This window comes from Hemibagrus wyckioides, linkage group LG08 (genome assembly GCF_019097595.1).
Source record: "Hemibagrus wyckioides isolate EC202008001 linkage group LG08, SWU_Hwy_1.0, whole genome shotgun sequence".
NCBI classification, from domain to species: domain Eukaryota; kingdom Metazoa; phylum Chordata; class Actinopteri; order Siluriformes; family Bagridae; genus Hemibagrus; species Hemibagrus wyckioides.
The window spans coordinates 25,581,876-25,711,875 of record NC_080717.1 but is presented as its reverse complement, the minus strand read 5'-3'; the positions used below and the strand labels follow the sequence as shown (position 1 = coordinate 25,711,875).

At 39.0% G+C, this 130,000-nt stretch overlaps 3 protein-coding genes across 3 annotated transcripts in view; 1 reads left to right on the top strand and 2 right to left on the bottom strand.

Annotated features, from left to right (window-relative positions):
• Window positions 1-28,980, bottom strand: part of kitlga (kit ligand a) — a 29,234-nt gene extending 254 nt beyond the window's left edge. The window contains exons 1-10 of the mRNA XM_058397545.1: window positions 28,624-28,980; window positions 13,224-13,331; window positions 11,871-11,927; window positions 10,838-10,993; window positions 8,383-8,602; window positions 7,421-7,450; window positions 5,384-5,484; window positions 5,178-5,287; window positions 3,773-3,827; window positions 1-3,652 (exon numbers count right to left, since the gene is read on the bottom strand). The exon at window positions 1-3,652 is cut by the window's left edge and continues 254 nt beyond it. Of these exons, the coding sequence (XP_058253528.1) occupies window positions 3,797-3,827; window positions 5,178-5,287; window positions 5,384-5,484; window positions 7,421-7,450; window positions 8,383-8,602; window positions 10,838-10,993; window positions 11,871-11,927; window positions 13,224-13,331; window positions 28,624-28,638 (828 nt within the window). The 5' untranslated portion in view covers window positions 28,639-28,980 and the 3' untranslated portion in view covers window positions 1-3,652; window positions 3,773-3,796. The remainder of the gene's footprint in view (window positions 3,653-3,772; window positions 3,828-5,177; window positions 5,288-5,383; window positions 5,485-7,420; window positions 7,451-8,382; window positions 8,603-10,837; window positions 10,994-11,870; window positions 11,928-13,223; window positions 13,332-28,623) is intronic.
• A 20,735-nt stretch (window positions 28,981-49,715) lies between these two features.
• Window positions 49,716-51,928, top strand: LOC131357460 (adhesive plaque matrix protein-like). The gene is made up of 2 exons (XM_058396434.1): window positions 49,716-50,025; window positions 50,124-51,928. Exons 1-2 carry the CDS (start codon window positions 49,716-49,718, stop codon window positions 51,926-51,928), a joined length of 2,115 nt encoding a protein of 704 aa, XP_058252417.1.
• Window positions 51,929-52,700: 772 nt separating this feature from the next.
• Window positions 52,701-107,838, bottom strand: si:dkey-106n21.1 (solute carrier family 23 member 2). Its single transcript, XM_058396248.1, has 12 exons — window positions 107,603-107,838; window positions 94,465-94,617; window positions 78,181-78,338; window positions 77,893-78,064; window positions 76,164-76,345; window positions 74,402-74,519; window positions 73,647-73,803; window positions 67,123-67,376; window positions 63,208-63,372; window positions 60,239-60,347; window positions 56,240-56,335; window positions 52,701-55,062 (listed from the first exon to the last, which is right to left on the bottom strand). Exons 1-12 carry the CDS (start codon window positions 107,651-107,653, stop codon window positions 54,872-54,874), a joined length of 1,806 nt encoding a protein of 601 aa, XP_058252231.1. The 5' UTR covers window positions 107,654-107,838; the 3' UTR covers window positions 52,701-54,871.
• Between the last annotated feature and the right edge of the window lie 22,162 nt (window positions 107,839-130,000).

The following is a 130,000-nucleotide window of genomic DNA, read 5'->3' as shown; positions in this document are numbered from 1 at the left end:
GAGTCTTCTTGTTCCTGTGACTCCGCGAAGGACATGCTATTTTTTAATAAACCTCACGTCCAGACACGAAGGTTTGTCCCAGATGAAGTGTTCGCATACTCTACACACACACACATGCGGCAGAAATCAGTCTCAGATACATGACGGCCTTCGGCAAGTCCATGGCGTGTTGCATGCTGTCCGAAGATGTGAGGTCAGAGGCTCTTAGGAGGGTCGATTTAAAAAAAAAAAAAAAGGATGCCGCCATTTAAAGTTTCACAGCTTAGGCCTTTCTCCACACCAACAAAATGTTGAAAATAATATGCAATAAAGTCTCGGTAAGAATGTCTATGATAATTAGTCTTGTGGTACAACTATTCTTCTTTAACTCGTTACATGTGGTTGTGTTGTTTTTTGTTTGTTTATTCATTTCTTTTTAAATTCCTCTCCGTTACAAAGAACAATGAAACACCATTGCTCCTGAATGGGACTCGTTAACATTTTGCACAATATCAAAACTAATCCCATTTAATCACAACAACACAAAACAACACAACAAGAACACTTGACCACATGCGCATACACACTTTTGTAACATCGGCAAATTTCTTTTCTACATCGATAAAAAAAAAGCAGTACTGCAGTATTTCTACACGTATTTCATGTCCGATGGGTAAATAGTTCTCACACAACATCATCTTTTATTCCGTTACTGGTATAGAAGTCAATACATTGATTAGTTCTGGTGAAAGAGGATAGTTTTAAAAACGTGTATTTAAATGAAAAACAAAAAGAGAAACAGTTTCGAGTCGCTGCCGTAATGAATAAAAGGCTGTAAACGTTCCAAAACGAGCAGGTTTCAGTTTCAGGCTTCTTGCGGCGTTCCAGGCCGTCACTCCAGAGGAAACTTAGTGGTGATGCATGATCAGGGAAACAGATTTATACCAGCATTTTGCTTTTTACACACACACACATATATATATATATATATATATATATATATATATATATATATATATATATATATATATATATATATATATATATATATAAGTTATTAAAAAAGTGGTATAAATGCATCGAAGCAGCAACAGCAGCAGCAACAGCAACAGTTCATTCCCACACAGATCGTTACAACCCATGAGAGAACGCATCCCATGAGAGGATCGTTCCGGTTATGAAAGAAGGAAAAAAACCAATAAATTTAACGAATCGCAGAGCATCATCTGAAACGTATTACATTTGTTGATAGCTGTTAGAAAAAGCGATATGTACACGTTGGGTTCTGAGGAGCAGAATAAGAAGGGAAAAAAAAGGGCATGCACATTTCTGATACTAATTTGTGCATGCACACACACACACACACACATACACACACACACACACATATACACAAACATAGCGCTGGAGATGAGTCACATTCAGCCTGAAGCCATTCTGAAGCTTGAGAAGAGCAAACTCACACACTGTTTGGTAACGCTTGACTTTAAGGTTACAAAACTAACATGATTTACAGCCGTTGTTCGCCAGGAGCGATATTTCTACAGCGGCACTCTTCTTACTCTGACATCTGAATCATCTCCGAGATCGCAGGTTTACATTAATGACCTTGGTTTAATAGTTAATTATCATTTCTATGGTAACAATCCAAAGCAAACAGACCAAGGAGGAGTTGTGGCATGATGAAGATTTCTGTAAGGAGACATCTCTGACATAAGATTTACGGAAGGAGTCTCCAGTGTCAGCGCTCAAATTCACGCTAAGTTATTGTGTCTCTTTATTTATTTATTCGAGAGAGGAAAAAAGAGCTGCTGGCTTTAACAAATGTTTTCCCCAATGTAGTTAAATGTAGCTATAAATCGCTATAGCACGGGAAAACCGGCATATAATCCATTTTATTTAATTCATTTTAGATATTAAAACATTTACAATTGTAAGCATTGGCAAAAAAAAAAAATTATAATTTGGGTTATATGTAAATGGTCAACATTCAACATTAATTTTTTCCCCCTACATAGGGGGATCCTTACGAGGAAAATGAACTCTCTGTGCATTTAGACACTGAAGCACGCTGTACCTCCCATCAATTTTATAGTCTTAGAGCTAGAAGTAACACTGGGCAAAGCATTAAAGCGTTAAAGAAATTCAATTCTGTTGATATGTTGCTGAAATTTGTCTTTTGCGTCATCGTATATACCAGACAAAACAAAAAAACGGCAAATTTGTTTGTCTGGTTGCAAACAAAAAGATCAACTGGGATCCAACAGAGTCAACTCTTGAGTATTGTTAAACCAAATGATTTGACTCAGTGAGAACAGTGCAAGTTAAAACACCCTCCATGTTTAGTGTCACACACAGTGTTTTAATTACGCAAATATTACACACCCACACACACCCACACACACTTTTAAAAATTGTTTATCTGGTTTTGAACAAAATGGCCGACCAAGATTTGATTCGAAAGAGTCGACTCTTCGGCACTGGTGAATGATTAAGTTTAATGCTCTGTTATTACAAATATTGCACACACACACACACACATGCACACACATGCACAAACACACACACACACACACTATGGCTGCTTATCCAGGATCAGTGTAATGGGAACTTCCTTTAACAAAAGGCACAGGATTAAATAAAGTTCAATGTGTAAGATGGTAAGAAATCAGACACACATGTTTTTGTGAAACGTTCCGAGCGAAAAGCTGTTCGGTGTTGTGATATAAGCTGCAAAATAAAAACCTATATTAAGCTGAATTTATAAACAGAATCAGGTGTTAATCTGAGAGTTTTTGGTGTTTAGTCGGCAGCTATTTAAACTGTGAGCAGTGTGCAAAAGCTGAATCGAAAGCTGAATCGAATCGTGGGTCGAACTGGCGGAACACAGCTGGGTGCGAAGCTCCGCATGAAGCCTCTGTTATGAATTCTGTGAATGCAGCGAACAGGTTTTAAAAGTAAGAAAGATTTGACAGTAATTAGATGGCCCAAGGGCTAGTGTTATAGTGCGACAGCTGCAGTTTAAGGAGCACAGGATTGGAGCGTAGCACTTCCATGACCTCGTTGCCCGACGAACCATGCAGGAGCAGCAAAAAAACTCTTACTTTTAGAACATATTCTGAGAAACAAAATAAATAAATTAAGTCCACACCACCAGTTAAGCGACATTAAAAAAAAAAAAAATCAGATACACAATTCAGAAGAAACGACTGAAGAATAATATTTTTTTGTTATGGAAATTATTCAAACAAGTAGGACGCCCAAAGCTCAGACACAAAGAGCGAGAGAACTCTACCAATCAGGAAGCAGGAGGGAAGAGGACGAGATGCAGTCGGTTCTTGCCTTCACTTCTTCTTCTTCTTCTTCTTTGCAATTGTTCCGGATTATTCTGCGATGAACTAACGCTTTTCAGGTGGATCTGACAGAGTTTTTCTTTTCCCCTCTTGTGCGATCTCCATGCATGGATCACAGTCAAGTCATCAATGTTTCCTCCACCTCTTCCTCCTCCTCCTCCAACCTCCTACCACAGAAAAGGTGCGACCATTGTTCACAGAAACCTCATCGTAACTCAGTTCTTCATTCTTCGAGGTCAGTGCTCGTCCCTCGTAGCTGAGAGAATAGGAAGTTACATGTGTGGATCTTGAGTTGCTGCCTTTTCATCCAACTGTACAATCTGGGGGAAAAAAAGGAATGGATTCTGTGAGAACCGGAGAATTTCCTCAGGAAACCTGTGTGACAAATGTATAGATTAATATGTAAAAAACAAAATAGATAAAAACAAAAAAACTCTCACCGGTTATGATGAAGATGGGTTGGGTTACACTGTGCAGATGTTGTTTAATCTTTTGCTGCATAAAAAAAGGTTAACATTTTTAGTTTCTTACTTCATGACATCACGTGGTACTCTATAATCTCATGCTCACACTTTTTCAAAGCATATTTCATCGAAATGATGTGAATTAGATTTAGTTTCCCAGCAATGATTCTTAGGACCAATGTGAATGAATGTCCCTGTAAGTGTCCTCTGTGACTGTTCCCTGTGAGTGAGTGTCCCCTGTAAAGTGTGTGTTCCTCTGTGAGCAAGTATCTACTGTGAGCAAGTATCCGCTGTTAACAAGTATCCCCTATGAGCGAGTATCCTATATGAGGTAGTGTCCCCTGTTAGCAAGTATCCCCTATGAGCGAGTATCCCATGTGAATGAGTGTCCCCTGTGAATGAGTGTCCCCTGTGAATGAGTGTCCCCTGTGAGCGAGTGTCCCCTGTGAGCGAGTGTCTCCTGTAAGTGAGTGGCCTCTTTGAGTGGGTATCCCCTGTGAGTGAGTGTCCTCTGCGAGTGAGTGTTCCCTGAAAACCTGTGACCCTGTAAGTGTCCTCTGTGAATATCCCCTGCAAGTGTCCCTGTAAGTATCCCCTGTAAGCGAGTGTACCCTGTGAGCGAGTGTCCTCTGTGACTGTGTCCCCTGTGAATGAGTATCCCATGTGAATGGGTGTCCCCTGTGAGTGTACACTGTGAATGAGTGTCCCCTATGATTGTTCCCTGAGTGAGTTTCCCCTGTGAGCGAGTACCCCTATGAGCGAGTATCCCCTGTGAGCGAGTAACCCCTATGAGCAAGTATCCCCTGTGAGTGAGTAACCCCTATGAGCGAGTATCCCCTGTGAGCGAGTAACCCCTATGAGCAAGTATCCCCTGTGAGTGAGTAACCCCTATGAGCGAGTATCCCCTGTGAGCGAGTAACCCCTATGAGCGAGTATCCCCTGTGAGCAAGTACCCCCTGTGAGTGAGAGAATGTCCCTGTGTTATCTGTGAGTGTTCCCTGCAAGTGTCCTTGAGAGTGAGTGTCCCCTATGAGCGAGAGTCCCCTGTGAGTGTTCCCTGCAAGTGTCCTTGAGAGTGAGTGTTCCCTATGAGCGAAAGTCCCCTGTAAGTGTCCCCTGTAAATGTCCTTGAGAGTGAGTGTTCCCTATGAGCGAAAGTCCCCTGTAAGTGTCCCCTGTAAGTGTCCCCTGCAAACGGATGTCCCTGTAAGTGCTCTCTTTGAGCATTCCTTGCGAGTGTCCTTGAGAGTGAGTGTCGCCTGTGAGCCAGTGTCCCTGTAAGTGTCCCCTGCGACTGTCCTTGCGACTGAATGTCTTTTGCAAGAGCACCTCTGCAAGCGAGTGTGAGCATACAGCTACAATGAAGTTCATTCAAAATTACTTTTCAGATATTTCATCATCTAGCGGTGGAGCGCTGGGCTTGGCTCCGATAAACAGCGGTGGATCTTCTGTACTACTCTGTGGCAAGGGGGCGTTTTTTCTGGATCTAACCTGCATGATAAAAACAGACAGGAAGTCAGTCAGTCAACTGTTATCGATTTATGGGGAAAAAAACACAAATGGGATTCCGGATGAAAAGTTACTCACCTTCCAGACGAGCAGGAACACTGCAGCGATGACGGGAATTAAAAGGAGGGAAAAGAGACTCGTCTTCACCGCCTCCGGAAAGGTCCTCGGATCCAAGGAGCCTGGAGGTATAGAGGATGCGGTTTGGTCAGAAATTATTGATTCATTTTTTAGAACAGCAGCTCTGACTGTAGTGTAGCAAACACTCTAGTCATGATACGTTTTAAGCAAGTAGGTTAAGTTGTCTTTATTTGTTACATATACATTATTGCACAGTGAAATTCTTTCTTTGCATATCCCATCCTTAAGGGTTGGGGGTCAGAGTGCAGGGTCAGCCATGATGCAGCACCCTGGAGCAGAGTGGGTTGGGGGCCTTGCTCAAGGGCCCAACAGTGGCAGCTTGGGGGTGCTGGGGCTTGAACCCCGATCTTCCTGTAAATGACTCATAGCCTTAACCACTTGAGCTACCATCGTCTCTAATTTCATGACAAACATGTCGCGAAAATGGATTAAAGAAAACGACAATATAGTGACATCTACTTTTAATGACACAAAAAATTGAATTTGAAACAACCGTTTTTAGCTGCTAATAACAGGAGGTATTGCTTTGTGCACCTGAATTGTAGCTACAAATGGATAACATGCTCTTTTTATTAAATTTTACTTATATTTCTAAAATAAATATAAGCACACTTTATGGACATGCTGGTAAAGGACACAACACCACGCTGTGGATTGTTTTCATATAACAGCGAAGCATGAAGAGTTTTATTCCTGTTTATTCCTTATTTGTTGGACTCGCAACGTAATGACTCATGTCTGGCTTTAATGATGTCAAATATAAAGAAGAAAACGAGTCAAAAGTTTAATCTGCAAGAGGTTTGGGCATGTCTCAAATTGCGCACTAGTGCGCAGGTTTATACTTTAACTTGATCACAAGCCTGAGGGTGATCATGGAATGGTATTCAAACACACACACACACAAACACACACACACACACACACACACAAACTCTCAACTGGTCTGAATGTCGATAAATCTGTACTTTTCATAAATAGCGACGAAATTTCAAAATATACGTCATACTGAATATTGTGGTATGTGGGTGTGTGTGTGTGTGAGAGAGAGAGAGAGAGAGAGAGAGAGAGAGAGACACTGAGGGTGAGAGGCAGACAGAAAGAAAGACAGAGAGAGAGTGTAAGACTGATGGTGAGAGAGAGACAGAGAGAGATAGACTACTAAATGTGTGTGTGTGTGTGAGAGAGAGAGAGAGAGAGAGAGAGAGGGTGAGGATGAGAGAGAGACTAGGGATGAGAGAGACACAGAGAGATAGGCTACTAAATGTGTGTGTGTGTGTGTGTGTGTGTGTGTGTGTGTGTGTGTGAGAGAGAGAGAGAGAGAGAGAGAGAGACAGAGAGAGACTACTAAATGTGTGTGAGAGAGAGAGAGATTATTAAATGTGTGTGTGTGAGAGAGAGAGAGAGAGAGAGAGAGAGAGAGAGAGAGACTGAGGGTGAGACAGAGAGAAAGAGAGAGAGTAAGACTGAGGATGAGAGAGAGACTAGGGATGAGAGAGACAGAGAGATAGGCTACTAAATGTGTGTGTGTGTGTGTGTGTGAGAGAGAACGAGACAGAGAAAGAGACAGAGAGTGAGAGAGAGAGACAGAGAGAGAGAGACAGAGTGAGAGAGAGAGAGACAGAGAGTGAGAGAGAGAGAGACAGAGAGAGAGAGAGAGAGAGAGAGAGAAAGGGAGAGAAAGAGACTGAAGGTGAGAGAAAGAGAGTTAGAGACAGCGAGACAGAGAGAGTGAGAGACAGAAAGAGAGAGAAAGAGAGACACTGAACACATCTGGAGCACATATAGAGTTGAGTGTGTGTATAATAAATGTGTTGTGGTCACAAGTTTATTATCTAGTTAACCCAGAATGATGTTATAGGCATGTGTTCAACATTCCTGAAGCCCCCGAGTTGCTTATTAGTGGAAATGACCACAGTGACTTGAATAAAAATAAACATTAAAATGAACAAACTCTTGCAGTTGGGTCTGAAACCTCACCTTCATTCACACTCTCGGAAGATTGGCTACCTGTAGAGTGAGAGAAAGAGAGGAGAGAGAGAGAGAGAGAGAGAGAGAGAGAGAAAAGAAAAAGGGTGGAGCGTTAATACACTTAGATGAAAAACACTTCAGTGAAAGAAGAGTCCATCACGGCCCCTCTTTTCTTTCCGTCCCAACAAAAGATCCCATGTGTCTGCTCTGGGAGAGAAAGAGTCTGTGCTTGGGAAGATCTGAAGATTGCTCGATTATCACTGCACCGACGATTGTTCAGCGGCCCTTTTCTTCCTTTCATCTCGTCCGCTAGGGAACATCTCGTGGTTTTGGGCTTCGTGCTAAAATGGAGTTAAAAAAAAAGCCCAAAAAACAAAACCTACACATGGAGCCGTTCGTGTTTTCTGTGGATTTCTTTGTGCACTCACATCACCCCAGGGGGAGCGCTAATTTATGACAATTTAGTAACATAGCTCTTATTGTTACACAAACCCTGCTGGTATCAGTGTCAGTATCTACATTTGGTTTTTAAACCCGAAGTGGGCGTGGCTTAAATAGAAAAGCGGGATTAGTTTCCTCCAGCTATTGGTTTTTTTTTTTTTTTTAAAGGAGTCCTCGCACTATGTTGCTGGAAACATTGGAAAATACCTGACAGTTCCTCTGCCTCAGATACGTCCTTCTTAGCTTAAAGTTAACTTGATTGTTAGTGTTAATTTTTTTTTTGTTGTATTTTCCAGAAATTTGTACAAACTAGCAGCCTAAATGTTATCAGTGACTTTTTTCCACCAATCTCAGGTCATGCACCTAGTCTCATTTGGTGCTTTATTGTTTCACATTTATGGTAAAAAAAAAATAAATAAAAAAAATAAAAATAAAATACAATAGAATACATATATAATAAATAAATGAATAAATAATTATAAATAATAAACTAATTTTAAAAAAATGTATTGGAATTCAGATCATCTTACCGGATTGCGAATGACGCTGTGTAGGCGACTCTGTTGCCACCGTTGTCGTTGTCCTCGCTGTGGTGGTTTTTATCGTAGTGGGGCACGGTGGAGGCTCGCAGTCTTTGTCTCCTTTCAACAAGTTGGCCGTGTTAAAAAAGTCCTCCACAAATTGGAAATAGCGCGCCGTGAGCCATTTCTCTTCTCGGTAGTGGCACTGAAACTCCAGCATGGAATCCTCCTGGAGTGGAAAACAAAACAACAACAAATCAAACATAATCACTCCCAGTTCATGCTAAGGGTAAGAAAAAAATGTAAAAGGAAAGACACACGAATGATTGGTGTTGCTGTTGCTAAGAATAAATGGTGTCTCACATGGCATTTCAAACGCTTTACAACTGGAATCATGCAGATTTGACTCCAGTGCTCAGTCCCTGCGCTACTCAATTCACCACTCGCTGGTCATTTATTCTGGGATGTGCTTTGAAGAGGCAAAAATATTCCTAGAAATTGTGCGAGGTTGGAATGCGGCCCAGTTTTGGGTCTGATTTTAATTTATGAGGACTAAAGCAGGGAGCGTCAGGGCTTGTCAAGCTTCACTCTCTCTGTCTCGCACAATCCCCAAGCCTAAAAGCTCCATACAGGATCTTGTTTTGCGCACCAACTGATCAAGCAGAAAAATCTTTCTCTGATTTCTCGACCCTTCAGCAACAAGTCACATTTTCTCTAAATCTGGAATTGTCCTGAAAGAAACCAGCTCTTAACTGGCTGCTTTGCCACTTACCAACAATGTCAGTCTATAAACAGTTGCTTTAAACTTGGAGGGCAATATGGACGCTAATAAATATCTCTAAAATAGTTTGGAACAAAACCTCCAAAATGCTAATTTTTGGGAGGTCATGTGATGAACAAACGGCAAAGCTGATTATATATATATGTTTTTATGAAGAATCGCATTGTAAAAATGTATATTAAAAAGTTATCATTACAATTTTTTTGTACTTATATTCCTCCTCAAACGTAAAATAAAGATGCCAAGAAACAAGAGGAACTAATCAGGATTAACCAATTAGGATTGACCAATAAAGGTCAACCAATCAGGATCAACCAAAAAGGGTCAACCAATCAGGATCATCCAATTAGGTTTAAACAATTAGGATCAATCAGTTAGGATCGACCAATCAAGGTCAACCAATTAGGATCAACCAATCAGGGTCAACCAATCAGAATCATTCAATCAGGATCAACCAATCGGGATCATCCAATTAAGATCAACCAATTAGGGTCAATCAATAAGGATTAAACAATCAGGGTCAAGCAATCAGGATCAACCAATCAGGGTTAAACAATCAGGATTGACTCTGGTAAATTACATAGCACCATGCACACACACACACACACACACACACTCTGACATCAAAGTTATTGGAGTTTCCACCTGCTACCATGTTTTTTGAGTCGGAGGAAACTGGAGAACCTTTAGGAAACCTTGAGAAACACACAGCTCCAGGTTACACAAGCTCTACGCTACACACTATCTCACCACATCGTCCTTTACTGTTTTAAACATATGTACCATCTTTGACATTTCTATAACAATATTAAAGTATGGTACAAACCCCCCAGCTCAGAAGCCCTGCTCTTTCCGGGTGCATACATGCATTTTATTTCCTACACATAATGACAGATTAATATAACTGTATATAAAAAGATTGTGTGAAGTGATCATTAACATGACAATTCAAACCGCATTTCTGCTTCTATTTCTTTCTGGCATCCAGCCAGACCATATACGTGTCTTACATCTACGAATGTAATTGTTTTGGATTGAAATTGTTCAGCATATTTCTTCAGAAATTCCACCCTGGCTACGCCCTTGCTCTGTTCCTCCATCAGTGGTTTATGTAAACAACATTAGAATAACCATACGTCTTCTGTTCACAGACAGGCTACAAAGGTACAGGCATGAAGGTGTGCTATGCGCTGAATTAGCGCCATTTAATTACAAATGAAGCAGAAAAACCTGTCCTTCTTTAAGTATTAGGACAGCAGCTGAAAAACGTTCACAAGTGGAGAATGTGCTCGTAGCGAGCGTGCAAACGTTCCCTGTTCACCTGCTGAAGGCGGATAAGCATCAGCGCTTTTACAAGACACAAACGACTAGCTTGCATTTCCACATTTCTTTAACACAACCAGGTGAGTGTGACACGCCCACTTGGAATCTGACAACATTAAAAAAAAACAAAAAAAAAACCCCTCTAGGATCTGCTTTAAAACTCTGGCTTCTGATTGGTTCAGAAGGTATTGATGGATGTTCTAGTACAGCAGCTCGGACTATACCGTACTCGTTTCTGTTATGTTATGGTTTCCATAGCAACATAAAACGTACATCTGAAGTGAAATGATAATGAGTTTTTATACAGCAGTGAAAATAATAATAATAATAATAATAATAATAATAATAATAATAACTCACCAAGTGTTGTCCGATGATATATCGCATCTCTTGTAACATCTGGACAAATGTTTCTATGTAATCTTTGTTGGAAGAAATATTCCCAAACTTCTGGGCCAGGTCTTTTAAACTCGCCTCCAAGTGGAATACGTTGAGCTTCACCCAGCACATACCACTCTGAGAAAAAAAAACAAACACATTCCCACACGGCTTTTATTAGGAAGTTCTTGGAAATTGTGCCACTGCTCTTGTGTTCATTTTACGAGAAACAAAGGTACTGTACTCTCTGGAATGATATGTTAGAGCAGGGCGAGATGACCCGATGATCTGTACCCAGATATATACATAAGTTTGACCGCAAACTGCCAGTGATATTGGAGTAGGACACGTGTAAAATGCAAGGTGAATTTATTAAACAAACATACAAAAAAAAATATTGCAATTTTTTTTTTAAAAAAAGGAAAAATAACTAATAAAAATAATATATAATATTATAATATGTATAATTATAAAATAATAATATCTACACAAATAAATAAAAAATAAATAAATAATATCTACACAAATAAATAAACACATAAAGACTAAACAATATTAAAACCATTTATTAAAAAAGTTAAATATAATATATGAATTATATATGTAATAAATGTAAATTTATGTAAATAAATAAATGAATTATAAAATAAATGTGCAAATAAGTAAGAGAATAGATAAACAAAACATAATTAATTAATTAATTAATTAATTAATTAAACAAACAAACAAAAACAATAATTAAATAAATAAAAGAAACACTAGAATGAATGAATGAATGAATGAATGAATAAATAAATAAATAAATAAATAAATAAATAAATAACTAAATAAATAAATAAATAAATGAGAGCGAGAGAGAGAGAGAGAAAGAGAGAGAGAGAGTTTTAAATAATTTGAAAAATATCACAAATTCCTAGAAAAGCATATAGTGAGGTAATATCTTTTGTGCACATTTTATTGTGCATTCGTATTAGCAAAAAAACCCCGAAAAAACAAAAACTTGTACATGACTCACCACTTCTTTAGGCAAATATTGTACGGTGATCTTGTAGTCTTTTGGAATATTCTGTTTCTGTTGGGGAAAAAGAAAGTGTGCCATAAACCTCACACTCCTCCAAACACTCCAGCACGAACAGGCATCTAATAAATCGCCCATGAAATTGTTTACAGATTCCGTAAATGATTCTGACTGATATCTATCACAAACGTTAATGACGTTCATAGTTATATAAACCGTATTGCTTGTATAACTGGAAGAACCACCATTAGAAAGAGTTAGCTTTAAATCCAGATTGTTATATGCTAACAGATGGAAATATTTAGCTATTAGCAACATTATTAGCAAAAATTTCAGCCTTACAGCATCTCCTGTTCTGATCTGATGATCACAGGCTATGAAAAGCAAGAGCTAACATCCTGTACTTCTGCATTGCTTGAAAACTTGAAATAAATGAAAAATATTTTATTCATATTTTTTATTTACAGACATTAGCAAGCTATACCAGCTGTATATCTTTCATTATTTTGAGTCTAAACGCTTTCATTTTTATAAAAGAGTGATCATGAGAAGGATTTATTGGGATTGCAATCTGCAGCAAAAAGCCGTTCTCTATAAATGAGTCGTAACTGCTTTCTAACCGTGATTTCAGATTTAAGCTAATTATTATGAAGCAGATCAGCATTTTCAGCTCATGTTGATTTTTTTCTTTTAGATGATATATTATACACTCTGCTGGTGTCAACGTGAATCATTCGTTAATATTCAGCTACTAGTTTGCTAACAGGTGCACTCAGGAGGACGGTTGAGGAAACAATTTGACACGAAGAGCAAAACAAGTGAGAAACAAGACAGGACAAGATGAGAGATAAAGCGAAAAGCACACTCTAGGTTGTAGAAATACTGGTTTTAAGATAAAATCTCATGCAAAATCTGAAAAATCGTGTTTTGTTTTGGCTACATCTACTGTATTCAAGGACTCGATTAGATTTGTTTGTTTCAATCGTAAAATATTTAGGATGAATGAAATTCCGAAACTCGTGTGTATAGCTACGTTGCTGTGAGCGTAAAGCTGACTGCAAATCTTATTGAAAAATAAATTAATAAAGGTCACAATTTCACTTTTAAAAGACTTTTAAACTTTCCAGTTTATTATTCTCTTAAAAACTCCACTGAAGTTTGGGATTGAATGCTGCTTTTGTTTCTCCATCAGCTTCCTGTCTGTCACAAGCTCCCGGTTTTGATGCAAAACACAAAATACCACCAAAAAAAACAAAAAACAAAAGACGAGCTGTCATGAGCAGACAATAGGAAGGGGCTGGGAAACAGAACACAATCTTCCCCTGCGATCAGAAGCTTTTTAATGCTTACCAACAATGAAATTTTCTTGATGTCATCTGTTATGGGATTTCCGATTTCACTGGAATAGGCAGCAACCGTGATGTAAAGCAACAAATGGACACAGGTACGTATCCAAATCTGGGAAAAAAAGACAAACAGGATGAGATTTTTAGACAAAAATGGTACCTACATGCTGAAATTTCCGTTACATACATAAAAACATTTTTGTGGAAAGCTGGAATTTCACATATCTGCCACTGCAGCTTGTTATTTAATTAAATCTTTAAATCTAATGAAGTCATTAAATCTTAATCTTAAGATCATTTCTGAGTTGATTTTAATCAGTGAACCAGGAACGAAGTCACAACAAATCACATTTAAGCAAACAAACAAATTATACTTAAACAAATCACTCTTAAACAAACAAACAAACAAACAAACAAACAAATCACAGTAAACAATCAAATCACACTTAAATAAATTATACTTAAACAAATCACAGTAAACAATCAAATCACACTTAAATAAATTATACTTAAACAAATCACTCTTAAACAAACAAATCACACTAAACAAATCACTCTTAAACAAACAAATCACACTAAACAAACAAATCACACTAAACAAACAAATCACACTAAACAAATCACTCTTAAACAAACAAATCACACTAAACAAACAAATCACACTAAACAAATCACTCTTAAACAAACAAATCACACTAAACAAACAAATCACACTAAACAAACAAATCACACTAAACAAACAAATCACACTAAACAAACAAATCACACTAAACAAATCACTCTTAAACAAACAAATCACACTAAACAAACAAATCACACTAAACAAACAAATCACACTAAACAAACAAATCACACTAAACAAATCACTCTTAAACAAACAAATCACACTAAACAAACAAATCACACTAAACAAATCACTCTTAAACAAACAAACAAATCACACTTCAACAAACAAATCACACTAAACAAATCACTCTTAAACAAACAAACAAACAAACAAACAAATCACACTTCAACAAACAAATCACACTAAACAAACAAATCACATTTAAACAAATTATACTAAACAAATCACACTTAAACAAACAAACAAACAAACAAATCACACTTCAACAAACAACTCACACTAAACAAACAAATCACACTAAACAAATCACTCTTAAACAAACAAACAAATCACACTTCAACAAACAAATCACACTAAACAAATCACTCTTAAACAAACAAACAAACAAACAAACAAATAAATCACACTTCAACAAACAAATCACACTTCAACAAACAAATCACACTAAACAAACAAATCACATTTAAACAAATTATACTAAACAAATCACACTTAAACAAATCACACTTAAACAAATCACATTAAACAATCAAATCACACTTAAATAAAATATTCTTAAACAAATCACACTTAAACAAACAAACAAACAACCAAATTACATTTAAACAAACAAATCACACTAAACAAATCATATTTAAACAAACAAACAAACAGACAAACAAATCACACGTAAGCAAATACTTAAACAAATCACACAAACAAATTATACTAAAAACACTTTTACAAAATCACACTTAAACGAAATCACACTTACACAAATTTTACCTAAAAAACACTTTTACAAAATCACAATTAAACGAAATCACACTTAAACAAATTATACTTACACAAATCACACTTAAACTAATTATACTTAAACAAATCACACTTAAACAAACAACCAAATCACACTTAAACAAACAACCAAATCACACTTAAACAAACAACCAAATCACACTTAAACAACCAAATCACACTTAAACAAACAAATTACATGAAACAATGAAATCACACTTAAGCAAAATATTCTTAAATAAATCACACTTAAACAAACAACCAAATCACATTTTAACAAACAAATCACACTTAAACAGTTTGCCCCAAAATCAATATCTGATATCCAGACATGCCCGTCTGCGTCCGCTGTAACGCACAATGCGGGCTTTATTGATTTACCGTGAAACGAAACTCCCGCATAACCGACACAATAACACCAGATCCACATGAACGGTTACGAAACATCCATCTATACAAAATCGTGAGCATGTTGTTATTTCAGCCAGCTCGTTCGGCCTGATAATCCGTGAGAGATTGTCATCCGAAAAGAAAAAATGCAGGACGTGACTGATGATCTATCTGTTCGATCTAAAATAAACAAAAGTAAAGCAGACACCGAGGGTGAATAAGGACACGGCAGAGCTGACCTTCTGTACGCGCGTATCTCTTAAACAAACATTGTTTATTTTCATATCAATCTTTTTATTTTCATTTCTTTGTCCTGTCGTTAAAAGCGATTATAAGCAATTAATGTTAATTAATGCAATTAATGTTAATTTAAATATCGCGTTTTGAAACTGATTTCATTTAATCAAGACAAATTTCGCTACACGTTTGTGTAAAGCCTGACGATCCGGCTTCAGAGCGAATGAGTTCATATCATATCATATCATATCATATCATATCATATCATATCATATCATATCATATCATATCATATCATATCCTCATTTATTACACCAATATACCTCCTCTTTGGTCTTCCTCTTTTCCTCCTGCCTGGCAGCTCCATGTCCAACATTCTCCTACCAATATACTCACTCTCCCTCCTCTGGACATGTCCAAACCATCTTAATCTGTCCTCCCTAACTTTGTCCCCCAAACGTCCAACATGAGCTGTCCCTCTGATGTACTCGTTCCTAATCATGTCCAACCGTGTCACTCCCAAAGAGAACCTCAACATCTTCAGCTCTGCTACCTCCAGCTCTGACTCCTGTCTCTTCCTAAGTGACATCGCCTCTAAACCATACAGCATGGCCGGTCTCACCACTGTCTTGTACAATTTGTATGTTATTACAAAACCACTAAACTGAACAGACCTTGGAAGTGCAGCATTAGCTGCGTCCCAAATGGCATATTACACACTACACACTTGCACTATGCACTATATACTCTAGGGTCTAGTTTACAAATGGTCGTATCGTCTCACACGGAACACCAAGGGTTTTTTACTAACAGGAAGTACAAGCCGTTTCCTGGTCAACGACGAATGACGCCAATCAAACGCACGTAACACCGGAGGCTTAATTAGGCTTAATTAAGACGTTTGTAAGACGGAGTGGGTCGGCCATCTTGAAAATGTTTTCTCATCCAGTGTGAGCACCTGTTAGCCCCGCCCCCTTCTGCTATGAAAGCAAAGTTGTGCGAGTGTTGAGTGCATAAAGTGTCCAATGTTTACACTTGTTTTTTTTTCTCGGTTGAATAATGAAGATGATGAATCTTCATCTTCTTCTTCCACATATTCTTCTTCTTTCTCTTTTTCTTCATCTTCTTCTTCTTCCTCATCTCCTTGTTCCTTCTTCTTCTTTTTCTTCTTTTTCTTCTTTCTCATTTTCTTTTTCATTTTCTTTCTCGCTTTCTTCTTCTTCGTCTTCTTCATTCCTTCCTTCTTCTTCTTTCTCTTTTTCTTCATCTTCTTCCTCGTCTTTTTCTTCTTCTTCCTCATTTTCTTCTTCTTTCTTTTCTTCCTAATCTTCTTCTACCTCCTCATTGTCTTCTTCTTCTTCTACTTCTTCATCTTCTTGGAGTTCTCAGAGAGTGAACACAACAGCGTAGTGCATACATATATAAATATACAATTAGGAACACAACCAAATTCAATGTCTATTTCTTTAATGAGGTCGTTAATCCCAGACTAGAACATTAACCTGAAAATTCACAGTGAACAAAGCAAAAGGAAAAGGTCAGTGATGGCCAGTGATCAAAACCTAGTGAGAACATCTCAGTAAACTGCATCAAGCTGCTTTAGCTACCGAATTCTTTTAAAAAAATATGAAATGAACCCAAAATAATGATAGTAAATAATATTTTTTATGGCATGTGCTACAGAGAGCAGTTCCACTTCCTGCCATCATCATCATCAGCTTTGAGTTCACGCTGCTGTAGACCTCACAAGCCCCTGCTACTTTACTGAACTCTTCATCCTCAAGCAGCACTGGGCTTCACTATAAACTATAAATCTGTCAAGAGTTAAGAGGAAAAAAACAGATAGAGAGAGCGAGAGAGAGAGAGAGAGAGAGAGAGAGAGAGAGACAGACAGACAGACAGAGAGATAATGAGTGAGACAGACAGAGAGAGAGAAAAACAGAGAGAGATAGACAAAGAGAGAGAAAATCAGAGAAGGAGAAGAGACAGAGAGAGAGAGAAAAAGAGAAAGCAAGACAGACAGACAGGGAGAATAAAAAGAAAAAAAGAAAGCGTTCACAATAAACAGATTTATTTTTCCTATGTTTTCATTTTTAATACTTTTTTTGTTGCTGTACTCACTGTTCTGAGAGCAGAATGTTATCTGATACTCCCTAAAGGATCACAACTCCAGCTCTGCATCTGCATTTCTCTCTCTCGCTCTCTCTCTCTCTCTCTCGCTCTCTCTCTCTCGCTCTCTCTCTCTCGCTCTCTCTCTCACTCTCTCTCTCCCTCTCTCTCTCCCTCTCTCTCCCTCTCTCTCTCTCACTCTCTCTCTCCCTCTCTCTCTCTCCCTCTCTCAGCACATGACTCAGGTCTTTTCCATAAGCCAAAAGATCTTGAGATAAATAAAGAGCCTGGCTTTTAGTGATCTGATTATCAGTGACGTGAAGACAGACAGGAGCGTGAGGATCAGACGGCTTGGACTCGGACACGAGGGTCTGCGTTACGTTTTCCGTAACTACAGCCATAAATCCGCGAGGAGGCCAAGCACTTTCATCAAAAAGCTGACAGACAGATGGACGAGGTGTGAGGAGGAGAAGAGGCGGAGCAGTGAAACTGAAATAATGGACACTCCTCCAGACTGGAAGCAGCTCCAGGAAACAAGATCGTACCTGATGAGTAATATTTCATCTCGCTGATGATAGAAGAACTTAAATACAGCTGACACGTGGAATCGCGTGTGGTCCGTGAACAGCTTTCCAAACTTCAGGGAATTAAACTGACAGCTGTTTGCTTTCAAACATGTTCCAAATTAAGCGATTCTTTTCCAAACTGAAAACAAACCTGACCTTGAAAGTGAAACAATATGTTCCTAGAACTTTGGCAAGCCTAGAACGTAGGTTAATTTCTTTAATTATATATATATATATACACACACATTTGTAAATAGTTTATGAATATTTTTTTAATATTAATAATATATTATTCATTATTATATTATTAATAGTATTTTTTTATTTTATTTGATATTAAGAAACTGATCAACCCTTCGATCACACTACAAAAATAGGGAACATTTTTTTTTATATTTAAATAAATTCTGATTCTAAATGAAAAATTATAGAGTAATCCTTATCTGTAGAAAATAGGGGCGGGGCAATCTGATCAAAATATCCAATCACGATACTAAAAGATATTTCTGTGACACACATTTGAAAATATTGTGTATAGATTTGCAAATAAAACGCAAGTAAAACAACAGCGCAGGATTTCTGACGCATAAAAGAAAACCCTGATATTTTTAATAGCTACGGAAAAAAAGGAACACCCAAAAAGGAGGGGGGATAAAAACAGACCATCGGGGAAATAATGAAACCTTTAGGCTCTGTAGAACTCCAACATCGTAAACAGTGTAACAGATCTAACAGCGTGTTACAGACCTGATCTCTTTTTTCTTTTGTCATATCTGATCTATGACTTTCTAACAATTTCGATTCTTCCCATCAAAAGAAAGAAAATATCGTCTTATTTTTCACATCATTAAAGCTACAACATCATAACTAATAAGATTCTGCACCCCATCTCTGCTGGCATCATCTAATCTAATCTAATCTAATCTAATCTAATCTAATCTAATCTAGTCTAATCCAGCATAGTATAAACTAATCTAAAATAAACCAATCTAAACTAATTTAGTTTAATCCAATCTAATCTAGTCTAAACTAATCTAAACTAGTCTAGTCTAATCTAATTTAATCTAATCTAATTTAATTTAATCTAGTCTAACCTAGTATAAAATAATCTAGTCTAAACTAATCTAAACTAGTCTAGTCTAATTTAATCTAATCTAGTTTCATCTAGTCTAAACTAATCGAAACTAGTCTAGTCTAATTTAATCCAATCTAGTTTAATCTAGTCTAACCTATTCTAAACTAATCTAAATTTGTCTAGTCTAATCTAGTCTAATCTAATTGAATGTAATCTAGTTCAATCTAATCTTGTGTCTTGTAATCTAGTCTAGTATAAATGAATCGAATCTAGTCTTAACTAATTTAAACTAGTCAAGTCTAATCTAATTTAACCTAGTATAACCTAGTACAAAATCATCTAATCTAGTCTTATCTAATCTAGTCCAAACAAATCTAAACTAGTCTAGTCTAATTCAATCTAATCTAGGCTAACCTAGTATAAACTAATCAAGTCTAACCTAGACTAATCTAATGTAAACTAGTCTAGTCTAATCTAATGTAGGCTAATCTAATTTAGTTTTTGGACATTTAAAGTTGCCCTGTTTGCTGAGATCAGATCTGATTGTACTTCACTCAGCCCTGAAAACTTTCTTCAGGTCCCTCTATCATTCGAACAGAGCCATTATGTAACTTTGGGGTTAGCGCCTCTGTGGAATGTTAGCAAGCAAGAGAACGACTTCTGAAAATATTACTGTAGTTTAAAGTGCCAGAATCAGGCACGTCTAGAACATAGCTTAAACAAGCTAACAAGCTAATGCGGTATGATGCTATTTATTTGCCAATATAATACTGATATCATGATACATGATGTGAAGTCTCTGAGGGAGTGTGGATCACAAAATTGTGATTTATTTGGAATTTTAAGTGGAAATTACTGCCTTTTCAGTGTTCATTTACTACGCACTGTAATGTAATGTAACGGATTGTGACACTGTAAAATATTTCGGGAAAGTTTTCCACAAAATCTAAACAGCTCAGCACAGTTAGCATAACTATCTATCAGTTAGCTTAGCATATCCTGATGAGACTGGAAGGTTTTCCTGTGTTTTTTTTTCTCAGTCACTGAAGCCTCGGGGCAACATGCTGAAACACACAGTACATGAAAGCTAGTATGTAAATTAGCATGTGGCTTGTTCCTGATGGTCAGAAATGAATACATTTGTATTAGCAACATGAAAGCTAGTAAGAAAATTAGCGTGTGGCTAGTTCCTGATGGTGGGAATGAAACCTGGCAGCAACTTTAAAGCTGGTATGTAAATTTGCATGTGGCTAGTTCCTGATGGTCAGAAATAAACACATTAGTGTGAGCAACATGAAAGCTAATATGTAAATTAGCGTGTGGCTAGCTCCTGATGGTGGGAAAGAAACCTAGTAGCAACATTAAAGCTGGTATGTAAACCAGCATGTGGCATGTGGAGGGATATAAACACGTGTTAGCAATGTGAAAGATAAGTAAATAGATATACTTTATTTTATATATATATATATATATATATATATATATATATATATATATATATATATATATATATACATACATTTGCTAATAATGCTAATAATACATTTGTATTAGCAACATGAACGCTAGTATGTAAACTAGAATGTGGCTAGTTCCTGATGGTGGGAAGGAAGCATGTTAGCAACATGAAAGCTAGTATGTAAATTAGCATGTGGCTAGTTCCTGATGGTCAGAAATGAATACATTTGTATTAGCAACATGAAAGCTAGTAAGAAAATTAGCGTGTGGCTAGTTCCTGATGGTCAGAAATGAATACATTTGTATTAGCAACATGAAAGCTAGTAAGAAAATTAGCGTGTGGCTAGTTCCTGATGGTGGGAATGAAACCTGGCAGGAACATTAAAGCTGGTATGTAAATTAGCATGTGGCTAGCTCCTGAGGGTGGGAAAGCCTTTTTCTTTTTCTTTTTTCTTCCCTCAGAACTTTTTACTTCCGAATGAATTTTTATAACCCGCTAGAATAACGGTGCGCTAGTTCAGACCTGCTCGTCTCTTCACGGCTCGTCACGTTTGGTTCGTTTGGAGTAACGTGCACGTGGGGATTACGCCGCCACCTCGAGGGAACGTGCTGGAAAGGTAAATGTGCAGGTTGAATCCACAGCATGAGTGAAAAAACAGAACAAGGATGCTAATGAGGAATGTGAGACAGAAGAGAAACAAACCCCATGCTAATTTCCAGCAGTTCATAACCTTTAAAAAACCCCATAAGTAACTCGATGTGGACGGAGATAAAGACGAGTTTAGCTTTCCGTCCATCCCTGAGATACCTGGACCAGATAACTGTCACGAATTCACGCACAGCTGTCGCTTTGATGCTTTTTACGCTTCTGTAATCCAGTGAGCCGTCCAGACACAAGGCTCTGAATTCAGCAGCAACAAAGCGCCATTCAGCCTCTAATCTCATCCACATCATCAGGCTGAGGAACAACAGAGCGCCAGCGACAGCTACAGCTTCCATTAGTCATAGAACTTCTGCCCTTTTTCTTTTTCTCGTTAATACTTCAGTGTGGGAAAAAAAACGATCTGCTGCAACCGAGCAGAAGAAGGAAGGATGAGGGGATGGACATCACGTGTCTCAGATCTTCACCACCATATCCATATCCTGCTTACAAAAATAGGCATTTTAATGATTTCTATCTAAAAATATTCATAAATTCGTTTTATTCATTAAAAAAAAGAGATTTTTAAATAAATAAAATAAAAGATATAAAAAAGAGGAAATAAAAAGTGCCGAAAAATCTATATATTTATTTCTGTAATTGCTATTTAAAACATTACAAAAAATTGTTAAAAAAAGAAAAAGATCTTAAAAAAATAGTAAAATGATGTCATAATAACATCACAGATGCATAAAAGTTACTTTTAAGTTCATTCATCAATTCTGAATCATTTATCATGATATTATTATTATTGGTATTATTACTTGTTATTTTTTTGTTATTACTTATTGGATTAAACAATACAAACTGACTAGAAGCAGCTGATGTTTGGATTTAATGTGTACAATTGTAAAATGTTAACGTTTATAATGTTTCTCATTTTAACATGAAATTAAAATGAAATATTTAAAGTTAGTTTAATAAAAATTATTAAAGACCTTTTTAAGTCTTTAAATAAAGAAAAATCTTGAAACAATTTTCTAGGGATTTTTTTTTTTTTGGCAGTTTGGGAGTGTATCTACATGTGTTACATCTGCTGTGTTGAAGAAATACTTTTGAGAATGAAATTGTTCGCATTGCATCACATGCACGCACCAGCTAGCGTGTAGCTTCTCGAGGGCAGATCTGTTATCACACAGCGATCCACAAGTCAAATAAATATTTTACTCGACTTCCCACATATTGTGTAAAATGTTGTGGTGGAGAAATAGGTTTATGAAACCTTTTTAGGAAGTAACCGGGCCAGGAGAACAGAGAGTAACCATCACCAGTAACCGGAAAAGTCATCAAGTGGTAATCGCTTCAGCCTCCAATACAGACAGAGATCCACTCAAAAAGTTCCTAAATTCAATTTACTGCCTCAAATTGCACTCAGTCTGTCTGTTTCCTTTCAGATGCACTTAAAGGGCTTCACTCTAACCGAATAAGAGATGGCAAAGACGGCGGTATCGCGTATCCTGAGAGCGCTCTCTCTCTCTCTCTCTCTCTCTCTCACTTCACCCTCATAAGAATCTTCCTTCAGGACACCAGATAAATTTGTGTGGATTTCATTAAAAATAAAATAAAAATAAAAATAAATAAATAAATATGGAACCAGTCTACTATACACCGGGGGCGCTGTTGCATTCTGGATTCTGATTGCTCAGAAAAGTGGTAAAGAATTTTGTACAACACTAGCTCACAGGCTTATATTAATATAGTATCGTTTCCATAGTAACAGCCTGTACTTCTACTGTGGATGGATATTTAAAAAAAAAATCATAACATATAAATAAATAAATAAATAAATAAATCAAGCTCTTATTTTGTACAGACAGCAAAATTATCAGTAAAATATTAGTTATTAGAGAAAATATTTATCAGTGGTGGGAAAGTGATGAGCTGCAGTTTTTAAGGAATTAATGAATTTATTTATTTATTTATTTATTTATTTTAATCACCACCCAAGGAAAGACTGTTTATAACGGTTCGAAGTAAGAAAAGGGAGATAACTTTTATCTGGGATGTTCCACAACATTAAACATAGCTATAAATGGATAAAAAGAAATACATAATATGTTATATAACATAATATGAAAAAGAAACACAAAAAGAAACCCTTAGAATTTGTAAACACTGAAAAATGTTGTAGTGTAAAAGGAATAAATCACATTGTGTTAGTAGACTTTAAATGTAGCTCTAAATGGATAAAAGGTATTGTGCTAAAAACAAAAAAAAACTGCTGTGAAGAGGAAAGTAAAAGACTTCAGGAGACGAAAAATAAAAACAATAACAATCAACTTTGTGAGGCATTTTATTCCATAGTTACACTGTGTCTTAAGGCATTCTGGGTAACTAGGAGGAATTTACAGGAGTACAGCGTGGAAATAAACGTCAATATCCAAATTGAGACAAGAAAAGGCTTTCTGTTGTATAACAAGCTTTTGAACTTTACAATGTGTTAAGCACTAAACATTATAGTGGTACTGAAACTCACAGCAAGCAGAACCACATGGGTAACAAACATCTGTCAGGACGTATATCTGAGGAATGGGGCTGGTGTCATAAAAACAACAACAACAACAACAAAAAAACCCAAAAAAACAAGCTAATGTTGGTCTTTAGAGGCTTTTTAGCAGCTAGGGGTGTGTGTGTGTGTCTGTGTGTGGTTGTGTAAAATGCTAAGGTGGGGCAGCCTTTCCATCTGCTGTGCAGTCACACACACACACACACACACACATACACACACACACACATATACACACACACACATCGCATTCATCATCTGACTGACTCATGTAACAGTAAAGTAACAATAACGGACCCTGTAACTTTTTGTTCTCTTTCATGAGAAAAGAGCCGACGAGAAAAGAGCCGCAAGAGGGACAATGGCCGAGGGCGAGATTAGTTCGGAAATTAGTTCAAGATACAAGCCATCAAATCCCAGCGTCGACTAGAGCTGGACGATGAAACCATAGCGTGATTCGTATGTCGATACATTTCTGAGACACTGAGATATATCTTTCATTTAATTAATTAATTTTTTAAAAATCAATTGAAGACATTTTGAACTTAAAATAAAGAAAAGATGCATTTAATAACAAATAATTGATTAATTAATTAAAAAAATACATAGTATTTTAGCATGTTTGCCTTGCACCTCCAGGGTTGGGGGTTCGATTCCCTCCACCCGGTGTGTCTGGAGTTTGCATCGTCTACTGATGCTTCAGGGGTTTCCTCCGGGTTCTCTGGTTTCCTCCCTGAGTCTAAAGGCGTGTGTGTGTGTGTGTGTGTGTGTGAATGAAATTAAACATGTAAACTATAAAAATACACACATATGGATCTGATCAGAAGGCCATGAGTTTAAACCCGGGTAGTGGCTTCACCTTAACCCTGAACTGTTCATTGAAAATGATCAGAGCTGAGCGTGTGATATCGTATGTCATATCGATATCGTGATACAATATGCTGATACATTTCTGAGATATTGTAGAGATCTCTGCAACTTATTCCTTATTGTTCTATCATTTCAATCTGACTTGCTCTTAAAACCGTACGTAGCTGCCTGGCATTTCTCCTATGATTAGTTTAAGTGCGTCTGCCAAAAGCCGTAAAGAAAGCATCATCATCATCATCATCATCATCATCATCATCGAGTATCATTAAAACAAACAAAAAAACAGACACAATACAGTTTTTTCTGGTCATTTGTGAGCCATGGTGAAACATATCGTCTCTCATGTATCGTGAAAAATAAACGCGATATATTAATTTCGTTGTGTCGCCCCGCCCCTTTTACGCAAGCCACACCTCCTAGTGGTCCATATTTTTCCTTGACACAGATCTGGGATCAGGTTGATTGTTTCACAGCTTGATCTGAAACAGAACTGCGTTGCCCGAGGCTACAGAATAGCAAACACATGGAGAAATCTTACTCACTGCGTATTTTCATACGTTTGTAAATCTGCTTTTTGAAGAAAAAGAAAAGAATGAGAAAGTGATGATTGATTTGTTAGTTCAATATTCTGAAGGTTTATGTCCAGGATTAGGCCTGGACTGGAAGGGATTTTGCAGAGATCAGGCTGTGCGTGAGGAAAAACAAAAGACGTATTAAAGAAAACTAGCTGTGAAAAAAAAAGAAAAGAAAGAAATTCCAGCATTTACAAGCTGTTTGGTGTAACTAGCTATGGCCAGAGGCGCTACATGTAAAGTCAATTTTTGGACAAACATGGACAATGATTAAGACAAAAGTTTAAACCTTATGAACCATCAGCCCCCCGGTTCTGATGTCTCTGAAAGACTGTGACCTGCTTGGACTCTGGCCAGTTTAGCATGATTGCTGAATCACGTGGACTTTGGAAGAAAATAAAAGAAAAAAAAGAAAAAGAAACAATGACAGGAACCACGGAAGGCCACGCCGCTTTAAGTTCTCCTGAACCGGAGCGCGAGGCGCTGTTTTTGCAGTCAGGTTTTTGGGGTTTTTTCTGAGCTGTTTAAGTGCAAAATCTGATTTTTCTAATCTATACAAATAAGACAATATTTCATATCCGTTTCATATCCAGTCAGCATGGGAGGACATAAGAGAATAAACAAACAAACAACAACCTCAGGCCACTGAAGTAGGTTAATCATCCTCTCAATAATAATAATAATAATAATAATAATAATAATAATAATAATAATAATGCGCACTAGTGACTTATGAAGAGGAAATAACGCGTTAAAAAAACTTTCACGCGCTCCCTATTAGCCAGAAGTCGCGAGCTTCCGCGTGCCTGCGTTCAAACATGTAGCGATTAGTAGAGTGTATCTGTATTTGACATCTCGTATGCCTGAGACGTGTGTGTGTGTGTGTGTGTGTGTGTGTTGACCCCCGTAGCCGAATGCCTTGTCATGTTTGTCCGGTAAAACCAGACGCATGCATCCAAGTTTTTCCTTCTCGTAAGCTATTTTTCTCCTGCTGAAGCACGTTATCACTCTGAATAAGAGCCATTAAAGCGCAGAGTAAACACACTCCTGAGCGCGGAAAAATGACCACAGCTTTCACACGGGTTTTTTTTTAATGCTTCACGGATTAATGTATAACTCCCCGTTTATTTATTTATTTATTTGTTTGTTTTTTTCTATGGCCGGGGGTCAAAGATTAATCAGCCGATCAGAATGTCCAGAAGGCGATAAAAGGAAATTCAGGAATGGGATGCTGCCTGCAAAGAAAGGATCCTAATCTCTACAACATAATGACAGGCGTAATCAGGATGGGTGGGATCCATAGTCTAAACAATCCTCTCTCTATCTTATATATAGAGCCTATGAGTCAGATTGAAAGCTTATTATTGTTTTTTGTAAACAATTTAGCATTGTTTATTGTTTATTGTTTATTGCAATGTGTGATCAGACTTAAGGTGGCAGTAGACAGGATTAAAACAAGTTTAATGAATGCAAATTAAAATAATAATTTCTTGCATTTTCAGTTCATTCATTCATATCTCTCTCTCTCTCCCTCTCTCTCTCTCTCTCTCGCTCTCTCTCTCTCTCTCTCTCTCTCTCTCTATATATATATATATATATATAGATGAGTAAATGTGTGTCAAAATACATAAATACATCAGAAGCCAAACAGCAGCTGTGTGGATGAAGTTTTTTTCTTTCTTTGTGTGTGTGTTTTATGTGGAGCTCAGATCTTTCTGACTTTCACATTACCGCTTAGAAACTTTCGTATTATTTACTGTGATGTTTTACAGATTTCACTTGATCCAGCCTCGAGCTCGGGCTTCCACCGAGATGTAGCTACAGCCCTCTTAAACCTCCTCAAAGCCTCTTTAATTACTTGCGTAATGCTGTTGGCGGTGAAAAGACATTAAGTGCACAAGAAGTGCTTAAAAAATGTGGTGCGTTTGAATTTGATTTGCATGATAGACCCATGACTTCGTGCCAGGCTCGTCGTGCCTTCCTGCCTCTGGCTCCGGGGGGTGGGGCAAACCGCAGCAGGACAACAGCACCGCTCTCCGCGAGCTGTGGTGGTGTGTAAAACCCTGCATTACTGTCTCTGATCATCCTGAAACATGCTGTACGCATACATCAAAAGGACGAGATGCAGGTTTCGGTGCAGAAGCCGTATGCCTTATCTCACACCAGATCCTGACAAGCCCTTGAGCAATATATGACCCCCCCCACCTCTCTTTCTCTTCTAAACAATACTTAATGACTCGCTTGGAAAATTCAGGCTGATGCTACGGAACCTGTAAAACTGTTTATGTGCCACGGGCTGGCAGTAAATCAACATTTAACATGATAAAACTCGTCCCATGACACCCGCTGGGATCTTTTAAACCTTGCAACATTAATAATTGCATTCAATAAAAAAATGTATGTGCGAGAAGTTCCAGCTTTTCTCAGAGGACATTATCAAGGCAACAAACAAAACGCATTATGATTGCACGCACACACACACACACACACACACACAAACAACGCACAATGCTTCCACATTTTTGATCCATTTTTTTCTTTTAACCCCGAGAGGGTCTGTTTTTTCAACTCCATAAAAGCAACAGCAACACATGTTTCTGTTTTCTCGGAGTCGAGCAAATAAAAAAAAAAGTAATGAAGAAAGAACGAAAGAAAGAAACGGAAAGTCATGGCTGAATTAACGACCTGAAGAAAATTAATGATGTGCTACTGGATGAGTGAAAGCTAGCAGCTCATGTAGTGGCTCTGAATCACCTGAGATGTGTCTGAAAGCACAGATTCATCCTCAGATTGCTGCTGAGGCGCATGCAGATTATATGCAGATGTGTGTGAATCTGTGTGATTCAGCTTGTGTGAATTTATTCATGCAAATAAATCTGGATACAAATTAAAAAAAAAAGTCGATTAATGTAGCGATTAAGTTCACGTGCCTAATGCTTGCTGTAAGCGCGTACTGCACGTGCAATAACGCGTGACAATTTTCTCGAATTAAACGATATATATATATATATATATATATATATATATAACTGATGCTTAAAAAACATAGGCTGGAGAGTTCGTGCAAAATGAATGAAAAACAAAAAAAATAAATAAAAAAGTCTAAAGCAACACAAATTGGCAGAACAATTTACTCATCAATTAAATCTAATTGAAGCCACTCAAAAGTATCTTGAAGTTTATACACCCGTACGCATTGCATAGTACACATAATAATAAATACTCATTGCATAATAATAAACAAACAAACAAGCAAGCAATACAGTCACAAGTAAAAAGCAAACGCATTGCACGACTTACTTTTGACTTCTTCATAGGGAACGAGAGGATTAAGTCCGCTGTAAATGAAACCCTATTTTATTTTACTTCGGCGGGCAGGAAAGGACTTCTCTTCATCCCGTTTGCGCATATCCAAAATCATTATAAAGTAAAATCCAATTCAACTCGAGGAAGAACAAGAAGAAGAAAAAAACTCGGAAATGTCACTTTCACCACCAAAACGAAAAAAAAAAAGAGAAAAAGCCACCACACCGGTTGTTATCCAGGCACGCGCTTCATAACGCACGTTGACCGAGGAGCGGAACACTAAAACAGCGCGTGTGTATGTGTGTGTGTGTGATGACGTGTGACAGTGTGTGTCTGTGTGTGGCTCTGTTTTCAGGCACGACCTCTTTTTATGGCGTGACTGCACCCTAATAAACCCGCCCACTAGTCACAAACACACGCCTCTTGTGAGTGTGAACCCCGCCCACTCAGCCTGGCCCTGTTTTCCAGCGGATTTCACAGTTTCTGAGAGGTTTAGTCCAGCCGTGATTGATGCACCACAATTCCATCAGTGTTTTCCTAGCCCTGATGTGTAGGAGAGTAATCCCAGGCTTTTCGTCTTTCTTCGAATCACATCTGATATCCACTTCCGAGATGAGCGCTGGGATTGAGGAAGAACATCACAATGTCCTCCCTGATATAAAAATCAAGAAGAAATTCATTATAAATCATAAATGTCATTGCAGTAGGTTTTAAATTCATCCTGAGCAGAGATGCAGTGGATCCGGATTCTGGAGTGTATCCCAGGAACGCTGGGTGTGCGTTGTGAGTCTGGAATACTCTCCGTCTGAGACATCAGTCTGAGTCTGGGATACCCTCAGGATGAGACTCCAGTCTATTATACACTCATCCATGTGTTTTAGAGATAGGAGGAAACCAGAGAACCCGGAGGAACCCACACAGACATACAAATTCCGTATAGTCAGCATCCAAATCTCAGGATCAAATCCTGGAGCTGCATTTCACAAGGACATTTCTTGATATAAATTGGTTTAAATCCGTCGCTTAGGGCTCCACCAGGTGGTGACATGATTTTTAAAATAGATCTACAACTATTTGGTGGTTGGTGTGAAGTTTCATGTATCAGGAAGACGTCAGGGCAGAAATATAAATATATAAATCTAAACTAACGTCATGAAGATCATAAAGAAGTAGCAATCATCTTCAAACTTTTAATCTGTCTGGAGCTGAGAAAGAGGAACCCAGAGCGGGCCAAAACAGATGCAAGAATTTTATGTGAGTTTCGGCCCGGCTGTCTGTTCCCTGCTAGTTGATGCATTAGTTGAAACGAGAATGAATTAATTAGTCGCTAACTAGCTAGTATCTAGTAAGAAGAGTCGGCTTAACACACGTTAAAATACTAACTTGTTACGACTAGCGATGACAACAGCATGATAACAAAGTATGAACTCCGATTCAATTCAGTTCAATTCAATTTTTCATCACTTTAAACAACAGAAATCTGGATGTAAATTTAAAGCGCTAACAAACAAACCGGACGGGATCCTAAGATACTTTCTGATCACTTTTGCTCGCTGTAGTTACAGGTATTGTTTAAAAAAAAGCTTATCCTGTTAGGTTAGAGAAGGTGCTGTGTTAGCGATAGCTAGCTGTATTGTGCTAGTCAATGTTATTAAGGAGCAGAGAAATTCATACGTCTTTAATTTATTTGTATTAATGTGCTTTTTCTCCGTACACCACCGAGGTATTTTTTTAGCTTCATATTCAAAGCTAGATAGCTTCTGTCACTGTGATAGTAAACGTTACAGTGTCCATATGGAGCATGAAAGCGACACACGAGGCTACATCTGATAGGCTTAGAGGAGGAGACGAGCCTTGTGATGTCGTTTATAAGCTCGGTGTATATGAGTTAAATGAGAACGCGTTTAGCGTACGCTTAAACAAGACGCAAGCTACATAATCTGAGCGTAAACTCTAGAGTAAAGCGTCTAAATGCAGCTAACGGACCAAAGGTGTACGGTTGATGGTATTAAACCACTGACAAGGAAGTTTTTTTTTTGTGAAAGTGTGTAGAAATATTCTCTCCGGTGGTCAACAGAGTCTGACAAAATGTCTGACTAAAGACAATAAAAAAATATATAAATTATAAGTCAAAAGCTAAAAAACAGCATCACAGCAGGTCAGTTCTTATGAAGCGGTTTAATAAGAATAAACATTCCCTCCAATACGCCGTGTCGTAAATGTGCTCTACCGTTTCCAGGCGGATCCTTTCGCAAACACACTGCTGCCATAAATTTTTCAAACCATTTCATAGCTTTGGTGCTTATATTACACACTTATCCCAGCCAAAGGGACGGAGAGATTTAGGATATGTGTGAATAACAGAGGGGAAGGTCTGGAAGCCTGAGAAAACAGGCTGTTAGCAGCGAAAAAACAAAGAAACAAACAAGAAAAGAGCACTACAATGGCAGTGTGAGGAAAGCAGGCTGTTGGATTGGGTATTTTGCGGCTGATTAATCGGGTTAATCAAAAGGCTCTTTGTAGTTTACAGTTGATCCGGTTTGGAAGGATGTGAAAAATAATGAATGAAAGCGCCAGATTCAGTTTAGTGCCCTGGTCTCTGACCTGTTCACTTCGTTCCCCTTAGATGATGAAGTTTTCTTCTCCTTCACCATAATCATCATCAGCCGAGAGGAAAGTTTACAGAACTGCACACGGTTTATTTTCAACACAACAATTCTGGATGCTGTTTATGTGGAAGTGTTTATGTGGTGGCGTTCTCTGTAAGGAGAAGTTTCCGTTTTTACCAGAATGCTGAATTTCCGATCTACCGCTTGAATGTAAATGGACTCATGGGACATTTTCAATCAGTATAAAGAGGCGAATGATGTTCAGGCTGTGAGTCTGTTGGTTGGCTTTCGGTGTGTTTTAGACATGTTTTTCCCCTCTGTTGGAGAACCTTACACAGAATTTTACTGGTCGAAGATCAAATCTAAGCTGCTGTTTTAGATGAAGAAGCACTCGGAGCATCTCAGAGAGCAGAAATGGGTTTGATATCAACATTTACTTTGAAGACACAAACATTGGTGTGTGGAAAAAAAAATAAACGTTTTTGTTTATTTGGAACTTTTCTATAAAAATTTCACCCCTAAGTAGTTTAGGGAAACTACTTATGAAACACTACAAAGCCCTGAGTGTCTATTTTCATATGAGCTTCATCTTAACCACCACTGTGAAGTGGAATATGAGAAAAACAAATGTATAATGTAATGTAAAAAATATTTTTTTTGTTGATTAAGCAATAAGTTTACCTCCTTGACCCCTCCCACATACACAAAACCCATGCTGTTAGATGTGAACATTTGCAAGGACTGTAATGACATCATGATTGAGCACACACATACATCCTTGAAACTCGTATAGGATCTATGCGCATGCCCATGAGTTTTTTGTGATACAAAACACAAACCCATCTGCTTGATTTGTTAGGTGAAGTTGGCCGAGTGTTTACAGACCTCTCTGGGAGCAACGTCGCAGCTTCGTCTCTGTCACTGGTAATAAACGACTCCCTCTTGGAAAGTTGTTTATTCTGTCGGATTTTCTGTATTTCTTTCTATGAAGCTTTTTGGGGGCACATCATGGTGTTTTTTTTTTTTTGCTACAGTAGAAGTATCTGGCTGTTCTGGGAGTTTACCGAATTCAGACTGATGATGGAGGTGGAGTGAATCAGCACTGAGGAGTGTCTATAAAATGATTGACAAGAGGGACATCCAGACATGATCAAGCACTGTGGACCAACGCAAAGGTTCTCAGCCGTTTAATACCAAGCTAGCATCATCATGTTCAACGTTTGTACGTTAGTTGTGTTAAAGTCTCCGGCGTCAGTACTTTAACTTTTATCTCCACCTCAGAGATATACCACCATGTTACTGTGGAATCTCGACATAGAAATGTCATCCCTTACAAATTTTCACTTTAAGAATTAAAATTTTGCCAGAACTTTGTATCAGCATATGAAGCATTTTTGGCATTCGAGCGAAATGAAAGTTTGTCTGCTTGGACGTCTGGGAGCCGTTCAAAACGTCAAAGCCAACTGAAGCGAGTTCACAAATTTCAAAATTGAATTTCAAAAGCTAAGTGATTTTTCTGCCGTTTTTTTGTTGACAGATCGCTGGTGTGGGCGGTCTGTTCTATTTTTAGCCCAAGCTTGGTGGCACGACTTCCTGTGAGGAGCCTTGACATGGAATGCTTGGCTTGGGTCAGTTCTTTGTAAGCAGCCATACAGTTTACATACGCCTCGTATTGGTCATATTTTTGGGTGGCTGGAACGGATTATCTGTATTTACATTATTTCTTATGGGAAAATTCGTTTTGCAATACCAATTTTCACCAAAACCAATTCAATTCGTATGCTGAGGTTCCGCTGTATAGAATAGTTATTAGAAGAAATGATGACAAAAAATACAAATGTACAGGTGTGGCATGATGAATTTGCATAAACATAACATAGTTTGAAAAAATACTTTTGCAAAAAGTCAAAAAAAGTTGTACTGCTGTTAGTTGCCTGAGATTCATGTTGTACAGAGACACTTATGTGATTTTTGATAAAGGTGTGGAGGTTAGGGGATTTCGTATCGCGTGCTTAAGTCGTTCTGGTGTAGACGTCTCCTCCCTGTGAATCTGATCGATTTCCTGAGATAAGGAAGTGACCCAGTAATTAACCCAAATAAGACATTATCTCAGGAAAAGTGCTGCAGTTGTTTAGAGAGATGTATGCTTTAATCACACGAAGAATGACTCACTTTCTGTTTATGAAGTCAAATTGAAGGCTGAAAGATGGACAAATTAATTTTTACACCGTTTCTCGGTAGCTAGACGTATAAAGAGCTCACGTCTGAATCACAGATCGGATCAGAAGTGTAGTCACGTTTAGGGATAAAAAGTTGCTTCCTGGTGCGTTTCTCTTTGCTAATTCTGTGGAATGTTCTAGTAAGAGTCTACCATTTACTGTAAACGCATAATTAGACCAAAAAATGAAAAAGGAAAGAGAAAAGAGAAAAAAACATTAAAACATTACACAGAACCATTTGATATCAAGCTATGTTAAAAACTCTACGACTCTATCATTGATTTCATTAGAATCTGACTGATTCAATGACACATTTCCTATGCGATGATGTGCCCTCTAGGCCGTACTCACTGTAGATAAAAGATGTCACAAAGTGCCCCAATAGCTGTCTTTTCAATGGAGAATGATGTGATGTTGATAAAAACAACCCTCTAAGGTGCGCCTCAGTGTGAAAAATTGGGATGAAGTGCCCTATGGGCTTTTTCTACATGCACAGAAATATGATGAAATGCCTTCAAGAGGGATCTTCCTGTGGAGAATAGGTGATGCCCTTTCAGGTGCCATTACACTATGTGATAAAGAGCCTTCTAAGGTACCCTAGGTGTGATTAAATAAGATGAAGTGCCCTCTAGGGCAGCCAATGAGAAAATGAGATGGAGGCCTTCTAGGGTGCACTTACAGTAGATAAAGCATAAAAATAAGTGCCCTCTAGAGTGCCTTAGGTGCAAGCAAATGAGACAAAGCGCCCTCTAGGATACCCTACATGTGGGGAAATGAGAAAAAGTGCCCTCTAGGGTTCCCTACATATGAGAAAATCAGAAGAAGTGACTTCTAGGTGGCCCTTACACTATATACAACGTAAGGAGTATCATATGTGTGAGAAAATGAGATGAAGTGCCCTCCAGGGTGTCCTACATGTGAGAAGATGAGAAAAAGTGCCTTCTAGGTGGCTCCTATACTATATAAAATATATAGAGCACCATATGTGCAAGACAATTAGATAAAGTGCCCTCTACGGTCCCGTACATATGAGAAAATCAGAAGTGCCCTCTAGGTGGCCCTTACACTATATAAAACATATGGTGTGCACTATGTGTGAGACAATCAGATGAAGTGCCCTCTAGGGTACCCTACATGGGATAAAATCAAAAGAAGCACCGTCTACGTGGCCCTTAAACTATATACGATATATGGTTTAGTCTATATGTGAGAACATGAGATGAAGTGCCGTCTAGGGTACTCTACATGTAAGAAAATGAGACGAAGTGCCCACAAAGGTACCCTATATGGGACAGGATTGAGAATATGTGATGATGTGCCTTCTAGGCACTACTACGATACAGCCATCTTGGATGTCAGTTCCCATCAGATCACATGACCCTGTCACAAGCTCTCTTGTGGATCATACTTGTCTGTATGGTTTGTTTTTTACACCTCACTTGCTTTCTTGATTTGTTCATTTCATGATACTGGTTCGGTAAAAATTTCCATATACGATTAACATGGAAATACTGAATAAAATATATTTCAGTGACGTCTGTTTAGGCGTGTTAATATATTAGACGGTGAATGGTCAGTTCTCATTGTTGATGTGTTAGAAACAGGAAAAAATGGGCAATTGTAAAGATTAAAGCAAATAGTGGTGGCTAGACGACTGGGTCAGAGCGTCTCCAAAACAGCAGGTCTTGTGTGTTGTTTCTGATCAGTAACCTATCCAAAGACCTTCCAGGAAGAGCAACCAGTGAACCTGTGACAGGGTTGCGGACTTCACAAAGCTCACTGAGGTTAGCTCGTCTAATCTGATCCCGCAGAAGCATTAATGAGTCCTGTACACTCCTCCAATGAGCAGCTGAGCATCAGAACTGGACCATGGGGCACTAGGAGAAGGTTGTCTGGTCTGATGAATCACTCAGTTGAACACAGGCATTTTGTTGTATACCTTTTGTATCAGGTTAAAAGAAGGTAAAGATCTTAACACAAAGAGTTTTAGTATGGTGCTTTCTCATGCTTTCACTCTCTACTCACGTGTTTCTTGATGCTCGGTTCTTCTGCTCGTCTCAGACCTTGTTTCTTGTCACCTCGGGTTTGTTCATCTGGGATGGAAATCTGGATTTCATCTGGATTTCTGTCAAGCGACATTGTAAATATGTCTATTGTTCAGATCTGTATGTATTGCAAATGCTAATTATGTGGATTTTGTTCTTGCGCTAGAAGTCTCTCTCTCTCTTTCTGGGCACCTAGTCTTCTCAAATTTGTACAAATCCCATGAAAACAAAGCAAGGTTTTCGGAATAGCACACATCCATACACATCTGGAAAACTCTCTGACCTACCTAACTTGTAATAGATTATGGAGTAAATAGACATACGGCTCTCTTTTCACACACAGATCACGTGAAGGTCTAAACCAAAAAGGTTTTTTACCTTTTTTCCCCCAGTATTTCCTTGCTATACACAAACAAAAATTTTGAAGATTTCCCCTGGGAGTAAAAAATCCTTGTGTAAGCTGCAAGAAGACAAAATCACAACAATGTGTGAGGTGTACCAATTTGCAGAACACTGATGTGTACATTGATAAAGTAAACCAAATGGAAAAGATAAAATCATACACCGTTTATAATGTAGCATAAGCTTGAATGCAGCCTTGTACGTATAGCAAAAATATCCCAGGGCTTGTTTTCTTCACAAAGTTTCTAAGAAAAACAGTATCGCTATGATTTTAAGATCCGAACACTATATACTATACATTTGGGAAGCAGAGCCAAGGGCAGTAAATGGAATGGTTGTGTATTGGGAATATTGCATAACCGAGTTAAAAAAAAAAAAGTACTAAGTTCAGGTTTCCATATCCATACATGCTTTTATGTCAGAACCTTGAGTTCTAGCTTGTCATTACAAGCAGCTTGATTTTTGTTTTGTATTTATTTTTTAACATAAGAGTGTTATCTGTTCTTGCCTGTCTTCCCTCCTCCATCCTTTAAGCATATTTGTCCAAGAGTCCTTCAAAAGAAATTCCTCCTTATGAACTATAACTAAGGCATATCTCTCGGATCACGGTTTCCTTTTTATTATTCCAACTTCTTCCTCTTTCATCCCATCACACCATGCTACCAGAGGGGGTGCCGTGGGGTTGAAAGAGTGATTGACAAACCAGGCGTTCCTCACCGGACCACCCTGCTTCACGCGATACTTCTTTACAACATATTTTCAAGGCCTAAAGAAAGTAGTTCCATGTCTTGCTCTACCATGTAGTAAGTGTGCTGTAGAGTTTGGGAGAGAATCACGGCTAGTTTTTAGATAGCAAAGGACAAGGAGTATTTATTTGTGGTGTCTAACCATACAACATTTTCCAGCTTTTGGGCAGAAATAATGATTCAGTCTTAAGAAAATCAGTCAGAATTATTACATTCCATAACAAAGAGCTTAAGAAAGAATATAATCCTAAAGTCATTAGATAAAGCAAGTCCACACCATTTATCAGGGGATGTGTGTGAGTCAGTGTGTCAGTGCAATCCTGATAATCCTGATGATCCCCCTTAGAATATAGAAAACATGAAAAAAGTCTCCTTTAGAATACCCTACATATTGGAAAAATGAGATGACATGCCCTTTAGGGTACCCTAAGCTATCCTAAGATGCCTAATAAAGCATATAATGTGAAAAGTTACCTATAGAGTACCTATAGAGAAAATGAGATGACATGCCCACAGGGATGCCTTTACAGTAGATAAAACATGAGAAAGTGCCCTCCATGGTACCCTACATGTGAGAAAATTAGATGATGTGTCCTTTTGGCTACCCTATATGTGAGAAAATGTGATGAAGTGCCCTCTAGGGTGTCCTTCATATTAGAAAATGAGATGAAGTGCCCTCTAGGGTACACTACATGTAAAAAATTATATGAAGTGCCCTCTAGGGTGTCCTTCATATTAGAAAATGAGATGAAGTGCCCTCTAGGGTATACTACATGTAAAAAATTATATGAAGTGCCCTCTAGGGTGCCCTTCATATAAGAAAATGTGATGACCTGCCTTCTAGAGTACCCTACATGTAAAAAGCATGAGATGAAGTGCCCTCCAGGGTACCCAACATGTAAAGAAAATGAGATGACGTGCCCCCTAGGGTACCCTAAATGTGATAAAATGTGATGAAGTCCCCTCTAGGCTGTCTTCCATATTAGAAAATGAGATGAAGTGCCCTGTAGGGTACACTACATGTAAAAAAAAAAAAAAAAAAAATAGAAAGTGCCCTCTAGGGTGCCTTTCATATTAGAAAATGTGATGATACATGTCAAGAAAAATGAGATTAAGTGCCCTTTAGGGTACCGTACATGTGAGAAAATGAGATGACGTGTCCTCTTGGCTACCTTACATGTAACAAAATGAGATGACATTAAACATGAGAGAGTTCCCTCTAGGGTATCCTATGTGCGACAAAGGAGACAAATTGGTCCAGTCCATATAAGAAATGAAATGATGTGCCCTCTAGGGTGCCCTTTATATGAGAAAATGAGATGACATGCCTTCTAGGGTGAGTTTACCATACATGAAAATTTCTGTAGTGTTTTGCCACAGGTCGCGAGGGCCGCATCACATCACATGCGGCAGCCTGCATTTTAACAAGTGTTTCAGTGCACGCTGTCAGCATCATAGACGTGCTATAGACATGATATAGACATGCTATAACCGCATAAAACTTGAGCCAAGGCGCTGGATTGCCAGAAACATCTGAATCAGTCCAGATGTAAGCATTGCACAAATTACACAATTGTGTCTTACAAACATGGAGGACAGAAACAGCTGAATCCTGCAGCAGATATAATCACAGCAAAACTCAACATAAACATCAAGTAAGACAGCGAGGCAGCGACTAAACAGTTTGTCTATTTGTACCTTGGTTACTCAAATTTACAAATCTATAAGCTACAAAATTTGGGTTTTTTTTCATGATTGTTATTTTCCAGAATTTGAAATGTTCTCTATAAAAATCGTATGTTTGGTCTTTCTGTGGATTGTATGCTTCAGCTGGTGTAGAGTGAAATACTTATAAAAACGGAATAGAATCTCCCACATGGGATAAATCCTTTGAAAAAACATATTTCATAATTGTGTGGCCTTTATGGTTCATTTCTATCTCCACTTGCATGCTTGAGTGAAACATTAACTCCACAGACTTACACTGAATTCCCACAATCACTCTAAATGAGTAAAATGAGAGAAATATGTCTTGATGGTGCAGCATGTAGATGTAGAGAAAAATTAAGTGATAGTAGAAAAAAAACAATTCGCCTTGGGTATCGCTGACATGGCTGTACATTAGGGTGTTTGTTTTCTTGATAATAAATGGGGTGTGTGGTTCTGTTGTATCGGTAGTACGTGCTGGACGTGTCTATTGTGGATTCAGGGAAGGACTGGACCAAAGAGAGAGAGAGAGAGAGAGAGAGAGTGAAAGAGAGCAAAATTAAGCTGAAGTAGAATTTTGTGGTCAGTACCATGGTATGGTCTATCATAATGGACTTCAGAAGGAACAGTCTAGACCCGGCCATTAACATTGACACTTACAGCATTTGGCTGATGATCTTATCCAAAACAACTTTATCTCAACTGAGTAGTTAAGGGTTGAGGGCCTTGCTCAAGGTCCCAGCAGTGGCAGCTGACCACTTCCCCCACTTTCCTGACCCCACTCCACATCAATGGGGACTGTGTAGAAAGTGTCAACAGCTTCAAATTCCTGGGAGACCACATAACCAATGACCTCTCTTGGTCTGCCAACACCTCATTAAAAAGGAACATCAGTGGCTACACTTCCTAGAGTGCTAGTTTCTGGAGACCTTTTACTGATCCACTATCTAAAGTGTGCTGGAGTACTGAATTTCGGTGTTGCACTCCGGTTGCATTGCAGCTGACAAGAAAGCTCTCCAATGGATAATTAACATAATCCAAAAAATCATGAGCTGCTTACTGGCCTCTCTGGAAAACATCACTTCCTCCAGCCGCCTGTGGCAGCTCAGTGGTTTAGATGTTGGACTACTGAGTGGAATTCAAATCCCAGCACTGCCAAGTTGCCAATGTTGGGTCCTTAACCCTAAGGTGCTCAGTTGTATAAGTCCCTCTTCATAAGTAATGTAAATGTACCTCAGTACCAAAAACAGCATCAAGGACACATCACACCCTGGTGACCATCTGTTTGATCTCCTGCCCTCTGGCAAGTGGTATAGGTACTTAAGTTCAGCAAACACTCATTTGTAGGACAGTTTCTTCTGAATTGATATTAGGGCAATAAACTCAAACATGCTTTACAGGTCATTATATGTGAGGATCACTCGTCTAAAGGACAGTTCAATAAACTGACACATGCACTAATGTAGAATATGAGATGTCCATTTTCACTACTTGGTCACTTTATTGTTGCAATTACTTACATGTACTTACAACTTCTTACATGTAGTTACTTCTGTTTTCCTCACAGAATAAGCAAAGACTGTGCAATATTGCAGCATATCTCAGGGGAATTATACTCTAAACCATCGTTGGCCTTTGATGGTCATTCCTGTGTCTATAGACACCACTTTTGCCTCAAAATCTTTTATCCCAAAGACCACAGCACATTTATGTTTTGCTCCCTCACATGTGGCTAAAGGACACTAACTTCATAAAGTTGGACTCTCTGGCCTTTCCCATTGTGATTTTTACATTGAAAATCCTGGCAAGAGTAGGTAATGGATAGTCACAATGTGTCTTTATATTATAAATAAATAACACACTGACAGGACGTAGCCTGTCCTGACATGGGACGTAGTCCCATGAGCTGCTTGTGTGTGTTCTTAATAACGCAGCTTGATTTATTACATTAAGCAATACCACATGGCAGGTGGAAGGAAGAGTGAGTGCTTTAGTGAGAAAAGGGGGATAGTGTCTAGAGAATGTCTGATCATACTCAATGTCAGAGCAGACCACCTCAAATAAAAATTCAAGGTGATTGCAAGCAAAAAAAAAAAATGCACAATAACCTTTCTGTATTTGCTAAGGTATTTTATTTTAGAATTCTAAATAAGTATCAGCAACATAATTACATTTAGGATTAGATTTTCAGCAGGTGTTGTCCAGCTGTTCTTAGTGATAGGAAGTTCATTCCACTACTTGCGTGTCAGTACAGAGAAGAGTCTTGATGGATGTTTTCCTTCTACCTTGATGGATGGTGGGTCAAAGCTGGGCCAAGCTGTGCTTGTGATTCAAAGGGGAAAATGGTGCAGTTTTGATAAGATGAGTGGGGGTCCAGCCTTGGTTTTGTAGGCAAGCATCAAATAGAGAAGAGGACTTTCTCACATATACCTTAGAACACAGTGAAATACCTTTCTTTTTATATCCTTATTTAGGAAGTTGGGGTCAGAGCACAAGTCAGCCATGACACAGCACCTTGAACAGAGAAGGTTAAAGGCCTTGGTTCAAGGCCCCAACAGTTTGGTGGTGCTGACACTTTAACAACTCAGAGCTTTAACTGTTTGAGCCACCACTGCAAACACACACCATGTATTCCAATACATGGTTCCACTTGAGGTTGAACCGTCTGAAGGGCCTTCTGAATGTACAGCCAACATGATGACCACTACACTATGGAACCAACTTCAGGAAGCTAGTGGAGAGAATCCAGAAATGGGGAACTAGGAGAAAGTCTTGCAGTTGCATAATAAATATTACTTGCAAGGGCTCAGAGGAAGAGTTCTTGCTCAAGAGCTTTGTTTGGATCAAAGGCCAGATTCTCTTGATGCTGCATGACCAGAATTACAAGGTTGTGTGATGGTGGGATCTGAGGGTCATTCAGAGAACTGACAAGATACTGTATATCTTTAGAGAAGTACTGTACATTGGCTCATTCTTGGCGGGAATTAGTTTTAGCTTAAGTTTTTAACTGATTGATCCTTGGCATTGTCAGTGGAAACAGGACAGTGTAAACATGTTGGACTACTGAAAGGAAGGCCAGAAGTTCAAATTCCAGCACAGCCAATCTGCCACTAATGGACACTTGAGGAAGGCCCTTGAACCTCAAATGCTCAGTTGTATAATTGAGATAAATGCGAGTCACACTGGATGAGGATGTCTGCCAAATGCCGTAAATGTAACACTGTTGTGTCCAGGGTCCAAACTTGCAGAAACCAGACTGCACCTGTTTTTTATTCATACAATTACAGTCACCAAGGATTCACTGTCAAATGAGACAAATAACATATTTGGGTTTGTGACAAGAAGGAAGGAGGTGGCATGCTGGTATAGCCAGTACTGTTGCTGCCTTACAGCTCTCACTGATGTGACCCTGAGCTTGGTTTCCTGTCTGTGTGTAGAGTCTCAAATGTTCGTTGTGGTCAAATAGGCTCTCTCCAGGCTCTCAGGTTTCCAAAAACGGTCTGAAAACATTGAATGGTATGAATGTGTGTGTATGCGAAGCAAAAAGGTGGAGTGGTTTCCCATCTCAGGATCTACCGCAACCCTGACTGGGATAAAGAGCTGAGCAAGAGGAAATCCAGTCAATATAGCATCATTTCAAGTAGCAAAGCAGAGGAAGTCATCAAGTTAGACACTTGTGTTCTAGATTCTGGATTTAGATCTCATTTAAAAGTGTTGCTACTGTATTTGGCCTTATTTGCTTGTTTACAGGTTAGAAAAAAAGGGAGTATTGTTTTTTTTTTGAGCACTGCATTTACCCGGACATTATTAGATATGGGTGTGCTTTTCTTAAACAAAATCCATCTACACATTTCTCTTGTTCCTAAACCACAAAATAAGACATAATTTAGGAAAAATAACATATAGATTCTTCCAAACTGATAAGGAGAAGGGGTTTGGTCCAGGATGAAAAATATAGTGCTGACATGATGGGAGGATCCTTCAAAAAATTTTGACCTGACAGATAACCTATTGCTACTTTGGAGAGAGCACTTAATCATTTATGACCTGTGAACACATGTGCACTTTCCTCCACAGAGATCACTTAATGGCAATACGATCACTACATGTGCTCATCCATGTGGGATCACAAGACACCAGCTGGCAAGCCTCAGGTCCAATGGAGATAATGCTATACGATGTTCTCTGAGCTAAAGCTGGATAAAGACTCTTTTTACGCCCGAGACAGGAGCACCCATGGCAGCGGTCCAGCTCGAGGCTTTCTGCTTTGACGAGACTAAGACGGTTAAGACAGTGTCCTGTGGTGCTGCGTGAACCACTGTGCTGTTATCACTCTGAGCTCCTGTAGAGAGAAAGAGAGAGTCGACACCAAGAGCTGATGAGGGTGGAATAAACTCCAGACATCTTGGGAGGACGGAGGTCAACTCGGCTATCCATCAAAATAATGAAGTCTGTGATAGCGGTTACTTTAGCTAAGCACCTTGGCATGAGGAAGAACATTACATCATTTACTACAGGTTGAATAACGTTACATAAGTTGGACACATTTGATCGATTCATTATTTTCGCACTGTTTTCAAAAACATTTTGATAAAGGTGTAAAAAAGGTAAAATAATTCTTAAAATAAAAAAAATATTAATGAATACCGTTATTCATACAGAAAGGCAAAACCTTGTAAAGAGAGAAAGTGAGACAGATAGAGGCAAACAGACAAATAGAGGGAAAGAAACACAAAGAGACAGACAGATAGAGGGAAAGACAGTCAGATAGAGGTAAACAGACAGATAGAAGCAAACAGACAGATAGAGGGAAAGAAAGACAGATAGAGGGAAAGAAAGCCAGATAAAGCACTCAAGCTAAAACTGTAAGTTTTCATGTTTTGTTCTTTCTCAGTAACATGACATGCTGTTGCTTTTTGTTTGTTTTTTACTCTGATAAATTTCTACATACACTTTATTGGCAAAATTTTGGGACACCCCTCCAAATCATGGAATTCAGGTGTTCCAGTCAGTTCCATGGCCACAAGTGTATAAAATCAAGCACCTAGGCATGTAGACTGCTTCTACAAGCATTTGTGAAAGAATGGGACATTCTCAGGAGCTCAATGAATTTAAGCATGGTACCGTGATAGGTTGCCACCTGTGCAATAAGTCCATTCCTGAAATTTCCTCACCACTAAATTCATGGTCACTGTTCAATTCAATACTGGAATTCATGGTCAACTGTGGTATTATAACAGAGTGCAAGCAATTGGGGAAAACAGCAACTCAGCCACGAAATGGTAGTCCACGTAAAATCACAGAGCAGCGTCAGCGCATGCTGAGGAGCACAATGCGTAGAGGTCACCAAATTTCTGCAGAGTCAATAGCTACAGACCTCCAAATGGGTTTTCGTGGCCCAGCAGCTGCATCCAGGCCTTACATCACCAAATGCAATGCAAAGCGTCGGATGCACTGGTGTAAAGCACTCTGCCACCAGAGTCTAGAGCAGTGGAGACGTGTTCTCTGGAGTGACCAATCATGCTTCTCTGTCTGGCAATCTGATGGACGAGTATGGGTTTAGCGGTTGCCGGGAGAACTGTTCTCGCGGGGTTATGTTGTGGGGCCCCATAGTTCCAGTGAAAGGAACTCTTAATGCTTTAGCATACCAAGACATTTTGGACAATTCCATGCTCCCAACTTTGTGGGAACAGTTTGGGGATGACCCCTTCCTGTTCCAACATGACTGCACACCAGTGCACAAAGCAAGGTCCATAAAGACATGGATGAGCAAGTGTGGTGTTTGGTTTGGTCTACCTCAATCTGATAGAACACCTTTGGGATGAATTTGAGTGGAGACTGAGAGCCAGGCCTTCTCGTCCAACATCAGTGCCTGATCACACAAATGCGTTTCTATGGTTAAGGAGATGGTTAAAAAATTCCCATAAACACACTCCTAAACCTTGTGGAAAGCTTTCCTAGAAGAGTTGAAGCAGTTATAGCTGCAAAGGGCGAGCCAACTCAATATTAAACTTTATGGATTAAGGGTTCATGTGCATAGGGATCAAAGGTATGATGTCATTTTTCATAGATTCGAATCATGGTTATATGAAACAAATAAAACACTTGTGTTAAAAATTCTGTTATAGGATCAGCCACAGAGTGGGAACTCCATCACATCCCATTTTATGCCATGTGTAGCAGTTCTTACTTGATAATATCTGTTTTATTTTTTCTAAATCAGAAGACATTTCAGAATAATCTAAAGTGCCCTAATAATACGGAACTCCGGACTCAGCTTAGATTAGATTGTCATGGAAAACAACTGATTTTCTCTTCACTTGAGGAATCTGTGTTGTTGAGTGATATGGAGAAAAGTCTGGCTAACCGCACACGAATATTTACACACTAATCCCTGAATTAATACTTCAATATGATCTTAGCGCATGTTGATTAGCACATATACTAATCACCAGCACTTTATTAGTTCATTTTGGAATAAGTATTACTTCAGATATCATTAGTGCAGGATTTTTACCAACTGCTTACCCAATTTGTTTTTGAGCTGCTTCATCGCTCTGTCTTTATTATAATTTGGTACGTTTTCAGAAGCATGAATAAGATTTGTAATTCCAATCTAATCAGGACCAGAGACAGTGTGATATAGTCAAGAAAACCCTGTGATAATATTCATTTCTTGCCTTTCAGCAGCATTCCTGAGAGCAAACCCTTATCTTAACAAAACTAGAGAATCCCATTTAGAATTTCAGAACAATCAGCCGAGCTATCAGGAGGCCGACGTGTAGAAATCCGTTTTTTCTTTGTGCCTGTTTTTCTAAAGAACTCTTGATAAACATGAGGCTTCTCTGGAGACTGCACATAAATACGTCCTATCAAGATGTACAGGAAACGTCAAAGCAATGGAATGAGAATTCTCCGGTTCCTGATATGCTCCATGCACCATGTATGAAGGTGTGAAAGTTTGTTGGTGCGTCTGGAGTGTATTTCCAGCTCACGACTAGAATTAACACATACAGCATGGGATTATGAAGTGATGGAAATCCAGCATTCAATCAACTCTTTTTCCCAGAGCGCAAAAAATGGTTTGTTCCTGTTTTTATTGTGTTCATATTGATGATTGAGTGACTTTGTCATGTCTCACTCCACAGTGGTGGATAATATGAAGCTCATATATCCCTAGCCTACCGGGGCGGTAAATTCATAAAAAAGTTCCAAATAAACAAAAATGCACACAAAAGTTTGCAAGTAAATGTTGATCTCAAACCCATTTCTGCTCTCTGAGATACTTTAAATGCTTATATAAAAAGTTGATCTTCAACCAGTAAAATTCTGTGTAAGGTTCTCCAACAGAGGGAAAAACACACGTCTAAAACACACTGAAAGCCAACAGACTCATTTTATATCAGACACACAGCCAGAACATTGTTCAGTTCTTTACACTGTTTGTCCATTTCTGTCCATTTCCCCAGCTGACTGAAACACCAGTGCTATGGATGAAGGGTTAATATTTGAAAGTTTAAAGCAGTTTTCCTAAAGCTCAGCACACTCTTGGCATCTTCTCAACCGCCTTCATGAAGGCTTTCTTCTTAAAGGTCCCAGATTACCTCAAAACTCTCTCTGAAATTCAGTCGTAAATGAAAACAGCTTGTTCGGTTCTCCAAAGTATGTATTCAAAATAAAATGTTTTGAATAAGAAATAATTTTCTATGTCAGTGGCTTTACAATTTTGCTGTCATTAAACATTTTAAAATAATATCGAATCCAAGAAATGATTCGTTTTGAATCCTTTCAAAGAAAAAAAACCCTGGAAAAAAATGTGTTTCTGATTGATTTCAGGTTTATTGTTGCATTTTGCACTTAATTATACAGTAAAAAAACAAAACAAAACTATTTTCGACTAGCATTCATCCTAATTCTGAAGACTTCCACTGCTGAAAATGTTTTTTTTTTAATATTAAAATATTAATATATGAATTAAAATAAAATAAAAAAATCCTGACAACTTACTATTCTTCTTCGTCTTCTAATCGTCAGAAAATGTGGAGAATTTCAGTTGAACTTCCTGTTGCACTTCCTGTTCCTATTTCACAGGGGTGAATATTTCTCAGCACGTGTTTCTGGAAGTTTCTAACATAACGTCTGAAGAAACACAAAGGCATGTACTGCATGTAAGGAGATAAATCTGAGCTGTCCTGAAAAGTGATATGAAATAAAAAAAAATTGCTATTAATTTAATTCCAATCAAAATATTTCTCCAATTGACATTTTATATGATGAACATGAACACAACATGAAGACAGTCAGACTCCACAGGCATCCGATCATCGTGAGATAATACGACACTGTGGACTGAACAACTGAAGAACTTTGTCCTCGCCGGGGAAGTGCAGAGATCTCTTTTGTAGTCAATTTTGGCTTGTAAAATATTCAATGATTTTTTTTATGAAGTTATTTTTCTAAAACAGGTGCAAGGATTATTAAAGTGCAAAATTAATTTTAGGATTATTTTACACATGTATTTGCATGTATTTCATTTGAAGCTGTAAGTATTGATCCAAATCAATGATGAGAAAAAAATATGTATATAAAATATATATTTATTTATATTTATATATTATATATTTATTTTATATTTTGGAATATATTTGAAATTATATTTTAATGTATTAAAATGAAAAAATGTATAAATATGTCTGTAAAATATAAAAAAGTATGTAAAAATATTGCAAGAATTATGGATCTGCATTTTTCCAGCACATTCCATTCGGTTTTTTCCCCCTTCATAAGGAAAGGCTGATTCATGCCCTTCACTTCTAAATTGTTTACACTGTACTTTGGCTCTACTTGTAAATATCTTTTAAACCTAAAGGGTAAAGCAAAAAAAAAAAAAATCTGGTGATGGAATAAAGAATTAATGAGCTTTCAACCAGTTAATCCAATTTACAAACCATAAATCAGACCCTTAATTGTGAAAACAGTGCCAAGTAACCAAATAGATAAAAAAATAAGGATTTTTATGCTTGTGTTAAGACTCGACCTTTCAGAAGACCAAGCAAGCTCCAGATCCTCGAATGAGAGCGTCTGAAATTCCTCCAAAATAGACTGAAAAAAAATAAAAAATCATGCCACCGAGGCATCCAGGCCTCTAATGTGGTTCAGTGAAATGAGTTGCCTGTGGTTTAATGCCCTGATTTTAGTCACGAAAGCTTTCAAGCAAAAGAAAGAAAGAAAAGAAAGAAAGAAAGAAAGAAAGATGTCTGTTTGTCATGTCTGTCACATCTGTCAGTCTGTCTGTCACGTCTGTTTGTTTGTCTGTCATGCCTCTGTCACGTCTGTCTGTCACGTCTGTATGTTTAGCTATCTGTTTGTCTATCTGTCATGTCTATCACAACTGTCTGTCTGTCTGTCTCTCTATCACATGTCACGTTTGTCTGTTTATCTACCATGTGTGTCTGTGTCTATCTGTCATGTCTATCTGTCTATTTATCTGTCACGTCTGTCTGTTTATCTGTCATGCCTGTCTGTCTGTCTGTTAGTCTGTCTGTCACATCTGTATGTTTGTCTGTCATGCCTCTGTCACGTCTGTCTGTCACATCTATCTAGTCTGTCTGTCACGTCTATCTATCTATCTATCTATCTATCTATCTATCTATCTATCTATCTATCTATCTATCTATCTATCTATCTATCTATCACATGTCACGTTTGTCTGTCTATCACATCTGTCTGTCTGTCTATCTGTTACATCTGTCTGTCTGTCAATCTATTTGTCACATCTGTCTGTCTGTCTATCACATCTGTCTGTCTATCTATCTGTCAAGTCTGTCTATTTGTCACATCTACCTGTCTGTCTGTCTGTCTGTCTGTCTGTCACATCTGTCTATCTGTCACATTTGCCTGTCTGTCTGTTTGTCTGTCTGTCACATCTGTCTGTTCGCTATTGCTTTGGGAAAAACAGAACAGGCGAGAGCGTCTCTTCCCCTCAGTTTAACCTTCCTGATAATATCATTTCTTTTAAACAGTCAGTAAACTAGATTAAGATTAGGATTATTTTTTGCACATGGCTTCGTAGCTGTAGGAGAATTTCGTAATCTAATTGTTAAAAGTTGGAGTATGGGTACACTCTGTGCTACATGAAGACTGTCATGGATGTTAGATTTATTATTTTTCTGAAATGAATTTAGAAACCAGAATGTGTGTGTTTGTGTTTAAAGAAATGAAGGAGACGTTGAACAGGACACCTTCGATCTCGAGTACTTCAGTCAAAACTGTAAAACAATAAAAAAACACATTTCTGTTGCTCTCTTACATCTCATGTGCACAGCTCCTCCTACAGGAAGTCTCGGATTCACAGCTCCTCCTACAGGAAGTCTCGGATTCACAGCACCTCCTACAGGAAGTCTCGGATTCACAGCACCTCCTACAGGAAGTCTCGGATTCACAGCACCTCCTACAGGAAGTCTCGGATTCACAGCACCTCCTACAGGAAGTCTCGGATTCACAGCACCTCCTACAGGAAGTCTCGGATTCACAGCACCTCCTACAGGAAGTCTCGGGTTCACAGCACCTCCTACAGGAAGTCTCGGGTTCACAGCACCTCCTACAGGAACTGTCAGGTTCATAGCACCTCCTACAGGAAGTCTCGGGTTCATAGCACCTCCTACAGGAAGTCTCGGGTTCACAGCTCCTCCTACAGGAAGTCTCGGGTTCACAGCACCTCCTACAGGAACTCTCAGGTTCATAGCACCTCCTACAGGATGTATCTGGTTCATAGCACCTCCTTCAGGATGTCTCGGGTTCACAACCCCTCCTTCAGGAAGTCTCGGGTTCACAGCACCTCCTACAGGAAGTCTCGGGTTCATAGCACCTCCTTCAGGATGTCTTGGGTTCACAGCCCCTCCTACAGGAAGTCTCGGGTTCATAGCACCTCCTTCGGGATGTCTCGGGTTCACAGCCCCTCCTGCAGGAAGTCTCGGGTTCACAGCACATCCTACAGGAAGTGTGATGTTCACAGCTCCTCCTACAGGAAGTCTCAGGTTCATAGCACCTCCTACAGGAAGTCTCAGGTTCATAGCACCTCCTTCAGGATGTCTCTGGTTCACAGCCCCTCATACAGGATGTCTCTGGTTCACAGCCCCTCATACAGGATGTCTCTGGTTCACAGCCCCTCATACAGGATGTCTCTGGATCACAGCCCCTCATACAGGAAGTCTCAGGTTCACAGCCCCTCATACAGGATGTCTCTGGTTCACAGCCCCTCATACAGGAAGTCTCAGGTTCACAGCACCTCCTTCAGGATGTCTCTGGTTCACAACCCCATCCTACAGGAAGTCTCAGGTTCATAGCACCTCCTTCAGGATGTCTCTGGTTCACAGCCCCTCATACAGGAAGTCTCAGGTTCATAGCACCTCCTTCAGGATGTCTCTGGTTCACAGCCCCTCATACAGGAAGTCTCAGGTTCATAGCACCTCCTTCAGGATGTCTCTGGTTCACAGCCCCTCATACAGGAAGTCTCAGGTTCATAGCACCTTCTTCAGGATGTCTCTGGTTCACAGCCCCTCATACAGGAAGTCTCAGGTTCATAGCACCTCCTTCAGGATGTCTCTGGTTCACAACCCCATCCTACAGGAAATCTCAGGTTCACAGCACCTTCTACAGGATGTCTCTGGTTCACAGCCCCTCATACAGGAAGTCTCGGGTTCATAGCACCTCCTACAGGAAGTCTCAGGTTCATAGCACCTCCTTCAGGATGTCTCTGGTTCACAGCCCCTCATACAGGAAGTCTCAGGTTCACAGCACCTTCTACAGGATGTCTCTGGTTCACAACCCCATCCTACAGGAAGTCTCAGGTTCATAGCCCCTCCTTCAGGAAGTCTCGGGTTCACAGCACCTCCTACAGGAAGTCTCGGGTTCATAGCACCTCCTTCAGGATGTCTTGGGTTCACAGCCCCTCCTACAGGAAGTCTCGGGTTCATAGCACCTCCTTCGGGATGTCTCGGGTTCACAGCCCCTCCTACAGGAAGTCTGATGTTCACAGCACCTCCTACAGGAAGTCTCAGGTTCATAGCACCTCCTACAGGAAGTCTCAGGTTCATAGCATCTCCTTCAGGATGTCTCTGGTTCACAGCCCCTCATACAGGAAGTCTCAGGTTCACAGCACCTTCTACAGGATGTCTCTGGTTCACAGCCCCATCCTACAGGAAGTCTCAGGTTCACAGCACCTTCTACAGGATGTCTCTGGTTCACAGCCCCATCCTACAGGAAGTCTCAGGTTCATAGCATCTCCTTCAGGATGTCTCTGGTTCACAGCCCCTCATACAGGAAGTCTCAGGTTCACAGCACCTTCTACAGGATGTCTCTGGTTCACAACCCCATCCTACAGGAAGTCTCAGGTTCATAGCACCTCCTTCAGGATGTCTCGGGTTCACAGCCCCTCCTACAGGAAGTCTCGGGTTCATAGCACCTCCTTCAGGATGTCTTGGGTTCACAGCCCCTCCTACAGGAAGTCTCGGGTTCACAGAACCTCCATCGGGATGTCTCGGGTTCACAGCCCCTCCTACAGGAAGTCTCGGGTTCACAGCACATCCTACAGGAAGTCTGATGTTCACAGCACCTCCTACAGGAAGTCTCAGGTTCATAGCACCTCCTACAGGAAGTCTCAGGTTCATAGCACCTCCTTCAGGATGTCTCTGGTTCACAGCCCCTCATACAGGAAGTCTCGGGTTCACAGCACCTCCTTCAGGATGTCTCTGGTTCACAGCCCCTCATACAGGAAGTCTCAGGTTCATAGCACCTCCTACAGGAAGTCTCAGGTTCATAGCACCTCCTTCAGGATGTCTCTGGTTCACAGCCCCTCATACAGGAAGTCTCGGGTTCACAGCACCTCCTTCAGGATGTCTCTGGTTCACAGCCCCTCTTACAGGAAGTCTCGGGTTCACAGCACATCCTACAGGAAGTCTGATGTTCACAGCACCTCCTACAGGAAGTCTCAGGTTCATAGCACCTCCTACAGGAAGTCTCAGGTTCATAGCACCTCCTACAGGAAGTCTCAGGTTCATAGCACCTCCTTCAGGATGTCTCTGGTTCACAGCCCCTCATACAGGAAGTCTCGGGTTCACAGCACCTTCTACAGGATGTCTCTGGTTCACAGCCCCTCTTACAGGAAGTCTCAGGTTCATAGCACCTCCTACAGGAAGTCTCAGGTTCATAGCACCTCCTTCAGGATGTCTCTGGTTCACAGCCCCTCATACAGGAAGTCTCGGGTTCACAGCACCTCCTTCAGGATGTCTTGGGTTCACAGCCCCTCTTACAGGAAGTCTCGGGTTCACAGCACCTCCTTCAGGATGTCTTGGGTTCACAGCCCCTCTTACAGGAAGTCTCGGGTTCACAGCACCTCCTTCAGGATGTCTTGGGTTCACAGCCCCTCTTACAGGAAGTCTCGGGTTCACAGCACCTCCTTCAGGATGTCTTGGGTTCACAGCCCCTCCTACAGGAAGTCTCGGGTTCACAGCACCTCCTTCAGGAAGTCTCGGGTTCACAGCACATCCTACACCTCCTCAAGATTGCCTTAGAGTTTTTTTAGCATCAAATGTTACACAAATATGCGCTGCAATCATCTAGCATGACCCAGATCAGACTTTTCCGCTTACATGTAGCGATTTTGCTGCAGAAGTTGTGAACAAATCTTTGATCTATTTCTTACTCAAACTTTAGAACCCGGCAGTTTTACGGTGAACCAAGTCCTTGATCTTTAATACAGAGTGTTGAAAACCCGATCTGGTTTTAGCGTTTAGTGCAGGTTTTGCTCATTAAACACCACCATCTAAACTCCGTGAATTTAATCACGAGCGTCTCCTCATACACTGTCATCAGCGATGCATTTCAGTTTGGATATAACGTTGATCATGGCAAGGAAAATCATTCTGGATTTGATAAATATAGCAGGATGCAAGTTGTGTGCATCTGTTGATCCCTGATGCGAAAAATTCCTCAGGTTCTCTTGAGGATATCCAACCCATTCTAGTTAAACAGTATTTAACTTCTCCCTAAAGGGAAGCGAGAAAGAGACAAATAACACAAATAACATGTCTTAAGGTAGGGTTGGTGAAAGATTTGTTCTTCTTCTTCTTCTTTTTTTTTTTTAATTCTTTGGCATATTTGCAAGTATACAGAATAATAAATATAATAAATCATAAATAGTTCTGGGATTGGTTTATTTTCCTTTTTTGGATGTTAACAAGACCATAAATAGTGAGTAAAACTAGATAAGGGCTTAAAACAACAACAACAAAGACAGAATATTATATAATGAAAAGATTATTAACAAACTGAATCAGTTTTTTTAAAGCTGTAAATATAGAAAGAATGTAGATTATATGTAGTGTATTAAAAATATTTATACCACAGCGCTGTTAAATTCTCAATCCTGATTGGTCAGAAGGTTCATTAAAGTAAAATGAGGTAAAATCTGTAAGATGAGTCAGTAAGATCATCCATTCATCCATCCATCCATTTCATTCAGTCATCCATCCATTCATCCATTCATCCATCCATCCATCCATCCATCCATTTCATTCAGTCATCCATCCATCCATTCATCCATCCATCCATCCATCCATCCATCCATCCATCCATCCATTATCCATCCATTCATGTAGTTGTTTGTATGTTATTTATTTGTTCAATCATTAATTCATTCATTCACTTGTTTGTTTGTTTGTATGTATGTTTGTCTGTTCATTGATTAATTGTAAAAGTTAGCTGGGTTGAACATTTGAATGAGCTCCGCCCCCTGGCCTCCACCCTGTACAGTATATTGTCTATATAAATGACTGATAAACGGTGCATCCAAACACAAACAAGAATTCCGGATCAATTTTTTTTCAAAGTTTTCCAAACCAGTTTCCTCAGCAGCTTAATACACATTTTACATTCTACATATCTTCCTGTTTATTTGTACACATAAAGATGAAAAAAATCAACCACTGCAGCTTTAATGCCCTTTAATAGCAATTCTGACAGCAGCAAATCACAGGTTTGTATGGCTCTGTTAACGTTTCTACAGTAACACGTCACACCCGGCGGATGTCTTCTGCGAGGAGAGGTTTATGTTACGTTTATGGAAGGAGTCTCCAGTGTCAGAGTCTGAGATAAAGCTGTGACATGAAACAATAACAAGCTGCATGTTTTTCTTCTCTATCAGAGTGATGAAAAAAATGAGAAGCTGAAAGAACAGCTTAGGTGTAGCTGTAAATGGATAAATAGAAAACTATGATTTGTCGTTTGTTAATAAATAAAAAAAATGATATTTTCTGTCATAGGAGAAGAATAAAACACATCAGGATGTCCAGTTAGAGGAAACTACAGTGGAACCTCGGTATGCGAATTTAATTTGTTCTGGAGGTGAGTTCTTAAGGTGAAAATTTGTATTGAGAAATTAATTTTCCCATAAGACATAATGTAAATGCAGATAATCCGTTCCAGCCCCCCAAAAATATGACCAATATGACCAATACAAGGCGTATGGAAACTGTATGGCTGCTTACAAATAACTGACCCAAGCCGAGCATTCCATGTCAAGGCTCCTCACAGGAAGTCGTACCACCAAGCTTGGGCTAAAAATAGAACAGACCACCCACGCCACCATATCTATCAACAAAAAAACGCCCGAAAAATCACCTAGCTTTTGAACGTATACCAAAGGCAACGTTGGTATCGTGGGTTGACTCTTTCCAAACAGGTTTCACTGACTGAAAAAAAATTCATAAAATTCGTAAACTTGCTTCGTTTGGCTTAAGGGAGGGCTTTCATGTGCCGAGGTTCCACTGCAATCAGCTTTGTGGAGAGAGTAACTACAGTCCGCTTCATCGCACCACAGCATCGAGGAGTTGATTACTTTCCTCGAACAGCACAACGTTGCGTGTTTTATTCTTTCCTCTGACTCTTATATTAAATGTATTCATGCTTCTCGTATTATACATGAGATTTTTCCAAAATGCTTCTGGCAGCCGAACACAGAATTCCATCTGTGTATGTTCCAAGGAAAAACTGTTAGTCGTTAACACACATAGTGTTTAGCGGGGATATTAGCGATCCGGCCAAACTTTTGACCGTAACGGGTCAAGAAGTTTCTTCAAAGTTTTTCAGTAATATATTAGAGATTGGTGCCAGATTCGGAGCTGGAGAAACACGCCATCAAAATAAACTTTTCTTCACCCAGACTTATGGATCCATAAGACTTTATGTTTATATTTATTTTGCAAGTTCCCATTATTTTTTTCTGCTCTAAAAAACAGTTCAAGTGCTTGAACTGCACCCATGCATTCACACCACAGCTCCTTTCTAATTAATGTGCATTTAATGCTTTACATTTAGTGGTTACAGGAAACGTCTGTACAAACAGCCTGGTAAACAAAGCGTGTGAGAACAATCCCACCTCACAGTAAATTATTAATTGTGTCCAGTAGGCTATGATTTACCATGATTTATACATTCTTTTAAACTGGCTGAAGGCTTTATAGGCGTGTTCCCAGAGGGTCCAGTGATTTAATGGATGGGAGGAACGGAAGGTTTTGGAGGAACCTGAATTTATGATGGAAGTTGGTGCAGAAAGGGAGATCGTAACAGGACTGATTGCTGAAGATCGCTGAAGTCCTGCTATCAACACTTTCCCTCCAACGCTTGATCCCTCGTTCCTCATCCGTTCCTGTAAACAAATCAAAGATCGACTGATTTCTGGATCCCAACATCAACGAAACATCCCCTGCTCTCCGTTTATTTTGGTATAATATAGCTGTGGTTTCATACTTTGTTTTTGTCTTATTTTACACGTTTATATTAATTTAATGCGCTTGTTCTATATATTAATGCATTCCTGTTTCCATAGCAACAGCGCATTAATGTGGACTTGTGACATCACAGTAATAGTCGGCCTGTTAGGAGACAATTTTGGAACGTTTACTGAAGGAGTCTCCAGTGTCAGTGCTTTGTAGCAGTCCGAGATAAAGCTGTAACTTTTCCCACGTTTTCAGGAAGTGAGTGTTTGTGGCGCTGTAACATAAGTGTGGACATCAAATGTAGCTACGGTAAAACTAAAGAATAAGTACGATGATGTTATTTCATAAACAAATGTCACAGTATGTCCCATAAGATGACACAGAGGAATAAAACTTCACAATGTGCTGCCGCTACACCATATTACTCAAGTTATGTAATAACAGTTAGTTCAGGAGACACTAATCTGATTGGTCGGAAGCGACGTTCCAAGAGTGGCTTCTGTCTGTGTTCACCATGTTAAGTTAAGTTAAGTTAAGTTAAGTTAAGTTAAGTTAAGTTAAGTTAAGTTAAGTTAAGTTAAGTTAAGTTAAGTTAAGTTAAGTTATTTTATAGCCTTTATTGTCACATATACATTACGGCACAGTGAAATTCTTCCTTCACATATCCCATCCTTGGAGGATTGGGGTCAGAGCGCAGGGTCGGTGGGATATAATTCAGGATCAGTGACATCATCAGCAGACAGAGCAAGTGATAAATTAACACTCATCAGGTGAAGACGAAAAGGAAGAAAGTATTACCCGAAAGCGCATTTTTATGTGAATATATAAATCGATGCGAGGTGAGGCGAGCTTGCTAACTGGCTATAAAGTGGGCGTGGCTTTTTCGAGTTCTAATTCCACTAACGGAGCAAAAACCAAACCAAACAGAACATTGAACTGTATCTCATTTACTTGATATTAAGTTCTTGTTTATAGACCTGTGGTATAAATGTGATATCGCACATGTGCACTAGTGCGGTCACTGAATATCTGCGATCAGGCTGTGATCTACTCAGTATAACTGCACCGGGATGAGTGTGATATTGCTTCATCAGGGGTTTAACTGACCTGGAATAGTGTTATCCAAGATAAATCCCAAGAAGCCACCAATAAACATGGGGGTGGTGAAGAGCATAGTGATGAGCTGATCCAGCTCTGTTATACCTGTAAACACAGACACACACACACACACACATACACACTATTTAATGTGCAATACAGTATGTAAAGGGTAAATCCTTTCTGATGACTAAAATGCCCGTGGCTCTGTGGATGTTCCCTGATTATCCGTCGTCCCAGCAGGCCTACACGAGCTCAGTTGGTCAGGAGTTCAATGTGTCAGCTTAACATACTAAAGCCAGATGATTTGACATAATACGCTTAAGTGGTCTGTATTAAGAACATGTTTTTTTACAGTCCAGCTTTTCCTCCCCCTGAAGCGCCATTTGCTAACAGATTAATAGAGTAGACCCCAGACCATGAGGAGGTCACAGCAATGTCAAAGGGAGGTAACGTCCAGAAAAGGGTCACATCTAAACCCGGTGAAGTGAAGAGATTACGCTCATACAGAGAAGACCAAGGAGGATTTACAGATCAACAGGTTTGACCTTAAAAGCCCAGACAATGCTGTACACTCCTGTAGATAATCCCAGCATGCACCGAGTGACCCATCGTTAATCATCATCATCACCATCACCATCATCACCGTTCGAGTGGAGTTACATCATCAACATGATATAGTGACAGTGCTGCTCTTTATACCACACAGTGCTGTTAAAGCCTTAAATCCGACTGGTTGAACAGACGCTCGTTCTTATATTCGTACGTTTCCGTACGTTATCGTTTCTATAGTAACGGCTCATTCATAGGGACTTCTATGCTGAACACCTTCACAGATATTTTTCTGTAATGAGTGCAGCTTTCTGTTATTTTTCTGTACGTTCACAGATACACTGACTTTACCGCTTAAGGCTCCAGCCTCTGTACTTTGAAGTCGTCAGTAGGCTGGTTGCCATAATAGCAGTGTTTATCAGTGAAAGTGCCATGAAGGTAAAAAGTAACTATAAATGGATAAAAAAATGGGACATTTTGTTGAATTAATTATTCGTAGTCATTGCGACATGTTTTGCTTATAGGAAAATAATCAGCTACATGGTGCTAACAGTAACTTTGCTTCATCAACACTATAAGAGCACGCCTCCTATCTATCTATCTATCTATCTATCTATCTATCTATCTATCTATCTATCTATCTATCTATCTATCTATCTATCTATCTATCTATCTTCATAACTATCTAACTATCTAATATTTTCTTTTCCATACACGGCCCAGTGAAAGAACTGTTACCATGGAAACAATAACATGTCGAAACAGCCGCGTTAATATAAACCCTTGACTTGTAGCTGCACCACAATCAGAGCTGCTGTTCTAGAAAATTCATCAACAACTTCTGACCAATCAGAATCCAGAATTCGACAGATATAAATAGAAATGGAACTACAGTAAATATATGATAAATAAAACTCGTCGTTTCTATTTATATAGAGATTATTCATAGACTGGCACATTTGGATGAAATTAATTCTATTCTATTCTATTCTATTCTATTCAATCTTTCTATCTAAATAATTTTTCTTATAAAGATTTTAAAAATCCTATGTTAGCCTTTCCAACATCAGACTTTTTCCTCTAAAGTTACTGAAGGAGAGAAAAACGAGCTTGGCAGTTAGTTCGTTGCTTAGCAACCACAAATCTGATTTCCACCATGTCAAGAACCTGCTGGTTCACAATCAGTTTTATAATCTGATCTTGACCAGGATCATATGCAAGGCGGTGTGGGGATTCACCCCACATTTTACCACAATGATTTCGCAGTGTTTTTGTTTAGGTTATTTTCTAAACAGCCATTTTAAAAGTCAGAAAAACAAAAACACACCGTCTCCATAAAAAAATGGCCTAGCTAAACATGCTTTCCTCGTGGACCGATCAAGTCGAACAAGTTAAGTGCCGTAGCGAAACTATCTAATCAGTTCCCCTTGTAATCAGATACCGGCTGTCAAATTGTCCGCCATGCTCGTGCTCCGTCACGTCACCATCAAAACACAGAAGAGAGGTTACGCGGCTCTGTTCAGATGACAGCAGACGTAAAAAGACTTTAATGACAAGAAAATGAGAAATCTGATTCCTCCACTATGTTAGGTGGACTGAGTGGAGTGACTAGACGATGGTGAGGATCGTGTTTAAACGCCACGCTTTTACCTCAGGGGAGTCGACGGAGACTGACGTACTGTAGAAGATGCTGGGAATTCATTTCCTCATATATTCCTATCATTCTTTAAATTTGTAAACAACGTTGTTTTTCCATTGTTATTAGGTTAGAAAACGTATAGCTACTGTAGGCTTGGTGTCCTTTTTTTCCCTGAAATATCTCAACTTGAAGGATTTCTCCAGGCTGATACGCTCACAAACTGACCACTATGTTACACTTTTTAACAAGTTTTAACGGTTAGTTAGATTACTTCTTCTTTCAGCTTTCCCCTTTAGGGGTCGCCACAGTGAATCATCTCTCTCCACCTATCCCTATCTTCTGCATCCTCAACACTTACACCCACTAGCTTCATATCCTCATTTATTACATCCATATACCTCCTCTTTGGTCTTCCTCTTTGCCTCCTTCCTGGCAGCTCTATGTCCAACATTCTCCTACCAATATACTCACTCTCCCTCCTCTGGACATGTCCAAACCATCTTAATCTGTCCTCCCTAACTTTGTCCCCCAAACATCCAACATGAGCTGTCCCTCTGATGTACTCGTTCCTAATCCTGTCCAACCGTGTCACTCCCAAAGAGAACCTCAACATCTTCAGCTCTGCTACCTCCAGCTCTGACTCCTGTCTCTTCCTCAGTGACACTGTCTCTAAACCACACAGCATGGCCGGTCTCACCACTGTCTTGTCCACCTTCCCCTTGATTCTCGCTGATATTTTTCTCACACTATCTCCTCCATCCTGAAGACTTCCCATTCTGAGAAACTTGACATCACATAAAAAGTCAGCATAGCAATGCATATACCTGTCATTTTGTCAAACCAGAACATTTTATTTGTTTATTACGTGTCTTTCTTACATTATGAGGTGCTTTGAGGTACTGTTACCATAGCAACAAGTTACATTTAGTGCTAGAACTGCTATCTGAGCCATGAACAGCTTCTGACCAATCAGATTCAAGAATTCAACCGCTTGTCCAATCTAATAAGTGTACCGGAACCAACTGTTGAGTGAGTGTTTTTAGATAATCTGATGGTGTGTGTGTGTGTATGTGTGTGTGTGAGTGATAGGAGCTTGGTGTATCCAGGAAGCTTGTATTTCAGTAGGGTTATATTGCTGCTGCTGGAAGCTCCTCGTAATGCCCTCTTATTAGATTTTTTAAAATGTTCGTATTACTCTACAGAGCTCTAATGTAAGAGATACTCGCTGACGCCTGAAACATGTCAAGGCATCCCACAGATCACCATGGAGTTTATTTCCTGAAATCTTCATCTCATTTATTTACTTCACACGAAGCACTTAACAGGAGATTCACCTCCTTCACTCACTTTGTTAGGAAATATAATTAGAATAATTCGCTATAGGAAGTGATCATCAGAGGAGGTACTGTTACCAGCATAGTTAAATAAGGACAAAGCTCATATTAACAAGAAACTCTCTCACCATCTTTCCTGAGCATGAGGAAAATATTCTCCGCTAAATGTTGCATAAAACATAACATATTAAAGCAAGTGCTATAATATAATATAATATAATATAATATAATATAATATAATATAATATAATATAATATAATATAATATAATATAATAACAGAACATATAACATAATATAATATAATATATTATATTATATTATAAACCTGTGAGTTGTGCTTGCACTACAGTCAGAGCTGTTCTGACCAATCACAATCCAGAATCGCTATAAACATTTAAATATTCAAATATCAAATTTATTCTTTCGGTTAGTTGAAGCACATCGATTTGCCGTTACAGAAACATGTTGTACCGTAACCTACCCGTGTTGATGGTGTTTGGATTGGAATGAAACCATGTTGGCAACACAAGTCCAGTGAAGACAGAAACGCCGAAGATCAGCAGATTCCTGGACGAGTTTAAGTCCACGTACTGCAAAAAAAAACAGAGCAGAATAAATGACCAATATTGTATCAGCGAATCAGAACAGAATAAACATGCAGTCCAGTGTGTGGACAGCTGAATGCAGTCAAGTGTGTGTGTGTGTGTGTGTGTGTGTGTGGGTGTGTACAAGTCTGTCTGAGTCTTTGTCTGGCCACTTGAATAGAATTAATTTCATCCAAATGTGCCGGTCTATGAATAATCTCTATATAAATAGAAACGACGAGTTTTATTTATAATATATATTTACTGTAGTTCCGTTTCTATTTATATCTGTCGAATTCTGGATTCTGATTGGTCAGAAGTTGTTGATGAATTTTCTAGAACAGCAGCTCTGGCGCCGCTACGAGTCACAGGTTTATTAACGCGCCTGTTTCGACGTGTTATTGTTTCCATGGTAACAGTTCTTTCACTGGGCCGTGTATGGAAAATATTAGGTAGTTAGATAGTTATGAAGATAGATAGATAGATAGATAGATAGATAGATAGATAGATAGATAGATAGATAGATAGATAGATAGATAGATAGATAGATAGATAGATAGATAGATAGGGAAATTAGATATTTGAGATACAAATCAGTTTATAAAGTTGTGTGTGTAGACGGAAACGCGAAAGCCTGCACTCTCACTCACTCGCTCTCACTCACTGGAACGTTCTTGCCTCCGAGTCACAACTCAGATCAAATGCATTGCGCTGTTTTCTGTGTCTTGCCTCGTGTAGCCTGCAGCACTGATCTCCAGGGTTATTTCCTGCTTTGACACGCCTCATGCAGCTCACACAGGGATCGCTTATGAGCGTGTGTACGTGTGTGCATGTGTGTGTGTGTGCGTGTGTGTGTGTGTGCTACCCATGTGGTCATTGCTAAGACTTTTGTGAAATGACAAACAAAGAACAAACACTGTGCATGAAGCAAGGATGGACAGTGATTTTTTTTTAAAAAAAAAAAAGCTTGTAGTGTCTTCAAACGTCAGGCGGCGTTTCAGTTCCTTCTACTTCTGCAGGGCAAGTCGCCATGTTTACCTTGTTGTTTTGGTCTTCCGAAAACACGTAATACTGAAATACATTTATGCTTGCCAAGTAATCACAAAATCCCCCCTCCGATTTAAACGCTTGTCTATGGCTTCATTTAGGGTCAGAAACATCTGTTTAGGGTCAAAGGGTCAAATTCTTGGCAGTAATATGCTTATGGGACATAGGGCTTTCTGGTTATAGTGAATCCCCTCACTCTAAGCAGGGTTATGAGAAATGCGATTAGAGAGCAGAAGAGGGTAAAGCCTAAAGGGTCATGAAAAGGGTAAAGGTAAAACTTAGTGTTGTGTAAGGATTTATTTATACATTTATCCATACACTCACTGTTTTTCATATATTTGTTACGTTCGTTTATTCTTGCAGGATTATTTATGCTGTACTGTACATGCAGCATTTTCTTCCTAGTTCTGTATTTACTGTAAAGATGCATTTATGTTATATAAGATTAGATTTTCTTGTTTAGTATCAATACAAATAAATAAATACAAGTAAATTAGTTAATAATCATCTCCATCAGCAATATCAATCACTGGTTTAATGATAATAAAGCTTCCAGTCTGTATAGAGTCTGTAGAACAGTCTGTATTGAGTCGACGCCATGACAGGTCAGGTTCCACAACGGTTAAGAATAATTTGGGGATTATTTGGGTTATGTTAAATCGTCTTACTGCAGACAAATGTGGCCGAGGATGAAAAAAATCGCAGTAACAATCAAAAATTTGTGATATCACAGGCACGGCCAGCCACATTCACATTTACATACGATTCATTTGTTTCCCAACACGATTCATTTACTTCCACATTTTTAAACATGAATCATATAGTTCCTATAATGGATCATTTGCATATCATTCATTTGTTTCCTTCATTTATACGATTCATTTATTTCCACATGTGATTTTTAAACATGAATCATATATTTCCTATAATGAATCATTTACATATGATTCATTTCTTTCCCACACGATTCATTTATTTCCACATGTGATTTCTAAACATGAATCATATATTTAATATAATGAATCATTTACATATGAATCATTTATTTCCACATGTGATTTTTAAACAGGAATCATATTTCCTTTCCTTCCTGATAATGTATTCACTGATAGAGACTTCAAAGCACTTTTGTACGTTGCTCTGGATACGAGTGTCTGCTAAATGCCAGAAATGTAAATGGAAATTTCCTATAATCAATGATTCAGATATGATTCATTTAGTTCCTATAATAAATCATTTATTTCCACATGTGACTTTTATAGTGAATCATTTAGTTCCTATAATGAATCATTTCTTCAGGATTTTTTTTGGTATATTTTCACAATACCTTCTCTTTTTATTACAAACCTACAGTCGCTGCTAGTCCCATATAGGGTTAACTGCTCGTGAGCAACGTTTCACATATATTGATAAATAACCCTGTGAAATAAACAACACTGAAAAATACCATTGTGGGAAAGGGAAGTCTTCAGTGTGGTCCTCGGTGCCAATCAATTATGCTTTGTTATGCCATCATTCTTTTGATCTTGCATGACTGACATTAACAACCAAAGGCATAAAAATATTGCTTAATAATTACTATTTGTCACAAACCTGTTCTGCTGAGCATATCTCAGCTTGAACCCTTTAAACTCAGGGGCTCTGTAATGTCAGGTAACAATTCAGAGAATGTTAAATGAGCTTTTAAATTTAATGAATTATAAAGCAGTAATAAAAAAACAACAACACTATATTTATGGTTTTTTTTGCACATTTGCATCATCAGATCAGTGAATGCATCGAGTGCATCCGTCCGTCAGTGTGAGAGCGAACTGTTTACCTGCAGGTTGGATATTCCCACAGCAGCGACCATCCCGAACATGACCAGGAACATGCCTCCGATCACCGGCTCCGGGATGGTGATGAACACGGCGCTGAACTTCCCAAAGAGTCCCAGCATGACCATGAGGAGCCCGGACGTCTGGAGGACCAGCCTGCTTCCCACCTGGTGACGTTAATCACAGGTCAGGCTTGAAGGAGAAGTTCGCTTCCAGAACAAAAATCTACAAATAATTTCCTCAAGCCCTTGTCCTCCAAAATGTTCATGTCATTCTTTCTTCAGTCGTAAAAGAAATGATGTTTTTTAAGGAAAGCATTTCAGGATTTTTCTCCATATAGTGGACTTCACTGGTGCCTGCGAGTTTGACCTTCCGCAATGCAGTTTAAATGCAGCTCCAAAGAGCTCTAAATGAGGAAGGAGGGTCTTGTCTAGCCAAACCATCGGTCATTTTCTTAGAAAAATAAAAAATTGTATGCTTTTTAACCACAAAAGCTCGTCTAGGACTAGCTCATGGATGCGTGTCCGCAACACTGCATACTACGTAATTATGTCGAAAGGTCACTCGTGCTGTAGGCTAAAAAAAAAAATTTGTGCTTGCTTAAAAATTTCTTTTAAAAATCCTGAGGGATTGAAGCTGTGGTTGCTCGCTCTGGACCTGAATATCAACACACCCATATATTCTTTTTGTTAGTGAAGAGCATTTGACCTTTCAACGTGATTGCATGGTACATGTGTCACGGGCGCACCAGACTCCACCCCTCGCCAGCGCACTCACTCACCCGAATTTTAAATGAGTTCACCTGCACCTTGTTCTCCATGCACGCACTCACCTATTTATTCACCACTTCTTCACCCCTTCCTCGTCTGGTCTCATGCGAAGATGCTGACTCGCTAGCGATAGCATTAGCTAAAGCCTAAAGCATTTCTGTTTATCTTTAACTCCACTACCTCTTCCTTTCTGATCATTGCTCCATTGCCACATACCTCCTTCCTCCGCATGGATATCTCATCTTGGTTCCATCTGCCTCCATCCTCCAAGCTGAGTATTCCCCTCTTTCCTTTTCCACCCACTTTCTGCATTCCTCAATAAACATACCCCTTCCGGGGTTTAACTATTCCGTTTGTCCCTGGTGTTTGTGACAACATGGTGTCATGGATGGGCATCCCAGAGCTAGTGCTAGATGAGCTTTTGTGGTTAAAAAGTATACAATTTTTCATTTTTCTAAGAAAATGACCAATCATTTGGCTAGATAAGAGCCTTCTTCATGGGCTGGGATCGTTTAGAGCTCTTTAGAGCTGTATTTAAACTGCATTTTGGAAGGTCAAACTCAGAGCACCATTGAAGTCCACTATATGGAGAAAAATCCTGAAATGCTTTCCTCAAAAAACATCATTTCTTTACTACTGAAGAAAGAATGACATGAACATCTTGGATGACAAGGGGGTGAGGAAATTATCTGTAGATTTTTGTTCTGGAAGTGAACTTCTCCCTTAATGCTTTAGCCAATTCGAGTCAATTTGATTCAAATCAGATTCTATGAGTCAGTTTGCATGGTGTCATGGACAGGGTCTATGGCCAGACAGGATGTGGCGCACTTCAGTAATAATAATAATAATAATAATGATGATGATGATAATGATGATGATGATGATAATAATAATAATAATAATAATAATAATAATAATAATAATAATAATAATAATAATAAAATACCTAAACAATCTTGAAGACTGAGTTTGTGTGTCAGAGACACACATTTCAATCCTCAATCCTCTCTCTAGCACAATGCAATAAAATCCCACAATGCACCGCAAAAACCAGGGAGAATCCATGCTCACTTCCCTTACTGGAAATCTGGTCATCATATTTTCTGCATTTTCTGTTGCTGTAGCTCGCAAACGATCATTTATCGTTTTATTTTTTAAAAAACTTTATCTGACCTTCTATATTCAATATATTTTATTCGAATGACTTTTAAGTGTTTAATGATTAAAAAAAAATCACTAGTTATAAGTGGATAAAACGTGTGCCATGTCATTCTTTAATCCCAGCAGCCTGTCTATAGGTAATGAGAACACACACACACACACACACGGTGCTTTTCAATGGCAGTATCAATCCTGAGCTATTTTCTTTTTCAATTCGAATCGATCAACTTTTAACCTGCTGTATGAACTTTGAGTCATTTAATGTGCATGTTTGAACCCTGAAACTTGCCCAAAGGTTGAGAGGATGATTAATCACGTGAGTGGTACAGGGATAAATAATGTTCTTCCCGTGATAATTAGTCATGGGAATGTGAGTCATGCTTCATCGATGACGCCGCTTTCCTTTTCTCACAGGCGAGCTCGTGGACTCGGAGGTTCTCAGAGGTTCCTTTCACATTCGTTTTATACCTCGTTATTCTTCTCACAGCGATTTATTTTGCCATGTTAATGCATGTCTCGAGTGCGTGAGTGTGAGTCACGTGAACCCGCTGAATGCGCTTTAAATGGAACTGATGAATGACGAGGATGCTGCAAATTGTGTATAACTGTTGAAATCATATTCAATATATCTATTCAAGGGAAGGAGTCTCCAGTGTCAACGGTCATTAATGGTTAACTATTAAAAGAAAAAGAAAAGAAAAGGAATGGCTGTTTACAGCTGCTATAACGTAAGTGATAACATGAACTAACTTAATATATTAGCTACAAGAACTGACGCTAAATGTAACTATAAACGGATTAAAAAAAGTCTTGTTCTTGAAGAAATGAAAGATTTTAGTGCGAGAGGATTAAAACATTCTGGGACGAGACATTATTGGAAAAAAAGAGCAAGTTTATCATTAATGTCTGCAATGTTTTTAAATATAAATAAATGTTTTATTCCTGTAAGGTTATTCGTAGCTGCTTCTACGACAGGATAAAGCACTTTTCCAGACAGAAAGCTGACCCAAGCTGACATGGGAAAATCCTAGCTGTGTCTGGAAGCCCAAAAGACTGGATTGAAAGATAACATGGAGACGCTAATTACAGCACAGGGACAAGCACTGAGCTGAGCATGAAGTAAATCCTAGCAACGGCGTTTCGTTTCACATCAAGCAAAACCCAAGGAGCAGCAAGACAATCCCAGCACCTGATAGCATGGAGTAACACCATACGCTGTGAAAAGCACAACCGAGTGGAAAATCTGCCAGAAAATGGGCAGGATTAATGGAACAAACACGGAAAATTAGACAGTAATAATAGACAAGGTGACAACGAGCAGTGGTGATGCCAAATGACAGGTACATCACAGAGAAAGCTGGAAAAATACCAGCCACTGAAACCTGAGACAGTTTTGAAGGTTCAAACTACTGGCAATGGGAACACTCAGAGCCATGACCACTAAGCTGTAACAGATTCCAGAAATCTCCATCCACAAGTAAAAAAAAAAAAAAAAAACGTTCTCAAGGTGCATTCTCAAGCTTCCACACCTCAGGAAGAAGATTAGAATTGCTATTGATGTTAGGGTCACGTTGAAAAAGATCACAGGTATAGATATTGTTTTGACATAGGCTTTAAATGCTAATCTAAATCCCAGGATCTGGTGGATCTAAACCTCGGGTTCTGGTGGATGTAAACCCTGGATTCTGGTGGATCTAAACCCCGGGTTCTGGTGGTTCTAAATCCCCGGGTAGAGGAAGGTTTCTCAGGTGTAATGTAGAAGCAGGGTTATGAAGCACAGCATTTTCCTCTGGGTTAAATTTGTGAAAGACAACAGAACCTGCTCGAGTCCAGAAGCACAGACCTGAACTTTTTTCCTCACTGATAAAAGTGAAAGCGTGAGGCCAATCATAGGTGTTGATACACGAATATGCAAATGAGAAGAAGGTTGCAGCGGGGTTTAGGAATGTAAAGTGTGAAACGTCAGATTATCCTCTCCACACCTACCCTGGTGATCCCCAAGGCAGCTATGTTCTGGCTGTAGGAAGTCGTCCCATTGCCGCTGCCCCACAGCCCTGCCAGGATGCAGCCCAGACCCTCCACTGCAATGCCACGGTTAATAGCATGAGTGGGCGGAGTCGGGGCACCAGAGAGACGTGCACAGGCGTAGTAATCCCCGATGGACTCCATGGTAGATGCCAGTACTCCTGCCATCATGCCTAGGACGGAGGAGATGCTCACGGTCGGGAGACCCCACTGACCTGGATTGATAAAAGGAATAGGAAGTATTTCATTTTCTTCTACTTTTTTTAAAAAAAACCTAAACAGAAGACATTATATATCCTGAGTACAGAAAATGGATAAATATAAATATTCCAAATATCTATTGCTTGTTTTTTTTCTTCATTATTTCAAATTCAGATCAAATGAATTTATAAATCTTGAATGACTCGGATGTGCCTCAGTGATGACTGGGTTAAATTACCGTGTAGAATCTAAATCCAAATCCGTATTTCTGTAAAGCTGCTTTGTGACAGCTGCCACCGTTAAACACGCTACATAAATAAAATCGTATTGCATTTGATTGAATTAAAGATGACACAAGAAAAGGCCTGGAGAGCTGTGCAAATCTGGCTGTGTTGTCAGGATGGGAGGGGCAAACATCTCCTAACAGCTGTCAGTCACAGTGATAGAAAGTCGCTGGCGTCTCGTAGCTCTTGTAAGCGGAAGAGGGCAGATAGACGGCGATTTCCTCCCAGTCTGTTATGTTGCCCTCCATCCGGATGACGCCGACTGTCGTGATTGCCGGATGTGCTGCTAATAAGTTCATCCCAAATTTCTGAAACCTGTTGAAAACGTGCCTCATATCCCGTTTTAGTGCGTATGATTTCCATGATAAAAACCTCATAGTCTAGTAACGTCCTTAAATGCACCATTTTTTCCCCCGGCGGCATTAATAAAGAAAGTTTACTGATTGACTGGTTAAACTGAGTGTTGTGCCAAGATACACACACCTCACACTAAAGCACAGTGTCATAGTGTGTGTTTATCTCTGCTCATTGCCAAGAACAGATTAATACTTCATACTTAATAGTCATACTTCATTCACATCGAAACATTAATTGTGTGGGAATCTGGCTTTAGTGCTAGACCTGGTCGGGGTTGGAGATTTTTGGCTGTGAAGCGGGAATACACCCTGGGATATACAACAGTCTAGTGCACCAGCAGGATACGTTATTTATAGGGGAATAAATGTGATTTGCAGCAATGTTTAACTGTAAAAAACAAACCCCACGCCCCCTGGCTATGCTTGACGGATCCTCTGGAGTCCCTCGACACCACTTAGAGAACTCAAGCTCTAGGCTCTTGTTATAATTATGATTTACACCCCAGTTCCGGCTGGAAAATGAAACACAATTTACCCCGCTGATTTCATGGGTGACGTTCAGCATGAACAAGTCCACTCAAAGCGAAGCGAAGGACCGGGGGATCCTCAGTGGTGTGTGAAGGAAAGCTGGGGTGGAAGGGGGGACGTTTGTCAGAACACTGTGTCATTTGTAAATTAGTTACAGCAGTTTTTCTCTGAACGCCTCCTCTGGCTCTCTGGTTTGCTCATCAGGGAGCTAAAGATACATCCGGATTTCTGAGAAGCTGTTTTGTGACGCCGTTGGTTGTTAGACATGCCGTAAAAAAAGAAAACGGACAAGAAAAAAACAAATCCCAACCTCGATCGGTTAAAAAAACAATAACATCGGATCTAATGGGTTTTGTTGGTGGAAAGTTCATCATTTGCTCTTGGCCAGTTCACACCGTTTCCACCAATCAGCTCTCCTTCATCAGACAAAAGTCAGCAACTGAAGGCTAACATGTTCATGAACTGCATCTTGTCAAAACAAGAGTAACATAAACAAAAGGAAACGATTTACTCTCTTCGACACATATGAGCTCAGAAATGCTGACTGTTTACTAGTGTTGCTGTGATTTACACTAGAGAGAGTATGCCCCGCCCACTCGCTGAACTTAACCCATGGTTATGGTGGTCCTAAACCCCACTTTTAACCCTAAATAGAGGGAGGTTTCACATGTGTAATGTAGAAGCAGGGTTATAAAGCATAACTTTTTTATGAAACTCTGCTCTGAAGCAGGATCAGTGGCTTTTACAGTGTTAACTCCACATCACGCTGCTGATGGTCTTCAGTGTGAAACGATGCTGCTCTGTTTGAACCTTACGGCTCGTCGCTTAGCAACAGAAACCCAATCAGAAACTGAACAGTGCATGAAAACCTCATATCAGGTGAAAAGCAGGACGTAGCGACACGTAACAAAAACGGCTCGGTAGATAGAGTCAGGAGGCAAAACGCTGAACATAACGAAAATACGCGCCGTAGCGAGGGGGAAATGCGCCTCACTGAAACATTACAGGAAGTCGGATATCTTAAACACTTAACACTTAAAAAGAGTCATCTTTGAAAGATAACAGAACCTGAACTTTTTTCTTCACTGATAAAAGTGAAAGCATGAGACGAGGCGTTATTTAAAGCGGTCACACGCTGGATTTATCCAATCATAGGTGTTGATACACAAATTCGCAAATGAGAAGAAATTAAATCCAGTGTTTAAGAATGTAGAGTGAGAAACGTCAGATTATGAAGAGCCAAGATTTAGTGTTAACCCCAGGGAAACAACACCAGACTTCACAACCCAGGATTCTGTTCAACCGGGGTTCACTAGGCCCCAGAGAAAATATTATACAGGTTCAAAGCACTAATAAGTTGAGAGTACGCTCACTAATTAGCCATGAATCGTTATATAACATGGGATCACAACAATGAAATAAATAAACCAGGAAACATGGATAGAGATTGTTTAAAGAACATGGAGATGTCTTCCTACAGAATGCGATCGGCTCGAATTTCCCACGTTGAGAAATCTGAAGGGAGAACTCTCTGGCTTCACGTCAACTCAGCTAAGATAAATGAAGCTTTAAAAAAAAAAAAGCAAGTAGAATTGAAAGCATTCCAGTCATTTACGGTGTCATCTTAAAAACCAGTTTTGAGACTTTGAGGAAAAAAAGCTGTGAAAAACACAAAGTGCAGCGTGTAGGAACAAGCTGCAGAAAGACAAAACACAAGTAACACAAGTGTAACACAACGCCACTGGCTTTACCTGTATCGCATTCCAAATCTGCATGCTATCAATCCACTATAAACCCTGCCACCATGCAGCAGACTGCACTGTACAGTTCCTCATCGCTCCAGTAGATAAACCCTTTCAACCAGATGTCCTGTGGAACTTTCCGGAAAGTTTCCATCTAATGTGAAAGCTAGAGAACCAAAAATCCTTCATCTAAATCAAGGAACTTTTGTTATAGTCATATTTTAAACAGTAATATTTTATTATATTTATTTCAGTTTGTGGGTTTGATGCATTCAAGAAAGGTTCCGTCTAGAACCACTCTGAATAAACAAAAAAACAAATACCAAAACCCACCCAGTATTATTTTTGTCAGCTGAAACACTTCACGGTTCCATGCTTTAAACACATAATAAACACCATTAAGTATAAAGTATAAATCTAACAAAATCAAACGTATTTAAAATTATTTGTACATAAATATTTCCAGTCCCAAAAATATTTCCCCTCCAAAATCCAAATCCAATCTTCGCCAATTGTTACAGGACACGATATCCAGTATGTTGTTTTTTCTCTGATATTCAATCCATTTTTTCGGCTGATACGGGATCGGAGTGGCGCCAACTCAAATAAGTAAGTAAATAAATAAATAAATAAATAAACAAATAAGTAAATAAACATGAAATAAATAAAATAAAATAAATAAAAATAAAACTAAAAACAAACAAATAAGTAAATAAATAAAATTCAATAAATAAAAACAAAATAAATAAACATGAAATAAATAAACAGACAAACAAAGAAATAAATAAAATAAAAAAAAACAAATAAAATAAAATAAATAAACATGAAATAAATAAACAAATAAGTAAGTAAGTAAGTAAGTAAGTAAATAAATAAATAAATAAAGTAGAGTGTGTCCTAACTGTATTGTTATACTTGTCCATTTCGAACAATATAACATATTTGTATCTGGTTACAAATAAACAGGAAATGTTCTCAAGAAGCTTCACAGTGGGGATTTTTAAAAAAAAAAAAAAAATGCGGAGGTGCAGAATAAACTTGTCAGATTTGAGGTTTTGAATTCACACTTCTAGGATCGTATAATACATCCTTTTACATCTGCACTGACCTGCTGGGAATATAAGAGAAAGTGAAATCAATTGAATGTGACAAACATAAACTGTTGTAGAAATTAAATTTACTAAAATAAATCTCATGGTTCGGGTAATTCGGTTGGAGCAAGGCGTGGTGCGGACAGAAGGCCAGTGTGTTTGCAGAAGTTTACAGAAGTATGTAAATACTTCTGTAAAGTAAACCTGAAATACATTTTTAACATCGACGAACTCAGATTAATCCCTTTTTTTTACTGCAATAAAATCTTACAACTTAAGAAAACAGCGTCACAGCCCACTCCAAGTGCAGTTTAAAATAAATTCCTTTATAAATATCTTTCTTTGTGAATTAACAATTCTTCCTAGAGGCAAAAAAAAGGTCTTGCTCAGGTTTGCTCCTGTTTTGGTTGTGCCCATGTTGATTCAGTAAAATTCTGTGTAAGGTTACCCGACAGAGGGAAAAACACACGTCTAAAACACACTGAAAGCCAACAGACTCGTTTTTAGATCAGACTCACAGCCACAACATCATTCATTTATTTACACTCATTGAAAATGTCCCATAAGTCCATTTGTCAAGGAGTCATTTGTTTCCTGTTCCTTGAACACGTTGGTTTTATGTGAATTTCCAAAAGATACATGAAGTTCTCTGGTATATGTTTCTTTATTTTTGATTAAACTGTTACAATGACCAAGAAGATTGATCGTGTGACTGAAATTACAGACTGAAAGCAAATGATTTATATAAAAAAGTTACAAGCATATTTGTTCATGTCTGCGCTTCAAATCCAACACATTTAAGAACCAAATGAGAACAGAAACGTTTTTACGAGGTTAGACATTAGATGAGTTAACACATGTTTTTAATCACTACATTATTAGATCATGTTTCAGAGGTTTAAATGTTTCGGTACTACAGAATTTATGATCCATCCTTTTTATACAAGCTCCTGGAACACCAGCACCCACACAAACAGCCCCAAAGCATCAATAATCCACCAGCACATTGTACCGCATTTTACAGTGGTTTCGGAGACATTTTCAATCTGATTAGCTCAGGCTCTGCATTTTTTGTGTTCAATGCTTTAAAACTTGTGCAAGCCTTTTAAAAGAAATCTGCTGCCATGCTGGTTTTATCCAACAGCAAATTTTTATTTTTTATTTCTATAGCACTGTTAACGATGTCTTTGACACGACAGAAGTAGATCAATTCAGGATATTATGGCAGTGAAAGCCAGGTGACGATGGTGAGAAAAAACTACTTGAGATGATGAGAAGAAACCTTGAGAGGAACCAGACTCATAAGGGAACCTCATCCTCATCTGGGTGATGCCGGGTTATAGATTTCCCAAGTACATGCAGGAATTTCATTCTTGTGTTAACATGAAGTCTGTGTGGTTGAAGTGTTCACTGACACTGATGCTAAACTGTTCATGGCAGTTCCACTTCTAAATCTATTGTAGAAATTATATTTCCAAGCCAACAAAGCAAATCAAATCAATTGGAGCCTGAAGCAAACTTTATGGTTAACTAATAGATTTCTAGGAAATTTGGGTTCTCTTACATCTTACATCCAAACTGGAATGCAGTTCAACAATCAAATCATTTCCATCATCAACGCGATGGTTGGTTGATTTGAGTCTCTGCACCGAGGCTCTGGAACAGTCTACAGGTAGACAGCAGACAAACTTCTTCTGTGACCACGCTTAAATCAGAGCTTTATTGGAACATAGTTTTGTTGAATAGCCTTTGTGCATGGTTAAATCTTTATGGTACATAATGTGTATGATTTTGTTTCCAAATGTTCTTGTTTAAAGCAGTTGAGAGCCATAACTGCCCCATAATAGTTTTATATAATAGTGCTTTACAATATACAATACATTTCTATTAAATCTAATGTATATAAATCAATTTGATTCTAACTAACTAACCTTCCTTCCTTCCTTCCTAACTAACTAACTAACTAACTAACATTCCTTTCTGCATTCCTTCCTTATCTTTGTTCCTTCCTTGTCTCTTGAAATTTCTCAGCACTCTTATGTGTGTGTGTGTGTGTGTTTCCCATTCTTGGTATTTTCCCAGATCATAGTTTGCAGTCAGCTTTGCTTTGATCATAAATCATGAAACAGAAACAGATTGCAGTCAGTCTCTGTTGCATGTTCATTGGCGCTAGAATTCCATCACATTTAGGATATTGATTTCATGTACGCTGATGTTAATATTGGATGAATAACATTATCGCTGCATCTCAAGTGGTAGATAGAGCATCACTGATACACTCACCTGGATAAGGCATGAAGAACCACTCGGCACTGCTCACCGCATCCAGGTTGATGTCTGTTCGGGCCTGGTAGCCGTACTCGTGCGGCGAAGTGGGCAGAACATCGAAGTATGTCAGGAGAAAGCACACCAGCCAAGATCCAGACATCCCAAACAAAGCCTGCCAGAGAGGCACAAGCACATTCCTTGGCATTTCCTCAGAGCCTGAAGGATCTAAGAGGAACTCTGAAGGAGCTAAGAGCAGCAGCTGAATTTTTGAATCAAGCAAATCCTCCCTGCCTTCGGTCATGGAACAGGAATAAGCTTGTACAGCATAAAGCATTTGGCTTTTTTAATATGAATGTTAAACTGGTATGTAAAATATGGCCCTCACAGGGCCAAGGCACTGGGTGTAAGGTTGACGAGTACTCTTCTAACACATTTCTTTAAAGGTTGTCAGAAATCAAAGATATGCAGACTTTTCTGACAAAGGACACATAATATGTCCTTCATTCTTTTTGTGCACCGAGCTGAAAATAAGGAGATTTTAAATGACACTAAGTTGACGTTTAACTCCGACCTGAACACTTCCTTTTATCCGCTTTTGTTCTGGGAGAAATCTGCTAGAACTCACACGACATAAACATTAGCATCATTTGGAAAGCCAAAAGATGGAGGGATGCACACGGGTCATTAAACCATTGTGCTGTATAATGGCTTTGAAAAAGAGATAAAGAGACACTGAGAGTTCACTGTGTGATCAACGGAATAAAACTCACCGAGAACAGACTAAAGAGAGGGTAATGAAACACTTTCCACGTCTTGTCCTTGTATGCAATGAGAGGGACTCTAACCTTGCTGAGATACTGGGAGAAGAGAAGGATAAGAAACACTGTCCTGCAGAGAAAGAAGGGAAAAACGTGTGAATGAAGGCTTTCCCAGACGGAATTAACTGCTGCCTCATGATTAAGCAGGCAACAAAGATGAACACGTCAATTAATATCTGATGTTGCTACACCGCTCGGATGTTGAGCATTAATCCAGTAGCACTTGAATCTATCAATATTATTTGACGATAAGATATTATTAATCTTATTAATGTTGAAATCTGCTCTAGGGCATGTGCTAAAAGCAAGTCGTTTATGTTCTCTGGCTCAGAGCAATTAGATTTCAGTAAGAATGCGGTTTGATGACTCAACGCTGCCGCTTAAGTACAAAGTCCACAAAAATCCATACAGAGGAAATGTCTTTTTCTTTCTCCCCCGTATGCTAACTGCACTCATTCAGGCAGCACACACACGCGCTGTGATACGGATGTGAGCATTAAGCCTAATGAAAGGACCTCAGTGATTGGCCTCAGGCTACAAGTCTACAACGGGGACAAACAAACTCGCATGCACATCCCCTCAGACAAAGGCGTGGACACAAAGGCGTACACTAAGATACACATACACACACAGAGGCACCTGGAGTGGCAGGCTAATGGGCTGGTAAACGGAGATGTGTAGACTGCCATTCGATGAATGCAGCGCTGTGCGATCCACCTGGCAGACCTTTAAATGTTCTTTTATAGGTCATTAATGAAACTGGACAGACTGGAACCACGCAATAAAAGCCGTCCTTTCTCTCCGTAGCCGATCCGTTCCGGCTCCCTAGTGAGGAACATAACGTTGCACTGAATAAACTGCTCTAGAACTGCTGCCAACCTGCTGCTGATGGATTTATCGGTCTTTTGGCGCTTTAAGTACAAATTATAGACGAAACAGGGGTCATCTTTATGTTCTGACGCGACAAAAACATGGATGTTTGACAGATTTACGATGGTGCTAATTTGGGGTTGTTACCAGCGAGGTACCTGGGGCTGCTATTCTATCATTTAGATTCGTAGTTGCCGTCTCAAACATTCAGTTTACAATCTTTAAACACTTGACCAAAGACTGATAATTTGTCTCTCTCAGTGTAAGGGTGAAAAGAGATCATTAAGAGTTAACTGGCTCAAACATCTGCAGGACTTAATACCTGACTCAAAGTTGATCAATGGCTTAAACTCCTGCCTCAGCTCGAGTTCATTTCTGTCTCAAATTTTGGCCTTGTTTGAGTTAAGTTTCCACTTCAAAATTGAGTTTGTTTCTGTCTGAAATTTCTACTTCAGCTTGAGTTAACTGCTGCCTCAATCTGTGTCTTGACTTCCATTAATGTTGTCTTCGACTTCTGAAACAAGTTTGAGTGAAGGTTTCCTCAGACTTCTGCCTCAGCTTGAGTTAATTGCTGCCTCAAACCTTTGTCTGGGCCTAAATTAATTGCTGCATCAAATTTTAACATCGGCTTAACTCTTTGTGCCTCAACTGGAGTTAATTACTGCCTCAGATTGAGATAATTCCTTAGATTTTTGTTGCCATTTGCCTATGTTTTCATGGGCTGTTAAACTTCTACCTCAGGTTGAATTAATGACTCCTCAGGGTTCTGCCTCAGCTTGAATTACCCGCCGCCTCGACCTTCTCCCTAGTGTCTCAGCAACACGCAACAAGCTCACAGACTCACAGAGCTGAAATGCCCCAGTGTGCTCCTGACTTCTTCCCAGCCTGGATGAAGAGTGACAAACCGATCAGATTGATGGTTGGGGCGATAGCCAAGGGTCCGATGAACTTCAGCACGAATCCCACCAGCCCTGAGAGTCCAAGCACGACCTGAAGCAGCGATGCCACCAGGATCGCTCCCTGGATCTGGGAAAGGAGCAAACATTAAACACAGGCAACTATCTGCAAACCAGTGGAGGTTCCCAGTTTCGACCAGTTCTTACAGTATTACAGCCCAGAACCAATATATATGACCTGGATCAGGAAAAATCATAAAGAGGAAGTCCTTATTATAGTTTGGAAGCTCAGACAGAACTTTATCTTGGTAGTGAACTTCACAGAAGCTTGCGAGAAATGCTCTTCAAGTTTCTTGGGACACTTTTATGTGAAATCATGTCTTTCTATATAAGTATATTTCATTAAACTTGAAACTCTGACACTCCTCTGATCCCACAGAGAATTCCTCAGCCCTCTCGCTCTGAGCAGGTGTGTGTGCAGGTCTCGTTGGGTGTGTCCTCTCTCGCCATGGGATTGCCTTTGGGGGTAAACCTGTGGTTGTATCTGTGGTGTTATTCCAGCTTTGCATCCTCTGTAGTACACGACTCCATCGTCTGCAGAATTCTAGCACTTTAAACCTCATGTTATTTCTTGCTCCATCTGTTCTTCCTACAAACAGCTTACACTTGTTTCTTCTTCATTAGTGGAAACTTACTGTCACTATCAGCTCTTCAGAGCTTCACCTGTAAGTCATTCTGAACGAGAGAATTGGCCAAAAACACGGGCCCGGGACGGGGGAAGGAGGCGGGAGTGTGCTGAGGAGGATACACCGCCCCCTAGTGGAACACAGTAAGTCCTATTTCTGTGATTGTACTTTAAATGTTAGAATTATTTTTAAAAAGTATACCTTTAGCCTTAAATTGGTTTAATAAGTCAAACATACTGCAGAAAAAAGCACTGTTTCTCTATATTTTGGTGATACTTTAGTCATTAGATACTGATGTTTAAAAAAGATTTATTTTTACAAGCACAGAATTTGGGAGAAAGATTAAGTTAATATTACTAATCTTTTTATTTATTTATTTTTTTGCTTATTTACTCATTAACATATTTATTTGCACGCATATGTATTAACTTACCTAATTTTCATCTTATTTATTCACTTTCCTTACCTAATTACTTACTTATGTACTTTTATCTTTTAATTTTTCATCTTATTTGTTTATTTATTAATACCTTCATTGTTTACTTAATTGCATATTTATCTGTTTTATTTATTTATTTGCTTTCTTTAATCTTTAATATTTATTTGCTTTCTTTAATCTTTCTTTGTTTTACTTATTCACTTGCTTTTTAACTTTTAATTTTTTTTTTCCACTTGTTACATATTTACTTATTTATTTACTTATTTGCATACTTACTTGTTTACTTAATTACTTGTTTCTTGGTAAATGATGAAGTGTAAATGAAAATTTCTCAGTCATGTGGATTCTTTTGGAAGGGAATCCGAGATATTAATTAACATGAATTTACCAAATATGGATGTTTTTGGGTAGATGACACTCAAAAACAACAACAACAACAACAAAAGGCATTTCTTTAATATAAGTGATCAAGTAGTCTTAAAAGTTGAAGCCTATTTTCATTTATTTTTAATTCTTGACTCCTTGGCTGAAACATGGCTGATGCTCGTGTACCTCTCTCATGCGCATTTTCCACACTTCCTCAGGGTCTAGGTGAGAGACAGAGGTTAGCGTGGCATTGAGGTCAGGGGTCATGCCTCCCTTTGGACACTGCCACTTTGGCAAGGCCAGGATCGCCAGCGCCGGTGTGATGAAAGTGAACGTTCCTCCTTGCAGGATCGGCAACCTGAGGGTGGACAAAATGTGGAGGCTACGTCACCATTTGTTCGAATTTGAATTAATCTGTATTACTTAGGGAATAGTGATTAGGGAATGTAGGAGTAAACAAGGTGTTCAGGCAACCTGGTCCCAATGGTGGTCTGAAGCAGGGTGCAAATTCCTGACACGAAGAAGATGGTGGAGACAAGCTGGCTCTTGGCTGCATTGTTGTCCTTAATGCACAACGGCTCAGCGAGGATTAAAGGGATGGCTAAGATCCCACCGAAAGCCAGTATGTAATGCTTAAATAGGAGACATGGGAGACACTAATCAGATCAGGCAGACATTCGTTGAATAAAAAACAGAAGAGTTTTTCAAGGGCCAATTGATTTTGGTTCTATTTTACAGCCGAAGTGGGACAGAAATAAAAACCAAAGCGAGGTGGCTATTATGAGGCCCTCTGGAATTTCTCACTGACACAAAAAAAAAAACCCTGTACCCTTTCGGTCCTAACCTCCCTGTGCACTTGTGATTTTAGTGAAGACTTCGGAGGAGTAGGAGCATGACCCCCTCTCCTCCTGCCCCCAAGAACCTCCTCAGCTCACATGTGGAAGCAGATCTCCCGTGTATTCCTCTCCCAGCACTTTGATCTGATCAGCTATTGGGGGCGGGCGAAGCTTCGTGAAGTTCTGGCTCCTGATCTATTCCCTTCAGACTCAACCAAAAAAAAAAGAGAGAGAAAGAGAGAGAGAACAACATGCTCTACAGTGGACCCGGTGCATTCGGCTCCGTTAGAACACACTGGAGCCAAGAAAGTCCTTTTAACTGAGATAAGACTCGTACGTTCAGACACAAAAACTATATTAAGGGCGATTTTTTATAATGTCCAGAGCCGACCCCCTTAGGCTTTATATGGTTATACATAGGATGAACCCTGTATGTGGAGAATTTAAAAGTTCAGCAGTGGTGAAAACATAGAAAAGATTAATAATAATAATAATAATAATAATAATAATAATAAAGAAGAAGAGAAAGAGGAGGAAGAAATATAATAACAAAATAATAAGTGGAAGAAGAAGAAGAAGCAGAGGAGGAGATGAAGCAGAAAAAGGAAGTAGAGTGAAAAGAGAAAGATGAAGATGGTGGAAGAGGAAGAGGAGAAACATGAGACGACACGAGGAAGGAACCTTGAGGGGAACCTCGTCCTCGTCTGGGTGACGTTGAATTTTACATCGTCGCCTTTATAGTGGTGTCAAAAAGCAAAAAGTGCCAGCAGAAAATTCATTCTCCAGCAGCTTTAATAAAAAAAATTAAATAAATACAAAAATAAAATAATAATAATAATAATAATAATAATAATAATAATAATAGAGGAGTAATAATGGTTTAGTAATAAAATTAAATTAATACTAAAAAAAATTATTAGTAATACCTTTGAGGTATTTTTGCATTGATTACATGTAAATGTTTTTCAGCAGATTTCAGATCTGTTTCCGTCTCTTTCCTGTTGTTTAAATTATTATTCAGCTCCTGTTTGACTTCTTGCCATTCCGCCTTAATTGTTGTTGCTTGCAGTATATAAGGAAAGGCTTTCCACGGCGCACACAAAGACCTCCATGCTGCTTTGAGCTTGTTTGCATTAACGCTGCTCTGCTTCCTCCCTCGCATCCCATTCCGAAAAACTCCGGCATCTGCTAGAACACTTATAATCAGCCCAGTGTTGAAAAGGTGAACGCAATGCCTTCCACAAAAGATCATAAAAACAATTGGGGGTTCGGTCCACGGGGGGACAAGTGAAATCTGCTCAGCACTAACATACTTTAAACAGATGTTTCATTTCAGCCATGAACTAATATTGTGTTTCCCTGGTAGCCTTCAGACAAACATTCATCTGGGCAAAAAGACATCTCTACAATGAGAAGTTGATAATGTTTTGCTGAAAGACTGAGTAATTCATGTGCTTCAATTTGCACAGGCTTTGCACTCCATCTAAACCAAAACAAATGATTCGAGTTGAACATGTTAAAAAATCCTGTCAGCGGCCTTATGGTAAGAATGTTCTGGAAAGTAATTTGACTGTATTCTATTAGGATGAGTGCAACCAGATATACGATTAGCATACAAAAGCTTCAATAATGTAGAACAAATGTAATATGCTTTAATACGCAAAGCTATTGAACGTGATTAAAAGTGCCTCACTGTTTAAACTGCTTTCAGGTTTCTGAAGAATTCCACTCGCCAGCTTCAGGCTGTGCTGATCACGTTATGCTAATTACTGTGAGAAATGATCACAGGGAGAAAAAGCTTGGAGAGAATTCGGTCACTCCATTCATCTATCCATCTGTCTGTCTGTCTGTCTGTATTACTGTAGCACCTTTCTCACACAGGGTCCTGGGGAACCTGGGGGCTATCACAGGGGACTTGGAGTACAAGCTGGAGGACAGGCTGGATGGGGTACCAACACATCACAGGGCACAAACACACACACCATCTGCCCTCAATGGATATGGACTGAGGAAGGAAACCAGAGAACCCGGAGGAAACCCTGAAGCACAGGGAGAACACACAAACTCCACACACTCACAAATCGAACCCCCCAACCCCGGAGGGCAACTGTGGGAAAATAACCACACCCAGATTGGACTAGAGTTGGACTGGACTAGACTGGAGCTTGGATTTTTTACCATATAAGGGCATAAAGGTTTCTCAGTTTTATTCGTCACTTTTCATCACATTTTTTTTTAACCCAATTTTAATGAGATGTTAATACAGTAAGGTTATGTACTCTGTCTGTGAAGGTGTGAGACTAACGGCTACGATATTGTTGTATATCCAGACGAAAATGTACTCAAGTGAAATTCAGGAATTTTCTATTTTTAAATGTAGTCATGTACTAAAAGCGTGAATTGAATTTTGTGTAAATTTTGCTGCAAGAAATACATTAATACATAAATTTTTTTCTGTGAAAAATTTTAAACAGATTCCTATATCACTCAATCACTCCATCTCTCCTTTTCTTTCTTCCTTCCTTCCTTCCTTCCTTCCTTCCTTTCTTTCTTTCTTCTCTCTGAGGACTGCTGATCAGAAGCTCATGAGTTCGAAGCTCAAGCCCTTGAGCAATACAAGAAGCTCTGGTGGTCATGTTTTCATGTGAAAAGTAAATTATATATAAAATAGCTTGAAGATTATTTTCATTTTTCATTGCAAAAAAAAAAGAAGAAGAAAAAATCACAATTTTTTCCCACAGAAAGAATCATTCTGTTTGCAATTTTTACACGACTTCCAGCCGAACTACTGGAGTCTTTGCCACCGTATCTCCTCGCCTCGGTTGAACCCCAATGATGTCGCATCAAATTTTTGTAATAGCTCTCGAGTGAATATCAGTTTTATTTAGAATAACAGTTTTGTTGGAGCACATTCGACTGTAAATTATACACCAGAACAGCAACACCAGCAGATCTGAATCAAGCCATAACCTGCCTCATGAGCGCAAATGGTTGTGTAACGCACTTAATTTTAATGAGGTATTTACAGGGTTGATTAGAGAGGCATGGCTCTACTTTTTTTGAGCTTTGACTTCACGTCTGATGTTCCCGCTTACATGACAGTTAAAGAAAACCGAATGATATGAACATTTATAGCTAATAAACGAATAAAAAAATATTTTAAATTCATTTTAATATAAAATTTAATTAATATGTTTATTATATTCATTATTATATATTATTATATATTAATAATATCAATATTATGCTATATTAATCATCAATTATTTATTTATTTATTTATTTATTTATTTATTTATTTATTAATAACTGTAAATAATTTTTAGACTATTTAAAACAAACTCTTTACACTCGTCATAACTGTAATCTTCCCCAAATGATTAACAAAGCCCTATTTAGACAGGATAAATTTTCCACTGATAGCTGCACAGAAATAGACATTGCTAATAAATATCCTGTCTAAATCAACATGGGGGTAAAAATTGTGTTATATCTAATAGAAAAATAATTCAATCTTTTCTCAATCAATTATAGACTGAGACTGAATGATTAACTCTTTTTCCCAGAAGCCAAAATAATGGAGTTTATTTCTGTTTTCTAGTGTCCATGTTGATGATTGAGTGTCTTTGTCATGTCTCACTCCACAGTGGTGGTTAATATGAAGCTCATATGAAAGTAGACACTTTCAGAATTTCTAGTGTTTCCTAAATATTTCTGTTTTTCCCTAGCCTACTAGGGGCGATATTCTCATAGAAAAGTTCCAAATAAATAAAAACTGTTGTTTTTTTCCATACAAATGTTTGTATCTTCAAAGTAAATGTTGATATCAAACCCATTTCTGCTCTCTGAGATGTTCCAAGTGCTTGTTCATCTAAAAAGGCAGCTCAGATTTGATCTTGAACCAGTAAAATTCTGTGTAAGGTTCTCCGTCATTTTAGATCAGACTCACAGCCAGAATATCATCGATGTCCCATACGTCTGTTTCTGTTCTGCTAGTGTTCTTGTGAAAAGGGGTTAAAAGAGGAGAAGGAAAGTTATAAAGTTCCAAGCACAGGTTTTGCCTGCATTCATGATATGATCATGTGACCTACAACAAGGACAACACAGAAAGTTTGTATTACGATAAAGCTTTCGTAGCTTGCATGGAATTTTAATGTACATCGTGACGGCTCATCTTTCTGATTTATTTAGAGATCACTTATCATTATCCAAGACATCTTATCCTGTCCAAATAGTACTTTAGTATCTCAAAAGGAACAGATTCTTTGCTTTAAGTTAGCTTTTGATTTGTTGGTTTTATAGCATATAGGAAATAAAAACACATTTCCAATGGTGTCTTAACACCAATGCATCTGAAAGTGATGAACTGTGGAACTGTGGTTTTTGCATTCCTGTTGTTATTTGATGTTTGGCAAGTTCCCGAACTTTTCTAGCTTAGCAAATGTAACAGTGTCTTGGGGAAGTGCACAGCAAACACTGCAGTGAAAAAACTCCCATAAACTTAGCATACGAATTCCCTTCCTTATGAATTTTTGGCTTAAGAATTGAAATTTTGCAAGAAATTTGCATCGGCATACAAAGCATTTTCGGCATATATTTAACCAAACCGAACCAAACCGGCTAAGGAGCCTGTACGTCCGGGAGCCGTTCAAAACTTGTTAGCATCTGTGGAAAGCTAAGTGAAGCCAACAGAAGCGAGTTTATGAATTGTACGAATTTTTTTCAGTCAGTGAAAGCTGTTTGGAAAGAATCAACCCACGATACCAACGTTGCCTTCAGCATGCGTGCAAAAGCTAGGTGATTTTTTGGGCATTTTTTTGTTGACAGATTGGTGGTGTGGGTGGTCTGTTCTATTTTTAGCCCAAGCTTGGTGGTGGCACAACTTCCTGTGAGGAGCCTTGAGTGGAAAGCTTGGCTTGGGTCAGTTCTTTGTAAGCAGCCATACAGTTTACATACGCTTTGTATTGGTCATATTGGTCATATTTTTGGGGGGCTGGAACGGATTATCTGCATTTACATTATTTCTGTTGGGAAAAATTGTTTCGCAATAAAAATGTTTGCCTTAAGAACAAATTAAATTTGTATGCCGAGGCTCCACTGTATTCCTTATTTTCCCTGCAAGAAATCTCTCCCTCTTACAAACCCAAGATGAGAGATGATAATAATTTGAGATGGGAGATGAGAGTGGACGGGGATTCCGTGAATTCAACCAAAATGTTTTAAATAAGAATACAAGTTGACCAAGAACTGAACCAACTGGGCACCAAACAGCATGGAGTGTCTTATGGAGCATATCTGGATCTCCTGCATCTCACCTGAGTGAGTGGAGCACAGTGGAGCAGAAGCAAATTGGATTTGCTACACATGTTCATTATGTTGCTCATTGCTTGCATTTACTGAATGTTGCAAGCTATTGAGACATTCGAGAGGGGGGTGTGGTAGATTAGTGGTTAAGGCGTTAATCCCTGGTCCACCAAGCTGCCACTGCTGGGCCCCTGAGCAAAGCCCCTAACTCTAAATAGCTTAGGTGTAAAAAACTAGATAGGGGGTGTCTGCCAAATGCCAGAAATGTAAATGAGACATGCAAATGAGTCAGCCACATGATGGTCATGACTGCTGTCCACTGTCAGTATGTGTTGACTGTTCTGATAAAGATTTTTAAGAAACGTTCTGAGAATACTGCTTTATCAGTAAGTGGAGAAAGTGGAGTGCCTGAAGAAAGTGGAGTGCCTGAAGGCCTTCATTCAGAGCAGAACAACAAACTGCATTCGGCATGAAATCATCTGATGTCAATTGTGTAAAGAAATCCATGTGTAGAAATAATAACAAGCTTTCATAAACTGTTTAACAAAGCATGTGGAATAATTAAAGTCGTAAATAACAAACATCCATCAAAACTCTTGTTAGGGCAAGCCACAAACTGAAGAAGGATACAAAAGGGCAGAGTTTGTTTGTAACTCAGTTTAGGAAACAGGTTCCTATAATTTTACAATTAAAAAACACAGAGATGAGAGAGTAGCACGCACTTAACGACGGCTCCGTAAAAAATCTAATATAACTCCGTCAGAACATCTTTTCAATAAATGTGAACATTGATTAAATTATAGTCTCACATCCTAGAAAGTACTGGCCGATTTAATCTTTTCAGTTTTCTTAACATGCCAGGCAGACCTCGGAAAATCCCAGACTAGGCCGCGATAGCCTCCAGCTCTAGTGTCAAAGAAACGCCTGAGGAGGATGATCCAGAGGCGGGCAGTTCAGTCATCCTCAACGCGATTTCTTCCCTTCGCGCGGAACTTCTTTCAATTAAATCAGACATTGGAGAAATGATAGACTCAAAGATTGAACAGCTCGCTGTCGCTATCAGAGGAGAACTGTTAGCATTTAAAAACGAAGCTAGCGCGGCAATTTCGGAGATTAAGGTCATGGTGGACGATCACGCTGCAAAACTAATGAGCCTGGAAAGTTACGCTTCCACTTCTTCTGACACAGTGGTCAAGATGGAACATGATCTGGGAAAGCTAAAGCGTACTGTGGAGCAACTTACAGAAAAATGCACAGATCTTGAAAGTCACAGCAGAAGACAAAATATCTGCATATTGAATATTAAAGAGGGCGCTGAATCTGGAATGAAGCCAAGAGATTTCGTTACCCAACTTCTCACAGAGGCGTTGACGTTAGAGAAACCTCCGCACGTGGATCGAGCCCACCGAGCTCTACGTGCCCATCTTGGAAGTGATGAACCACCTCGAGCCTTCATTCTGCGCTTGCATTATGTCCACGAGATGGAAGAAATAATGCAAAAGGCGGCCAGGATGCAGCAGATTGTCTTCAAGGGCCAACGAATCAACATCTTTCCGGACTATCCGCCTGCTGTGGTAAAGCGACGCGCACTTTTCAAACGTGCGAGGGAGTTGCTCAAGGATAAACCCGGAGTCAAGTATAGACTGCAATACCCTGCTAAACTGAGGGTCTCGCACAACAGCAAAGAGTCCTACTTATCTGATACTACTTATCAGGACTGCTTTGGGAAACGTTAAAAGCATTTATAAGAGGTTGTGTCTTATCATATCAAGGGTCCCGGAATAAATTATACAAAGTAAAATGAACTGATTTAAGAAAACAAATTCATCAGCTAGATATTGAAAATGCACTAAACCCCTCATTAGATAATTATAAGAAAATTTTACAGTTAAGGTACGGATACAATAATATAGTCTCTACTAAAATTAATAGAGCTTTTCATTTCATTAAACAGAAATACTTTGAATTTGGAGAGAAGCCCCATAAATTACTAGCCAGACAACAGCCAAGAAGCTGTTATTACTGTACTGGAAAAAGGCTACTCCTCCTGCTGCCAAGTTGTGGCTTGAGGAATTGATATCTACTTTGCACTTGGAACGAACTAGACACCTTTTAAAAGGCAACATTGGACAATTTCACAAGATTTGGGGCCCATTCTTCTGTTACCTCAAGAGAAATTGTATTCCTTAATACAAATGTGTTGTAACTTAAAGGTTATTTTGATTGTCACTGTATTGTATATTAACAGGCTGGGGAAGGGATGTTATATTTAATGTGTGTGTTTTTTTTTCTTTTTTCTTTTTCTCTTTCTTTTGTTGTATGTTAGTTTTTGTAAGTTTTTGTGCATATCAGAAAATCAATCCTGGAACCTGTGATTGTTGCAAGGATATTTGATGACTGAATAAAACTTATTTGACAAAAAAAAACACAGTGGGAAATGATTCACCAGCCCTAGACCAGGGTGTGCAACCTTCAACATCCTTCAACAACTTTTGACACAAAATAAAATTCACTGGGCCACAAAAACTAAAATTTGACTGCTAAAATTAAGATAACACGGCAAATAAAATTTTATATCCAGTTAGTTTGTTGCATTTATGAAATTATAGAACTACAAAAAGGAAACCCTTTTTGTTGCTCTGCTCAGCTTTCCGCAGCAGTTCATCTCAAGCTTTATACTTTTCAGCAAATGCTGTTTGTTTGTTCTGGAAATGTCTTAAAGCAAAAAGCAATAAAACATTCTATTTTCTTCCAAGACATTTTTTGGATTTATTCATAGTTAGCTTACCGGGAGTCGAAACGGTTCACCTGGCATGCGGTGACCGGTAACACATGCAGCATGTGATGAAATATTAAAACACTTTTCTTGTAACGTAACAGGACCACCTTGATCTGGAAAATAAGAGGTATTCCATTGGAGAACCTTTATTTATTCCCATATTTTTTTTCAATGCTTCAGGGAGCCACTGCAGAGGGATGAAAGAGCCGCATCAGTAGACAGATCCAGAAGCAGAAGCTTCAGAAGGTCATAGTGTAGGGGCAGATATTATACACTGTCCTTGGAAAAGAGAGGGCTAAGGGTCTCGCTCAAAGGCTCAACAGTGGCAGTTTGGTGGTGCTGGGGCTTGACCCCAACCATATGAACCAGATCCAGAGACTTGAAAATCAGAGACAATCCTTACCCTGAAGAAGTCCATCCCAAGACCATATGTTGGCCTTGGCTATACGTATGTACAATTACATGTTTTATAAAACACATGTATTAACAGGATGCATCATAATGTAATATTATTTAAAATTACAGACTGTAGACCTAAATATGTTTAAGAGTATGCACATGAGAGTAAATGACAACCTTTTCATCCTCTCGCTTTGATTGCTATTCTCAACAGAGCTCCAAACTCTCTTGATTTAGAAAATTTTTCATACTTCTGTCATAATTCTGAGGAACATACTTGTTATGATCCCCTCCTGCTATGTCTACCGAGTGAATGGAACTGAGTGAGTCAATGGCAAGCCAATAAATTGTGTAAATGTTTGAGCAATAAAGTCAGCAGGGGCACTTGGTAGTGTTTTTTTAGAAAGGTATGCAGGAATGTGTTCTGCATACCAGCGCCCATATACTTTTGCCCTCAGTCACCCTGAAAATCACCCCCTGGAAATCACCCTGAAGTAACAGGAATCCTCATAAAACTTGCGGCTGCATGAATCAAGGTCCAGTTGCTGGAGCCTTGAAGTTGGTCCTCAAGGTTCCATGCTCGGAACCTCGTTCCATGTAATGAGTAGCTTTGCTACCTCACAGCTCCAGGATCCTGGGTTCAATCCTGAGCCCAGGTTACTATCTGTGTGTCTTCCACCAGATTCTCCAGAATTCTCCCTTCTCTCCTTTGTGAGTGCATGGTGCCTTGGAAGGGATTGGTATCCTGTCCAGGGAGTCTCCATGTGCTCAAGCCAAATGTTATTGAAACAGGTCCAGATCCAAAACTCTGGATAAAATACTTGTTCTTTTCTTGATTAGTTATTCATTTCTAATGTACATTTCCTGGTTTCGATCTTTGTCTTATTTCTATTCTTTTATATACAAGTACTTGTTCTGATTCAGAATAAAGATGATGATGATGATGTCTTCCTCCAAATGAAAGCCATATCACCTGCATACATTCTCTGATCCTCTGCCACTGAACTCCTTACCATTCCTTGCACCAGACAACTAACAACTAACAGCTGGAGACCATAAACAATAAATCATCCTCTCACACCACCGTAATACTTTTTTGACTCTCTTTTTTTCTCTAAACTTAGATATATTTTCAAATTTTACAGGCACTTTTGCTTCACTGCATTAATGTAGCCTATATATGATTATACTTTCATTCTATTCTTGCTTTTCTGAGTTTGTACAGCTGAATTTGAACTTTTTCGATGACATTGCCATCAAATTTTAATACAGTGGCACCTCAGCATATGAAATTAATTTGTTCTGGAGGCAAGTTCTTAAGGCGAAAATTTGTATTGCGAAATCAATTTTCCCATAAGAAATAATGTAAATGCAGATAATCCGTTCCAGCCACCCAAAAATATGACCAATATTACCAAGACGAAGTATATGTAAACTGAATGGCTGCTTACAAAGAACTGACCCAAGCCAAGCATTCCATGTCAAGGCTCCTCAAAGGAAGTCATGTCACCAATCTTGAGCTAAAAATAGAACAGACCACCCATGCCACCAATCGGTCAACAAAAAAAATGAAAAATCACCTAGCCTTTGAAAGCATGCCAAAGACAAGGCTGGTATCGTGGGTTGACTCTTTCGAAACTGCTTTCGCTGACCGAAAAAAATCTTAATATTCGTAAACTCGCTTCAGTTGGCTTCACTTGGCTTTCCACTGACGCAAACAAGTTTTGAACGGCTCCCAGGGGTACTCGCAACTCAGCCGCCGTTCAGTCCAGTTTGGTTTGTTGGATGCAAATTCCTTGCAAAATTTCAATTTTTGCAAAAATTCGTAAGGGAGGGTGTTCGTATGTCGAGGTTCCACTGTATTTTTATACCTAATAATGCACTTCCATTCCATCTAGGGTGTATTCGTACCCTGCACACAGCGTTCCTAGGATAGGCTCCAGATCCACCATGAGCCTGACCAGGATTCAGCTCTTACTGTAAATAAATGAATAAATAAATAAATAAATATTGCACCCACTGTGAGAACTGAAGAAAAAAAAAAACAAGTAGAGATGTTCATGCTGGGGCAAATCACATTAAAATGAAGCCATTTACAAAAGTTTACTCAAGCTGTTTTGAAAATGGCAATTAAATGCCTTCATTCCCTTTAATTTATGAGATTGTTGCATTTGGAGTCATGCCTTGCAAATGCCCCATGCTCCTACCGCCGTCCTGCCAAGACAAATATCTGATAATCATAAATGCAAATGAGACTACAAAAGCATATAACTGTTTGCACTTGACTGTAATAAAATTGCTTGAAATGCTAAATAAACTTTGGCTTTGAAAGTAGAAGAGGATGTTATTTGGATGAGGAAGAGTCAACAGAAACTATTTGGCCTAGGCTGCACGCACTCATTTAGTTTTTTGTGCAAAACATTATGATCTAATTTAGATCAAATCGATCAAAGAGTCGTCCGAACATCTGACCTGAAGTACAAATCGGTTCGCGTGGTCAGTATCGCAAATTAACTTCAAACAGTGCAGAATTATAAATATTTAATTATTTAATATTAAAAGTCTCAGACTATTGGACCCTACATGCCATTGGTTTGTCATCTTTATAGTGTCTGAAAATGATCTTCAAATGCTTTCATCCAACTTAAAAAGTCTGGAAAAGGACTGGGAACAGGACAGTCCCATTTAACAGAGACACACATTCTCATCTTTGTTTGTTTCTCAGTCCTTTCTTCCTCACCTCAGTCATGATGAATTCACAGAAGGAAGCAGAGTGTGTTGAGTGTTATTGAATAAAAAGTCAAACAAAGTGCTGGTAGAATGGAAATTGACTTATCATTGACATTTTCAATCAGTGTAAACGAATGAATTATTTTGTGATCATAAGTCAGGATATTGTTGGCTACATATGAGCCCATGTGGAGTGGGACATGATAAAGAAATTAAATTCTTAATACGGGCACAACCAAACTGGCACAAATTCCATTTTCTGACCTCTGGGGGAAAGAGTTAACCGTAGACCAGGTCCAACCAAACCGACAGCAGTGAAAGTGGCATTTATTGGTCAGTGAGATGACTGTTATCACAACTTGTGATTTGTTTCTTTTAGGAATCATCAAAGCAACACCCTTGGGCACTGATGATCTAAAGAAATTGAGGTTTGTGTGTCTCCATTTGCTTTGTTGGTAACTCTCTGTGATTTAGTCTGTTTCATCTAAAGGAAACATTTTCAGACAACCTGTAATTGTAAGTGATATATTAAGGATTTGGAGTCAACTAATGAATCCCTCTAAGCATCAGCAACTTTTGATTTGGTCTGTTTACATCAAACACAGCAGATATGCCTGGTGATGTTGATTTTAACCAGCGACTCATCCCTGGGAGTCACGGCAGTGAAAGGCAGGAGGTCCTGGCTCTACAATCTGCTGTGAATCCTAGATGTGAAAATGTTTAGCACTATAGCCTGTTTAAATATTGTTTTTAATAAGTTCACATGTGCTGAATGAAATGTGGCAGTGAGCCATGTTCTGGTCCTGTTTTGAGTTTGACACCTATGGTGCAGAGTCTGGGGATCTTAAAGGTACAGACGGGGGTAGTTTTTATAACATCTACAAAAACCTTCTACCTAAACTTCTTCCAAAGAAGTTTCTGTATTACCTATGGCTTGGTGAGCATCATTCCTTTTTATTTACAACTGAGGAGAGTCTGGAAATTATTATTAACCCTTAAATCCCATCAAATTTTCTTTAGTTGTTTACTCTTTCCAGGGCTGTGGACTTGTCAGGACTTGATCCCTGACAGCCCATCCATTATGATGATAGATAAACAATAGATCGGACTAACAAATTGGATGATTTAAACACCAGAAAATGTGGCTGCAGCTATAAAGCTCTCTCTTTGCATGCGTGCTGAGCACTGCTTTTTATTTGACAGATGAAAAATGACATCTCTCACAAGGTTAGCACGCTGACAACAATGCTAAGAATAGTGGACTGGATCCAGTGCGCACACTGCCTCGGTCCCAGAATGCTAACTTTTCTTTCTAATATCTAAATTTCATTAGGGACCGCTCGACAACAGCAAGTCATCACCTTGGACTGGATCTCACTTGGGGCCTCATGTAACATTTCTGGCATTGGATTCTTCAGGAGTCTATTGCAGGATCTCCCCCTTGTGCTGGAGTCCATTAACGTCTTTTAAAACAGCCAGAGTGGAAGAACTGCCTCTTAAGTTTGGCTTGACTGGTGGAATGACCTTGAAGCTAAAACTGTGTTTTCATCGTTAATGGATGGATAATGGATCGTTAATCTTTGTGTGCAGATTATGGTATTATTTAGGCAGAATGTTAGCCATCTGATCCTCAGACCAACTGTTCATCTATCACAGAGAAAAGACTCCAAGGTCTAAACAAAGACTGAGCGATGGACGTCATCATCTCGGCTTTAAGGATCTGGCCAGCCGGTCCGAGTGTGTCCAAGGGTGCATTTTTTACCATGCACCTTCTCCAGGTTCTATAAGGTCACTAGGATCGATCCTCCGAATCATCTCAACACCGTTCCAGTATCTCAACATATGTTATCCAGGTGATTCTCAGAAACAGGCTGCTAGTTCCCAGTGTAAGTATGGCTGCTTGAACCCCCCTCATACTCCCACCAGGGTTTCTTGCCATTCAGATCCAGAGGCAGCTTGGCAGGAACTCAGTGAGAATTTGCCAGGAAAAGATGCCAATATTTATTGCAAACAAAACTGTGCTACATTACTTTGTCACTTCGTGTCCTTTGTTGGAAAGTTTCAGCATGCGTACACATGCACTCAACGGGTATCAGTGTGATTCACACTGCCCTTGGCGGTTATCTCTGGTTCACAGAATCAGAGTTCCTATTTAGCAGAAAATGAATCTGGTCCTTGTATTTGTCAATTGTTGCAGGTTGTAACAGGTGTATTGTCTTATTATCTAAAAAATGGGGTTAAAGATAATGGTAAATAATCAATTAAATCTTCCATTTCATGAAGGCCCACATCCTGCATCTCAGATCAGAGATTGTAATTTGCATTGTATACATGATTTATGCTCATATAAATGAAAATAACGCTGTCGTCGAACTTGAAAAAAACTCTTTTAACGTTTCCAGCTCAACAATCGTCTTGCTGTTCGTTTATTCTTTTTGCTCAGTTTGCTTAGTGCTTCATAACCGCAGCGCTGTTGAATTCTCACAATTTGATTGGACAAAAGATGTTGACTAATTTGTGATTAATTAATATGATTTCTGACACCTTCAGGACAAAGGATCAAGTGACAAGCTTGCAAGGTTTTTTTTATTATTTCTGTCTAAACAAGAACTTGTCTCAACAACTTTTAAATCTATATGGATAGAAATTAGTTGATTATTGATGAGTTAGATTTTGTTATCACTGGCTAAGAGGAATCAACCAGGGACGTAATTGGAAAATATTCAACACTTGGACAGTAACAGGAAGTCCATCATATCCCAGTATTTGATTGCTTTGCCATAACAACACACCCCAAGTGTTTCATTCCTTACTTGTATCCGTCTATGTAGAGGTTGGAAAAATTCTTGAGAAACAAGAGGTTTCAGACAGACGTTCTTCATTATCCATGCAAGCCGAGCGCTTCACAGCATACAGTATGAAAGTATGAAATATAAAAAGTTGTGATTTATTGTTCAAGCACAGTGCAGTTCTTTCCAGCAAAATATCTAATCTGGTACTAATATTAAGGCTTTGTAAATACACACATTTGTACCGGAATGCCCAATTAATCAGTTGACCATTAGGTCATGTAATGCACTAATCCTTGAACATACCATTCAATCATGATTTGATTTACATTCAGAGACAACACAGGCCTCTCATGAGATCTTTCTTTCCACTGACTCACACTACTTGCTTTGATCTCCTACAAGAGCAGCAGTCCAGCTATCACTATGCTGCCAAAGCCACTGTGGTAGTCCACAAAGGGGTTGTAGTCGGTGTATCTCCAAATTTTTCTGAAAGGCAAGCATCCCACAGGCGATCATTCCAATGCTAATCTAAGACATGTTGCAGAAGCATGCAGATGTTCTTAAGGGATTAGATTATATGTTTTAGATGTCTTGAATGTGTAAGGAACAGAGGTGTGTGCTAGGTAAAGAAATAATTAGATAAGGTCGGTTGTTAAATTAGGTTAGGTAATGGAAGGTGAGGTGAGGTGTGGTTCTTTATGCCATGCTATGCTATGCTATGCTATGCTATGGGCAGGGATATTGAAAAAAAAAGTACTGATAGATGCCAATAAAAATGTATTGAGTCATGGTTTCAAAAAAAAAAAAGTGAACTGATTTCTTGTTTAAAAGGAGATTCATGTATGCAACTCTAATTTCCTGGATTTGTTTAGAATCCTGATATCTCAACAGGATTTGGGTAACAAAACCAACATGATGATGACTGTGCCAAGAAACTAGGGCTAAAGGACTGGTCTCAATGTATTTTAAGTATGGAATAAGACTTGTCTCAGACTTATTTGGTTAATCAGTCTTTATTATACATGACTTATACACTACTGCATGGTGAAATTCTTAGCATATCCCATCCTTGGAGGGTTGAGGTCAGAGCACAGGGTCAGCCATGATACAGCGCCCCTGAAGCAGGGGGTTGGAGCCTTGCACAAGGGCCCAGCAATGGCAGCTTGGCAGTGCTGGGGCTTTGATCCTAATCTTCCAATCAACAACCCAGAGCCTTAACCACTTGACCTACCACCACCCGTTGGGCTTACTGGTGTCTGGAATTGTTCTTGCAAATTTGTAAAACTAATGTTTGTGTCATTTCTTTTCATGAACAAAGATTGAAAGGAAGTACTTCGTTCTAGCCGGGGCAGTGGTGGTTCAAATTAAGGTTAAGGCTCAGAATGTTGGGGGTTTAAGTCCCAGCATTTCCAAGCTGCCACAGTTGGGCCCTTGTTCTCACTCTTGACCTGGTCTCATTTGACTTGAGCTTAGCTAGTCCTGGTCTTGGGCTAATCATGGATTTGATAATGGAGGGCTTGACTACTGCTCTACTTCCAAAGTGCCACTGTTGGAGGCCCTTAACCCTCACATGTGAAGCTCAACTGTGTGCTGTTTTGGAAAAAAGTGTCTGCCACATAAATAAACGAATAGCTAAATGGATATGTAGATGATTTTAAGAAGAAGAAGATTATGCGGGTGCGGTCGTGGATATTCTTGTGTTGTAACGTTAATGTGGCTTGAGTCATCCTCCATCCACATCTCCACCCATTCCTCAACAATGGAATAGCTACATAATTTGATATGATTGGCTATAAGCGATAAACAATCTAATCACTATCAGTGAATTCACAAGAAGTGGAAAACAATGAACAAACTTATGTATACCTATTTACCACTCCAGATGAATTTATTGCAAAAGTGAAAAAAATGTTCTCACCTGGAATCCCAGTAGAAGGCAGAGGTACCATGGTGGGCGATCATTGATGGAGTAGATGAGGTTACCTCCAGACCGCTCATTCAGATTTTCGTCTAATCCATCAGTGTTGGACTCAGGAATGATAACACTGGCCAGGTGACTTACATTTGATATCTGAAATCACAGCAGTTGTTTTACTTCAATGTCAGATATATAATACATCCTTATAAATCTGTCCTTCAAATCTGTCCTTGCAATTCATGCAAAATTCATGATATTCGGAAGAGCTTACAAATTTTCAAAAGCCAGATTTTCTTCAGACATTTAACCAAAATCCTCTTTCAGTACAGATTTCATAGAAAGTCGTTATAAATGTGTCTTCATTGGAAAGAGTGCATGCGATTCCACCAATTCAAGCCGTCCTCCATAATAAAAGCCCAACATAACTTTGCACGTAGCATAGCAAATTTTGATACATTAGAAAAATCAACCTCATCAATCAATCTTTAGCCTGTAATCAGTCATCAAACAACTGACTACAGTCAGTGGTGTGGTCCAGTAACCTGTTTGAAAAAACGCTGTCTTACTGATTCAAAATAAAACCATAATTCTTACATATACACTATATTGCCAAAAGTATTCGCTCACCTGCCTTGACTCGAATATGAACTTAAGTGACATCCCATTCCTAATCCATAGGGTTCAATATGACGTCGGTCCACCCTTTGCAGCTATAACAGCTTCAACTCTTCTGGGAAGGCTGTCCACAAGGTTTAGGAGTGTGTTTATGGGAATTTTTGATCATTCTTCCAGAAGCGCATTTGTGAGGTCACACACTGATGTTGGACGAGAAGGCCTGGCTCTCAGTCTCCGCTCTAATTCATCCCAAAGGTGTTCTATCAGGTTGAGGTCAGGACTCTGTGCAGGCCAGTCAAGTTCATCCACACCAGACTCTGTCATCCATGTCTTTATGGACCTTGCTTTGTGCACTGGTGCACAGTCATGTTGGAAGAGGAAGGGGCCAGCTCCAACCTGTTCCCACAAAGTTGGGAGCATGGAATTGTCCAAAATGTCTTGGTATGCTGAAGCATTCAGAGTTCCTTTCACTGGAACTAAGGGGCCAAGCCCAGCTCCTGAAAAACAACCCCACACCATAATCCCCCCTCCACCAAACTTTACACTTGGCACAATGCAGTCAGACAAGTACCGTTCTCCTGGCAACCGCCAAACCCAGACTCGTCCATCAGATTGCCAGATGGAGAAGCGTGATTCGTCACTCCAGAGAACGCGTCTCCACTGCTCTAGAGTCCAGTGGCGGCGTGCTTTACACCACTGCATCCGACGCTTTGCATTGCACTTGGTGATGTATGGCTTGGATGCAGCTGCTCGGCCATGGAAACCCATTCCATGAAGCTCTCTGCGCACTGTTCTTGAGCTAATCTGAAGGCCACATGAAGTTTGGAGGTCTGTAGCGATTGACTCTGCAGAAAGTTGGCGACCTCTTCGCACTATGCGCCTCAGCATCCGCTGACCCCGCTCCGTCAGTTTATGTGGCCTACCACTTCGTGGCTGAGTTGCTGTCGTTCCCAAACACTTCCACGTTCTTATAATACAGCTGACAGTTGACTGTGGAATATTTAGGAGCGAGGAAATTTCACGACTGGATTTGTTGCACAGGTGGCATCCTATCACAGTTCCATGCTGGAATTCACTGAGCTCCTGAGAGCGACCCATTCTTTCACAAATGTTTGTAAAAACAGTCTGCATGCCTAGGTGCTTGATTTTATACACCTGTGGCCATGGAAGTGATTGGAACACCTGATTCTGATTATTTGGATGGGTGAGCGAATACTTTTGGCAATATAGTGTATCTCTGAAATTCACGAAAGAAATTCGCTTTTATTTTGTCCAATGCCACACGTTGTGCAAACGGCTGAATGTATTAGTTCATGAATTTCAGGCGCTTTTGATCCTTAATGTTCTTCATCATTATTTAAACCCAAACCTCTGAATATCATACTGGCATTATATTGAAATGATGCTTAAGGATTCTCATTTTAACATCGTCCAATCTTCTGATAGCATGTCCAGTGAACTGGAAAGAAACGAACCCAAAACTATAACTCTAACTATCACCAGTTCTCCGATTTGGGAAAAACATAAATAAAAGAACACTTTCTAGCATACTTTAGTCACATTAGATAGAAATCTTTCCAGAAAGTTCCACAGGACATCTGGTTAAGTCTTATGATGAACTCGATTGATGGAGGCGAGGAACTGCAGAACGTCAGGAACAGAATAACTTTATTTTCTCCTAATCCTTGTGAAATCATTTTATGGTTACATGACAGTGGGGTTCACGTTTAATAAAAACGAAAACAACAGACAAAAAAAAAAAGTTCCCAGGCTAGAACCCACCCACTTCTGGTTCGAATCCGAATACAGATACACAAACTGAGCACTTTCTTAGGAACACCATCACCATCAAACATCAAATGCATAAAAGCATGCAGCTACGGCCAACATCTTCAGGTGATGTTCACATCAATCATCAGAATGGGGGAAATTTGAGTCTAGGGGAATTTGATTGCTGGTGCCAGATGGGCTGGTTTGAGTATTTCTGTAATGGCTGACCTCCTGGAATTTTTCCCCAACAGTTTACTTAGAATGGTGCAATGAAAAAAAACATCCAGTGAGCAACAGACCTGGTAATGGAAACGAAATTGCTGGTGAGAGAGAAATCAAGCGAGAATGGCCCGACTGGTCTGAGCTGACAGACAGGCTACAAGAACTCAGATAACCACTGTGTAGAATTGTGCTGAGCAGAAAAGCATCTCAGAATGAACATGTCGAACCTAGAGGCAGATGAGCCACAGTAGTAGAACAACCATGTCGGGTTCCTCTTTTGTCAGCCAAGAACAGAAAGCTGAGCCTGAAGTGGACATGGGACCAAAACTGGACAAATGAAGACTGGAAAAATGTAGTCTTGCCTGATAAATTTCAAGGCAAAGAGACCAGAATTTGGTACCAACTGCATGAATCTCTGAACCCCACCTACCTTGTGTGGAAGTCCAGGGTCCGTTAATTCCAATCAATCAATCAATCAATCAATCAATCAATCAATCAATCAATCAATCAATCATGTCTTTAATGCCACAGCCTGAGTATCGTTGCTGACCAGGTCCATCAATTCATGACCACAATTTACCATCTTCTATTGGCTACTTCCAGCATGAGAACAACAACGCACCAGGTCACAAAGTAAAAAGTCTTCTCAGACTGGCTTCATAAACAAGACATAGGTTCAGTGTTCTTCACTGGGCTTCAAAATCAAAAGATCTGAATCCAGTAGGATGCAAAAGGAATGCTGCAGGAATCTGAAGGAACTGAGTGATGGAATCATCTCAACATGGTCTGGAATCTCAAAGGATTTTTTTTCAGGAATCTGTAGAAACTGAGTGATGGAATCACCTCAACATGGTCCGGAATCTCAAAGATTTTTTTTCAGGAATCTGTGGGAACTGAGTGATGGAATCATCTCAACATGGACCTGAATCTCAAAGAAATGTTGTAGGAATCTGAAGGAACTGAGTGATGAAATCATCTCAACGTGGTCCGGAATCTCAAAGGAATTTTTTTCAGGAATCTGTAGAAACTGAGTGATGGAATCTTCTCAACATGAACCAGAATCTCAAAGGAATTTTTTCAGGAATCTGTAGGAACTGAGTGATGGAATCTTCTCAACATGAACCAGAATCATAAATGAATGTTGCAGGAATCTGTAGAAACTGAGTGATAGAATCATCTCAACATGGACCAGGAATCCATAGGATGAAGAATTGAAGCTGTTTTGAGAGCACAGACAGGCCTCAGTATTAGTATAGATTCCCCTCCATTTCATCTATACGTTCCTCCAGTACTATTTTTATTCCTTATTTATTCCACACTGGCGTAGCAACTGCTTTCACAGCATGAAGTTAGTGATTAATCTGTGGTGCAGGCAGCGTGACTCACTGGAAACACATGAAACCGACGACTTGATCGAAATCCAGTGACTCTGCCTCAGCAGGAAACGATGACTTGTCACAGGCAGAGAAGTTAGAGTCCCAAATTTCTGTGAAACATCTTCACCATCAAAACCAAGCTGTATCAATGACTATGATTTGTAGCAAAGACAACACGAGTATTGGTTTTTCATTTCAGCTTCACTGTTGTGATTCCAGCATTCGCGTCTCGCTAATATTACATTTTCAATCATGTATGTAAATATAAATCACTTCAGAACGTCAATAAGACCTTTAAGAAACCTTGAAATACAGCAAAAGCATGAACATACTTTATATTTTTGCATTAACATGGAAACATTTTACACTCTTTAAAGTTAATCAGTTATAATGATTAAAACAGGAAGTTGTATCGTATGAACTTCCTAAAGATCACGGGAAGAAGAAAACTAAGTTCCTTGCTTCTTGTTTTTTGTTTTTTTTTGTTTTGTTTTTTTCAGCGACAGGGTCACACGCTTAAACACACGCTCTTACACGAACTCTTCATAGCAAGCAAATGATTCATTCGAAGTAAATCGTTAAAAGTAAATTGTTAGAAAGTTCTCACCGCCCTCGTCCTATTCACTGTGGGTGCAATTCAACCCCCAAAAAACAACAATTCGTCTGAATTTAAAAGCAAAAAAAAACTTCTAACTTCATAAAAATAAAACCTTGCTCCCTGGGTGGTTTAATGCACCGCATGTTTTCCTGGATTCGTTCCTAAAAGCATCGTATAGAAATCTATATTAACTATAAGAGTTACAAGGGGTTATATAGCAGGGCAATAAATGACAGAATGACATAAGGAACCCACCTAGAGGACGTGTGTTGCGTAGATTTACTCCAACTCGTGATTTTCTACTTTTGTAATGACAAAGCTGTAATACCCCCCAACCCCCCCCCCCCCCCCCCACTGACCCCCAGCCCCACACCTGGTTTCAGAGCATAATACATAATAAATAACAGCCCCTTTATGAACACACATACAGAGAAAGAGAGAGCGAGAGAGACAGACAGACAGACAGACAGAGAGAGAGAGAGAGAGAGAGAGACTTGAGATTTCTGGGCCATGAGAAGGAATAACTGAAAGCTTTTCATGTTGGAATAACAATAGAAACCAACGCCCTCGCTTCTCCTGCACCCACGCACACATGTGCATAAGCAGACATACACACACATACACACACACACACACGCACACACACCCACACACACACATACACACACTCCAACAACATACACAACCACTGAGTATGCACTGTCACCTACTGGTGCAAACTGGTAGAAATCCTGCACATGCTCTAATCTTGACTCTTAGCACTTCAGAGCAGTGAAGACGTTCATCCGTTCACCAGAGCGACACAACGAAGATGTGTCGACTCACATCTTCATATGTGTGTGTGTGTTCATGTTGATGTGTAAAAAAAACTTTAAAAAAGTTCATTCCATCACAAAGGCCCATCTGGTGCCTGGTTAATTGAGAACAACTCCATAAATCACATCATCTCGGGAACCTTTTCCGTGGAGAACGTTGGAGTGAGACGCTAGCGCGCCATCCAATCCGCAGTTGGTGGTTCCTTTTATACGACTGATATTTATTATACTAGAGATCACTTTTAAACTCAACGTGCTTGGGGAATGATGAGACCCATCTCCCGTCGACGCGATCGTCAGCGAGTTTGCATGCAAGAGACGACTGCGGTAATATTAATTATTATTAGTATTCTTAGGATAAAAAAAATCCGACACATGGCTAACATGTGTTAGTGCGATGGCAGTATGCGAATGTGGAGCCTGCTGCCTCGTGAGGCTCTCACACGCAGGGCTGCTCTCGCGATCGCCTGAAGATCTGAGGATCGCTGAGGGAAGCGATGGATATCACTCACATCTTCGGGAAAAGTCCGATCAGGTTGTAATTTGGGGAAAATATTCTAGATGAACATCACGTGTAATGGATCATGTGATTGAGGTCAGAGCTGCTTTGATTTAAATGGTTAGAAAGTTCAAGGGGAATTAGAGAGGGCAGGATTGGTCAGAATTCGTTCAGGAGGACGGAAACAAGCGTACTATTAGATACTATAGCACTCGAATGTTGAATGGATCCTAAACTTAGAGTACACACACACACACACACACACACACACACACACACACACACTGAAACTGCACTCTTCTGTATTCAGACCTCAGACATGAGCAGGGACTGGAGCAGTGATGAAGGTGAGGTGAGGTTTGTGTGATCAGGGCGGAGTTTACTGAGAACAGAGGCGTGTCTCAGGTGAGCAGGATTCTCTTAATGTCAGATAGATTACATGCTGTAATAAACTTTCTTTCTTTCTTTCTTTCTTTCTTTCTTTCTTTCTTTCTTTCTTTCTTTCTTTCTTTCTTTCTTTCTTTCTTTCTTTCTCTCTCTCTCTCTCCTTCCCTCTTCCTTCCTTCTTTCCTTCCTTCCTCCCTCTTTCTTTCTTTCTTTCTTTCTTTCTTATTCCCTCCCTCCATCCCCCCCATTCCTTCCTTCCTTCCTCCCTCTTTCTTTCTTTCTTTCTTTCTTTCTTTCTTTCTTTCTTTCTTTCTCTCTCTCTCTCTCTCTCTCTCCCTCCCTCTTCCTTCCTTCTTTCCTTCCTTCCTCCCTCTCTTTCTTTCTTTCTTTCTTTCTTTCTTTCTTTCTTTCTTTCTTTCTTTCTTTCTTTCTTTCTTTCTTATTCCCTCCCTCCATCCCCCCCATTCCTTCCTTCCTTCCTCCCTCTTTCTTTCTTTCTTTCTTTCTTTCTTTCTTTCTTTCTTTCTTTCTTTCTTTCTTTCTTTCTTTCCTATCTACACTATATTGCCAAAAGTATTCGCTCACCCATCCAAATAATCAGAATCAGGTGTTCCAATCACTTCCATGGCCACAGGTGTATAAAATCAAGCACCTAGGCATGCAGACTGTTTTTACAAACATTTGTGAAAGAATGGGTCGCTCTCAGGAGCTCAGTGAATTCCAGCGTGGAACTGTGATAGGATGCCACCTGTGCAACAAATCCAGTCGTGAAATTTCCTCACTCCTAAATATTCCACAGTCAACTGTCAGCTGTATTATAAGAACGTGGAAGTGTTTGGGAACGACAGCAACTCAGCCACGAAGTGGTAGGCCACGTAAACTGACGGAGCGGGGTCAGCGGATGCTGAGGCGCATAGTGTGAAGAGGTCGCCAACTTTCTGCAGAGTCAATCGCTACAGACCTCCAAACTTCATGTGGCCTTCAGATTAGCTCAAGAACAGTGCGCAGAGAGCTTCATGGAATGGGTTTCCATGGCCGAGCAGCTGCATCCAAGCCATACATCACCAAGTGCAATGCAAAGCGTCGGATGCAGTGGTGTAAAGCACGCCGCCACTGGACTCTAGAGCAGTGGAGACGCGTTCTCTGGAGTGACGAATCACGCTTCTCCATCTGGCAATCTGATGGACGAGTCTGGGTTTGGCGGTTGCCAGGAGAACGGTACTTGTCTGACTGCATTGTGCCAAGTGTAAAGTTTGGTGGAGGGGGGATTATGGTGTGGGGTTGTTTTTCAGGAGCTGGGCTTGGCCCCTTAGTTCCAGTGAAAGGAACTCTGAATGCTTCAGCATACCAAGACATTTTGGACAATTCCATGCTCCCAACTTTGTGGGAACAGTTTGGAGCTGGCCCCTTCCTCTTCCAACATAACTGTGCACCAGTGCACAAAGCAAGGTCCATAAAGACATGGATGACAGAGTCTGGTGTGGATGAACTTGACTGGCCTGCACAGAGTCCTGACCTCAACCCGATAGAACACCTTTGGGATGAATTAGAGCGGAGACTGAGAGCCAGGCCTTCTCGTCCAACATCAGTGTGTGACCTCACAAATGCGCTTCTGGAAGAATGATCAAAAATTCCCATAAACACACTCCTAAACCTTGTGGACAGCCTTCCCAGAAGAGTTGAAGCTGTTATAGCTGCAAAGGGTGGACCGACGTCATATTGAACCCTATGGATTAGGAATGGGATGTCACTTAAGTTCATATTCGAGTCAAGGCAGGTGAGCGAATACTTTTGGCAATATAGTGTATACATATATTGAAATGGTGTGTTAGGTTTTGTCATTTTCCTCTCCTGTCCCTGTCCTGTCCTGTTTTTTTTTGCTGGTGCTGTATTTTTAAGGAACATACAGGACAGACAGAACAGATAAGGCACAAAAAAAAAAAACCTTTACATTACAAGCTAAAACATTAACGGCTGCATTACACATTTAATATCAATTCATCATTTCTGAAAACACGCCTGATTTCCATCAGTCAGCACTTTATTTTATTTATTTTTTTGAGAAAATTCTTTTGGTTTTCAGTACGATTAATGAGCAGGAAGTTCACTGGGATTATATAACACACACAAAAAGAAAATGCAAATTTTTGATTATGCTAATTATATTTTTAATATACCTGAATATGGCATTTTGAAACTGGACCACAAAGCAACAGAAGAAGGTGGCCTGGTCTGATGAATCATGTTCAGGGGCGTGTGCATCGTTTACCTGGGGAACACATGGCACCAGGATGCACTATGGGAAGAAGTCAAGCTAACAGAGGCAGGGTCATGCTTTGGGCAATGTTCTGCAGGGAAACCTTGGGTCCTGCCATCCATGTGGATGTTACTTTGACACGTACCATCTACCTAAGCATTGTTGCAGACATCTACACCCTTTAATGGAAACGGTATTCCCTGATGGAGCAGGATAACGTGCCGTTATAAAGCAAAAATGGTTCAGGAATGGTTTGATGAGCACAACGATTTTGAGGTTTTGACTTGGCCTCCAAATTCCCTCCAAGTCTGACCCATGGCGGCCCCACCTCGCAACTTACAGGATCTGCTGCTAACATCTTGGTACCAGATAACACAGCACATTTACAGGGATCTAGTAGAGTCCATGACGTCAGGGCATGGACAGTTTTCGCAGCAAAAGGGGGACCAACACAATATTAGGCAGGTAGTCATAATGTTATGCCTGTTTGGTATATGAATAAATCCCGGTCCAGATGCTCTATGTTCTGTTCAAGTAAAACTTCAGGAATCTGCAGGTGATTAATATTAGTCTGCAGCATAACCCGACTCTGAATACATCAAACTTTCCCAGCGAAAATATCTCTGTATTTTAGACCCTAACCTCAACTCCTTGTGCTTGGTTTTTGTTTCTCTGACAGCTTTTCTGCACTGACTCTGGCCTCCACCATGGGAAGCATCAGTATGTGCAGCGATAACGTGCCTGTAGACTCCTGAGTTTGACTTCCACATGAAATGAGAAAGCTATACGATAAGAAAAGACAAATCACTCATGTCAGATTTGGACCAGTTATTATCTCTGATGATTAAAAATTCAGGTATAATTACAGAAAAACATCCAGATCACTGCATCAATTAAAAAAAAAAAAGTAAGTCAGGCCTGAATTTGCTTCTCTCATGCCGTGTGAATCTTAACTTAACCCAGAGCGGTCTTAACCTCGTTATGCACTAATCAGGCGATCCGGACAGGACTGACTGGGGGGAATCTGGCACACTGCCACAAGGAGACATAATGTACTCATTATCGTAATTTATATAGAATCATTACGATATTAATGGTTATGTCGTTATATATCAGTTATTTCAGTCCTCATCGATCTGATTGGTCCTCAGCGCTTGGCTTCGTTAAAATCACATAACATTACATCATACCACCAGAAGCCATATATTTAACATACTCTAGACCTAGATATTTTATCTGGCAGCAACGTTTCCCAGCGTGATGACGTGAGGTTCGACGGGTTCTCTGCCATGCTTCCAATCGAACTGTTCAGTGTCATTCGTCGGCGCCAGGAAGCCCGAACACACCGAGATTTGCGTTCGAAACGATTCTCAGGCGCTCTGGAGATCTCATTACGGTATGTCACATAAAGAAAAATGACCTAATGAGGTGTGATATGTGTAAGACAGGAATTTTAACTGAGAACTCGGATAATAAAAGATGATTGATTATAAGCTCTGGGAAGACTTTGTGGAACTTGGTCAGTGGTTATTGAGGCTGTTTTTATATCTGGAGGTTCAGCGTGAAGACTAGTGACAATTTCAGTCCAACAGCCAGTTGAGGACTTGGCTGAAGACGGATCGTTTAGCCAGATAATGACTTAGAATCCTGTCATAAATCAATGTTGAAATGATGTAGGGTTTTTGTGTGTGTGTGTGTGGGGGGGGTGACCTTGGGGTGTTTTTTTTGTTTTTCTTCACAATGACTGGGCTGTCCAAGTCCAAGATCATATTATCCTATGTCTCTATGATTGTTCAACATTATGTGAAGGGCTGTCTATCCTCCAGGGGCTTCATCAAGACCGAGAACCGACAGGAAAAAAATAATAAATAATAATTTAATGCGTTTTTATCGACTAATACTCCTTTGTTTCTTTTCCTTTTCTTTTCTTTTCCTCTTTTTTTCATTTTTTGCCAATAATAATGTACCCATAGAAAATAATAATAAAATAATAATAAATTAAATTAAATTAAATTAAATTAAATTAAATTAAATTAAATTAAATTAAATTAAATTAAATTAAATTAAATTAAATTAAATTAAATTAAATTAAATTAAATTAAATTAAATAATAGTTCTGGAGTCTGCTTTTTTTCTTTCTTTTTTTCTTCTGAATTCTTCTGGGGTTTGTTTTCTGTCAGGTCAGTCAACTTAACAACTTTAACTGAAATGCTCAGTGGACTCAGCGGGTGCACATACTTTTGTGCTTACATACACTTTCATCTGGTTCACTACAGTTTTGCCTTTATTAAAAAAAAAAAATCTAAAAGAAATGAAAGCCACGAAAGGTGATCTTAATAATAAAATAAATGATAATAAAAGAGTAGAAAATGTAGATAAAATATAAAAACAGATGGTATTAAAAAAAAAAAGAAGTCTTTGTGCAATATTAATAAATCTGAACCTCTTATAAATTCTTTTGGTGAGTTTTTAATTTTTTTTAAAATTTTTTTAGAATTCTTGGAGCAGAGATCAAGCCTGAGCTGATAAGACATAAACATTGCGGTAGAAACCAGGAGATGAGTACGTGATGAAGATCTGGAACAGTTCACTGTGCTTCAGCTCCAGGTTCCAAAAGCGCTGGGAAAGAAATCGATAAGCGCTAAAGGGTTGAAATAAAAAGCAGCCCATTAATGAAAATACTGATTTCTCACACAGTGTGTGTTGTTGCTGCTCGAAAGGAGAAACATGGCGATGTGTGTAACGTAACGGGAGTCTATCAGGAAGTTTTCCTGCTCGAGTCTGCTGGTGGGTTTGGGGGCGGGGCTTATTATTATCTAGTAGGTTTGTTTTTCACTTAGAGGAATTTTTCATACTTGTGTCACATCACAGCAATCAGACACACACACACACACACACACACACTGTCTGTGAGTTTTTCATATTTACCATTCTGACCTGTTTTATATCAAAGCTCCAAAATGTAAAAAATCTAAGGAATAAGTAAGAATTTTTCGATCTACACACGACTCCCGCGTCTTTCACCTAATATCAGCCATTTACAACCCTGAAGAGACCGTTTTCTCCCTCTTATGAAATCTAAACCACCTTGGCTGCACACGGCCACGTGTAACATTAGACCCGAAGAATGAAAATGGCTGATGGTTATCTTCGAAATGAAGCTTCACCTCCATTAGAGAAGTATGAAGATTCTATAATGTTGGGTTTAATCAAAAAATATATTTTGTAAAATCTCCACACATTCAGTGGAGTTCTAGCAGATGTCTGATGGACGAGTAACTGATCAGAATCAGATGATCAAGCTGAGGTAGTCTGGGCACTGATCAGTGAGTCGGCTATTTTTTTTTAATCTGACAAAATCGTACCGTAAGGCGCGTCTCAAATCGATAACTTCTGCGCTATTCTACTCCATTGTGGAGCAAAAATAGTGTGAGTCACGTGTTCACACTGAAAACTGCAAAAATTCCATTTTCAATTGAATTCAATTTATTTGTATAGCGCTTCTAACACTGGATATTGTCTCAAAGCAGCTTTACAAAAGTATAGAAACATTACTTTTAAAAATGATCAAGTTTAACATTTATGCCTATTGAGCAAGGATGAGGTGATGGTGGTGATGGTGATGAGGAAGAAACCTTAAGAGGGACCAGGCTCAGAAGGGAACCCTCATCCTCATTTAGGAACTAATAGGTCATAAAGAAGAAGAAGAAGAAGAAGAAGAAGAAGAAGAAGAAGAAGAAGAAGTGGTGCACTTCAAATACTTAGATGATGTATTCATTTAACCAAAAAAAAATAGAAGTGTGAATGTTGGGCACTTCATGCTGTCAGCACTCATGGCTTTGCTTTCATAGTGGAAGAGGGCCGGAGCTACCAGGCACTCACTCTGGATGAGGGAAAAAAATTCAAGATGGCTGATGAGACTCCGGTGGATGACACGTCTTACAAATTCGTACCCAATGAGTGATTTATTTTTCAACATTTTAAAAATACACCATATTCCAAAACGCCTTCTACTCCTGGTTAGTTTAAAAGCGTTTGAGGTTATACGACCCTTCTGACATTTGTACGCTAGAGCGCTAAGTGCATAGTGTACACGTGTAGTGTGTAGCACGCCATTTGGGACGCAGCTCTTGAGAGGCTTATAGCTTTTCTAAAATGGTGACATAAATGTTCTGTTTGAGGAAATTCAACGATTTATTGTTGTCAGTTAATCAATAATTGTTCATTCTTCCACCACACAAATGTGAGGGAATGAAGCTAAGCAGCAGAACATACATGTAAACTGTTATGCTGTAAACAGGGGCTTGGAATGGGCTCAGCCAATCTGAATCCAGAACCCAAACGATCCATTTCATTACACTTATTTGAATATAAGGATATCTGTAACGCTATATCTGTCTTTCATGTGACAATACAATGCTATGGATGATGATGATGATGATGCCCAGAACTCATGGATATAACAGACAATGGATAACGCATGGCTTCTCTTCTATAAACCACCACTAATCAGAGTAAACACAAGACAGGATTTAGCATCACATGCTCGAAAAACAGACAGTGGGTTTGCAGGTTTGTTCAGAAAGACAGCGCACTTACTTTCTCTTTCGGTTGATTGTCCATGCTTTGGTCTTCTTGAGCGAGATGCATGGCAGAGCTGGCCTGAGGAAAGAGAGAGAGAGAGAAAGAGAGAGAGAGAAAGAGGGAGAGAGAGAATGCTAGCACGTCTGGCCTTCAGAGCTCACCGAGGCTACGTCAGGTGTCTGGTGGTCAGGGCTACCAGAGCTGCATATCGCTGGAGGCTTCAATAAGGCTCTGTGTGATCACCAGCCCAGCTGTAGTGTTTTTTTTTTCTTCCCCTCTAATCCTAGGTCAGTCATGTGCCTTTCCTCCTTGCCACTCCTCCTCCTACTCTAATGCTCAGTGGACTGAACAGTGGGCACACGGCTGGGGTTTGTTCTCCATACGCTTCCCAATCGTGATCTTTGATCTTTGAAACCTAGCAAGACGTCTCCATAAGGTCCAGTCAGACACTAATCATTTACCTAAAACTTTTACAGGTCACTTATAAGATTCAAGTAATATAACTAAATGATCTATAAAATGTAATTAAAAAAAAGTACATTTATTGGTACTTAAAATGGATAATATGACCTACAGGTATTTCACATCAGGTGCAGATTATTAGAAGATTATTAGAAGAGCATTTTGAAGGAGGCTCACCTTATTTACACCTCAGACGTTTAGCTCGGTTTGCTCTTAATTGTTGAAGTGAAAGGTATCACCATGGTGAGATCCAAAGAGCTCTCTGAGGCCTTCAGAAAGAAGATTGTTGATGCTTATGAGTCTGGTAAGGGATATAAAAAGATCTCAAAGGAATTTGTAATAAGCCGTTCCACTGTCCAGAAAATCATTTACATGTAGAGAACATTTAAAACAACTGCAAACATGGCCAGGTCAGGCTGTCTAAGCAAATTCACCCCAAGAGCAGACCGCAAGATGCTTAAAGACGTCTACAATCAGAAAGAGACTACACAACTTTAATTATTATGGGAGGTGTGCAAGAAGGAAACCTTTGCTGTCTAAAAAAACAAGACAGAGAAAAGGCCAAGGCTTCTGGAATAATGTGCTTCGGACTGATGAGTCTAAAATTGAAATATTTGGACACCAGAACGGAAACCAAAGAACGAACTATCTGAAGCTCAACATGAAGCTCCATGAAGCTGAACAGAGAGGTTTTATGATTTCTCTGTGGAAACGTCACAAGCTGCCTTTTTTATCCTATAATCGTGGTCTCACTTCAATTCCTGATTCAATTCCTGGATAGAGAAGGAAAAATGTGCGGGTTGTGTTAAGAAGAGTGTCCGGAAATAAATCCTGTGCTGAATCAAATATGCAGATGAGATGAATAACATCATTCATTGGAAGAGAGAATAAAAAGAGGCTGGTGAAGGAAAGACTGTTTACCACTGCTATAATCTCTGTATAGCAGACACTTTTACTAGCAGACTTATGAGACACAGGAGAAACGGACTTATGGGACATTTTTAATCGGTGTAAATGATTGAATGATGTTCAGGCTGATATAAAATGAGTCTGTTGGCTTTCAGACGTGTGTTTTTTCCTCTGTCGGATAACCTTACACGGAATTTCACTGGTTGGAGATCAAATTCGAGCTGTTTTTTAGATGAACGAGCACTTGGAGCGTCTCAGAGAGCAGAAATGGGTTTTATATCAACATTTACTTTGAAGATACAAACATTTCTACTGAAAAAATAACCGTTTTTGTTTATTTGGAACTTTTCTATGAATATATATATCCCCTAGTAGACTAGGGAAAAACAGAAACACTACAAACTCTTAAAGTCCAGAGTGTCTACTTTCATATGAGCTTCATACTGTGGAGTGGACATTCAATCATCAATAAAACAGGAAGAAATTCAATTGTTTTTGGCCTCTGGGGTTTAATATATAATACAATTTCAATAGTAATTGTGGTGTAATTTGAATAAAACACTCCAGGATGTGCTGTAATAGATAACACTAGTAATAGAACAAGCTTTCTGAAAGACCTAATAAAATAAAGCCCTTATATTGTAACTCAGCCCTTATATTGTAACTCAGCATTGTAACCCCATTTTCCGAACATGCGTAGTCCGTCACTCTGACCTTGAGGTGATTCTAGGTTTTGACACACTCCAAAACCAATAACTTTCATTTTTAATCGGATTTCATACAAGACGTTTGATCAAACAGTGGATCCAGACTTTCATAAACTCAGATCTGTTCTGCTTTGCTGCTTTTGCTGGATTACTTCACTTGTAGAAAATCTGGTTTTGTCACCACAAGTGTGCTGTGAATGTTCTTGAACAGCTGTACACACACACACACACACACACACACACACAGGAGAATGTCCTGTCACACCAGTGCAGTGTAAACAAAACGTGGTTCTTAGATACAGATTTTTAGAGAATGCCTTCTATGTATATAATAAATGTCATCATGCAAAAATACAAAAAAAAAAAAGCATTTATGGGCTATGGGATTTATGACTGTTACAAATATTCTGTTCTCAGAAAGCTTGTCCTGTCCTGACATTTAGATTTGAATCTGAAGTCTATTAAAGTCAAAGTTTTGACCGATTTAATTCGTGCATTATTGTATTTTCTTTTTCTGTTTTTTTTTTTCTCGCTCTCTTGAATTGATTTGGGGGAAAAAAACAGGATGAAATGTCAGAATCAGTTACAGGAGTCTCAGTACAGGAGGAAACATCCCTAAACATCTCTACTAATAGATCCAACACTTTACAGCACTTTAAGAACTTTAAGAATGGCCTTTAGGAAGAAGGAGGTGGAATCCTGACAGATGAAGACGTTTATAACTCGCTAGAACTTTCCAAATCTTTTCCTCTGAGGATTACTTACGTCCATCCCAAATCGTATATATTTATGCACTATGCTACGGGGTAGTATAAGTAGTGAGAGTCGAGTGTTCACACTGAAAAATGGAGCAGGAGATGAAGAAGAAGAAGAAGAAGAGAACGATGGAGGAGGAGAACAAAGAGGAGGAGTAGAAGAGAAGAAAGGAAGGAAGACAAAAAAAGAAGAGGAAAAGCTGGAGGAGGAGGAGGAGAAGAAGACAAAGAGGAAGAAGATAAGAAGAAAAAGGAAAAGGAGGAGAAGGAGGATTAGGAGAAAGAGGACTAGCAGAAGGAGGATGAGAGGAAGAAGAAAAAGAAGGAGGAGGAGAATAGGAAGAAGAAAAAGATGGAGAAGAAAAAGAAGAAGAAGAAAAAGGAGAAGGAGGAGAAAGCGGAGGAGGAGACAAAGTAGAAGAGAACGATGGAGGAGGACAAAGAGAAGGAAGGAGGAAGAGAAAAAGATGAAGAAAAGAGTAGGAGCTGGAGGAGGAGGAGAAGAAGACAAATAAGATAATAATAATAAGAAGAAGAAGAAGGAAAAGGAGGAGACAGAGGATGAGGAGAAAGAGGATTAGAAGAAGGAGGAGGAGGAGGAGAGGAGGAGGAAAAAGAAGGAGGAGAAGGAGGATGAGAACAGGAAGAAGAAAAAGAAGGAGGAGGAGGAGAAGAAGAAGAAGAAGAAGAAGGCGGAGGAGGAGGAGAAAGGGGAAGAGAAGAAGAAGAGGAAGAAAAAGAAGGAGGAGAAGAAGAAGAAGATGATGAAGGTGGAGAAGAAGAAGAAGAAGAAGAAGAAGAAGAAGAAGTGCGTTTCAACTACCTGGATGATGCACTCATTCAACCGAAGAAATCGAGTGTGAAATGTTGGACACTCAACAGCCTTGCTTATGTAAAGGAAAAGGGGCGGGGCTACCAGTTGCTGACACTGGATGAGAACAAAATTTCAAGATGGCGGATGACACTCCTTATTGAACATTTAAAAAAGTTCAGCATATCCAGTGTACTACAGCTACTGTAACAACGTCTCGGCCCTTCTAACTTTCATACACTAGACCAGTGTTTCCCAATGTGGGTGCCGCGGACACCCTGGGTTGCCTTGACAACTGGCTAGGGGTGCAGCAGAATCTCAGCTTTTTCCCAATTTAAACAGCCTAAAATAATTGTACCATATAATAACCTTTTCCAGCATATATTTTGAAAATAAATCAAAACACCAACATATGAACGTGTCCAAATGAAAATAAATATGAGAAAGAACACTAGCATATTTCATACTTATTTAAAGTTAAAATGTTTATTTACTGCCAGTTGGACTGTTCATGAATCGCCCCGCCCATCCGCTCAGCTCAGCTCCTCCCTCTGTACTGGTGCACGCTAAAATTTTATGTTTCACACAATGATTGCCAGGATAGAGCAAAGATGGATCAATTTTAATAAGTTTAAACAAAAGGAGAGCAGAAATGTCACAGCCCAGAAGACCACAGACATCAACTCGGAACCACTGCTACCCAAAAAAAGAAAGGAATACATAAAATCAGGCAGTACAGTGAAAGCTACCTGGCTTACGGTTTTACATGGATCGGAGATGCTAGCTGTCCCACACCTGAATGCCTCATCTGCAGGGAAATCTATCGAAGTTAAAGAGACATTTAGACACAAAACACAAGACTTAGAATTCTTCAAGCGACTAAAAGCACAAAATGTTAAACAAAACCAACAAAGGTGTCTGAAAAAGCTCAGGAGGCAAGCTTGTTAGTAGCAGAGCTAAAAATCAAAAAGCCCCATACCATTTTGCCAGCCTAGGGCATCATTAGTCATAGGGGTAATAATAGGGGAGGACGCTGTCAAAGAAATTGTGTCAGAGTATTTACCCCGATGGAGCGGCATCTATGACTGGAAAAGTAAAAGGACTGGTAACTATGGTGAAGAACCAATACCCAGATGTGCAGACTGCATGCTGGACCATGAAGCACTCATCCCAAAAGCAAGGCCCCCAGACCTGACTGTAACATTAGAACAAGCTGTCAAAATTGTGAACTACATTAAGTCACGACCTCTGAAGTCCCGATCGTTTACCATACTGTGCAATGAAATGGGGTCTGAGCATCGGCATACAAGCGTAACTTAAATGAGCTTAACACAAAGATGTAGGGAAAGAACGAAAATATTTGAACTGAAACTTTTCACGGTTTCAAGGCCATGTTTCCCTTAACAGCGTAGGACCCCGCTCGTAAGACACCAGTTATTTATTTGTATAGCGCTTTTAACAATGAACACTGTCTCAAAGCAGCTTCACAGAACATAGGAACAAAAAACATGCAAAAGTCCTAGATGTTATGTGAGCAAGCCTCTGAGAACGCTATAGCAAAGGTTGGAGCTTTACTTCCACGCTGCTAATGAAAACTTTGCCATGATCCTTTCAACCTTCTCTCATCAGGATCAGCAAAGGTGTTGCCAATCAAAGCGCAAGAAGAACTGGCGGAACTCCGTATGTATCGCACTTTAAAATGAAAATTTGGACACATGTCTTCGGATGAATTTTGGCTGCATGTGGGACACGGATACTCATCTATCTCAGAATGCGCCGTCAATGTGCTGTTGGCGTTTTTAACTTCCTACTTGTGTGAGCTGGCGCTCTCATCCCTAGCATACGTGAAAAACAAAAAAAGGCAGCGTCTGTCAGTGGGGCACGATCTGCGAGTTGCACTATCCTCAATCTACCCCTGACAGTGACAGCGATCTCCACCACAAATGTAAACACACAGGTGGTTGGATGTGAAGATAAATGACCAGTTGAACACCTGTGGGTCAGGGTGAGGTCTAGAGCACCACCATCATGTCCCAGACAAGCTCAAGATCATCTTCACAAACACCAACTGAAGGCAATTCTTCTGGAAAACAGCGTTCATCACTGAAGTACAGTTCTACAGATGTATAAAAATGATGTGGAGAATCAGATATGTTTGAGAATCGCATCTCAATTTTCCTTTAAATTGTCACTCGCCTCTATATCGATCTCTCCTCCATTTGCTCAGACTCGCCAGCGTGAACCATGGTCGCAAAACATCACGTGAGTTTAAATCACTCTCAATGCCTCCATTACCTGTTATTACCCCTGGCTCCACAGCATAATCATATCTGCCCATAACAGTAGGTCTATTCATCATAGAGTTACGTTACAGCACTTAATGTATACTAACGCTCCTTACCTGCCATTACACCCTCTTAAGCTGCTACTTACGATAGGTGTTTTAATGGCATGTAATGAGATAATTAGCGTCATTTGCACAGCCAGTCTGTTTAGCCACAATTACATGCAATTCATGGTTTTCCGTGTTGTGTTGTCACGCATAACGCTCGCAGCATTCAGCGTTCAGAGACTCCTGGAAATTTCCATAGCACCATTTTGTGTCGTTGAAAATCCCTTTGATTTATATCCATGCACACGTTTTAATACGGCACTGTTCCTATGGCAACGACTCAGCCACCGGAAGTCGCATGATGGACTTTAATGGTAAACTGAGTTATTTAGTGATCATGACGTGCTGAAATTGTGAAATTTTCTTTAAGGAAGATAGGATCTTTGAAAGGAGTCTCCAGTGTCAGCACTTAACCTAAATGAAGATAAAATGTGTGTTGTGTGTTATTGTTGCAAGAAAGTGTTAATGTTGCAAAATTGCTGTGGTGTAAGAGGAATAAAACCCTTCCCGGATGCACCGTGATGGGAAAACAATCAACATTGGGATGCAAAAAGCAACAGAAATCACAGCATTGTTGATTATTTTATTCCTGTATCTGAAAAAAACATGGTCCTATTAGCATATATATATATATATATATATATACATATATATATATATACATATATATATATATATATATATATATACATATATATATATATATATATATATATATATGTATTAAAAAAAACAAAGCAGAGAACTTTCTAGAAGGTAAGAAATTGAAGCTAAACTGAAGCCGGCTTGTCTAGCACTTACTACGTGTGTTCCTTTTTTAATATTCGGGGAAAAAAAACACGTCCCTGGCATGAACACCCCGTACTCAGGTTTAGAAAGGTCAATGTGTTGTGCTTCATTGGCTGGATTTGATTTGTGTTGTTTGCCTGCTGGAATTCTGAACGTTTGTGTTTTCAGCATTGAGTTCACGCAGTTTTTGTTCCTTGGGCGCTCACCCCCCTCCAAACACATCTGCTTTTCCAATTAAACATGTTTATATATGCTGTCAATACACACACACACACACACACACACACGGACATATGAATGAAACAAAACGATCATGTGACCTTATTTCACAATAATGATACGAGGAAAACAATAAACACGTTACATTTGTATGCTTTTGCATGGCTTGAAATCAGTTCCGAATCCGAAACGGCTGCAAAGCAACAAAAGACCTGCAGTGTTAATAATGATCGTGGCCGTTACTGATCCCGTTCCTCACAGAAAAAGTCACACACACTTCACATGTGTTCTTATTCATTCTGATGATTAGTTTCACATTTGAACTTTCCAGAGAACCAGAGCTTCAGGATTTAATCCCAGTTCTAAAAAAACAAACAAAAAAAAAAACCCACGTGTCTCATGCCGTTACGGAAAAAAATATAAAATCACACCAAAATAAATGAATGATGTAAAAATCCCATGTGGATGTAAATGAATCATGAAAGTCAATGAAATGCGTGTCAAGATCAAACGAATTTGAATGAATCACGTGTAAAATTTACATGGAAGTAATTGAATCACTTGTAATACTCACATAGAAATAAATGAATCATTTGTAATACATGAAAATAAATGAATCATTTGTAATACTCACATGGAAATAAATAAATGGCTTGTAATACTCACATGGAAATAAATGAATCATTTGTAATACTCACATGGAAATAAATAAATGGCTTGTAATACTCACATGGAAATAAATGAATCATTTGTAATACTCACATGGAAATAAATGAATCATTTGTAATACTCACATGGAAATAAATAAATGGCTTGTAATACTCACATGGAAATAAATGAATCATTTGTAATACTCACATGGAAATAAATAAATGGCTTGTAATACTCACATGGAAATAAATGAATCATTTATAATACTCACTTGGAAATAAATGAATCATTTGTAATCCTCACATGGAAATAAATGAATCATTTGTAATACTCACATGGAAATAAATGAATCATTTGTAATACTCACATGGAAATAAATGAATCATTTATAATACTCACTTGGAAATAAATGAATCATTTGTAATCCTCACATGGAAATAAATGAATCATTTGTAATACTCACATGGAAATAAATGAATCATTTGTAATACTCACATGGAAATAAATAAATGGCTTATAATACTCACATGGAAATAAATGAATCATTTGTAATACTCACATGGAAATAAATGAATCATTTGTAATACTCACATGGAAATAAATGAATCATTTGTAATACTCACATGGAAATAAATGAATCATTTGTAATACTCACATGGAAATAAATAAATGGCTTGTAATACTCACATGGAAATAAATGAATCATTTGTAATACTCACATGGAAATAAATGAATCATTTGTAATCCTCACATGGAAATAAATGAATCATTTGTAATACTCACATGGAAATAAATAAATGGCTTGTAATACTCACATGGAAATAAATGAATCATTTGTAATACTCACATGGAAATAAATAAATGGCTTGTAATACTCACATGGAAATAAATGAATCATTTGTAATCCTCACATGGAAATAAATGAATCATTTGTAATCCTCACATGGAAATAAATGAATCATTTGTAATCCTCACATGGAAATAAATAAATTGTGAGTAAATATTACATGAAAACAAATGAATCCTTTGCAAAATGCTTGTGAAAACAAATGAAGCATGTGTCCGAACACATATGTCCATGAATCCTGTTTACAAATAAATGAATTGTGTGTAAACATGACAGGAAAATAAATGAATCATGAGCGCATGTCTTGTTTTATTCATTCGGTTATTGGTTCATAAACAGATTTACAGATTTTACAGCAAATTGTCAACACACTCTTGTAACTTTGATGAAAGCTTTAATGAGGCAGATGCTCCGTTTGACAAAGAACTTTTGGACTCCAGAGAAAGATGAAAGACAGTTTAACAAGATTCCTAAAGTGTGTGTCAATAAGGCGAGAGGAAACAGAAAGAGCCTCTGATGCAAAACGCATGCGGCGTGAGGGCTAGAGGAGGATTAGCCAGCTACGAATTTATTAATCATGTTCAGACAAAAATATCTGCAAGTGTTTGGTGTAAATATTTATCTGTGTACATAATGAGAAGAGATGGGCTCTCCAGCTGGCTTCAGTGAATCACTTTACACTTGACACTTTGGATCCTCAAGCGGTTCCTTGATAGTTGTTTTTTTTTGCCTCCGTATCATTTTAAAAACAGCAAAGTGGTTGCCGTGGTTACCGTATTCCTGCATTAAAACTAGCAAGCTGCTGAAAATCTGACGATGCATCAGACGTCCTTGGCTGGGAGATTAAGACAGCAACATTACCCATGGGAGGGGCATACTGTCTCTCCTGTCAATCACAGTGACACTAGCCAATCGTGTGCGTCGCTAAGGTGATGCTCAAAAGTTTAGAATCACTCAAAAATTTTATTGTTTTCCAGGGAAACACACACGAAATTAGTCTGAATGGAAAATATAGCAAAAGAACAGGACATGCTGATGTGTCAGAGTTAGAAATAATGATTTTGATGGAAATGAATGTTTTCTTCAAACTTTGCCTTCGTCAAAAAACACACCTTTTTGCAGCAATTACAGCCTGGGCATTCTAGCGGTCAATTTTTCAAGATAATCTGATGAGATTTCACACCATGCTTCCTGGAGCATCTCCCACAAGATGGATCAGCTGATGGAGTCTCCCTCAGTAGCTGAAATCAAGCTGAAATATGCAAGTGCTCCCAAACTTTTGAGCGGTAGTGTATGTGGAAGAGGGCAGATAGCGCTTTCTTTGGAGTGTGTTAAGCTGCGCTGTGACTCTGTTTGAAAAAAGGTCCACTTAGCCGGTTTTCATCCTCCTCGACTTTGTTGTGTTGACCGAATAAACAGCGTTCCTCTGACATTTACACTACCAGTCAAAAGTTTGGACACACCTTCTAATTCAATGTTTTTTTATTTAGGGATTTATTTTCTACATTCTAGAACAATACTGGACATTTCAAAACTATGAAATAACACACATGGACTTAAGTAATCCATATGTAACAACAACAAAAAGCAACAGTCAGTTGTTATTTTAAGACACGAAGGTCAGGTGTTCTGGAATAGTTCTTGCAAGAACAGTATTGTCAAGTGCATTTGCAAAACCCATCAAGCACCATGATGAAACTGGCTCACATGAAGACCATCCCAGGAAAGCAGGACCAAAACTGACCTCTGCTGCAGAGGAGAAGTTCATTTAGAGTTACCAGCCTCAGAAATCAATGTAAATCACTTGTTTTACAATGTAGAAAGAAATAAACACCAGGAAAGACCATGGAATTAGAAGGTGTGTCCAAACCTTTGACTGGTAGTATATAAACTATTAAAGCACTATAATTACTGAGGTACGTTCTCTTATCCTTTAATCCTTACTGGCATGATTGGGTGAGTTAAATTTGATTTATAATGCAATTAGAATAATTAGTGTCAATATCCAATAATTATTTAATTGATATAGTTGCATCGAGTCATTATAGAGACACCTCACTCAGGCGTTGTCAGTCGGGGATTGACGTCAAGGAGGAGAAGTGGATCTGTGGTGGTAAAAATAAAATAGTCATGGAGAGTGTGTTGAGGCGCAACCTCGTGGGTGACAGCAAACATTGAAGGCAAAAGACTGTAGTGTAAAAAAAAAACAACATTTTGAACATTCTCCATGTAGTTTAATGGAAAATATTTAATGATCCATCGTACCAGTTCCACTCAGGAGGTTTGTTCTATCCGTTTTAAACTGGTATATAAACAGCATGTAATTGGCACGATGGCTGAGAGCTGAAATCAATCCCGCTGCTGCAGAGATTCCCTTTAACTTTGACATCAATGACTTGTGACTTCGCTTGGATTCGAGCCCTTTTTACTTGGAAAGACGAATCAACTCTTCTTCTTCACAAACGACAGCGAATCAGCACCGATCTTCATGTCCGAGGTCAAGGCACGTGTGTGAGTGTGAGCAGACTGGGAGGAACCGACCGCTCGGCATCAGCGCTGATGGAACCGGTATCGCTAGATCGAAGAAAGTCTGAGGAGGAATCCATCAGATCCAGCAGTTGTTCCTCACCGCGTTATTACACCGTCAGGAGCCGTGCAGCAAATGCTTGAAATGTAAACAGTCATGTCAGTCCTGGAATGGATCAATTCCATCAGGTCCAGGAGTTTAGAAGAAACCGAGTCAACATATGGTGATGAACGTCATGTATCTGAGATGGATTTGATGATCCACAGCGGGTCATGGACCTTGCGTTCCTAGCGGGAACAACACAGGAGCCGAACATCCTCGATGTTCAGATTTATAACTAGCTTTAACTACAGCTGACAGCATGGACTGTAACTGTACGGACTTGCTTTTATGGAATGTGGAGAGAAGCTCAATCGTAAAATCTGCGATGTGTCAACACTGGTACCGCTGAGAGCTACAAGATGTGCGAGGCGTATCGACATTTAGCAAAAACGGCTCGGTAGATAGAGTCAGGAAGCAAAACACTGACCATGATGGAAGTGCGCGCCGTAGCGAGGGGAAATACGTCACTCTGAAACATTAGCGGAAGTCGGATATCCACAAGCGAACACCTAGACGACAAACTTGAAAAGAGCAATAATAAGGCTGTGAAAGATAACAGAACCTGCTCGAGTGCAGAACCACGGACCTTTCTCTTTGTCGTTCTTTTAAAGCGGTCGCGAGCTGGATTTATCCAATCAAAGGCGAATATGTTGCGTTTAATTTTTTTTTTCATTTTTATGTATACAAAAGTATGTTTATATGTAGTATGTAAATATGTCAAATAAAAAAGTGGCCTTAAGCCAAGCTGACTTCGAGACACCTGTCTGGAAAGTCTCCTTATTGCTTGTGTTAAAGCAGACTCTACTCGGTATAATAATAATAATAATAATAATAATAATAATAATGAAAAGCCTATAAAAAGTCGTTACATCATTGCGCCTGTTTTACCGGCGTTGACCAGCAGATGGCGGTATCACACTGTTTTAGCATCTCTACGATCAAGTTCGAGCTAAAACACTGTAACACAGCATCACACTACATATAAGAGATTGTTGCTTCAACGGTCAGTTATTCAAAATCCTGGCTTGTGATTGGTCAGAATTCTGACTGTTGATTCATTTTCTATAGCAGCTGCTTTGGCAGTAGAGCAAATTTCTATAGTGACAGCTTATTAACAACGACTTGCATGATCAGAGGCTAAAATAAACAAATTATCCATGTTTTTGTCTTGTTAGAGAGAGAAAACAGAAAGGCTGATGAGTGAAGAATCTGATGCTGTACATCAGTGGATTTGTTTAGCTGAATAACTGCACTGTTTACTTACTTAAGAGTAAAGAAATAGCAATAAAACAGGCCTGCGTTATTTCCCAAGCTGATGCACGGTGCTCGACCACGTGTGCTTAAAAATCAGGTTAATTAACATCCTTTTAACCCAGTCAATGGTGACATGGAAAAAGAGGGGTTTAGCAAATAATCATTTAAGAGCACTTTAGCTCTCTGGCTACTGATTGTTTAGAACCGATTCATTCATGTCATACATTATGCAAGAGCCTGAAAATAAATTAGAAACAATAAAAATTGTCACTATTTTTCTTTGAAATGGTCTTGCATTAACACGGTTATTCAAAAAGGAACAGCTATGAAACAGCCTAAAAAACAGCTCATGGATTGGGTAAAGGGGTGCCAATACATCTTGCAGAGCTTTATTGCAGCTTTATTGTGTCATACCTGGTTTGCCTAGAATTGAGAAAATCTCAAATAAGATGTTGCTTATTGTTGCAATCGGCCACGTGCCACTTTGAACAGAAGTTGATACACCTACAGCTGTTATTTCTACAAGCAGTAACAAATCTGTCCCAGGATTTTGTGCATGAATCAGTTCCTCCAATTCCTTGTTCATTGTTATAACGAAAAAAAAGTGAATGTGCTCATACTTCTAGAGTGCATTTGCATTTTTCATATGTTTAATATTTACAAAAAGAGTTATAGTGTATACTGGTATACTGTATTATTATTATTATTATTATTATTATTATTATTATTATTATTATTATTATTATTATTATTATTAATAATAATAATAATAATAATTTTATTATTATTTTATAGTGTATAGTGTATAGTGTTATAGTGTATAGTGTATAGTGTATAGTGTTATAGTTCATAGTGTATAGTGTATAGTGTATAGTGTTATAGTGTATAGTGTATAGTGTATAGTGTTATAGTGTTATAGTTCATAGTGTATAGTGTATAGTGTATAGTGTTATAGTGTATAGTGTATAGTGTATAGTGTTATAGTGTTATAGTTCATAGTGTATAGTGTTATAGTGTATAGTGTATAGTGTATAGTGTATAGTGTTATAGTTCATAGTGTATAGTGTTATAGTGTATAGTGTATAGTGTATAGTGTTATAGTTCATAGTGTATAGTGTTATAGTGTATAGTGTATAGTGTATAGTGTTATAGTGTTATAGTTCATAGTGTATAGTGTTATAGTGTATAGTGTATAGTGTATAGTGTATAGTGTTATAGTTCATAGTGTATAGTGTTATAGTGTATAGTGTATAGTGTATAGTGTTATAGTGTTATAGTTCATAGTGTATAGTGTTATAGTGTATAGTGTATAGTGTTATAGTGTTATAGTTCATAGTGTATAGTGTTATAGTGTATAGTGTATAGTGTATAGTGTTATAGTGTTATAGTTCATAGTGTATAGTGTTATAGTGTATAGTGTATAGTGTATAGTGTTATAGTGTTATAGTGTTATAGTTCATAGTGTATAGTGTTATAGTGTATAGTGTATAGTGTTATAGTGTATAGTGTTATAGTGTTATAGTGTTATAGTTCATAGTGTATAGTGTTATAGTGTATAGTGTATAGTGTTATAGTGTATAGTGTATAATGTTATAGTGTATAGTGTATAGTGTATAGTGTATAGTGTTATAGTGTTATAGTGTTATAGTTCATAGTGTATAGTGTTATAGTGTATAGTGTATAGTGTTATAGTGTATAGTGTATAATGTTATAGTGTATAGTGTATAGTGTTATAGTGTATAATGTTATAGTGTATAGTGTTATAGTGTATAGTGTATAGTGTTATAGTGTATAGTGTATAATGTTATAGTGTATAGTGTTATAGTGTATAGTGTATAATGTTATAGTGTATAGTGTTATAGTGTATAGTGTTATAGTGTATAGTGTATAATGTTATAGTGTATAGTGTTATAGTGTATAGTGTATAGTGTTATAGTGTATAGTGTATAGTGTTATAGTGTATAGTGTTATAGTGTATAGTGTATAGTGTTATAGTGTATAGTGTTATAGTGTATAGTGTTATAGTGTATAGTGTATAGTGTATAGTGTTATAGTGTATAGTGTATAATGTTATAGTGTATAGTGTTATAGTGTATAGTGTTATAGTGTATAATGTTATAGTGTATAGTGTATAGTGTATAGTGTTATAGTGTTATAGTGTTATAGTGTATAGTGTTATAGTGTATAGTGTTATAGTGTATAGTGTTATAGTGTATAGTGTTATAGTGTATAGTGTATAGTGTATAGTGCATAGTGTATAGTGTTATAGTGTATAGTGTATAGTGTTATAGTGTATAGTGTATAGTGCATAGTGCATAGTGTATAGTGTTATAGTGTTATAGTGTATAGTGTATAGTGTTATAGTATATAATGTTATAGTGCATAGTGTATACTGTAAAGTGTTATAGTGTATAATGTTATAGTGTATAGTGGTATAGTGGTATAGTGAATAGTGTATAATGTTATAGTGTATAGTGTTATAGTGTATAATGTTATAGTGTATAATGTTATAGTGTATAGTGTTATAGTGTATAGTGTTATAGTGGTATAGTGAATAGTGTGTAATGTATAGTGTTATAGTGCATAGTGTATAGTGTTATAGTGTATAGTGTTATAGTGGTATAGTGAATAGTGTGTAATGTATAGTGTTATAGTGTATAGTGTATAATGTTATAGTGTATAATGTTATAGTGGTATAGTGAATAGTGTATAATGTATAGTGTTATAGTGCATAGTGTATAATGTTATAGTGTATAATGTTATAGTGTATAGTGTTATAGTGTATAGTGTATAGTGTTATAGTGTATAGTGTATAGTGTATAGTGTATAGTGTATAGTGTTATAGTGTATAGTGTTATAGTGTATAATGTTATAGTGTATAATGTTATAGTGTATAGTGTTATAGTGTATAGTGTATAGTGTATAGTGTATAGTGTTATAGTGTATAGTGTTATAGTGTATAATGTTATAGTGTATAATGTTATAGTGTATAGTGTTATAGTGTATAGTGTTATAGTGTATAGTGTATAGTGTATAGTGTATAGTGTATAGTGTATAGTGTATAGTGTTATAGTGTTATAATGTATAGTGTATAGTGTTATAGTGTTATAGTGTATAGTGTATAGTGTATAGTGTATAGTGTATAGTGTTATAGTGTTATAATGTATAGTGTATAATGTTATAGTGTATAGTGTTATAGTGTATAGTGTATAGTGTATAGTGTATAGTGTTATAGTGTTATAATGTATAGTGTATAGTGTTATAGTGTTATAGTGTATAGTGTTATAGTGTATAGTGTATAGTGTATAGTGTATAGTGTTATAGTGTATAGTGTATAGTGTTATAGTGTTATAATGTATAGTGTTATAATGCATAGGGTATAGTGTTAGTGACTCAAGCTGTTCCTTTTCTTGACATCTTACCGCTTTTAGACAGTCATGACTGACAATTTGCATATTATATGTATTACTAATGTACTTTTTGTCATTTACTCTTGTAATTGTATGTTTCATAAAACCAAACCGTCTTCAATGATGTAACAGTGTGTGTGTGTGTGTGTGTGTGTGTGTTATTATGATTAGGTTACTTTTCTGTCATTTGTTTTTCTTTTGTTATTATTGTATTGTCTAAAACTATTGTTTTTCATTCTCTGTTTTTGTTCATTGTTATAAGGGAATGTCCTAATACTTCTAGAGTGCATTTTCATTTTTCAATAAATATTTTTACATGAAAAGAGTCAGATATTTTATAATAATAATAATAATAATAATAATAATAATAATAGTTATTATTATTATTATTATTATTATTATTATTATTATTATTTTAAAATAAATATAGTTTATATGTATAGTTTATATGTATAGTTATATGATTACTATATTATATTTAAAATGTATTATTATAGTTATCAAATATATATAATACATAATTCTTCTTCTTCTTCTTCTTCTCCTTATTATTATTATTATTATTATTATTATTATTATTATTTAAACATAATAAATGGCCTAAAATGTGCTATTAAAATGCGCTGTGCTGCAGAGTGACCTCATAATGTTCACAGGGTGTGACTGCACACTCGTAATCTCTCTCATTCACACACACATATTCCTAGACACATACACACACACACATACACATACACACACACACACACACACACACTGCAGCACAGCCCACCCCCACCAGCTGCCTCTTTTTCTCAATGGATTCTGAGAAAGAGGCTGAATGGAAGGCGCTCACCCTGCTTCGCTCGACAGCCTCTCTTCCTGACAAAAGGGATGCAAGGAAAGACAGATGGAAAGAAAGAGGGATGGAGGGAAGGAGGGATGCTGAAGGTATCGGTGCGCGCTGTTGCTGATGATGTAGGCAAATCCAAAAAATCCGGCCTAGTTTTCAGAAACGGAAGCAGATCTCTCATCGTTCACATTCACCCCTGCCTGAGGATTACAGCCCATAATCTGCACGGCAACAGTCACCACATCTCTCTCTCTCTCTCCCCCTCTCTCTCTCTCTCCCTCTCTCGCCTTCTCTCACCTTCTCTCACACACAATGAGCTAATGGAGAGAGAGAGAGAGAGAAAGACAGAGAAGGTGGGGGAAAAAATGAGAGGGGAAAGTAAGTAAGAAAGAATGAATGAGAGAGGGGGGCTGAAGAGATGAGATTAAGAATGGCTGCTGATTCATTCATATTTTTTTCACCTCTGTTCACTCGAGGGTAACGAAACGAAAGAAAGAAACTAAGACAGAACAGACCGAGTGGGCGGGGCTTATCCTGTCCATCTGCCTCAACCTATCCTCCCCCTTCATCAGTTGAGGATGAGGATGTGGAGGGAGATGACGTCATTGGTAAATGCAGCACGGTACATGGGGCTGGATTCTGCACTGCAGTGCAACACACACACACACGCGTGCAAAATGTGTGTGTGTGTGTGTGTGTGTGGATGCTCCTATAAAGAGACAGCAATAACAAGCGCCATCACAGTAACATCAATTGTGTAAATTCCTACAGTACGTTCAACGTTTCGGACAAATCTGCACCGAGCCCATGATGTCCTGGAGAAGGCTGAAGATCTCAGCTGGAAGTGGAGATGGAGAGTGAACACAGCACTGGGCGAGGATGCTTTTTCATTAAGACCGAGTGTGCAGTGAAAGCAGGCCAGCTCCGGTGTGTTTGGTGACGTTTGTGCTTGACGTAGCCTAGATGACATCATTGGGTGCAGTCGCAAAAAATAAAAAAATAAAAAGTGCTCGCTCTACGGCCGTCGAGATCGAAGGCGGAGAACAAAGAGGAACGCGTCCCAGATACAAATCCAAGGAATTGGAAAGATTTTGTTTAAAAATGCAAACCTTTTCTTCCAGTAAATTGGTGTACAGTCTGTCGGAGGAACGGAAACGGACTTATGAGACATTTTCAATCAGTGTAAATAAATGATTTTCTCATCATGAGCCTGATATAAAATGAGTCGGGACTGTGTGTTTTTAGACGTCCCTCTGTCGGGTAACCTTACACAGAATTTTACTGGTTGAAGATCAAATCTGAGCTGCTTTTTAGATGAACAAGCACTTGGAGCATCTCAGAGAGCAGAAATGGGTTTGATATCAATATTTACTGTGAAGAAACAAACTTTTCTGTGGAAAACCCGTTTTTGTTTATTTGGAACTTTTCTATGAATATATCGCCCCTAGTCGGCTTGAAAAAAACAGAAATCCTTCTGAAACACTACAAATTCTTAAAGTCCTGAGTATCTACTTTCAAATGAGCTTCATATTAACCTCCACTGTGGAGTGGAGACATGACAGAGACACTCAATCATCAACATGGACACAACAAAACAGGAGCAAACATTTTTTTTAGTTTAATGGATCATGTACTGTATTATATACTGAAGGTAAAGCATAAAGACTACTACTACTAATAATAATAATAATAGTCAGGACGGTGTTTCAGTGGGTAAGTGTGATGATCCTGAGCTCAAGGTTTCTTAATAATGAGATTGAACAATGACTTGTGAGCACAATCGATTCGTTAACCGTTTGTCAAACCCAAGCTTGCTTTACAATTTTTTGGGGAAAAATAAAAACGACAAAACAATCAGGCTGAAGTCCTTTGATGTTCCTACGTCCCACACAGTCCACACAGGCCATGGGGTCACCTGGATTCACCCCACACTCCATGGTTACTCATACTGGCTTACTTACGTTTCTGAACAATTCCCTAGGCTTGGAATCAGAAAAGCATTCCCACACACTGGAAAAAAAAAAACACCAAACCCATCTCCAGCTGAAGAACTAGACTGGGGGAGTGTGTGTGTGAAAAAGAGAGAGAGAGAGAGAAATGAGAGAGCGAGAGAAATGAGAGAGGGAGAGAGAAATGAGAGAGAGAGAAATGAGAGAGAGAAATGAGAGAGAGAGAGAGAGAAATAGCTCTAAAAAAGTGCACCATGCCAGGATGACTAATGTTTTACGTAACTGCAGAGATTCCCTCTCGGTGCTCCTCAATGGGATGCGGATTGCGTTCCTTTTCGGAAGCCTCCCACTTCCTCTACGTAAAGATCAAACTCCGCAAACGTTCACGGCTGTCAATCATTCCGACTCGTAGGTTTTCCGTGGAAAAAGGGGCTGAGAGGAAAGTACGAAAAGGCGAGAGAGTGGGTGAGAGGAGAGAACAGCCATTTTTTTCTAAGGACGTCATCCTCAAAACCTCAAAACTATTTCTTTTAAATCAATCACAAGACTCTGGGAAGGATCGCTTTAGTATCGTCGATGTGAGAGTAAGGGACGGGCTGCGTCTCATTCGACTCCTAGCTCAGTAGTCAGCTCGCTGATCGTGGAGTCGCACATTTTACGTTTTGTCTCACTAAATCCTTCCTTCTCTTCCTGAAAAAATCCCACAATGCACTGCAAAAACCAGGGAGCAGCCATGCTCGCTCATTATGTTCCTTTCTAGATATCATATTTGAAGCAGAAAAAAAAAATGGTGGAAGAAAAAACCGGTTTTCAGTGTTTAAAAAATCCACTATTTATAAATATAAAATAAAAGCCATTTTTTTTCAATAATCTTAACCATTTTCAACCATTTAACTTTATTTAAATGGAGTTTGCTCATGTTTTTGTTGTGTCCATGTTAATGACTGAGTGTCTTTGTCATGTCTCCACTTCACAGTGGTGGTTAATATGAAGCTCATATGAAAGTAGACACTCAGGACTTTCAGAAGTATTTCTGTTTTTCTCTAGCTTAGTAGAAGCGATATATTAATAGAAATATTCCAGGGTATTTTTTTTCCACACAAATGTTTGTATCTTCAAAGTAAATGTTGATATCAAACCCATTTCTGCTCTCTGAGATGCTCCGAGTGCTTGTTCATCTAAAATGCAGCTCAGATCTGATCTTCGACCGGTAAAATTCTAGGTAAGGTTCTCCGACAGAGGGAAAAACACACGTCTAAAACACACTGAAAGTCTTTTCATATCAGACTCATTCGGTTATTCACACTGATTGAAAATGTCTGTTTCCGTTCTGGTATAAAGGGTTAAGTTTCTCAGCGGTGGAGTATAAACCCTTTATGTAAATGTCAGCACTACAGAAGATATGAGTAATATGACAGATACATAAATCGGTCTTGGTGTCTTGGTATAAAGCGCTTGGTGTTTGTGGGAGTCTAGGGAGGAAACCTGCAGGAGGTAAGTGATTTCTAAGCAGTTGTGGGTGTTTAGGATCCTCATTGGTATTTCTGTTTTGTTTTATTTTTTAAATCCCACGTCCTGTCCTATTTACATCACCGCTGTTTCACTGAGCACTGGAGATTTCTGTTCACATCACCGCCGACGTCACCGGCCTCGTCCTCCTCCAGCCGTGAGTCGCTCGCTCTCCGTCTCTCCAGCTCTCCCCGACTTCCCCCCTGAAGTTTGTTGCCTCAATGATACCAAAATAAACTGCCTACAGAACAGGATGAATCACTCGTCCCCTCGTCCTCCCCTCCCTCCTTCCTTTTTCCTGTACTTTTAGCAGGGCGCTTCTCCCGGAAATCACGACTATGAATCTCGCCCAGTTTTATTTCGAGCCCTACATGCTGATGGGGGAGATGGAAGCAGCTGAGATGTACCAGGGACGTGGAGGCGCCAGCGGTGAAGGTGAAGGCCGTCAAGCCTGCATGCTGTTATCCTTAGTGCTTAATAAAAAAAAATAAAAAAAACTGAACATTTATTAATGCTAATGCTAAACCTGAGAAATAAATGATGTTCCTCGTGAGCTCCTCTGGATGTTTTCTTGTGCTTTTAATAAAAATGGCTTGCAATATTAAACATAAAGAGTTCTCTAACCAACACTAGCTAGTATCAGTTAGCTAACTAGCCGAGTTTGATTTGATGATTTGGTTTTGTTGGCCAAAAAAAAACAAAACACTCAAGAAATCATGAGTAAAGGAGCTGCTTATTCTTGAGAAATAAATTGGAAAAGCTAGTCATCATCATCATGTGTGTGTGTGTGTGTGTGTGAGGCTGGACTGTACTTGTCTGGGGTGTTATATCATGCAGTGATGAACATCCCAAAATACAAGCCGTGTTATTTTTACTTGGTGGAAGAAGTGACGTTCTTTTTCTCCAGAACTTCGTCCTCCAGGTTTGTTTTCTCGCTTGTTCTCGCTTGAGCGTGCTAAAAAAAAGTTCCTCAGGTTCCTCTGTGAAGAAAAAACTTCACATTATTGGTAGTTAAGGGGAAAAAAATCCCTTTCTAAAACCTTTTCTGAAAAACGAATGAATTATGATGAAGGTGTCTCCAGCAGGACGTGTTCTTCGAGACTTCTCCAAGGTTCTGCTGACCTTTGAACTTCTGGGCAGGCAGATATCTCGTTTCTGTCTTTTTTCCTGCATGAAAGTCTGGTCCATGATGGGAACTCGTCCAGCGAGAAGCGGAAAAAGACATGTGTGTGTATGTGTATGTGTGTGTGTGTGTGTGTGTGTGCTGGACTCAGCAGGAATGCCTTTGATCCAGGTTTGCAGAAGAGGTGAGATATTTCTCTCACACATCCAATCCAGGGCTCTGTAGAGACAGTCTGACGCCCGACTCGTCTGTTTTATCTTTTTTTCCTGGAGCAGCAGGGACGAGGTGGAGGCTGGTGGACCTGGAGACACTACATGGACCTGTTTTACACTATTTAAAGCTCTCCAGAGAGAAGCAAGGGGATGCAGAAGAGAGAAAAAAAGGCTTGAAGTAAAAGATGAATAAATATTGAACATTTTTTGGCTGATTTTTCACATAAAGTAACAGAAAAAGACATAGAGAGTCTTCAACAACCTACATAATGCTCACTAGGGTTTCTCAGACGTGAAATATTTCCCCTGGGTCCTAGTGAACCCCTTTTAAACAGAATCCTGGGGTTGTATAGTTAGAGGTTTCACACTGCTCCTACTTTCCCCAGGGTTAACACTGAATACTGACTCTTCATAATCTGACGTTTCTCACTCTACATTCCTAAACCCCGCTGCAACCTTCTTCTCATTTACGTATTCACGTATCAACACCTATGATTGGATAAATCCAGAGAGTGACCGCTTTAAATAACGCCTCCATCTCACACTTTCACTTTTATCAGTGAGGAAAAAAGTTCAGGTCTGTGGTTCAAGAGCAGGTTCTGTTATCTTTCACAGTTAACACTGTCCGAGTTCCTCTAATGTTTCAGTGTGGCGTATTTCCCCCTCGCTACGGTGTGCCCTTATGTCATGTTCAGTGTTTTGCCTCCTGACTCTATCTACCGAGCCGTTTGTGTTACGCGTCGCTACGTCCTGCTTTTCACCTGATATGAGGTTTTCATGCACTGTTCAGGTTCTGATTGGGTTTCTGTTGCTAAGCAACAAGCCGTAAGGTTCTAACAGCGCAGAATCGTTTCACACTGAAGACCATCAGCAGCGTGATGTGGATTTAACACTGTAAAAGCCGCTGATCCTGCTTCAGAGCAGGGTTTCATAAATCCGGGGAAAACACTGAG

Coding starts and splice junctions, on each gene's coding strand:
- si:dkey-106n21.1 (XM_058396248.1), bottom strand. CDS start 107,653: ATGCATCTCGCTCAAGAAGACCAAAGCATGGACAATCAACCGAAAGAG. Junction 56,336..60,238: donor TCCAAACACCATCAACACGG/GTAGGTTACGGT, acceptor CTGTGTTTACAG/GTATAACAGAGCTGGATCAG. Junction 55,063..56,239: donor CTTGGATAACACTATTCCAG/GTCAGTTAAACC, acceptor ATTTGTTTACAG/GAACGGATGAGGAACGAGGG.
- LOC131357460 (XM_058396434.1), top strand. CDS start 49,716: ATGTCTCTGGTTCACAGCCCCTCATACAGGAAGTCTCAGGTTCATAGC. Junction 50,026..50,123: donor CCTTCTACAGGATGTCTCTG/GTTCACAGCCCC, acceptor TCTGGTTCACAG/CCCCTCATACAGGAAGTCTC.